The sequence below is a fragment of the Notolabrus celidotus genome, chromosome 9 (assembly GCF_009762535.1).
Source record: "Notolabrus celidotus isolate fNotCel1 chromosome 9, fNotCel1.pri, whole genome shotgun sequence".
Classification (NCBI taxonomy): domain Eukaryota; kingdom Metazoa; phylum Chordata; class Actinopteri; order Labriformes; family Labridae; genus Notolabrus; species Notolabrus celidotus.
The window spans coordinates 10,235,933-10,366,245 of NC_048280.1; the positions used below are offsets into that span (position 1 = coordinate 10,235,933).

The following is a 130,313-nucleotide window of genomic DNA, read 5'->3' on the forward strand; positions in this document are numbered from 1 at the left end:
TGTGCCTATTTTTTGTCCCCCAAAAATTCTGAATTACTGCAAAAACTAGCAGATGATCACTTATGTCACTAATGAGTACCCCTCCTACTATTTTACATTCAAATGTATTGGTAAATATATTGTCTATCATTGTTGCAGTGTCTATTGTTATTCTGCTTGGTTTTGTTATTGTAGGAAACAGGCTGCAGTGGTTAAAGTCAATTGTCATTTTGTTGTTGTTGGGGTTTAACAAATCAATATTGAAATCACCACATAGTACATTAACCTTTTTGTCATTAGAGTTATTAAACTAGTTTATCCTTAACTGTGGCAACGCATGATCCCGGTGTTCTGTATACACAACTTATGATAATGTTTTTGTTTTTTTTTTAATATAAATTTCAATAGTTAAACATTCCATTATGTTATCTATAGTGTTTGACATACTATCAACCCGGCAGCACCTCAACTCCTGTTTCATTACTCCTTACTTTTTATTCAGTTGATATAATAGTGGTGGTTCAGTTGATATAATATTCACCTGAAAAAGGCCATGTAGGGATAGAGCCAAAACAACCAAGAAGTAGACAGTCCAGCTGACTTTCCTAAGACAGCTTTTCTATACTGTAACTTTAACCTAGTGTAGCAAGGCAGGATTATTTATAAAGCACCATTCATAAAAAGAGCAATTCAATTTATAGAGTTAAAAACAACACTGTGTGGAGGAAAGGAGAACCAGCAGATGACTTTGTGGGTGCCAGGATACTGATTAATTTCTTCTCTGTTAGCACAGTATAGATTAGTGACAGCATACAGCAGGTACTCTGCAGGAGCATCTTGGTGGGGTGGATGGATTCAAAGGTTTGAACTCAGGCTACACCAGCAGGGGGTTTTCCCATCCACTCTAACAGCCATCACAGCTCACATCTATATGTACAGTATTTCTGAAAAGTTCAAGAGATGCATTCTGACAGAGTTTCAAAAACAAGGTATCTTCTGATAGAAAGAGAAAAGGAGATCATCTCCTTAATCTAAAATTAAGAAGTATCCCACTGTGCTGCCACTGGCAGTCGGTTTCAGTTAAACCTACTGTTGCTAGGAGCAACCACTACTGGCACAGTTCCAATGCATATTGAGCCGTTTTTTTTATAAATGCTGTTTGTAGATTGTTTTTTTTTGTTTTGTTTTGTTGTTATCTTTGCTTCCATTTCAATGCTAACCAAGCTAATTATTAACAAGGTGTTTTAGGGTTTCAGGGTAACAGAAGTTAAATTTCTGGACTTCTCCTAGATTGGTGTTCTTGCTATATTGGTGCTAATCTCTTGGTGACAGCCTACTGTTTTTTGCAAGAGGAACCATTGTTTTACACCTCATATACAGTGGGTACGGAAAGTATTCATACCCCTTCACTTTTTCTATATTTTGTTATGTGTAAGTCTTATTCCAAAATTGATTAAATTCCTTTTTCCCTCAACATTCGACAGACAATACTCCATAATGACAAAGTGAAAAATGTTTTGTCTTTGGCCTGAATGTCTGGAGGAAACCAGGCACCACTAATTATCTGGTCAATACCATCCCTACAGTGAAGTGTGGTGGTGGCAGCATCATGCTGTAGGATGTTTTTCAGCATCAGGAACTGGGAGACTACTAAAAATGAACGCAGCAAAATACAGAGAGACTCTTGACGAAAACCTGCTCCAGAGCGCTCTGGACCTCAGACTGCGGCGAAGGTTCACACTCCAACAGGACAACGATCCTATGCACACAGCCAAGATAACAAAGGAGTGGCTTCAGGACAAGTCTCTGAATGTCCTAGAGTGGCCTAGCCAGAGCCCGGACTTGAACGTGATTAAACATCTCTGGAAAGACCTGAAAATAGCTTTGCACTGACCCTCCCCATCTAACCTCATTGAGCTTGAGAGGATGTGCAAAGAATGGGAGAAACTCCCCCAATTCAGGTGTGCTAAGCTTGTAGCATCACACCCAAGAAGACTGGAGGCTGTAATTACTGCCAAATGTGCTTTAACAAAGTATTTAGTAAAGGGTGTGAATACTTATGTACATGCGATATTTGAGTGTTTTATTTTTAATTCATTTGCAAACATTTCTACTAAACATTTTCCAGTTTGTCATTATAGGGTATTGTGTGTAGATTGTTGAGGGAAAAAATGAATTGAATCAATTTTGAAAAAAAGGTGTAACATAACAAAATGTAGAAAAAGTAAAGGGGTATGAATACTTTCCATACCCAATGTATGTGAATGAGAGTCCAGTTATCTTTAAACCTCACAAATTTAGTTTTAAAGTCCCTTTAGTCAAACTCTTGGTTGTGGTATCCTACTGTTTCTTATTTGTCATATATTCATTGGTTCACATATGAAAACCTCAAAAGACAACTGCATTAGCCCTTAAAGGAAGTGAGCTAACTGCATATCAACCATCTTTTCTGACTTTTTAAAAAACTTGCTTGACAAAGCCTGATGGCGTGCAGGGTATAGAGATTATGCTGTTAACATGTAAAAGCAATGATTTATTGGATAAGAAAAGTCAGCACAGATTGGGGCAACTGTTGGGACTTTGTGGTGATTAACAGTCCAAGGGTAATTTGACGAGCCTCTATTTTGCTTTTCCTCTTGTTTAAATAGTCTATCTGTATATCGTTTTGATTATCAAGGAGTCTAAAAGATGGGTTTGAGGAAGCTTTTAAAAAGGTACAATAAGGGAAGCCTTTATGACCCACAATAATTAGATCATTTTGCATTTTCATTTGAGTCAAGTGGAATTTGGCCTACATCAACTTACCTTTGAGTTTTTACAATGTCCCTATTTATTTATCAAGTTTCCCAAACATTTCAGGTACTTGTGAGCATTTTAATGCTTTTAATTGATTTTGAAGACTCAAAACATAATTATAAAACCCTTCCACCTGTTATTTTGGTGCTTAAATGCTATTCATATTGATCATAGAATATAGGTATGTGTTTTAGCTTTAATCAGATGAACCACTTAATCTAAAAACATAATTTACACACTAAGTGCATGCATAATCAAAATAACAAGGCACAGATTAGACTGGCTGCTGATTAGAATCACTACACTGATTGCTCTGCTTAACAAGAGAGAAGCTATCAGAGGTTGTGTTTGTCCTATTTTGTCTTTCTGCCGTGCTCGAAGGGGCCAGACTTCAGACAACGTGTGCATTTCAATTATAGTCAAACAGCGTTTTTAAACTTGTGATACTCTCTGAGGGAATAAAGCAGAAGCTGCAGCGCGCCCAGCTCTCCTTCTGTTCTTGGGCTGTAGCAAGGACTGGGAATCCTTAAATAATTAACCTTCACTTGAAAAGACAGGCACCATGCTCTAATTCTTAGCACCATATAGGGCCTTATACACATTTCCTGATCTAACTCAGAATCATAAGTTGGATAATGTATATAGTGCCTGCAGTGAAATAGATCAATACCAAGCCGTAACCTCTGTTGGTCAAAAAAATAAGCCAATATGTGCAGTTCCTCAAGCATCCACTTGGGGCTGGCTCCAAAAACAAAAGAAACCTTGTTAGTCCCCATATTACAAAGTCTAATTATAAAGCTGAATTAAATCTGTACAGACCATAAACTGTGTATTAAATAAAACCCATAAGTGTTCATTGACTGTGAAGCCAAAATATTTAGAGCTCACCCTACTGACCGGCTGCAGCACAGGTCTTAAACTGCACCTCTTTCATGTTATCAGATGGAACATTGGTCAAACTATAAAGTTGAAACACAACAAATGTTGTAACTGTTTGCCAGGTGGCAAAACAATGGCCTGAACTCCACCTATTTGCCAGTCTCTAAATCAGCTAAAAGTTAGTTGGAGCCAGTATTTCCAGTTCGTCAACTGCTAACTTCAGGCTTCATAACACCTCCAATGAGTAACATCCCTGTGATCACGTCTATGTTTTATAAAATCTATGACAAAATTTTTGATTCCTGATGGGACATCCATTTAAATATTCTAAGATGTAGAGCCAATATTTTACTATCCAACTTAATTTAGACCTTAGGTTGGTCTATTAAATTAAAACAGTGGAATAACAAACATTTATTAAAACTATGAAAGTGGGGCACAAAAAAAAAGTATAAAGTAAGAGTATGAAGAGTATAAAATTAATTTGGGCACCGGTTTGGCTTTGCGGTTAAATTTGCAGTACATGTACAAAAGCAAGATGTCTCCTACAGCAGGAGGTACATGTTCTCTCATTTCTCTCTTCTCAGTTTCCTACTCTATCCACTGTCCTATCTCTCTCAATATGACATAAAACGTAAAAAAAAAATGACTTAAAAAATTAATTGTACAATAAAATAAAAAGAGAAATGAATTGAAGAAAGACCAGTGACTCAATTTTTCAAGTGTAACAATAAAAAAATCTGATAGTTGTACTTTTACAAAGCATAGTGTTACACCAGGATTACACACACTTTCTTGCAGCTTATCTTAAGAAGCCATGGGAATAAAATTAGAATGGGTAAGAAATACAAGATGGGTAAGAAATTATAACAAAGTCTTACTTAATTTCTCCTATCATCCATTCATGAATTACTTGTTTTCTCCAAATTTAGAAGAAAAACCAACTCCAGGAGATACTGAATACTGGTAGGAGGTAAACCTGTACATTTTGATGGGTTAGTGATTAAATAATTAATTATGGCAACAACTAAATGGTTAAATACCACTTTTCTGTTTTCCATAAAAAGAGGTGTCTAAAAGGATAAAGAAAGGTGTGAGACAAAAAGTGAAAAAATGATGCTTATTATTTATGGAAAGACTGTGAAAAAGATTCTGGTGGAGGCAAAGACCATATAAAAGAGGATTTATTCCAGGAGCCTCTGGTGTTGTGAGGAGAAGATTTATGTGTCATGTCCATTCTCTGATTATTTGGGGATTTTTTATGAATATTTTATATCAGTACAGCCATTAGGTGTCAGTAGAGAAACCTTGCAGAAGACAAACCTTTGCCCGAATCCTATAGAGGCCAGCCGGTCTTCTACACTCTGTTTTCCGCTTGCAGTTTGCACTCCCCCACAGTTCAGCAGCTGACACTGTCACCTCCCTTGCTGAAGTTTTTTTGATATCCCCAGCATTTGTCTACAGGCATCTCCAGAGAGAGAGAGAGCAGCACAGAGCTCCTGCCTCTTTCACTTTGCTCCACATTCAAAGGAAAATGCACAGGAGACTACATGATGGGATTGGTTCCAAATTCAGCATAAATATTTCATCCCTCTAGGTAAATTTTTTGTGTGTGTGTGTGCGAGCCTGTGAGATCATCAGTCTGCCTCCCATGAAACATTTCTCTTAAACAACATTGGGGATTATCATTTATTAGGGTATTTTAAACATTATGTGCCAGGGTTGCCCAATTAAAGCATCGTCCCTAAAGACTCCCAAAGCCAATATCCTCAAAACAAAGACATGAATATATGACGCAACACAGATATAAAATCTGGAACTGTGGAGAAAGAATGGAAATAGACTTTGGAGAATGAATGGAGATATACTTTAAGACTAACTCTTAGGCAGACAGATAGTGTCCGCTTTCAAAGATGGTGTCTAAATGGGGTCATTAACAACCTCACAGCCAACCTTAGTTAGAAAATACAGGTCAATAGAAGTGAAAGCCTTCTTACTGGCTGGTTTCAGGAAAAGACTGCTTGTGTGCTGCTACAAGGACGAGTTCCAGGATGAAAAATCACTGGCCTTCAGCTGCCCTCCACACTGTAAAGGATGACACCAGGTCAGAGACAAGGGCAGGGGGAATCACCAGCACGTCCACCAGGAAGACAACCATCTGCTGCAAAACCACTGTGAGATGGTCAGATCATCCCCGGGCTCCTCCTGAGACCTGTCACACTATAAAATACACACACACACACACACACACACACACACACACACACACACACACACACACACACACACACACACACACACACACACACACACACACACACTTACACTTACCAATACACACATATTTTCCACCCAATACACATAAGAGTGGATCCTGTCCCATTGTTATTTATCAAATTGTTTTCTTCATAATTCATGCATTATCATAATGTAATACTGACCTTTAAATGATGGCTGTTGCCTGCACATTAGGTCAATTACTTTAATCCATTTGGCTCTGTACTTTTTTTTAACATTCATATTTGCACTGCTTTAATTTCACATGCGTCCATTTATTCTAATGGAGACTTAGACGTCAAAACATATCCATTCAAAAACAGCATCAAGGTGAATTCTATTATGGAGTGCTGAAAATCTTATATAGTCTTATATGATGGTTAATAAAACTGTATTTTGCATGATATATAAGATGAGTTTTGTACTATTCTGATCACCCTTATTCATCATTTCTATAGAGAAAATTGATCTTGTAATTTTTGTCAGATAAATCACACTTTAGCAACTATTCCCTAATGCTGCAGAATGCTGCCCAGTCTGTTATTAATGTCCTCAGTTACAATCATCTTTTCTAATTGATGACATGTTTCCCATCTTAAATGAGAGCCTGTCAAATCTAAAACAGTTACTTGCTAGTGTTCATATATTTTTTTATTATGTATAGTGTAATGCAGTTCAATATTGCTTCAATATCAGTCATTTTCTGAAAAGTATAGCATAATCCGCTGTATTTTTTTATTCCATGAATTAAATAAAAATCTATTTAAAACATGTTGCTAGCTGATATGAACATGTATACTAGACTGCAATGTGCATGGAATAATTAATCTTATTATCGTTCCACCTCACCACAGACACGTATAAAACACGTGTCATCCATTAGTTTCTGAAGAGGGGTTTTGAAGCCAATAGATAGTGGTCACAATGCCGGAAATGCTGACTCAACCTAACTTTCGGTCGACCAAGAAACAGATAAAGAATTGGAACTAAGGCAGATTGTATGCCACCAAGAAATTAGTTACAGCACACCTGCCTGTTGGTCAACTCAGACACGACCCCAATTATGCAGACATATGGAAAACTGTCAGTCATAATATTTAAAAATAGGATGAGTTATTAAAAAAATTCACCCCTTACATTGTGTAAGACTAAAGAAATTAGCTATTCAGATCAAGACAGATTTTGAACCAGGCCCATACATGGTGAATTTTGCTGTAAAAATTGACATTTTAACATGAGTGTTAATGGGGATTCTGGGCAGCTAGCCTCAAGTGGACACTCAAGGAACTGCAGTTTTTTGCACACGGTTTCATAATTTGACAACAAAAGTTGCTGCTTGGTTCTTATCTAAAAGATACAATTCATGAGGTTAAAAAACTTGAATTTAGCAACGGTGTAGTCTACACACATGAAAAAATAACAAACAAGGACATCCTGGAGTGCATAATGTGAATTTGATTACCCTATGTATCAAAAGTAATGGTGATCAGCAAGCACCTGTAAACTGTTTGATGTTCAATGTAATCTTTATTCATAATTTAAATGAGTCCAATTTTACTGATGCATCAAAATCTAAACTATTTTTTCTACAAATAATAAAATAACATATTGCGATATCTGTGACTCTACCTCTTTTCTTACGAATAATCTTCACACTTCAACGCTGTATGAATACAAATGACAGCGATGGAAGTGGCTCTTCACATCTATATCAACTCTTATACCAGCCCCTCCCAACAAAACACAGACACAGGCATGCACACAGACAGAAACATGCAGGTCTGTTTCTGGGTCGCTTGCCATCCTCTGCGGAGCTTCCTGCAGAGTTTCTGGTTTAGACAGTGTTGCTCCCTTTGAGTCAAAATTCAAATGCAGATGCGGATGAAACAGCTCTGACAGCACAGAGATGAAGAACAATAAACAGCAGTAAAAAAGTTTCTCAAAGAAGAGAGGAAAAATATGCTCTCAAAAGTATTTTAGCACCGCGCTCGACTTGTTTTTATTCAAGGTGAATCACTCACATAAAATGTTCCCCTACTAAACCGTGAAGTGAGTGAGGAAGTATACTGCAACCATATTAAAGTAAAGCTTACCCATTCCATCTCACACATTTATATGTAGATACAACAAAAAATATGAGAACTCAGTTGGCTGCAAAATCTTATAATTAAATCGCATGCTTTACCGTCAAAATTGTATTCATATTTCTTCAAAGTATGAGCAGAGGTCAAATCCCGGGTGGATGGCAGGGGTCCAGATTATGCTGCAGAGACTTCCATCTTTGCATCGCCACATATTGTCAATCACACCTTGGGAAGGCTTAAAAAAGGCTGCCATTTCAAACCCCTTCTGCTGCCAAGGGAGGAGGTAAAAAGCAGCAGCAGAATGGAAAAGAAATTAAGGTACTATTCCCCTTGCTTGCATCGTAATAAGAAAGAGAGAGTCAGATGATGTGGAAGACAATAAAATGTACATCACATCGCACCCAGAGGAACATTTATTGGCTTCTTCCCATCGCCAGGAGTGACGGCAGATCAACTGGTCGTGGTTAGTTTGATGGAGAGAGACAAAGAAGGAGGGAGATTGAAGGATTAGGCTCCATTCTGGTCCCTTATCATTCAGTTCAGTCTGCTGGCTCAGCAGCAGTAAGCAAATTGAACCTAACAGGATCTGCTGTAGCTATACTACCTCCTCACAGTAATATGTGAGCCAAGCTGGGCCCGACCGTCATTAGAGGATTACACTTTATGTCCTCTGCTACTGCCAAAAGAATTCTGATGTACCTAAAGGGAACCAAACCACCGCCCGCACAAAGAAACAAAAATCACATTAAGCATTTGTTAATACGAGGATGTCTCTGAAAGAAGCCAAGAATTTCAATTGTGATATTTTTTTAGGAGCTACAACAGTGTAAATGGTTTTGTTTGGCAAATATTTTTTGTAGTAGTGACGTTATGTATATTAAAGCCCATTCATTATGCAGGAAATGTTTGCTTGGTATTATCACAGTGTTCTTAAAATGCAGCTAGCAGTGGCATAAGTCCCCGCTGAATAAGACTCAGTCCTCCTCTGCCAGTTATTTTGTGATGTAAACAATAATCAAATGGAATTTATAACATGCACACATGAAAGCATCTTTCTGGCTTACATGAAGACAAGAAAAACAAATGTAATCATGTTTCTTATTTAAGTTCAATGTTGACGTGATATTAGTGAACATAATATTCGACCTTTCCCTTGCATCTGTGTGCAGTTTGATTGGTGGATTCATATTGCCAAAAGTCTGAGTGTGGGACAAAAAAAAAACAGAAATTGCTTTATCAGTTAAATATTATATGTAGCTTACCAGTTGTTTCCATTTGAGACAGTTTATGATTCTCTTGGCGAGAGTAACAGACATTTAATCCAGCATTGGGAAGCTAACATGTTGGACACTGTAATGCCAAACATAGAGAAAAATGACAACAATTAAGTCAAATGTAAGAGGGGGACTGTCTGCGCAAACATCATTAATAGTGAAGTTAGTGCTGTTAATGAAAAGTGTGTTACAACTGTTATTAACTGTGTGCCTCAGGGCTAACATTAGGTACTGCTGGCAGGCAGCTGCTAGCAAGCAGAAGTTGCGTAGGCCAACATTCAATGAAACAAGTTTACCAGATTCAACTCTGTGAGCAAATTCTACTGTACCACTGGCTTAAGTATTTTGTGAATCCACAGGTGCTTTTTGTAATAACTTTTGTGATAGTCTGTGGTTGATGTATAGTTTGTATGCATTCGTTTTGTTCTGTACTAATGTGCGCAATCAATTGTCCTTCTTTCGTACACCCACTTGCAATTTATTTTTATACCTGGGGAAAAGGAATCTTGTTCATGTATCTTGTTTGTTATCATTGTGCAGATATCAAAACTCATTTCTACCTGCTGCAATACTCCAGTCCCCTCCATGGCTCCCCCAATACAGATTAATTGGTGCCCTCAACACTGCATACTTATGAACATCCTACACCACACCCCAATTCACAGGCTGCTAAGGATTTAGAGACGAACTCAATAACTCATTTTGAATCCCAAACATACATTGCACTTTTTGTTCACTTCAATAGAGGAATAAGATGAAGCAGCTCATTAGGAGTACAAAAGCAAGAAAAAAAGTGAATCAACCTACACTCCAGAGTGGCATTCTCTGAGTCATCCCCTCGTCTTTCCTGAGTACTAAATAAGAAAGCCTCTGTGATCCGCACAGGTACACTGTATCAATCTTTCAAGTTTTTCATTCACTTAACAGATTGACAAGCATTCGACAAAATTCAGAGAGCTTACAAGCCTTACAAAGTCTGAATATGTGATTCAACTGAAAAGCACAAGGAATGTTAAACAAGCATCCACCATACATAACAAAGATGACTTTGAAGGGTCTCGACTCTATGGACTGTATTGTAGAATGAGATGCAAAGTGAGTTTGTAGAGACCAAAAGCAAGATCTCAAAGACAGAGGATTTGGGAATTCATCACCCTCTTCTAAACACAACAGCAAATGAACTATGATGTATTTTGTAATTGCTCGATGTGCGAACAAGCAAGTAATTGCTAACGCATTTCCCATATCAACTTAATAGGTTATGTAAATGATGCATTCAAAACTTGTTACAGCTGCTACAAAGTATACATCCCAAAAATGTAGTATTATTTTAATTATGTTTGAATACTGTTGAAAACTTGTAATATGATAATCTATTATTCAAGCACTGGATTAGTGATGTCTAATGATTTTGATGATATTAGCAAAGAGGCTTTTACTAATCAGCATGCTCCCAATGCCCACATTAAACCAGTGATCTTATCTAAGGCAAAGCATTTACATTTTTCTGCTTGTTGTAGAAATGAATCTTTATTTAGCAGATTAAGTGTCAATCACTTGTTCACCTGAGCTCACCTTTTCCTAATGTGCTTTATTAATACGTTTTGTTTATTTTCCATAAATCACAATATAATACCCCCTTCAAAACACATCCAGCTGCAGACAGTCCCCTGCCTCATATTGCAGGCTTTTTCACATGCTGCATTTTATTTTAAGTATTGGTTTAATGAAACAAAGATCCCATATACATTTTAAGGCAACACGGAAAAAGCAGTTTTACACAAGTTACAAGCAGTGATGTTATTTTTGCAGCAGACTGGGGTCAGAAGTTCTGCTTAATCCCGTTAGATCTTAATGCACCATTTGACAACTTAGAACTTTAATTGGCTGTCTTAAATTGGTGGGTTGACATCAAAGGCAAAACACTAAACTGCCTCAGTTCTCGACACAACAGCGGTCTCGCTCTCCCTCTCACTAAAGGAAACTTTTTTTCAGCCCACATTTCCTTGTGGAGTTCCACAAAGTTCAATCTTGGGTCCTGTCTGTTTTTTCTTCGTCTTAATCCCACATTGGCTTCAAGCACGAAAGGCGTAGTTCAGTAAAGCTTATAAGTCTAGTTTTGTTGTTCAGACTGCATCAGAGAGGTATTAACTAAAATTCATGTTTTTTTTATTTAGCAGTTTCCCAAACACCTTAAGCTGTGGTTCCTTAAACAAGGACTAAGCAAACTTAGCATAGACATTTAGTGAAATACAATCTGAAAGAAATGGTTGAATTTTAATTGGGCATGGACAAACAATGAAGAGGACACTTGTTTTGAGATAATGTCACTCTTATATTGAAGCCTCCTATTGACCTACATAGTCAAATGAAACTATAAGCAACAAGACCTGTTATTTGTTTAACTAAACTACAGTTTGTGTCTGTGTTCAGATTCTTTGCTTTAACACATATTAATCAGATACAGTAGATATATTAAATGTTTTTTCTCAGAGATGTTCTTCAGAGATACACTTTTGGGTTCAACAAGATATGTATGATAAATAAGAACAAGACCAGCATGGTTTTAAAGACATGTTTGAACAGTGTAAAATCAAACAGACAGTTTATGCAAAGCAAAGAGCTGTTTTTTCTGTTTACATTTTTTTTCGAAAGTAACTGAGTTCAATCAGTGAGGAATAAAGGAAAATGTTTCTTAATTCCACATAAACCTGAGCTGCTCCTCAGTAACTCGGTATTTTGGCATCAAGTCACACATTTGTCAAATTTCCACCTTGCTCTGAATGCAGAGCCTCAGATCCAAAAAGCAGACAAAATCACACCATTCCAATTCAGGCTTCTCCTCACGGATTAACCACTAGGGATTGATTTGAAATTTTAGTGATGACTTTTAAAGCAAGGTTAAATCTTTTCCCGAGGCACAAAATTCACACTTTTACTTGGCAAACCTAGATTTGAACCCTCCTTTTGTCCTTAGAAACTGCTCCACTTACCTGAGTCACAGCTTGTGACTCAAGATGAATGTCCTTTCTTGTGTGAGATTCTTTCTGTATAACCATTAACATAAAATTATTAAATAAATATAACTTTAAGTAATTATAATTAACACATATTATTGATAAATGGAGGATCATACTTATAATTGATCACAGGAGATTCTTGTCCTTGAAGGCAACTGTCACAACACTGACAGGAGGGGTGAGCAAGGGAGCATTTCAATCTAGAATCTGACGGTAAGATATCGCTGAGTATTCCCATTTCTACACATTGTGCCTTCAAAACTACCCATATAGAAATGATCAGTCTTCAAGCTGGTGGACTTGTTTGCTTTTGTAGCTCAAAATGAGATCCCTCCATTCATTATATACACTGCTTTTCCCATTTGGGTCACGTGGGGGTTGGAGCCTATCCCTGCTGCCCTTGAATGAAATGCAGAGACCACTGAGGACAGGTCACAAGCCTTACATGAACTATAGGTTTGAGATACTTGTCCTTTACTTACATTTGCCATTACTTTTACATCTGTGTCACTCAGAGGCCAATACTTTTACTCGTCTACATTTGTGTAATACATTTTGTTTGCAAATTCAAATCTTAATACAATACACAAATAACACCTTGTTATTATATGCCAAGATTTATATAAAATTTAACAGATCCTGAACAGTACCAACCACAATATTGAAGATGTTCGTAGATTTTTCAATAATATTAAAACCTAACATTATGTATTTTAATCTGAAAAGGCAGTTTTTCTGCATGATGAGTTTTTCTACTGATAAGATAAAATAAATTGAACTACGGGGGGGGGGGGGGGGGGGAACAAAAAATACAAGGAAGACTAAAACCCAGAAATATAAAGAGAAAACACCTTGAATAAATCTCTTAAAAAGACTCCGAAATACAGCTCCTCTGAAGATAATATTTCACTTGCTTTAAGTTTGATATTTAATACCCTTTAGCATTTTATGCTGTCCTCTGGCATACATTATATTTTCATCACTAGTAGTGTTGTTTGTTAAAAGAATATTGGATAAAAACACAGTCACTTAATCACAAATGATTAATATTAATGTTACAATCTGAAAGAGTTCAAATCCTGTGAATAGATGGTCAGTAAAAAAAATCTTCCCTGACTTTATTACACATGCAGAAAGGAGTAATGAGAGAAAATAACTGCGTAACATTATGTGGGACAGGTACAATTCACTCGCACCTGCTGTAAAAGTCAAGTAATGGAGAGGAAACACAAAGCAAGACCCACTGAACCAGATAGCACATGAATAAGGAAGCAGGGAGACGGATGGGGCATGCAGGGGGCTGGAGTTCTCTCCCCTGCCCCCCTCTCGTTTCCTTTGGTGCAAGTCGGGAAGCATACTTGGCTTTAATCAGGCTCACCTAAGCATATACCTCAGTGCTGCTGTGCCACAATGATGGATGACCTGGAGAAATACCTGTAATGGGAGCCTCCCATAGAAGCTTTGTTTTTGGCAAAGATGGTACTCACTCTCAAAAAGGAAAAAGCATGCTGGTTGATACAAGCAACTGTGATAAAAACCACCGAGTCATGTTCTTTTTTGTACTTTAACCCTGTTAATTAATGCTTCCACCCACTGTGCTTTATTTGTATCCTGTGGAGATAATCGGCTTTAATGTTCAAACCTGCTGCCTTGAAGAAAGGACACAGCTGAGAAGTGCAGCCTCTCAGGGCATTTCTGACATTTTGTGTGATTTAACACACAGGAGTAACGTGTAAGTCATTCCTTTTTGCCTCTGGACTGACATCATGTTGGGCTGATAGAAAGATGTCTCCTTGCTCCGTCCTGAACGATACATTTTGTTCTTTGAGAAGCGCCAAGGGCTCAGTTTAATCTATTCACACACTCTTTTTCATGCTGGTGCCTTGGAGGGGCTGGGGCTTCTGCTGCACACAGAGAGCAGCCCTTGTAACTGTAATAAATAATGTATGATTAATATGGCTGATTAAACAGTCTGGGAATCCTCTCCCTGTGGGCATCACTACTTCTAGCAGAATAACAAAGATTACCTCAGAGCTTTCCGCTCGTGTCACCCCATTGTCTGATAAGCAGTGAGACAGCCGCTCCAGATCAAAGAACACCTTTATGCAATGTAGCTGCTCAGGTTCAGTCAGTCTTGGCAGGAGTACAAGGTCTGCAGTTTGGTGTTTCTTAACATTAATTTTTCAGTTCACTGTGTGTGAGTTGCAAAACGGAAGTTATGTACTTTGCATTTATTTGGTAAACTCCTTTGCTAAACAGCTAAAGGCAATGTTAACTGCAACGGTCATGCAGCACCCAGCAAGGATGCCCGTATTCATCAAAGATTAGTCATCTGCAAGATCAAGATTAGCCATCTGCAGGATAAAGAAGTGCAAGGCTTTCATAAATATCTCTTCAAAAATTAACCCAAATATGGAGCCATGTTATTAATCTAACAAGGTTATGTTGATGGAGTATTAGATAACTAAATCATGCTAGCTTCCATCACTAATCTACATATCAAGTATGCTAACTGTTGTGTTAACAGTTGTATTGCTGCTAGGTAAAGATAAATGTTATATGTGATGGCAGATGTAAAACTAACTTTTGTTATTTCTAATTTGTTATCAATACAAAACATCACATGCAAAGCCAAATTCCTTAAAATAAATGCTGATAATTGTTACCACGCTGTGCTAAATACTTGCTTCTGATTGGTCAAAACTCCATAACAGTAGTAATTAATTTTCAATGGCAAACACAACAGCAGGGACAACCCGATCACACACGTCATATCAAATCAATCCCCGGAAAGGAGTCTGGCACATTCCACCATTGCCTGTTGACGCTGTGGCAAAATGTTACTTTTCGGTAAGACAAGACCCCACCTGCTCACACTGTCGTGATTCTAATATGCATTACCACCCGTTCACTATACTATAACATTATCCCGTATTTACATCACAGATATCGTTGGCTGTTTGTAAGGTGAATGTGCGAGAGTTCATGAGCCATAGTTTTCTATATTAGAGCTTCTCCAAGTGGAAAAAATCTTTGCCCCAGAAAAAAATGCTGTTAACAAAGAAGCCTGTATTCACAAAAAGGGATCTTTCTCTGTATTTGGGGAGTCAATTAAATGGACAGCCGAAGTGATTGTTTTTTTTTCTTTGTTCAGCATGTGTAATGTAGGATTTTACACCAGAAGAGAGAGTAGAATGAAAATGAGAATATTTCTGATTCAACTGCATAGTGTGTGAAAACCAATCCCAGTATGGCAGCATTATAGGCCAACGGCTCTAAATCAACAGTTTTCCTCCCACTCTTTTAATTTGCACAATGCTTTCCATCTGAATGAAAATTTTGATTGGATTTAGGCTGCCAATTCTTCCACATGATCAAATAATGTAGGGTGCTCCATATCTGCAGCCTTTTATCCACTTTGCAGGCACTCACCACCATTCGTTATCCACAAAACGGCACTAGAAATCCCTTTTACTCTCAATGTTAAAAACACCTGTTGGAAAATTGCATTTAGCCACTGCAGTCCACAACCGCCTTCCTCCAATCCACCCTTGAGTCTCACCTTCTCCTCTGCGCTCCACATCAGCCTCCTCCTGGAGCAGGTAACACATCACAATTACCTGCGCAGATAGAAAATTTCAGCCTCCATTTCTCATTTTCAGTGTTTTTTTCTTTTGCTTTTCAGGACTTTTGGAGTGCGCTGCTCCAAGAACCATGACATCCTGGCTTCAATATCAGAGGATGACAAATTACACATCCTGCCTGCTCTACCTGATGGAGACCGCACTAAAACTTTCTTACTATAAATTCTCTTTAAATGTCAAGTTTGCAGAGACTTGAGACAAGGTCAGGGTCGTTGTCCACGAATAATCCCCTGATATATGAAAAGAAAATGCTATTACAAACTCAACTGCTTTTTAGGAACAAGCTCTGTCCTTTCACTGTGGCTAATACACCTGATGGGACCGCTACCACAAGCGGTCAAGTGAGAGTAAGACTGGCGTATCTCTAATTTAACTGCCAGTGTCTTTGACAGACGCTGACCTTTTGCTGGACAGAAGTCCTTAGGCACCATTACAGCGTTTCGGTGGAAATAGAAGTCATTTAGCCTAATGTCTGGCACAGGCACTCACAGAATCCAATAATGCAGAAGGTTACAGGCTGTCCATTCAAGTCTACAACAGAGCACTCCAAGAACATTTGCTAAGTGCTGTTATCTTGTTGGTCTCCTGAAAACTCAAACTGATCTGACAGCCCAAAATGGGAGAAAAGCTGTTTGATTTACTGCAAGAGATCCTTGAAGCTCTTATAGGCTCAGAAAGAAGCTCTGCAGTTGTTGTTTAAGAGTTATCAGATCGTAAAGTGAAACTAAGTGCTAAGAAAAGCATGCTCTAAAGATTTATAGTGAAAACCTAATGTGAGTGACTCTATCAGAGGATTACGTTGAATCTGTGCACGGTATATAAGCAATGTGGCCTCACATACATCACCACAAATTAGAGCATGCATGGCTGAAACAAGAGAAGTTACAGGAAAATAACGGTTTTAAATCTTGGTGTTATAATCATATCATTTTAATAAGTTATCAAAAAGAGGTCAGCAAAATCACGTTTTAGTCAAACATATCAGCATCAATTTCACATGACTCGTTTAGATACTTGTCTCCTACTCTAGAGGACAGTTCAAACAGAAGCTGTTTTCAGACATGTCCTACAGAAAAGTTGAAGATGATTTCGGCAGCTGTCTGATGGACAGAGGGTCACATGAGGCTGAATATGATGTCAAAACACTGTGGTAACATGAGTGTAATGTTTTAAAACCTTATCTGAGATTTAAACTGCTGATCTTATTATTTTAATCTCCCATATGCTTTAATTTACTTTATTTCCTACTCTCTTTATTTTTATCTCTCCATCAACCCCCTGGCATATGTTTTTGTTCTCTCATTCGCTGCTGTTTAAGGGTTTTTGTCAATGATTGCAATAAAGTTGATCTTAAACAGCTGGCAGGCGTAGTGAAAGAGTTGTACGCTTTGGCAACTGTTTTTGTGTTTATATCAATGCTACGAGTCATTGAATGTATTGACAATATCAACAAATGAGAGAAAGAGATAGTGCTGGAAAAGCAAAAGTATTTTCCAGTTGATAGAGGACATTAGACAATCAAGATGCGCTTCTCCTACAATCTCAATTGTAATAGAGTATCAAAACATGCCCCCCTACTCTGACAATGCAAATGAAGAGAGCAGTGGTTTGATATAAAGTGATTCTGTGCTGAGAGCATTATTTGATAGAGGAGGTTGGTGTATTAAAACACACTTCTCCTAAAATCTTGAAAAAAGGCGTCAGAGCCCCAAAATATGCTTGCTCGAATAGAAAATGAATAAATAGCACAAGCTGACAGCTTCTGCTATGGATTCGACCTACAATAGTCATTTTTGACAAAGCAGCCAAACTCAACAGAACACCAGCAGCATGATATAAATGTCATCCATCCCACCCGTTCACTCACTGTGAATTTACCCAAATATTACCTGCTGCTTTCTAACATCAGCTGACTTCAAGCGGAAATGTTCCTGGCGGGCTAGCAGGAAAAAGTCAGGGTGAAGATTTCAGCAGTTAGCTTTCAAACAAGCAACCCACCTAGAAAGGAAGTGAATGTGAATAGGGTTAAAGTACCAAGTACCACCTAGCGCTGCCATACTGTGCTGTGATTGGCTAGTATCACCATGCCTGTGACTTCTCCCCAATAGACCACTGTATACACTGCCAGTCAAAAGTTTGGAAACACCTTCTCATTCAAGGGTTTCTATTTATTTCAATTATTTGAAACACTGTAGATTAATATTAAAGACATCAAAACTATGAAAGAACATATATGGAATTATTTAATTCACAAAAAGTGTTAAACAAGCCAGAATATGTTTTATATTTTAGATTCTGTAAAGTAGCCCCCTTTTTCCTTCATGACAGCTTTGCACACTCTTGGTATTCTCTCAGTCTGCTTCATGAAGTGGTCTCCTGGAACGGTTTCTAATTAACATGAGCCTTGTCAAGAGTTCATTTGTAGAATGACTTGCCTTCTTAATGTGTTTGAGACCATCAGTTGTGTTGTTAAGAGGTAGGGTTAGTACACAATGGATAGCCCTATTTGACTACTGTTGTAATCCATATTATGGAAAAAACAGATTACTTCATAGTTTTGATGTCTTCAGTATTAAACTACAATGTGGAAAATAATTAATATAAATAAAAAACACTGAACGAGAAGGTGTGTCCAAACTTTTGACTGGTAGTGCAGATTATGAAACAAACCATCACCGTTAACTTAATATGTAAAACCTAACAATCCATGACCAAAACCATACCAAGTTTATTCCTATGATAGAATAATTATCAGTCAATCAAAAGCTACAAATAATAAACAAAGAAGAAGAAGAAGAAACTCAAAACTGCAAACTGAAAGCTTTTCTTGTACACATGCCTTAACCAATCTCATAGGTTTTGCAAAATGATCACAGTCCGGTTCGATTTAGGTGTCAACAATGCTTGGTTAAGTTAATCAAATACTCAACTCATTTTCATTTATATAGTATATAGAAAATACGACTGACATAACCAGAATTTTATCACCTGCAAAAATGTACAGGTCACAGTTTTTTTTTCAAACTGAACGTACATTTTAGAAAAGAGCAAAGAACTACAAAACATAGTTTAATTTAAAAGCATCATTGCTGCTGGTTAGCAGGCAAAACATCAGGGGCTGTCTGAGTGCATAATTAAGGCTGTTAGTGTCACTGATCTTTTGTAAGGGCAAGAGTGGATCAGACTATTATAATGGTGCAATTAAATCCATTAAATCAGTGTTTCTTTATCCAATGCTGTGTGTATGATACAGTAGTTATAGCATCATTTTGTGAGCTGAAAACCTGGCTCTGTCGAACAAGTTGTAGATAAATAATTGAGCACATAGTTCAAAGCAGTACCCTTATTTTTTATGTTACAAGTACAAGGAGCAAAAGCATTTTGTCTCTCTTGTAGACTGATATCAGTTAAAGCAGGAGGAACATTACTCCAACCAAAAATCATCTGGGAAAGCCGAAGTAGAGCAGGTCTTGAATGACTTTTGCCCACCTCCCCTCTTATGATCAAAAGGACAGATTCGTCCGTCTGCTGTGCTTTTATCCGAGCCCATCTCTTATCTCCAACATGACCCACTGCTGCAGGTTAGGCATGCAGCATAAGCTACCATGACGATTTACCCCGATTTAACCCTGCAGTTACCTCACTGACCGTACATCCCGCTCGGTAGCACAGGCCTGAGGAGGTGGATGATTTCTAAATAAAACATGCTGAAGTGAAACATGTGCATGCTGTCTGCAGATAATACAGAGAGCGTAGGAGGTGTTATGAGAGTCATCACAATTTTAAGACAGAGGGAGTGCATGAATGATTAAACGCCAAAAAATCCTGCAGACGTTTTGGCATTTCATAACAATACAGAATGACAAGTGAATCAGACAGAGAAAATGAGCAACGGCTGAAAAGGTATTTACCAAATACTGGTGGCGTGACTGTGGTAAACCTTTCCATACACTAAATTATTCATTGTCTTTTCTGTTTGCTAGGGGTTGGAGTAATTAGGAACATGCACTGAGCAGTGATAACAGGGTTAACACTGCCTGACAGTCACTCGCACTCTCATTTTTGGACCAAATGAATCCAAAAGACCTGCATGTGTTTGGACGAAATCCAAAAGATATCCAATGGAATGTAATGGTAGGAAAATTATGCAAATACACTGACAACTGAGCCACCATATTAGCTTTTTCCCTAAGCAGCAGCTCCAAATTTTTTAGGTCCAAGTGGCTTTTTAACAACAAATCCAGCAGTCAAGGTACACTTAAATAATTAAACAATACAGTAAGCCATCTCGGAAGAAGGACGAGCAACAAGGTTAATGGCCTAGTTATTTTATGGCTTTGCAGGATGATTACTCCTTTGTGGTAATTTGCTGTATATATGAATAGAAAAGCCTATAAATAGTGCAGCCCTGCAGAGTGACAATGTGATTATGGCTTTGGCGTTTCAAGATAAGCAAATCGTGTTGCTCTAAGTAAAAGCTTTCCTGGGATTCACTTTGCTTGACCTAGAAAGTCCCGTCACTCCCCCTCATCCGCACGCTCACTTCCCTCTTGGGTTAGTTTGAAACATCAGTTAGTTACTATGAAGCAGGTCTTCTACTGTCCAAATAATAACCTGATTCCATCTGTTTTTAAAACATTTTTAAACCCATGTACCTATTTTGTCCGCTCACAGCTGGATACTTTCACGAGGGTAACTGAGGAGGGGAGTGTTGTGTGTTTCTGGAGCTGTTCAGTTCAGGTTGTGAGGTGATTTGTGTGTTTCAAGCCTTATTCCCACAGGACAAGTATTACCAGACAGGAACACATGTCTGTGTTTCTCGCAGCACATTTTTTGCAGGATTTTTTGCAGAGTGTCTATATTTTCCTTGAATTTCCCCCGATATGAGCTCAAGCCTCCGCTTAACATTAGCTTCCTACCGTTAACAGTAATAAGAAACTACATTACAATGTTAAAACTGTTGAGCCCTGTGAGAGATGGAAAAAAAAATCTTTACCACAAGCTGTCATCTTCCATCTCATTATCGTTCAAGGATTTAACTTTTCTGATGGATTTAAGTTTGCTCCTTCTGTGCAAATCGGTCTCCATGCTGAGCAGCAAGATGAGCCTCCCGAATTTGCATCCAAAATCTTGTCAAAACTTTCATTTATAATTGCAAATGCAGCCTCCAAAATTCTTGAGTGGCAAAAAGGCAGAAAAGTGTGCAGGGGGAAAACCTGCACCCAATTCACACAGATGTCAATTTGCATGAGACGAATATCATCAAACCAGCGCTGTTTGGGAAATTCTGGTGGGTAATGTGTTTTGGAATTTATTCATTGAGATTCATGAATGTGGCAGATTTACACAAGATTATGATCACAGATGACCACTGCAATTTAAACAACTACTAAACAAAAACTGTTTGGAGAGAACACGGCTCTTGGCAGAAATGTTTGCTGATGTCAGACAGTCTTGATCAAACCCCTGATTGGGATTCCTTTTGTGATGTCTTTGTGAGACATTACCAACAAATATGCAACCATGTGATTGTTAGTCATGGTAGCAGAATGGCATTATGAATGGCAATGATGGTTGGTTGGGCAAAACTGAAATATCTCAGTGACTACTAAGGGGATCCAGATCATGTTCCGTAGTAGATGATTTTGGTGATTTTCTAGACGTGTCTGGATTCAGGAGTTGCATCTACAAAAAGGGCATTTAAAGACCGGTGGAGGCGCAGATTCAAAATACAAGATTCGGCATGTTGAACGCTGTCCAATGACTTTTCTCTGCCGCAGAGGATATATCAGGTGCATCCTTTGAGGCCCAAAATATCCCATGATTCTTTCCCTGCCAACTCAATTTTTTTACATTGAGTAACTGTTAACTGTTAAATTTTAGTATTTTGTTTCAACTTAATGACATAGAAAGCAATACAATTGTTAAAAATAGAGAGACGGCTTAGAACTTGAAATGATCTTTAAATTATGGTGATGATGGTCAAGTAATGTGATGCGTGCTATGTTAGCAAATTAGCCAGCTAGCTACCTGATGCCAGGCAACAGGGGCAGCTTTTTGTGATACAAATGTGAGGGCTGTCTCTTGTCAGTACAGCCTGAGCGATGCATGCAGGCTATGAAGGCAGGATCCTTGGAAGGCTAGGCCTTTCGAGGATCTCAGTCCTTAACTGGGATGCAACTTCTTACATCCCCTGTAGCACTCAAACTGAGTAATATCCTCTATCTGACTAATGATCATATCTGAATGCTGTTTTGCGGTAAGCAGTATCAAATACCTGCAGGGCTAATCATACTCCCATCAGCCTCAGTTCTAGTTTGACTTGATGCAAAAGGAAAAACTCCAAGATGATAAACAGAATTTTGTTTACAATATCAACTGGCATTCTCACAGACCTGTAAACATGGCTGTAGAATCACAGTCCTGTTTAACAACGGGTCTCCATCACAGACACTGACTCACCTGCTAAATGTTATAAAAGCCGATTGATTTTAATGCTTCAGACAAACAGTGGGCTCTTCAGGATTAGTAAACCTGCTACTGGATGAAAAGGTTTTTCCATAGTGCTTTTTCACTTTATAAGTTTAAAACTGTTGCGTTGAGAAAAACACTCTTTCAGTTTGTGAGTTCTAGAGCAGCGTTGTTGAAGACTTGTTCTTTGAATAAGATGTTGGGCTTTTACTGATTTGTTTACAACAGGCTGCAGGGCCACAATAGCTTGATTTGATTCAATCACCCTTATGTAATGCAGTCCCCAGTGAAGCATGCAATGTTTCTCTTTTCATAACAGCGATATATGCCTGCCTCTAAAGTGAAAATCCTGTGTGACTCAGACAGAAATTTGGGTTCGATGTGGTTATCCAACAAAGAAGAGATAAAGTGCTGCATAAATTACACAGCAGAGCGGCTATTTTCTGAGTGGTCACATCAATGATATGCTTCTGGCCACACACTTAGAATCTCAAATTATTGATCATGTTTCATAATCGTGGATATCTTGTGCTGTCAACTGGCTTTCATTTCTGGATTTGTCCATTATGTGTAGCTGCTTATTCTGAGCAGGTTTGCGGGGGCAGTGGAGTCGTTGTGAGCTTGGTACAACAGAATGAAGTATTACATGAGAGAGGCTGACTGTGGCTCAAGTTTTACAATCAAGCCGACACCTAAGGCGAGAAACACATTAAAAATGTGCTCAAACAGCAAAGTGGATCCATTCACTCAGCAGAAGTGATCTCTAATGAGCGGAAAGAAGATTTTAACCCTTTAATTCTATTGCGTTGTCATTTTTACAGCACACATTTAGAATATACCTGTATATTGACCTAATGAATCACTCTATATTTATATTGCAGCATATAATAACTTAAACAGTCCATATTTTGTAGGTTTATATGTCTCCTGCACTATGCACTTTAAATTCATTAGTGTACTGTATCTATTGTTGTGACAAGTGATATTCACAAGCAGCTAATTTCCTTGTTTACAGAAAAACGTTAACTCTGACTGATCAATTTCTCTGTAGGTAGAAAAAAACTCAGAAGACTTCAATTTGGATAATCATGAGGTGAATGTTGTGACAGCCCTAGCTAAAGCATTATGGCGGTAGCCATAGCTGTAACCCAGACAGGGCAACCGCTTAGATGTATCATATGATCGTCATTTCAGCTATATGTTAAATTAATACTAATAATTAACCACCCAGTTTTTCTGGTGTAGTCTAGCAATGGTAGCAACATTTGATCATTTTAGTCGACTGAAGCCACATATAGTTGTGACAGACCATGAAGTACAAATACAGCTGATCAATAAAGTGCTTATTTTGATGTATATATACACATCATATATGCTTGATTTTCTATTTAATTATACAAAATAAGTAAAAGAGGGCAAAAATGTCATCATGGGTTTATCTTTGAAGTACTTTTCGAATGTCTGATTAATATTTTGACTTTCTAAATATCAAAGTGAAGAATGCCCGACTTAAGCTTTGACAGCCCAAAATTATATCTGACAGTCCTAACTTAAGAAATAAATTTAGGACAGAACAGAAAAGCTGAAAATCTTGTCATTTTATAATATCAATCCCAATATATCCACTTTTGATTTTTTTCAAAACTGCATTGGATAACTGATTTTCACATTTCAAGATGTGACAAGACTGTAAGAGGAAATGAGACAGGGCACAAAAAAGACGACATATCTAATAGGAGGAAACACCAAACACATTTTTTTTGTTAAGTAAATAAAATGAATACTTAAAGAAGTTCAAGTACTTTTTATAGTTAAGTAAATTGCTGCAACAAATTCAAAAGCATAATAAGCAAGCACAGTAGTTTCAACTGTTAACTGGTGGCAAAAAACGTACTTATAATTTCAGTCTGAGTAGCACTTGCAGTGATTGCATCTACCTGATGAGAGCTCAGTGATCAGTCTGTCACCCTGTTGGTTTTACATCTGTGACTATCTCTCCATCAGGGCACCTTAATGACACCCACAGATGGCACCAGAGCTGTTTAATGTGCTGTTGCTGCGACTTTGTCTGTGATCCTCTCCTCTCATCAGCACAGCGTTCTCACTAGACTATAACATGAAGATCTTTAATGTTATAGCAGACGCTTTATGAAGGCACCAGTTGTCACTGAGCCCGTTTGAGAATGTCTATACATTAAAAACATGTGAGGACAGAGGACATTTGAACATCCAGTGAAGTGGAAAAAATTACTGTTTTCACAGCAGTGCTGTTGGAATAAAAGGGCATGCTTCCTGCTGTTTGCCTTGAACTAAGAAATAAGTTCTGTAACCTTTTGGTATTTGAATTAAACTTTATTTTCACTTTACCACTCCATGAGTCACTCAAACTCCCCTCTTTAAAACAAGACTCATCATTATTCTGAATTCCCTCTATCAGTTTTTCCGCTCACAAATTTAATGATGTGGTCCCTATCATATTGTGCAAGGCAGTCATGAGTGAAATGCGAATATAGAAGGGAAAAAAGGAAACACCTCTGGGGTGCACCTGTTTTCATTACCACTGCAGATGAAGTGGAATTATCTGTTCCCACTGCTTGTTCATTCCCAATATAAAAAAGGCTCAAATCAAGGCCGACAAAATGTCTGCATGCTGTGATTACTGGTTGGAATCATAGACTGTGCGGTGGAAATACACAATAGCTTATGATTGTGTCTATTTCGAGAGGTTTGAGTTGTCTTTGTATGACCATGTCTCACTTTCTGATTTGGAGGAAGACTGTAAAAAAAAATGCCGATGTCTGCATCTTCTGAAAGTAAATCAGAGTGAAACATCTGAATATAATACCGACCTGACTCTATTTCAATCCATTAAGGCTGTGCAGGTTCGGCAGAAGCACTCTGTGATGGAAAACCATTTTCTTGGATCTCATCCACATTATTTTTAGATGCTGGTGACGCATTTTTTTTTTACCCCCTTGTAAAACCCATCTATCATTGTTAACATCTCTTGTCGTTGCTGTGATGTTGGTTGAACATGATGCAGAACTGTCTCAGAAATTGGATAAGAGATGATTTTTATCAGCTTGGCAACAAAGTTAAGATCAGACTTCATGCTTTATATCACAGATAGAATAAGTTAACTTACTTTTAAACACTCTTTCTGTCTGAAAGGACAGACGCAGTGCTGAGTCCTGCTGTCCACTTATTAAAATGTTAATGGCGAGATTAAATAAAGTAATGTTTCTTAATCTCAAAGACTCTTCATTATTACTCAAGTTTACTAATCCTTGTTTACAAAGATGTTGAATCTTTGGTCATATATTGGCAATATGAAAGTTGATTGGGATTATTACATTACAGCGTGTAACCTTTGGTTGGAGGTTACCAACTTATTATTATGCTCATCATCAAGCTTTGTATTGCCCCCCTGATACCTCAGTAGTAACATGATTTACAACTAAAAGGACTCATTAAGTCTTCAAAGCCTGATTTCAGCTTATGTCTGAAACACTTCATTTTAGATGATGTATCTTTAAGATGTATGCCTTTATTTTAACTGTCCAGCTCTCCAGAGACCTCCTCCCCTATTGCCATGCCACAAAATTGTCAACATTAAGTTGTTTACTGTTTCTGAAAAGAATAACAGGCGCTTGTTTTAAACTCTTAATCTGATCTGTTTGGAAAGGAAAACAACAAGAAAATCCCGAGCACAAAAGAACAGAGCAGGGTGTTTCTGTTTTGGAAGTGTTGATATTTACTGTGTCCTATAAATCCAATCACTGGTGGATAAACAAACAGAAAATGTCTGATAAAGTCCTTCAATGAGACAGCCAAGAGGATTTAAACAACGCAAAGAAGAATTCTGATGGTCAATTCTATGCAAGGATGGCTGAACGTGCCAAGATGTCTGAAGTTTGGCTACATTTTATCAAAGCAAAAGACAAGGTTGGAGCGCAATGCAATTTCTGTCAAAAATTAATATCGTGAAGGTGAGGGGGGATACAACCACTGTGGTCTGGCACATCAGCATTGTTACTGTCGTTGTCACATTGATCCAAAATGCAGTACCTTTGACTGTCTTTGGATTGAATAAAATCAGTCCACCCCAGCTGATGATGTTATACTGCAGGACACTCATCTTCCTCTTCCACTTAAAGCAGCCAGGGTAAGGACATAATGCAGTGTTCAAGGTCAGGTCTGTAAAATGACAATTAGGCAAAGATAGATAAAACATCGTCAATTAAAGCAAAACAAGTTCTGTTAGAAATATGTTGTCGCATCATCTTTGATGAACAAAATGATAAAAAGAATATGGAAGTATGGATATCGAGGAGGCTCGATTATGGTAGCGTTATCAATATCAATCAATGATCCCCAACCCGTCTTAAGTGTATGTCGCATAAAACTAAGAAAAACCTTTCCTGTTACACTAAATTGTGCTTTTTTGTCCTACTTTTCATATTTATTTTGGTTTCCTCTGCAAATGCTTGCACCTTTGGCATTGTGGACTGCCTTTCAGCTTATTTCATTATCAAACTTCCCTCCTCACCAAAGTTTTATATCAAGTAGTTACTATCGTTAACATGATGATGAATTTCCTTAAAACTTAATTGAATTATATTTTCAAATACAGCCTCATTGCTTTAATGAGTTGTTCTAAAGATTTGTCAATGCACAGAAGAGAAAAGATATCAATTTTGAGGACATAGAACATGTATGTCTGCCTCTTAATGAGGGCATCAGTGCATATTTTTGCCATTCAGGAGGACAGTTACAGAGGGGATATTTAGTTATTAAATTGTAAGAACATTTTGTAATTCCCGGATAGTTGAAGATCTTTTTCAACTTAAAATGAATTCAAAGTGTCAAGAGTTTCACCCTCTTGAAGTGCTTATAACTGACTGACATGCATATCCTTGTGAGGATGGGACTCTATCAGACACTTTGACTATAGGGTTTAAGAGTGGAGGAGGTTCGAAAACCCTGGCAGGGGTAAAGTGTGCTTTTGAAGAGAGGTGTTCATAAAATTAATCGTCAAAGTGCTATATTTTTGACAAAAACTATGAATTTGCAGGAAGATGAACCAAACCAGTAAAAAACAAAAATAGCAGCTTATCAGCAGTTTCATGTGAGCTGTCACATAGAGTCGATAATGAACATGTTCCGTCCTCATTCTACCTCTGCCACCCGTCTGACTTTTTTTATTTCTCGTTTCTGGCTGCCTTCCAACATCATTTCCACCTGCTCATCCAAACAGATGTTTAATTCTCAGCAAACATCTCTGCCACAAAACATTCTGAAATCACCAAAAGACCCCTCCAGGTGAAAAAGAGATCAGGACCTGCACGGGATGATAATGTGCAATGGACCCAGTTTACTTTTTATTGCTGTTTCAATGCCAAAGAGCTCCATATTGCAGCTTAAGCAAATGTTGCTACTAGCTCAGCATTGGCACATTTCCACTTTTCTCAAACTGCAAATGTGTCAGAACGAGAGCCATGATTTCCAGGACAGCAGCACATTCCTTACTGTCAAAAACTAAGTAGAGATTTGCTTTACAAAACACAGAACATTTCCAGAGTAACAACTACACACCATCTACTCCATGGTAGAGCTCACTGATTCAGCAACAAGCCGACCAGACTCGACCCAGTGATTGACCCAAACTTGCTTGGCTTCCTGTTTCCAACTCCCAGAGCAATATTCTGAACCCCTAATTGGGAGGACTGTGAGCTTCTAGCAGAAAATGACCCAATCAGGATGTCTGCCTCTCCACAGGAGTGAAACTGCACACTGGCTGTGCAGCTTGTTAAGGCATAGTTACTTGTAACATCATGGGAGCAAGCGATACACACAAGGAGACACACACTGACCAGTTACTCAAACTGGCCTACCTCTACACGATTAGAGAGCACCAAGAAGAAATCTTTTATGTTTTACGCTTGAGGAAAGAACATAACATATCATCTTAAAATGTTCGGAATTTTACAGTCTTTTATATATTTTAAATCAATGCTATTTGTGTCGAGTTTTATTTATTTAATGAATAAATTGTAAAAAGTCTGAAGGTTGCAAGAAGGCTAGAAAAACCAACAAGGTCCAGAAAATGGGTGAAAACATGGGTAGAGTCAAGAGGAGCATAAATGAACAAGGATTATACCATGAGGACAGGAAGTATGAGAGAAAGTGAAGAGGAGACAGCCAGCACCACACAGTGTCCTTTTGATGTGATGCAGTGATTGATACAATAAAATCAGTTGCAGTAATATCACAAATGTCTTCTGTTAATATATAGTGCTGACAGTACAACAAAGAAGAAGCTAATATTTAGCATTCAGCATGTCACACTCTTTAATAGAAGTTCTTTCAGCTAAATACTGATGTTAGCATGCTAACTTGAATGTAATGACAGCTTGAGCTGTGGTTTGTGACAATAAATGATTACATTTTTATACATCTATCTATTTTGTTGTCACTTTTTAAGGATAAATCTGAACTGGTTCGATTGCAAATGTTTGATTACAGTAAATATGATAACAAAGCCATACAATATTGTAAAAATAGAATATTTATGGCCTTATTTGGGTAAAACAGCTGATTACATAACTATCACGCCACCAATTCAGTGTGAAAGCTATGATATTGTGAACCTGAACCATCATGTACAGACACCATTGTACAGCCAACATCACCCTGTCTGAAATAGATTAATTTAGTATGTCAGTGTGCTAGCATTTGCTATTTAGCAATTAATACAAAGTATAGCTGAGAAATATTAGAATGAGTGTTTTGAAGTTATTGGTCATTAAAAACACATTATTGAAGCATCATGATACTGTAAATGTACATTTGTGTGGTGTCATAAACTTGTAACCTAGTCTCAATAAATCTGGTATTTCTTTAAATCTTTCACTGGCTAAGATAATACTTTGACCTTTTGGTGGTAATGTGATTTGTTGACGAGATATTTCAATCTCTGCGAAATGACAAACCTAACATGCTATAAAAAAAAAACTCATCCCAAGTCAAAATACTTCAAAACACAGGGATTAACAGAGTTGTGAAGCCTCAGTGGTCACAAGCTTGAGAGATGAGCCTGCTGCATGAATGACAGACACCCTGTGAGAAGATCACAGCACAGGTCACATCAGACTTTGCTGTCCAAAAGAAGGCAGCGAATGATGAGCAGGAGAAAAAGCCTGTCTGTCACATCAACTTTAATCCTCAGAAGTGCTTGTTTTTATGACACCAGTAACAGGAACTGCCTCAACCAGGGCAAACCAAAGCAACAGTGACTGTACCATAATGTCTCAGGATTTTAATTAAGTGTAATAGAAGTAAAAACAGACGGATGGGTAAACTCAATGCATCAAAGTATGAATAAATAATCAAAGAATATGATGACACACTTATATGAAGGGGTTAATTATATCTGCAATTTCCACATACTGTACAAGATGCACATCCATCACTATCATCTGACAAACTCAGCAGGTACTAAGTTTGTTAAAGTTTGTATAATTCAGTTTGTTTTAATCATGTAATTTAAAGTGATTTTCATAATTTCATGACACTCAGCAGCTGGCATGGGCCTGCATGTGCGGGTGAGCAGATAGGTTTGACTATTTAGCATAATGCAAAAGCTCCTGGAGTTGACAGGGAGGCCAGATGTGTCTCATGATATGAAATAACTCCCACAGCCCATGGGGAAACGCTTTTGACTCGCCTGCAATTACAAAGTGGGGGGACTTCTGGGGAAGCAATTCTATGAGAGCGACAAACTTTCAACAGAAAGTGCAGAATAGGGGTAAAATATATCCCACTGTACAGCAGCCTGCGATAAAAGCTAGTTTGTGCATTCATGTGATGAATTTAGATTTAGAAACGTGTGACAAAGTCCATTCAGTATTTTTTGAGCTTTCAACAAGCCTCTCTTTATGTGTGTCCATGTAAAGGAATCAAGAGAAGTAGCACCCTTGGCAGGTGTTTCAAAGATAGTGTCCTAGATTATATGTCTTTTTCTGAAACTGAGAAAAAATTATAGTTATCAAGATATGTCAAAAATATCTCCAACCGTTTTGCTTTTATTATTCCTAGCTGCTCTTACTCTTAAACTGTTCAGTAAGCTTTGCACAGGCAGACCTGCAACTGTCCACAAAGAGAGAAGGTTTTAGGAAGATTGGGAGGAAAAAAAATAAAATTGTAACCACAAAAAGGAACTTGTCTTGAAAAGTCTCTCGGTTTTTTGTGCATAATACTTGGCCCGAGTATTTCCAGCACACACTTTCATACATTTCTACGTAGGGGTGGAACAAAACAACGTCAGACACTTGAAGGTTTATTCAAATTGTGAGAAGAAAAATTAAATGGGATTTCCTTTTAATACAGCAAGGGGAGCTGTTTGCCTTTGACTTCTTTTGTTCACTGCATTACACGACTAATGTTCGTAGCATAATAGAGGCACAGACAAGGTGGCAGCAGGTAAAGATTTTACAGATGATAGAACTTTGAATTTCATTTTAACCATATAAATTCATCCACAATCCATAAACTAGTGGATGATCCCCATCTCTCACTATAGTGTAGATATTGCAAGTACCTGTAGTGTTTCCACACTTTGTCTGCGGGTAAAAAGAGACAGAGGAATGACAACATTTCTTGGGGGTGGTAAAACATCAAGTACTTTTTACTCTTTATCAATCTTGTACCCGTTTTCATTTATTCCCTTGACTTTATGATCTAGTGGAAGTACCTTTTGCTTCCTTTCAAAATAAAAGAATCTTGTTATCACAAAATTAAATTATGTAACCTAGGAGTATGGCAGTGGAAAAAGGCTAAATGAAATCATCATTAACAAGTGTTTAATGAGGCAATATCTCCTTTAAGGTTTTAAATCTTTAACATAAACTGGGCTACTTAAATTCATTAAAAATAAGTGCATTGTGAACCCAATTCTGATGTGAGTGTATCATTATGTGAGTGTATCATTAACTTTCCTACTTCAGCGCCTTGAATGTCTGTATTAGCTACAGCAATAGGTAACATTTTTAAAAGCATCCAAAATAAAGTGGGTCCAGAGTGTTGAAATCATGATGAAATGTTAAAAATTGGCCAAGCCAACACTGTTTAAAGTACTAATAAGTTGCTAAAACACGACTGGCGGTCTATACTGATTCATATATCTTATTGAAACCCAGTAATGTGTCCAATTTCTTACAAGAAGTGAAATACTTGTGAAATACTGTCATCATTTTTCAGTCCCATGTGATTTATTTGAAAGGGTCCTTTTATATAATGATGTATACCGATTTTATGAAGAGCCTAAGTGCATTTTTATTTGTTAACTGAGATTGATTTGTGGGAAACTTTAAAACACAGAAAGATTTGGCTAAAACAACTAAAAACAGAGTGTAGACTGTGAAGAGAGATAATTAGAGCACTCGTCCCTCTGATCAGCTGCAGTCATATCTGAGACTAAACTACAAGGACAAGAACCCCTAAAAATTGAACTCCTAACATCATCACATCTTAAGAAGCGAGCGTTATTAGCACTCTAAAACCCTGGGGCTTTCGCTATCTCAAAAACTAGTCATCCTGTTTGTGACAGTTGTCTGTGTGGGGGCTAACAAACCCACGACAGACCTTATTAAATCTCCCAGCTCCAACATTCAGACGATCCCTCTTTACACAGCATCTGAAATGTAGCATGACCTTTTGGGTCCCATCAGACTGCCAGCCTGTCTGCGTGATGTGTTTGGGTCCAGTGTATGCTGACAGGAATCTGGAGGAGGAGCAGAACGCAGCCAAATCAGTGATGTGAAGCTACTTATTCACATCTGCCCTGCTCTGACAGTTTTCGTCCCCATCTATACATCTCTATTTAGGATTCAATTTAAAGCCTTCCTCACCTTAAATTACATCTGACAGTGAATGATCAGCATGTCAAAGATTAAGTCAGAACATACAGAACTCTGGGTACCTCTTCATATTTAATGATCTCGGAGTTGCCAGCAATAATCTTGAAATGGTAATTTTATTTTTATCTCAGGATGCCAGGAACAAAGTGCTCATGGGACAAGACGCTGGATAATAAACACTCAGCACGCACATGTCAGATAAGACTACATAATTAGACCCTGCTTTTTTTTATGTGTAAATGTAGTATACACACTATGATGTGTTTAACTTCTCTCAATGCAGTTTCTAGAACTTGCTACTGAAAGCTCAAAGGCTATTTCCAAATCATCTGGACCACCCTAATTATGTATTATGTAGGAAAATAGGATACACAAGTATTGCGTGTGTCTTTACTTCTATACAAAGACTTCCCCTTCACATAGGGCCCTGTGTAACCCTGATGTGATGGTAAAAAATAACGGTAAAGTGGTCGTACATTTGGAGCTGGTCTGCTTCCTGTACCAATAAACAAAATCCAGAGGCCATCTGAATTATTAATACCACAGTACAAGATGTAATTTGGAGAACAGTTGCAGCTGAATAAGAATGCAAGAGAAGAAAACCTTGTTCACTCTACTTTCAAAATAAGTGTTTTTTATGTTCTGGCAGCCCAGTATCCTTTTTATGAACATGAACATTCAGTTTATTTTTCTTTATTTCTTTACAATGTTTTAATTAAGTTTATTCTGTTCAAAATCAAAAAACAAGAATACAGCAATACTAAGAGTGCACTGAAGCTTGATTAATTATCAAACATTATTCACAAGCTTCACAATGATCATTCTCCTGGTTTGGCCCACCAGCAGCCAACACTAATGGTACTAGTCCAACATTTTAGAGTATTCAGTCAACAGAAGCATCATTTTATAATTGAAATGTTGACCTTATTATTAAACTAAATGAAAGTCAGGCTTATCAAAGCGAATGCAGTTCATCCTGCAGGGAACATGAATGTTGATGCTGCAGGTTGTGGTAACATTCACAGAAGTTGTTACAATGCAAAAACCAAAATGTCAATGGAATGAAGAGCTTGATAAAAAAAAAGTCAGTGAGTTGCCAAAGTCTGCAGGATTACCTTTCTGGAGAATATGAATGTCTGTACAAATTTCATGGCAGCCATCTCGAGGTCTGAACTAAAACTGTAGACTAGTCAAAGAAGGGGCGCTGCCCTCCTAGATTCACAAGGCAAATAAGGCTTTTCTGTAGCTATCATGAAGAAGGACTTGCAAATAGAAAAAAATCCTTGTTGTAATACAACAAACATACTGAAATTAAATGAAGTTGAAAGAGCACCAAGAGTCCTGAGAAAAATAATCAACAGCTTTAGTCTTGGGGATTTCTAGAATTCATATTGATTGGTTGATTACTGGTAGGAGATGTCTGTGTGTGATGATGAGACCTGTAGCTAGGGGCTCTACCATAGACTGTATATTACAATAGACACCACAAGTAATTATGGACTATAAAAGCATCATTCAAATTTTTTCCCACCAGCTAGATTGCTTCAGCGCAACAAGTGGTCAGTATGTGTCTGCAGACCCAGAGGCTCCATTTCTTGGACCGCAAGTCTAAGATCCTTGCTGTTTGTGGTGGCACCACCTTGTGCTCACCAGGGACCGCATCTTTGGTGTCTAACCTCTACCCTAACCATAACCGTTGCAAAAGCACAAAGGTCCTTGAGATAAAGTCCCAGAATTGTGGCCTCTGGCTCTGCAGACACACAATTGCCACCAGCAGGGAATCTAAGAGCCCACGGAGGCATTCTTTCGGCTGAACATCTCACAATGGGAGGTGCATGGATGCATAGCGTCTATCTAATAAACAGCAACCACTAGAGAACAAGAGTTTAAAATGAATGAAACCTTTCAGTGACTTTGATTCATGGTCTGTGGGTTCCATTGAACATTCTTGTAAACACAAACATTTCTACCATCAACTAAACAAACATCACTTTTCTTGAAAATAATTACTGATACACTATCAGTATCAATTCTATTAACAAATAAAGATACTTACAGCACTACTTAAATGTTGACTCACTGTGGATGGCAGCAGATTACCTCCAGGACATGCACAGCCTGTCTGTGCTGTTTTGGCATAACGCAAACTCTGGGAAAGGCAGGAAATTACATAATAAGATAGCTGGAATTAGCAAAAATAAAATTGTAAAACAAAAAGAAGTTTCTCTAAAATTAAAAGAAATTCCCTAAGGGCAACACATCATAATTATACATTGTTGCTTTGCTTGTACTTTGACAGTAACACCCTGAAAATCTGTAGCAAGTAAGCCCATTGACACACTTATTGTCAATGTTTCTAACACACTAGACTTCCTCCTCCGCCCTGTATTTGCCCTGCTCACTGCTGGGCTTGTTCCCCTACACAGTATTTAACCTGCAGCCCTGACTTCAGTGGTTGAGATAAACTCAAGAGTCTCTTCTTCCCCCTCAATTTCTGTGCTGTTTGCTGCTGCAAAACATCTTCTCTACCTCCTTTAACCGACAGAGCTACAGTAGTTGCAAGAGCATCATTTCTGCTTTTATGCTCTTTCTCCTAACTTCTAATCTCCCTCATGGACACTCACTAATCTCTCATTTATATTTAAATTACAACTTTATGCAGCATACTTGGCTCATGAGGCAAATGAAGCTTGTTGCCGTTGCGTGCTCAATTTAAGTGAGTGAAAGCACGATGAAGATGAGGGGAGCCACATTTTCACCCCCTGATGTCTATTTTGGGACACAGTTTGAGAATCTTTGACCTCCCACTTAAAAAACAGAATGACGCTAGAATACTAAGAGAGAAAAATTTGAAATAAACAAGTATTTGTGTTTGTTTCCTCTGATTACACTGATCTGTCCAAGATAAAATAGATTATCCATTAACCAATAGCATCATTATGGACAATGTTTGCACCCTAGAGTCCATCTGGTCATATAAATAGACCAGTATTTCCTGGTTGGGATGCATTCATGTAGAACAAACATCAGAACTGTGACTCTCACCAGCTGGATGCCCAAATCATTACAGACTGACCAACATGTTCAATAACGTGCAACGGACATTGTAGGTTAAATGAATCCTTTGGCTCCTTAGATTCAAACTGTCCTAGGTGAAAAGAGGCTGAAAAATGACTCATCGTTAGTTTTCCATTAGTCCCTCAGCTCTCGTGCTCTTTAGACCACTTCAAGCATGTTTGTTGGTTGACCTCTGATGCAAGTTGTGCACAAAATGCTTTTCTGTCAGAGGACCTGAATTTGGGATACTTAGGAATTGAGTCCTTATTGAAACCTAGATGAAGATTAAATTCTTATTACAATGAGTAGACAGTTTGTCAATACTTTTTAATCACTTTCAAGAGTATTTCCTTTAAAGAGCTCAATTCTTTCAAGTTTTTCTACATACATCTGTTGTGTGCCTTTGTCTGCTACGATATGTCACCTAGGGTTGCCAACTTCCTCAGTACTAAATAAGGAACAGGTGCATGGTGCCATGGTGGTGTGAGCATGATGTGTGAATTCAGCGTATATTCATATTCTGATTCAACTGGATCCTTACTGTATCTTTATGTAACCTCATATGAATGAACCTCAAAGAAACCACAATTTGTCTCTTTACATCAAAAAACAGGCAAAAGAAAAATTAAATGCAAAAGAGGAGTATGACTCACCAAATGTCCTTTTTCCATGGATACTTTTTGCTGCTCTTGACTGACTCAATCTGTCTTAGTTTACAGATATTGGAAGTTCATTTTTGATCAGCTCTGTGCTGCATCTATTTCTTGAATCTGACCATTTAATGACCATCAGAGAGAAAATCCTCTCCACAGTTTTTTGCAGGACTTGGCACATTTGTGCTGTATAGAACTGATGCATGTGAGGGGGCCTGTTATTGGATAACAGGCAATGTGATTGGCACATGATCTGCCATTTGTGTTTTATCTGATCTAGGATCTGTAGAGTGCAGTCCGCTCTATTTACAAGAGTAATAGTCAATATACGGGACAAATGAGGTCCTGTATGAAACAACCCGATTTAGCCCAATATACGGTGTGTCCCAGGTAATACGGGACAGATGGCAACCCTATTGTCACCACTGACTGGAGATAGATTAGACAAGCATATTCAGGTGCTTCAATTTGGATAACTGTTGATTATCATTAGCACTTTTCACATAACTTGCTTGGAAAGATTTTGTAGATAATATATTTTCTTCAAGATTATATATTAAATATGGGTCGTGTTGGTTTTTTTGGAGCTTATAGGTATCGCTCTAAAAGTTATAATAATTGGTGGTTAGCTGTGCTTTTATCATGGCTGAGGTGAATATGTATCCATCCGCTGCTTATGTCGTCGCCAAGCCCCCAATCTAAATTTTTAGAGCTGTTAAATGGACAAAATAAAGAATATCTCAGACTTTTGGCTCTTGGTCAAATACCTTCAACATTTTACATTCTTGTAAGTCTCAGCAGTACTGTGCTCTGCATTCTCATGCTAATATGCTAACATTGATCCACCTCGTTTTGGGCATGACTGCATGGTGAAACAAGCATTTAGTTCAAACTCTGCCGTGCCAAGACAGCCTCACAGAGATGTTTGCATGGCCAAAGACTTATTTAAGCAAGAATGGGATATAACAGCAAGTTGTGAAAGCCAAAATGTGAGGTTGAAGGAGTCTCATTTTGGCTTTGTGCTGCTCATCATATTTCATCTCAGTACACTGGGTCTGCACTCAGACTGAAGGATTTACACAAGGAAAACAGCCATGCAAATAAGCAGAGCTGAAATTGCTCGAGTGCTGTAGGTTATGGTGTGTCAGAGTAATAATCCTGTTAGATATGTTCGCCAAGAATCCATGAATACAAAGAGGGTACTTGCTTTGATTTCATGTGTGGTGGGCGAACAGGAATAGTCACCGTTTGAAATTTCAGTATCTAAGACCTTGTCATTTGGTCTAATTTGTCTCATTAAGTACAGTCACAGGCCTTTTATTTCCGCCAAGGGGTGCGCTCTGCACTTGGAATATTGAGTCTCTTATTACACGAATTTCCATTATTTGGCTTTTATTGAAGTGGCCGGGGAGTGACTGAAAAATGTCCTGAAATATATAGAGCCTCAAAAAGCCTTGTGTTGATTTCACCAGTGTTTCATTTTGCATTTCAATGGCACTTCAATTTTCTTTTCAGTATCTACCGAATCCTTTTAAAAGTTCCTTGAATTATCTGCCTGCACTGAGAAAGGAGAGTTGAACCAATTTCTTTTGGATGAGATGGAAAAGGCAACAAAAGGCTCTTTTTAATGTACAATTTTTAGTGGTTGTACTTTTTTCAGTTTAGTATATGTTCTATAGTGTCACAAAAAGATATAAAGGGCATAAGTACAATGAAATTTAAATTATAGTAAAAAGCATTCCACTCTGTATCAGTCATTTAGCCTCTAGACTATAAGACCTCTTGTCTTGCACATTTTTCTTTATGCATGGAGAGAATAGAAATGTTAAGAAAAGTTAATATGAGGTCTTTAAATGCCCTCAAGCGACCTCATTCCACCACACTTTCAAAGCTCAACAGAAACACTGCAGGTAAAGAGTTGATGCACAAAGAAATGCTTTGGTGGTGTAAGTGCTTGCCTGCTAATTGTGTATCACTATAATGAGCCATTCTATACAATTCTCAGCTTTATAATTATGCCTGTGTGCTGAAAAAACATGTTTTTAGTTCATGTTTAATTGGATATCTCTATTGGTATACTTTACACATTAGAAACTACCCTATTATATTGTTTTGAGGTCAGGTAAGAAGGGATGGCCGTGTCATATTTGTCGGTTACAGCAGATAGATGGCTAAGGATGAAATAATGAAGCCTGACACTGTCCAAAGATATACAAAATTACACATCACCTCTCAAGTATCACATTATTAGATAACTATTTGTGCATTGACACTGTACAATGAACAAAATGCACAAGATGGCAACTTATGGTTTTGCAGCAATTTTTGTGCTGGACAAACAAGCTAGCTTTTTCAGTCTTTGTTTCTTGGGTCTACATTTACGTATAACAGGCAAATATTAGGAAATGTATGACAATCCTCCAATCTACAGCTATATAAGAGAGCAAAGGGATATACATCCCAAAACTAATTTTTAAAGCCATAGAGTGTAAAGAACATGGATGTAGTCTCAGGGTCTTCAGTTGCCAAATTGGATTTGCTAACTAGACCTTGTTGTCAGTCGACTTAACAAGATGCAGACAGGCGGGTTGGGGCGGGTCTTTAGCCTCTTGGCTAACGATGTACCGGCCTGTCAGTCAAGTCAGTCATGCCCCTAATTATGCAAAACTTGTGCAAAGCTTTAAAGTCTTCAAAATAAATGGCTTATAAAATGTTTTACCCCAATACAGATGTTACTAACGACTAAATGAGCCATCCAAACCAAAGGTTTCTTAAATCAGGTTGTAAACATGTTTAACTCTTAATGCTGTATAAACAGACATTTGAACACAGGTGTTAATGGGCTCTCCTGAGCTTTTGGAGCCAGCCTCAGGTGGACACTTGAGGAACTGCAGATTTTGGCACTTTCAAATAGGCTTCATATTTCAACACTGAAGGTTGCTGCTTGTTTTAAGCTGGTGTTAATTTCAAACCAAACCAGAAGCATTGCCTCAAGGATGGAAAAGTTGACCATCCACTTGGTCTTTTCATCACTGAAATATTTGGTAAGGGATTACGTTTTTAAGTCTGAATCTTCACTTTTGTTGTAAATATCTTATGATCTACGAAAAAAATTGACTGAATTAATGTTGTTCCCATCGGGCTTAGTTGTAGTGTTAGTCAAACATTGAAATATGATCCTTCTGTAACATCAACATGTTGGCATCATTGTTTTTCCTTGCTTCAGTAACAGCCTCACGGAGCTGCATGCTCTTCTTAGTGTTGGTTGTGTTCTTTAAGTACAATTTAAGACCAAGTATAACCTTTCACCTTATATCATCTTTCTTTTTTATACCAAAATGGTAAGACCATGCATGCACAGGATGATAAATATCGAAGACCTGTTGATGGATCACGTCTATAAGGCATAAAGCAAAGAGTCATAAAAGTGTCTCTTTCCTCATAGAAGAGAGATGACAGTATGTTCTAAAGTTGCCCTCATACTGCTGCTCCTAAGGAGAATTATTTATCCCTCGCTCTATTCCTGGGAGGATGCTGTTGACAGCATTTCATCTCACTGCCTGAGTACCACACGCTTCCATTAGGGCAGGAATTGCAATATGATGTCTTTGTGGGAAGTTCATCCATTCCACCACATTTACAAGGCAGGAAAGCAGAAGTAATACTGAGGCAAAGAAAGAAAACATTTATTGTTTATGAATGTGGTGTCACACATGGTCCTGTCAGAAAAGAACAGGGAGGTGAGGTCTTGGTTTGAGGTCTCAGAAATGATCGTGCCTCCCACTTTTCTCTTTCGACAGGCAGCTGGACTTTGGATTTGTTCCCTTCAAGAACAATCAGCACATTCGTGTAAAAGCGATACATTGCATTTGCAAAAAGACAGTCTAACATTCCACATGACAACTAGGTTTTACATTTGTGATGCCCACTGTAGTTTATATTGTTATAAAAATGTACAGAATAACATTTTTGTGTCTCAGTGCAAAAGATATATATTTCAAAAGAATTTCAGAAAAGCCGTGCCCTTGATAAATGCCCCGCCACGTCTCCCCCTGGTCTGTGTCCCATCCGTAAAATAATTGGCCTGTTTACAAGACCAACAATAAATAACCAACAGAAGCAGTTTTACAGTCACCGTCAGATAGCAGCAGTGTTTCAGCTTTGACTTTAAATACATATTCACAAACACCAGTGTGTCACTGTACACCCACAATTCATCAGAACCACTTTAACTATAGATTATAATAATTACAGTTGTACTGATAGTAGTTACATTACAATAACGACCCAAATAAAGAGAAAAAATCCAATGTGTTACATCTGCAGTAAAGTATTTACATTGCTTTTTCAAGTTCTGTGGCTTAGTTTCCCGTGTGTGAATTTCCCAAGTAAAAGAAGGCAATGAAGTGTCTGTAAGGTAAAAGGTGGGGGTGAGGAGTTTATCAGCTGGTGCAGATGCTGTTGATGGAGATGATGGCAGGGTCCACCAGGCCCAGCTCTTCATGCTCATTCACGCACAGCTGATAGCCACAGCCCCGCCTACGCTTCAGCGGGGTCACCTTGGCGTCTGGTTTGGCGCGAGGTGGCAGAAGGAAGCCTACGCTCCCTGCGATCAGCATATGCCAAATGCTGTGGATGTAGAAGTAGTTCTCCTCTGTCTCCACAAAGGCGTAGAGGGCCACGGCCGATGTGGCGATCATGGTGCCCGGGAAGAGGAAGAACACCCAGCGCTTCCAGGTGGGCGGGTAGCAACGCCGCCTACGGATGGTACGCACCGTCTGACAGGCCAACAGACACAAGACACAATGTTTTACACTTTAACATTAAGACCTCTTTTGTTTAAAGGAATTTCAATGTGCAAACTTTGCCGTAAATGGGTCTGAACATTCAATTTTACAAGACTCTTACGTTTTAAAACATAGACCTTATAGAATTGGATTGAACTGTTTCCTTTAGAGGATTTGTGAAAATCTTAGAAATATAGGTAAGAAAAACATGTCAGACGGGAACACTTGATGAATCCTTCATTCGTTATTTAAGCTACAGTTAAAATTATGGTTACATAAACAAAAAATGATAAAGTTGTGGGCAACTGTTTACTTCATGGAAAGAAGGGAACAGTGTAAATAACTTAAAATTCTAAGACATATCTGTTGTATTCCCATCGTATTTTTTATGTGAAATTACAACTGCATAGAACACATTTTTCTGTGCTATATAAAGCTAAAATGAAAGGCTCCACATTGCCAAAAGTATGCAGGTTACAGGCAGTCGCCATATTGGAAATGCCACCTCTTCTTGCTAATCTATGCAGCAGCAAAGAGGTGGAGTTGAGACTAGAGCCTCACTGCCTGGTAAGCAGCTATGTTACACCCATAAGCCACACCCTTCATTATGCCTGACTTTTTAAAAATAATATATTTTGGGCTTTCTGCCTTTATTTGAAGAACATCTTGAGAGAGATGTAGGAATGTGGGGAAACAGAAACAAGGGGATGACACACACCAAATCATGCTGGGACTGGAGATCGATCCTGCGACCAGTGCGAGAAGGTTTATAGATATGTTTCTGTCTGTTTTACGTTTTCCATGTATATATGTTTTATATATATGTACATGTATATATGTACAGACAGTGGGAGAAAATGTCCATGTAAATGGTAAAGAAATATATCTATCTATAGCCTCTGTACATGGGATGCCTACTCCTCCAGCTGAGCTAAGCAGGCAGCCCAATTATGCACAACACAGCTTGAATACATTCAAAACGGATGAGTTGTAAAATTTTGCACCCGTACTTATTGCACAGATATAAAGTGAGATATAGAGACCTAACTATTTATTTGTAACAGGTTGTGTGAACATGTTAAATTCTTCTCCAAAAATGTACATTTGAACATGAGACCTAATGGGTATTTTTTTGGCTTTTGCAGCCAGCCTCTAGTGGATTGTTGTAGTTTTTAGCACTCCCTGCATTGGCTTTAATTTTCAGCATTGAAGCCTGCATTTTAAATGGTTATTATTCTATAGTAGTCTATTTTGGCACTACAATACTGAAACAACAAAATGACTGAAGATAAAGTAGAGTAAAAACTTCCTGACATTGTTGGATAAACCAGAAATTCTTGTTGAGATTTGCAAAGGGGTGAAATGACTTCTCTACTTTTTTATTATTTTGAGCCTCGAAAGCTGTCTTGGCTTCAGTGAGAAATGAAAAAACACAATTTTCCATTCAATTTGAATTTGAATTTATTCTGTAATTAGTCTCATATCAAACGGCCATTTTCAAGAAATTTGATAAGAAAAACATTTTAGTGGCAATTTCTTTTTATGAAATGGAAAGAGCAAAGAGACCCATTGAATAAAGCATTCTAATTCGTATTGCTTTTGCAATTAATCTCAAAGGCCTTCAATTTAATGTTCTCATTTCCGTAATTTGATCAATGCATGTCAAGTCGAAACAGGATATTAAAGTGGGAGATCATACAGGCAGCAGCCATTCACACATAGAGACTGATGGGGTTTCAGTGTGAGAGCAGGCGGATTGCTGTGATCACAGGAACAGAGGGACGTGATTTTTCATAAATCCACTTTTATTGTCTGGTATTTGTATTCATGCCGACTGCTGCAGCATAAAGTCCATCGCACTGATCATAATCAGCTGATAGATGTTTTAAATTGGCCATCAGTGATTGGACCGTCACTGCTCTGGCTGTTTTGTTGTTTATGCTCATGTTGTGTTTGGCAGTTACTGGATATGATGTCTCTATTTGTTTAATAGAGAAGGAACTCGTTTTTTTCTGTAAGTGGCCCACAGTTGCTGAATGTGTGGCACAGTGAGACTTGAAAATTTCATTTCTTCCTAAACAGCGTTCAGAGAGTGCTTCATTATTTCATTCAGTCTCTGTTTTCATGGCTTCATAAACAGTGATTGCTCGGATTATATTTTTCCTCCAAAAAAGATTACCATAAAGCATCCCAACATTGTCAGGGGAAATGTAAGCTGTTCATGAATGACAAAAATAATTACATGTATTCTAGAAGGAAAATAGCTCTGATTGAGTTATTATGCTGAATACATTTTCAGTTAAAGATTAATAATCTATGTGAAGCCAAGTGAGGAAAAACATGAAATGTGTTCCACTCTTCCAGTCCCTCTGGAGCTGCACATTTTTTTGCTTAATACAAACAATTTCCAACCAGGATTGTCTTTTCATGCAGGGACCTAATTTAGTTTGAAGACTCAGGAATATTTGGCACTGACAGATTTGAACTTCTGCCCCTCTTCTCACTGCTCATGACACCACTGCAAAGCAGCAGGCGCTCCGTGCCCTCCCGCTTGACTGATCTAATTCGGTTGTGTCTGGGAACATCCAGAATGCCAGGCTTTGCAGAAACATGACACGCTGAAATGAAAAGGGCTCTTGTAGAAAACGATCAAAAGGAGAGTGAGGAGAGAATGCTGAAATGCAGACTTACGCTTCTGAATGGCTGATAAATTATGAAGTATGAAGTAATCAAAGAATGAACTGGGGTTATGTTTAAAACTGTGACTCTATATGGAAAAGTTGCTGTGCAGAGTTTACTGCTGTGGCAAGTTATTGTTTGCTTTATCACCTACAACACCACAATACTTGCATTCTATATGAGTGTCACATACGCCTGTCTGAAGGTTCAGATTCTATCTCAAGCTACTGCAATGCAAAAAAAGCATTTAAAGACATTTCTTAAACAGCTGTGTTAAGACCTTGATTCTGATTGGTCAGTACACAGCAACATTACATAGCAACAATCTGTTATTTCTTGATTGCCGACTGTTGCTGCGAGGAACAGACTGTTGCAGGGCTATGGCTGTGATCGGATACTGTGGAGGACTAACTGTCATAATCAAAGCACAGAAAGAAGTCTGGCTAATTTGACGTTGATTTGTTTACAGTGGGGATAAGCAAGACAAGGGAAGTAAACAGAACAAACTGAGAAAAGTTAGGCACAAAAACTGTTGGCTATGACAGAGACATCTACAAAATGGAAGATGGCGCATGAAGTAAACACAGAACATAACAGGCTGTTTTTGAAATGGCCTGCTACATACTACCCACTAATGTAGTAGGTAGTAGTATGTAGAATGACTGTTCTATTTTATCTGTGTTGCAGTACGCTGGGCCAGACGTCACTGAATTTGCGGAAGTAAACAACGCCAAGCTGATAGAGAAACTGCTTCTTTAGCATCCACTTATGATTTAAAAAGTTAAGAAGTGGTTTATATGTAATTTAATAATTTACACAGCATCTAAAAACTGAGTTCCCCCGTCAAAAAAAGAAGATAAAAGAAAAAGCGTAATGAGCGCTGTGTATTATGGGAAGGCAGACTGGTCCGATGCATACTGTGAAATTTTCCCAAATCAGTAGACATCCAGGTAGTTTTGGCATACTGCAGATTTTGCTCTTGTTCACATACTACTTACTGCATACTGAATTTTGGCAAAATCAGTACGAACTGCTAGTATAGTAGGCGGTTTCGAAAACAGCCATAGTGTGGGATATGGTGTGTTTAAGGACTGATTAATGGAATAGAAATTGTAGAAACGACGCAGAATAAATAAATCAGGTGCAGCGCCGATTCATGCAGAGCTGTTCACCTTGCATTTAGTCCTGCTCACCCTGTTGTGGTTCCAAAATTTTCCCATAAACTGCTCACTATTAACTATCCTTAACATAGAAATACATCAGAGCTACATCACTTCTTCACTTAAAGTGCCAAACTCATGCTTCAAATGTGCTGCCGCCAAAGGAACAGTTATTCTCTGCCAATGGGAATGTGGTGTGTTCAGTTTCCAGGAGGTGGTTCCTGATATAATTGGCTAAATAACTAAACTGAGGATCTTTTATTTGCTAAAGTTGTTGATCCTGGAAATAAATGAAAGCAAAATGAATTGCCAAGATGAGTGAGTGTGCACTTAGCCGCGTGGGTCTCCAACAAGCTTACAGAGCTATTTCTATAGGATATAATATGTGAATAAACAAGAATGAATCAGTATGTTAAACCTTTATCAGCATGTATTTCTACTGTGACAACACTGCCTGCTCTGCCGGCCTCTGATGCTCTTTTGTGTGAGACTCTCAGTTCTGTCCTTTTTATGCTGTTTGCAAATACCTGGTAATCGCATATGGGTGAAGCAGAGAGGCTTTGCCGGTGTTTGCGCATATAATCTGCTTCACTCGCGCAATTCATGCAGCGCAATTTGGATCTCTGACAAGAACTTGCATCTACTCATACCTTTAAATTTACTTCGCAAATTCACTCCCGCAAATGATTTCATTCACATTTAGTATGAGCACAACATTATGCCTAGTCAACACTTGGCCTTTCTTCCACAAACAAACCGAGTTTCACCAAAAATGTATTTTTTCAAACACATCTCTCACCCCTTGTTTCCAGCCATAAGCATGGGGGAAATTTACATTTTTTTTAATCTAAATGTTGGAAATTATGATTAATAAAAACAAGGACACTGGGAACTTATTAAGGTTTTAAAGAACAGCACATATTTGTTGATATTTCTGTGTAATGTCATGACTGTCACTGTTCTGAATCACCTTTGTTTCAGTTATAGTTCTATTCTCTTGCCTCCATTTGAAAGGACTCTATAGTTACTGTTAGGCTGACTGCTATGGTAACATGTTAGGTGTGTTATAATTAGAAAACCATTAAAATATTAGGACAAAATGTTTTTTATATTTATTTATCATATAACATGTAAACAAGCATCAGTAATTTATTTACATATGCGTCAAAGCCTAAGAGAAACCAGATTTATGTAAAGCTCCACGTACACTCACATCTGAACGAACAGTTCACGTGTGTTTGAGTCTTAAAGCTCTGCTGTTAAGCTTAGAATAAACACATCCCTTCCATAGTACCATATACCGTCTCCTCCCTTTGTTGCTTATACTGGATGCTTTACATGGTGGATTTAAACAGTTCTCATCTTCTTCACTTTCTGTAGGATCCTCCAGCTCACACAAAGATAATTCTCAGAGCTACTACTCCCACACTTTATTCAAAGCGGAGCCTTCTCCGAGGAAGCCACAAACCTTGTTTTCAAACTCATGTCAGTGGTTTGGTGTAAAAGGTTTTTTTTTTCCCTTCCAAGAACCTTGCCTGAAAGACTATTATTTTTTATCTTCTCAGTTCAGGGAGCACATTATGACTGGGAGAAGAGTCAGTGAAAGTACAAGCTGACTTATAATGGAACTACAACCCATGACTAATACCCACAGGCTGCAAAACTTTTAAAGCCTCTGCCATGCTAATGTAAAATAGCTTTATTGGTCAGAAAGCCACAGTTTTTAGCCATGCAGATGTTCCAGCCCCATGTTCCAGCCCTGAGCTTAAACGATGGATTAAGTCCTCTTTACACTCAGAGGCGCGAGGAACAATACAGGGGCAGTGCTGACACGTTTCATCTGCATGTTTGAACACGCTTGTCTATGAATGTTAAACACACATTATGTATTAAATTTAATTATCTCCATCCTGTCCCGACCAGGAGTTCAAACACTGCAAGAATTAGCTCTTTGGGTGAAAAAAAAATGAGTTTTAATCTCTGGAATACAGGATTAAGGAGCTGAAATTGATTTATTACTTTATTAAATTTCCTCATTATGCTTCAGTTTTTACTTGAACTTTAGTTTCTTTGGTTTTAGCTCTAGACAATAGAGGTCTGTTGTGCAGTTAATATGTGTGCTATCCTTACCCAGGCCACGGCCATGATGCCCAGAGCAAACAGGCTGGGTCCCAGCAGGTTCCACAGACCGTGACGGTCAAGCTGCAGAGCCATGGACAGAGACATCGCCCCCAGCAGATACAGCACCTTGACAGGAAACACTAAGATCAATAACAGCCCCCCATAAACACTGTCGACAGAGTTACTTCCACAGTAAACAACAAGATATCTGTGCGGTCAAGACAAAAATACATTCCTGCTTTCAGAAAAAAGGCTGTTGAAATTGTCATTTTCTCCCCACAAGAAATAAGAACACCAACAAAAGCTTTGCAGATACATAAAAAAATCTTTTTGTAATACAAGTGCCAGTTACTGCAGGTGGAACTATTTTACTTTCATTTTTCTTTTTGCACCTGTGTCCTGTTTCAGGGGATTTAGGAGTCCTACTTTTCTTAACACAGCTGCTGCATTCATGGAAGAAATAGAAGAAGACCAGGCAGGAAACAAAGAACAATACTCCTGACACAGAAACACAGAAGTGTTTGAGGAGACGAGTACCAAGTCAGATCAGTAATTTAAAAAAATGAATGGTACAGAGGGGAAGAGTTGACATATCCTCAGTTGTAATGCACTGTGAACTGTAGCCTGAAAACTGTGAATAGTTCGATATTGGTTCGTTATGTAGACTGGCCAGAAAGCTAGTTCGGAAAACTGTGTGTTTTAAAAGGTCAAGGCTGGAAAATATATTTTTTCTCTGTTTACCAAACTAGTGTTTCCCACACACAGGCAATACCTAAACAGGCCACCCTGGTATATTCACTAACTTTTGTACATTTGTATATTTTTTAACTATACTACATTTTTAACCAGGATCAATTATTTAGAAGATCTCTTGTCGCTCTCTGCCCCGTGTCTGATATCCTGCAGTGCCTGTCACATGCTCGGCAGGTGATCATAGAGCAAGAGGGTTCCAATAGGTCCCAACTGTTAATGCAGTTTGCAGTTTGACGACTTATGTTGAATATAAACCATTTATTCAAACCCTTTTTGTGTAGGTGATTGCTGCTGCTGTCCGCACAATCTTTGTTTCGAATCACTGCAAACACTACGTCTAAGGAAGTGTCATCCACATGTGGATCGGCTGTTGTGATAAAAGAATTTAGGGTGAAATTTTCCAAATGCGAGTTGTTCTCGTGCTTCTTTATAAAATTGGCTGCTGATGAATGTTGTCAAAAGGTCAGACACCTACAGAAAAGCGAAACAGTAGGAGGCGGGGAAGGTCACACTGCTGAGTGTATAAAGAGAGAAAAGTTATAGGTGTGTGTGTTTGTATGAGTAACAGAACTCAATGAAAGCCAATTAAAGTGGTTTGTGAACACATACTAAAATAAATTGGAGAACAAGGCACAACAATTATATAAATTAGTGTAGTAATAGAATCGATACATGATATCCGTAAAATGAAGGGGATAACCTATTAAAATACTGTCAATAGAACATACATATCTCTGTCCACTGTCCAGTTACATTTGGTGTTTCAAATTGCTTAGAGAGAGCTGAAGTGTGTAAGCTTCACTATAATAATGATAAAAAAAACACTGAGACCAGAGGCCCAGGCTATAAATAAAAAAACTGGTTAAGCTTTTTTTTGTCAAGCTCACAATTTGACATAAAGCCACAGGATATAAAATAGATACAGTGAGAGGGAAAAAATCAATAAGCTGTGCTCCACATGCTCTGGAAGAACTTTTGCCTGTCTGGGATGCCTGAGGTCTGCATTCTTGAGTTTGGTAGGGAGCGTGAGGAGGAATCTGGGATTTTTCAAGTGGGAAGGGATGACCTGTCTGCAGGAGAACACGACTAATTGGCACAGAGCAAGGAGGGGAGGAGCAGTGTGGTGCAGCCTGAGGACTCTGTGCAGCACCAGTCATCAGTCATATTGCACGGCTGGATCACACAGCAGCACCAAACATGCATGTATACATGTATTATAACATGTATTATGTGAAATGCATGGACACTCACAGGCAGAAGCTCTGCTGTAATGAATCATTATCTGTCTTTGTAACCGACGAGCTGGTTGGAAGAACTCGGAGGAAGTCTATTTTTATCTAACATACATTTCCAAGCCTAACAATACACAGTCATATAGATTCAAAGTGTGTTTGTGTAGGGAGGGTGGAGTACCACGTTCCTAATGCAAGGGCCATAATAAGATGCCTTACAAAGGTTGTGCTGTGCTCAAATTAACTGAATACTTTAAATCAGCATCAAGCATGAAAGTTTATTCTTGACTTTAGGAAGAGTAATCTAGAAAACTTTGTGCACAACTAGCTTTTAGGGTTTGAAACTAATCTTTTACTTTGAAACATCCTTTTACTTACCATGTTCTCTACCATCTTCACCTCATTAAAAAATATTTTATAAGTTTTTGTGTCTCAGTTTTGATATTTTTATGATGGGTTGTACTGAAGTTTTTCCCAAAATATAATTGTCGTTTGGCTTCAAATAAAGCCGCTGTTCAAATTTCCTACATGCACTGTTGATACTTTGAGCCTGTGATCATTTGTTGAACCCACGTCCGACTAATTAGCACGACTCTGTAACAAGATGCCTAATTAGTACAACAGTGTTGCTGCAGTGACAATTTATTTGAACTATTGTGATGAATTAAAAATATGTAGGAACCCTGGAGTCAATTTCAAAGTTAGAGAATTAATTCAACCTCTTATAAGTAACATTAATGATGGAAAAAAAAACATGCTTCTCCCTCTGCTACCTCTTCTCACCTCTCTTAGCCCCTCCCAACAAATGATGCTCGAAAAATCTGTGTGCATTTTGCTTGGCTTGAACCAGAATATCAAGCTTGACAACCGTCATCACTGCAAACTGTCAGCTAGTTATGTTGGACTTAAAAGTAAGCAACAACACTTAGTTACTAATGTGAGTATGAAATTACTGCATTAATAAAAACAAGATGTTTGGGATCACATTTAGCGTGATTTGAAGAACAGCAGAACCACAGACAGCAGATCAACATACATCCAAAAGAGATCAGAAGTAGCAACTCTTGTGTGTCACACAGGCATGTGCTGTATCTTAGCCCAACCATAGGAGAGATCAAGTGAGACTTAGAGTGAGAGAGAGATTCTGTTTATTCTAATGAGTGCACTTTATTGCTGACAAAATATGTTCAAAGACTACCATAGTTATCACCAGAGCTATGTTTCCTGCTGTGGATGGCCTTTTTCAACAACCTCTGCTTGCACACTGCTGACACAAGTGACATAGAAGCTGAATGATGCTAGTTTGCACAGAGTCACTGTGATTGGCTAGTTCGGTGAGAGCAAACCCTGATTGGTCGTTGATGCAGGCTAGATTTGTTTGTTTTTTTTACAAACGAAAAGGAGCAGTAACTCACAGACATAGATCAGACTTCATTTTAATTTAATAAAGTTAGTGATGTGATTATCAGAATTAATCTTATTAACCAAATTAAATGAAGTAAAGTTGCCTCCAGTAGCTTTATTGTAAGAAATACAAATACTGAACATCACATTTTATGGACCTGAAACCCAAACATTCTGTCCTTTCTTTATATCAACTGACAGTTGCGATACATGTAGTTGAGGTAATAATTACCTTCAGTCATTGTAGCACTGAACTAATCAATATATCTAAAATTTGGTAAAGTGGGAGCATGACCAGGCAAAATTTTGAGGAGGCAAGAAACTAGCAGCGTCACATTAAGACAGATTTTCTCCCAAAGCAAAGCCAACGTTTTTTATTGGCTAATGATAGAATTAACATCCAAAAACTCCTGGTTCAACTTTGACCTGCTGTAGTTGCTGTAATTGTGCACACAGTTTTCTGTGCAGGAATCAGGTCAGGTTTGCTCACTTTTGGTTTAACCTTCAAAAACTGTTTCTAAGATCTTCCGGCGAAAATGTTCTAATTATCAAAAGGCTCATGTTTCATGTCCGCCAGCAGGTAATTTAGTGTCCATAACTGCTCATTAAAAAGAGTTATAACCATGAAGTTGAGATCTAAATTAAAATACACATAGTTATCATTTAAACTGATTTATGTGATTGTTATGCAAAAACCTTCAGCAAGTTCAAGGGAACAAATCTCCTGAAACTCTTTTATTCGGTAAACTAACTAACTAACATCCCAGCAGGATGTGTTTTTAAAGACTTCTAGACCCCTACAAACTCACCCACCCACAAACAGGTGCTGCCAGGTCCTTCAACCTTACTGCTGCTGTGGTCATGGACACACACAAACAAACACACACAGACAAGCAAACACACACACAAAGACAAACAAATTCACACTCACACTGTCTCTGTATAGTACACAAACACACATCTCCACTTGCCAGTCCTGCCATGTGCGATTTGATTAGTGACTGCGTACTGCAGCGCTCAGCAAAAATGAAAAACTCTAGAGGACAGCAGATGTTCATAGACTCTCCCTCCCTCCCACTGCTCCACCCTCTCTCCCACTCTCCCCCTAGCTCTGTCTCATTTATGGACATGAACACACACGTACACACTTACACAAACTCAATCACACACTGAGACTGCTCCATCTTGGTGCTCAGCCAGGGAGTGACCCAGGGAGAAGGTGCACCTGTTAATGTTTACTGCAATATGTCAACAACCAGAGAATCCAGCGCTTTGTACCGCTTACACTAACACATTGATTTTTTAATTTATAACAAAAATTGAGGCTTACGCGGTACTCATTTTTAGCTCTTCCCCACAGCTCCACAGCTCTGCTTCTCATTCCCTAAATCCTTCTCTGCTTCAGGGCTTATCTCAAGTTGTCCACCACCAGCATGTTGGAGCTCCCAGCTTAGGTTCAGCCGGACTGCAACACATGGCAGTGGACACGCGTCATGAATATGGCAGCTTCCAGCCGTCTGAGTCGCAGCTCAAAAGTAACAGCTTAAAGAGCCACTTTAAACAGGCCTGGAGTTGCTCACAGACACAACTTAGCCAAACCTTAGCTGGACGGAGATAAAGGTAGCGCTCTTTCTCTGTGACAATTTACTGATAGCTGTGTAGCAATGGAGGCAGGGGAAACTACTTAAAAGAAGTGCAAGTGATGTATGAGGTTGCAGCCTAGACTGTGATGGACAACATGACCAAGAGCACAGCCAAGGCATTTGGAGCTCTCCCGAACTTGCTGCAGTGCAGGTCTTAAAGCCTGCTCCCTCCATGTTAACAGAAGAGAAATGGGTCTAAACCATATCCCAGGATGTCAAACAATCCCTTTTTAAAATTGTGATTAACGGCATGATTGTCTGTGGCTTACTTACGATTAATAGCACATGTTATCTCTTCTTAATGTGCCTTAAAAGGATGTTTATTCAATTTTTGTCAACATGGGAGATGACAAATAGGCTTGTTCTTTATTTAAATTTGAATATTTGCTTTGAAAATTCTTGGCATCAGTCGTTTTAATGATGTATTTTAAGCTCATCAGAGTTCATGTTAGGAAGTTGAACAGATTTTAATTCCATGTGTGATATCTATACCTTATTGCTGGTAAAAAAAACAGTATCATTCAAGTTTCTTGCTAAAATATGAATTTGAATTTCCTTGGTGTGACATTTAAACACATTGTGATGGCTTATTTTCTCATATTCGCCTAATAGCCATATTTCTGACCCAACCTTTTTTAATGTTACCCTACATCACCTCCTTTAGTTAGCTTAGTCAATTCCAACACAGATTTCAACATTGGATTACAATTTTTTATTTTTGGGATTTGCTACAGAGTTTGGTTGAGACACCATGGCTGCTTTGAGTGGAGTAGGACGATGACTTTCCCACAGCTTTGACAGCCCTAAAAATAAAATACTGCTATTTGTTGACTAAACCTCACTCAGTCAAGTCATCTTTTTCCTTTGACTGAGTTAAATAACGTTAACATTCAGTGTCAAGTTTATCAATAAATAAGTTGATCTAACATATATTTCGTTGACTCAACTTACTGTCTCTAATACTTTTGAGCTGAAAAAGAAACATTGGCTCCACTTGTTCTGTTACGTTTTTACAAATGTGAAATATTTCATTTTACTTATATTCCAAATAATTTGAGTTTGAAAAGCCGGACTTCCAAACATTTCCAAAAACGTATTTCCCAAAACATAGAGAGCCGCTTCAATCTGCAATTGAACTTGCTGTTAACCCTCCTATTATGTTTTTTACTCAGGCACAGCAATAATGTTCTTGGGTCAATTTGACCCGGGGCATATTTAAATTATCCAAAAGTGTCAGAACCCCAAAAAATCTCAAATAAACATTTTTAAAATCTCAATATTAACTCCATTACTAACCACTTGAATCAATATTTAGTGCAATTGTGTTCTTTAATTCTAACAGATCATGGTTTAATGAGGATATCTCACATATTTTTAATGAAAATTCATGTTAAAAGGGCGTGTGTGTGCGTGTGTGTATGAGTGGGGTGAAATATGTCACACGGTTGCAAAGAAACAACTAGTATTTGACACTATTAAGCCAAGTAGAAGAAGTTTCATACCGAAAAAATACTTTAAACAACTTTTTGGGGATTTTTGAATTTTAAAAAGGGTCAATTTGACCCGCAACATAACAGGAGGGTTAATATGAATTAGTTATTTGATAAAATAGGGTATAACACCATTATTGATAGGTCCGTTGACCAATGCGGCCCCACTTTACTAGGTCTGTAGTGTAGAGGATAAACTTGTTACTAAAAATGTTACTAACACTAAAACAAGAGTTGTTGAACTTTCAATTGTTGATTCCAAGGGCACAGACTCTGACTCCAAATGACATCACCAGCACAAAATGTCAGTGACTATTTTTGAGGGTATTTTGGCTTCACTGGAGATTGGTTATCCATCTTTCTATACATTCAGTTGGTTGCAGATTCACACTGAATCAATAACAGCTAATAAAAAGAGGAAGCGGAGATACTTTCAAAACAAGTGTAACCCTAGCCCCAACAGGCTGTTCAAAATATTTGCTTATGATTTTGTAACATAAATTGATGCTGCTGCTTCACAGTTTGTGACATTAGGCCTGTAAGATATGAAAAAAAATCAGTGATGTGCAAAACATTGTTCAATAATGTGAACATAATGTGACTCGCACAGTGTGCATATTAGCAATAACTTAAAATTCCGTGCCTGTGTGCTGCCAAGCATATTTATTATTTTTTAAGTTGTGTTTTCAGGGCACTTTTGCATTTATTTGATAAGACAGCTGAAGAGAGACAGGAAATGTGGGGAGAAGAGAGTGGGGGAAGACATGCAGCAAAGGGTCATGACCGGGAGTTAATTGCAACAAGGACAAACCTCTGAATTTCGGGTGCATGCTTAAAGTAAACCAACCAGCGCCCCTGTCCAGCATGTTTAACATAGACTCTGTAACCATAAACACATCATCTCTCTTTTCTCCAAAATAATTCAAAAAGCACAAGTGCCGTCTTTTCTCACACAAGCTCTGTGTCGACCATATTGTCTCGCTCTTTTCTCCTCCTTCAGCCACCGTGCTAGCTATTGTCACTTTCCCCACTTCAGAGTCACCAATTAATCTGAGGGGAGCTGACAGCTAGTCGGGGCAGCATGACTGCACGGCCCATAAATCCCGTGCTCCATGTGATAGGTTAAATACGCATGCATGCTGACTGTGGATGCATGGCGCCAATATATAATTTTACAAGTGCAATCAAGGCCATGTTTTTCTTGCACTCTTTTATATCCTTATGAGATGAATATGTACGTCCTTGTGCAGCTCTTTCCTTCAGTGTAATCCATACAGGAGGACACAAGTGGTATTTGCTTTTCTGTGTATAGAATGGATATGGAGCACAGACAGCACTGTGACAGACAGATTTCAAGCACACTAATTATTTAGCCGTGTCAGATGGTGCATACAGGTTGTTTCATGTATAAAGAGAAGTTTATTTTTACACATGCTGACAAGATCACAGCTTTGCAAGAGTAGCCCCAGGCTCCTCCACTCTGTCATGAGTTAATCCTCTTGAATGCTGCTGTAATTTAGTGTTCTCGACTTATAATTTCAAAAGAATACAAACTACAAAGTTTTATTGAAGTGAAAACAGTCACCAACATTTATTTAAACAAACTACATTTCCTTTGAATATTATAATATATTCCCGTTTGAGATATGATACTGACACTCCTTTTAGGAGGAGGATTCAGCCTACCTGTTTGATGATGGATTTCAGTCTGGCCATAGCAATGACAGTGACCCACACTGACATGAGTGAGCCAAGGAAGTCACAGAACTGCAGGACATCGTACTCCATGATGCAGAAAACCACAATACCAGGCTGGTCACATGCATGGTAGAACTGAAAGAGGGGAGGAAAAACAATCAACAAAGATCAACAATCAGATGTATCTGAAAAAATATTTATTAAAGCTGCCATAAAATAGATTCAAGATGGTTGCATGAAGAGTTTTCTTTATGTTTCTTATTATGTTGTTTGTATTTCAGCCTAGTCCAAACATTAGTGGATAAGTGATGTGTATTTCTGGTTTAATTAAGCAGAGGAGCTGATTTGGCTCAGTGGTTACACAGAGGTCGTGGTCCTCGCTGCGACCGCTGTGTGACCTCAGTCTTTTGCTACAAGCTACTCCCCTCTCTCTCCTCCCAACGTTTCTGTCTTATTATCTTCCATTATGAACATCATTAGTTTAACAGTAGAAACATTCCTCAACCAAGAACACAGATGTACTGTACAACCAGCAGTCTACAAAGCATGTGTATTAGCATGTACTCTGCTGATAAACACAGCATCTTGGCAGCACACGTTCCCTTGCAGCTAAAGGTGAGCCAGATCTCCTTTTTTCTGCTGGATGACCCTGTGCAGCTCTGCTGAGTTTCCCTACACTGGCAACACTGCTTTACCGACAGCCTGCCCCACTTTCACATGAATAAGAGGGCTGCTTTCCTTCTGAAGTCAGACTGACTGCAGCCTTACAGACATGTTACAGCAGAGTGCATTTCCTCTCTCCTCCTCCACATCCCACATTTACAAAACCAATTATCTATTAATACTCAATTGTGTAATGGTTGCATCCACGCTTGCCTGCTTGCTGTATGTTCCTTAACTTTGTTAGCATGTTGCTATGTGTCTTTATGCACTACCACTGCCAGCTTTGCATCAAACAAAGAGCAAGGAACCACTGGCAGGAACGCGTATCCTGTCAACACCCTGTTTGCTCACATTGATGAGCGTCCACCAACTATTTCTAAAAACTCGACAGGGTTTTTGTTTAACTTGGTAATTTTGCATTATAATACATTCGTCAGCTGTGATTATGATGATACACATATTGTTTCCTGTCAGTGAATGAAATATCGGATAAGTTGAGCTTCAGATGAAGGAGTGCTGCAGCTTTCTGATTGTTTGTCCTAGTATCAGACCCAAAAATACTTTATAGGTCAACTCTGTTTTTCCCTTTCATGGAGGATAAAACATGCACCACTCTGTTTGCATGACTGTCACTCACGGTGGAGAAGAACATGGTGAAGATGTAGACGGACGCTTCCAGCAGGTAGTGACTACGGATGGCGATGGCGACGGGAGGAACGAACATGAGGTTACTGAGACAGAGCAGCAGGGTGGAGAGGAGCTGGAAGCTGTAGGAGTAGGCCTCTGAGTTGTCCGTGCATCCCCAGCCGTCCCAGCCTAACACAAACACACACACACACACACACACACAAAGTCAGTACTGTACTCTGTTTCCAAAGCTCAGCCCCTTTGTATTAACAATACCTCTTAAAACTGACCAAATATCTATCTTTTGACAAGATAAATGCTTTGTAAGCCCTCTCTTACAAACACATATTTCACAGGAAAAATAACCAATGTGAAGTTGTTTATCCTGCTCAATAAAGCCTCCTGGTGTGAGCTCTATCCTCTGTTAACCCTACCTGTTTCTCCATTTGAATTGGATCCTTATCAAGTGCTTCACTGGATGAGACAGTGTGCATTAAGTATTCTTGAGCGCTGTTATATGCAGGGTTTGCAGTGTGAGACGGGCCAAGGGCAAACGTTGAATGCAAAGCGCCTGCCAGGAAGCAGTCACACATATGAAGTATGACAATGAATTTCACTGAAGAGAAAGCGGCTCCGATAAAAGAAGATCAAAGGCAGGATTTTAAAAAAGCCTCAGAGGACAAGCTTTGTTTAGTTTCATAAGCTCATCTTTTATTGAAAAGCTGTTGGTAATTAAGAGCCTGTTTTATTGTCTTATCCAAAAAGCTTCTATTAGGGGATTAATACAAGGAGACTGCAAGATTCATTTAGCCACTATACATACACTTTAAATGCTACAGTGTCAATCCAGTTCTGGGGGAGAACCTGTGCCATTCCACCTTGCTCTCGTGCATTTTTCATGTCACTCTGGGTGATGTATTTTTGGACAAATTAGAATTTCTTAGCAGCAGTAATGACCCAATTTCCTCCCAGAAAATGTTATCTTATCTTGCACGCAAAGATGCCTTTGACTGCTGAAAGTCACTTCCAATTATTAATTCATTGTCACACTTTTGGTAATTATTAATCGCTGATTAATAATTAAGGCTTTGTTGTGTATAAACCATATTTATCCAATTATGTCTACAGCTTCAACAAACAGCTTGCCTTGTTTGTGAATGACTGGCTTCCGTAGGTAGTTTTCTTTTAAGTGAATGCAGAGGACATGAGTAGATCACCTTATCTGGATTAAGTCCACATTTAATTTGTGTGGGATTCTGGCACACCTTCACGAGAACAATTTTATTCTTAGACCAGCACGTCTTAGCTTTGTGTGTGAAAACAAATCAACCAACGAAGAAGAAAATGTGACAGATATGACATTTATAGTTACCTGCTTTGCATTCGCATGCAGCGTAAAGGTAGTTGTTGGTGCGCAGAAGCTTGCACTGTCCATATGTCCCACAGTCATTAATGCAAGGAGTCAGGTATGCTCGCATATACACCTCTGCAGTGATATTGGTACAGGCTTCAAACCTGCAAACTCACACACAGACACGTTAAATTGGAGGGGGTATGAGGAAAATCACTGCAGAAACACAAAGGTTGAAAAGTGTTTATTTACAAGCCTGTTTTATCTGTATGAAGCTGTCTAAGCTACAATAGAAGCATTGGTTTTAAAGATTAAAGGCTGCAGTTCAGTTGCACAACTTTGGTTAAAGCATACAATGTGTAAAACACGGGCTTAGTCTCAGTGATGTCGCCCATTGGTTTCTGAAAAAGGGGTTATGACACTGTATTGGAAATGTTTACTGAACCCAACTTTTAGTCAACCTGGGAACAGACAAAGACGTGGAGCTGCGTTGCGTCTTTGGCCTCTTGGCAAAACGGCTTCATCGTGCCTACCTGTCAGTCAACTCGCTACATCCCTAATTATGCAAATCTATGCACAAGTCTTAGCTGTAATATTTTACATACAGATGTTATGGATTTTGTTTGAGTAAAGAAATTAGCTTTTCAGACTAAAGTCATTCTTTAAACCAGGGCTTGAACATTATTTTAATTTCTGTAAAAATGGTAACCTCATGAGTGTTAATGGGGATCCTTGGACCCTTGGAGCCAGCCTCAATCAGACATCTAGGAACTGCAGTTTGTCCAGCTTGTATGTTATAACAAAAGCGACAAGGCAGATAACCAATACTGGTTAGTCGTGATCTTTTGGCCCTAAAACGACAATACATTAAAATCAGGCATGATTCTGTAGTGGAAATCACTGCATGGGCTGGAAATCACTTCCAAAAACCACTGTCTGTGAGCACAGTTGGTGTCCCCTTTAGGATGAAAAAACACAGATGATCCCCTAATTGTTCGATTTGCACTACTGTGTAGTTAATATCTCAAATTTGTCCAATTCTATGGTTGATTAACAAGAATGGCGAGCTACACACGTGCCTCAACTCCATTCAGCAATTAATGCCAATTAGAAAATTAGGATGGTTGACTGGGTAGACATTACAGTTGTTAGATGTAAGCATGTTAACAATGTCATGTCAGCAGATTAAAATGCTGACAATTCTCTCAAAGAGAGATTACAGCCTCATGGAGGGTGCCTTTTTAGCCCCTCACCGATCTCTAGAGATCAAAGAGTCGTTTTCAGGTTTCCAGATGTCAGAAAATTGTACTCAGTTGGGCTGGTGCAATCTCCAAGTTCATAAAGCAATTATAAGAGTGATTTGTCTACAAGTTAGGTCTGTGCTTTAGAGTCTTCTTAACCAGGAATTCTTCAGAATACTCTACATCTACATCTCTTTGTTTTCTATATTTTTGTTAATGTAGACAAAGAAATAACACCTGCAAATTTTGTTGAACATAATGTGTTTATCTTTAACACTACACAACATAAGAGGGAAAAAAAAAGGTTCACAATTGTGCTTAAATGATAACTTTTTTGATTGCTTTACACTGTCAGTTACAAAGAATGAAACTTCAGACAAATGTCTTTCTTCGCCTGTTTCCCAGAGCTTTTCTTTTTAATTGTCACAGCTGTTTGCTTCATTTCAAAAATATATCAGTCAAATTAATTGTTGCCTTGAAGAGTACCTATCATGCACACTACCTCTTTTTCTTACCGAACAAGCCCTGATTGATTTAACATGTGTGAAATGTGAGCAAATCTGACACGTAGCTATGTCTATGTTTTCCATATTTTCCTACCTCAGCAGTGTTCTCATGTGAGGATGAGACTGTGTCCCACACCATCTGTTATTATTTGTTATTCAAATTCATTTGAGATTCCCATGAGGTCTGAGGAAAAAAAATCAGCTTAATTTCATTCTGTTCACATTTTGGCGTAATTAGGGATTCTGAAAACAGCTCAATCTGCTGAAATAGCTTGTGAAAATTATGAAGAGAATGTTGCGTCAGACAACTTAATGGACGTGTCTTCTCCCTCTAATACATTTCTTATAATGACTCTAAACAGACCTCTGAGACAGAGGGTGTAGTTGTTAGTTGAAGATAAAGATCCAGTGAAGAATAAAATACTATCTCAACCTGTTTCACAAGATCACTTTACTTGTATGAAAACTGGCACGGCATGATGACAAAAGAAGCTCTTGCACAATGTTTTCGATGATCCACGATGATAAAACAAACAAACTCTGGACACCATATGAAATATATATAAGGATGCAAGATGCCCTGCAAAAAGATCAAACTGTGTTTTTAGGCGACACTTTTCATTTTTCAAGCCTTTGTCGTATTTCAGAACTGACTTGTTTGAGTGTGTATTAAGTGTGTATTATTACCATAATATGCAAATATGAAATGTGCAAAATCTGCTTCCTAAACCCAAAAATCTATCCTCCTTCCATGTCATATGCTAGGTGTGAACCAGTAACACATTTATGAAGCCAATTCTAAATTAATCTGGTGGCTGACAGATGGGAGGGGATGTGTCTGAATCTGTTTAAACAGAGAGCCTTCACTGCAGCACTAAATTATTAATTTTGGTAAACAAGCCAGTGATTGTTATACGTAGAGGATTTTTTGAGAAATATTGAATGTCCTATTTTGCAATTGTCTTGCTACAATTGACAGCAAATATTGACTCTGAGAGGTTGCTTTGGGGCGCTGGGAACAAGCCAAAGACTTGATTATGAGGCTGTCAAACATTTATGAGCAACATTCATTCAGCTAGTTTTAGTGAATTTCTGCTTGTAAATGATGTTTTGGGGACTATCTGGGTCGACTTCTTCAGAAAATTTGCACCATGATTTCCTTACTAATAAAATAGTTCAACACTTTAGAAATAGACTAATTCCTTTACTTGAAAAGAGTGATGAGAAGGCCCTAATAAATATGAAGTTAACTCCAGCAGCTGCGGTGTTGAAGGGGCCCCATTCTTCAGCATTATTTTAAAGCCCTGCATTGATGACCATTCATTATTAAACCTTGTGGGGCCCCTCTAACAAGAGGGCACCGTACACGCTGTAACTTTTTCCCCGCCAGCCCAACGCTACTGCTACAGTTCCTGAAGTGTCCACTTGAGGCTGGCTTCAAAGGCCAAGGACGCCCCATAAACACCCATGTTAAAAATGCCCATATATTCAGCAAAATTAAGCATGTTCCAAGCCTGGACCAAAATAGATTTTTTTTTGCATAACAAGAGGCACAGCTGATTTGACTGAAAGGTCCACTTTGTAGCTCCATGCTAAGAGACCTAGCAGATTGCTTTAACGCCACCACTTTTCAGTTTCTTATTTAAGTCAGTATTTCCAAAGAAGTGACCATCATCGTTGGACTTCAAAACCCCTCTTCAGAAAACAAACAGATGAAGTCACTATGACTGTGTGCATGTTGTATGCAGTCAATGGTCTAGCTGAGTCCAAAGGTAACAAAACCCAACATCAAAGCTCAATAGAAGTAACCACTTTTATATATTTTCATTTTTAATTATTTAAGCTCTATAAGGTTGATTTGGCTCTTGTTTTTGTATTGATTTACAAAACAGAAGTTGCAACCCAAAGATTTTACTCACTCAAACCCTTAATCAGACAAACCAGATGTAACATGCAGTTCTCTGAGCCGAGGGTCTTTTAGCCTGATTCTTGCAGAGCCAGGCGAGTTCTTTCCTCCGGGCCATATGCTACTCTAAGTTCTGCAAACATCCGTAAAAGAGATGTCAAGCTCTAATTTTGAGCTTGAATAAGTCTGTTTCCCAAAGTGTTGAAATATTCTTTTAAGCTCTTGTCTTTTGACTACTTTTTGTGAAAAATTGATAATGATTAAAACATCTCACTAAACACAGTTGAGTGGTTGAGTGAAGTTCAGCAGTGGAGCAGAGTGTGAGCATACAGGATAAAGGATTGCCTGAAAAAATATAGAAAGCATCTCTTACCCGTGTTCAGTGGCACACAGAGAGCGCAGACTGAGGTACCAGGTGCCTGTTTGTGGGTAGGGAATCCTCAGTTTGGTGATGTTAGCAGAGGCATTTACAGTGAGGAAAAAGCCAGCCATGGACTCTGCAACAGACAGAAACAATGATGAGGCAGTGGTACCGCTGTCTGTATAATAATATGGACGACACGCCTCCATCTCCCCCATTGTAAAAGAGTGAGGCAAAAAGAGCGCCTTGATGGGCGCTGACATAGTGAGCTGGAGAAATTTTTTGTAATCAAGGTACGCGGTGAATCCATCTGGCTGGTGGAGCCGCTATTTTAATGTCGCACCTCTTTCACTGACCAAAACACAAGGTTAGCTCACCGTAAAAATGTCAGAGATCCCTCAGGTCATTAAAGTCTGCGGCAGAACAGATTCTTGTGTTGATTTAAAGCAGACACTTGGTTTATGGTGTTAGTTTTTGTTATGTTTCCCTTCACTGTTCCTTCTTTAGTTTGTTACTCAGACAGTTACAATTAGAGGAGGCAAGTTTTGGCTTCACTTTGGGACAGCTGTTGTGTCGTCCATGTTTTATACAAGCTGATGGTGGACCAAGACCTAAAAAACTAGAAGAGCTTTTGATATAATGGAAAAAGCATTAACACAAAGAGCTACAATTATCAGACTAAGATTGACATTTGTTTGTGTCTGCAGACTGCAGTTAAAATTATTTTTGTATGATTTTGGGAAAGGTGAAGAAATACTGCAAATATTGAAACAGCAGTTTAAACAGCAGTGCTGAAAAAGTGTCAATTATGGTGCAAGAGCAAAGGTGAAGTTGAAGTGTTAAAAAGTTGTTTTGGATTCTGTGAGAGTTAGACAGCTGAGAGAAGTTTGAAAAATTGACCTTAAACTGTCAGTAGAAGTAGAAGTCCTTAAAGAAATCTGTGCTTGTTCAAGTTATTATACTGAAACATTTTGTCAGTTGCAGTGTGAGCTGAAGTTTAAGCAAACATTTGGAGTCAATTGTGTATGATAGTCAAGGTTTTGGGAGTTTCGAGAGCTGAAAAGGGAATGAGTCTGTCAAAAGGTGAAGATCACTTCTACAGAAAAGGCATTTATGGTACTCAGGTTATTCTTTAAGAACAGCCTAAGGGGACAAACATTTTTATATTGGGGTATTTCTTTAAAGTTGAGTTACCTGATTCACATTTTAGAGATGAGTTCTCCCGTAAGAAGAGAGGCGTCCCGTGGTTCAGGCAGCCGAACACCGTGACATTAGCTCCTCTCAGCGTAGACTGCAGGAGGAAACAAAAGCAAACGTCATTCATCCATCCAGCCATCAGCCATCTGCTGCCATCATACCGCAGCGCTAACACCGGCCATGATTACCTCGACTTATTTCCCCTCAGCTGTGAGATAGTAAACTTTAAAACTAACAAATCAAGTGAAACTGCTCTCCCCCTGTCTGCCTCAGGCACCTAATGAAGATGTTGGCAGTTTATCTCCTTAAAGCATCAATTATACATTAACACACTCATACATTAAAAAAAAATAATAATAATCCTGGGGAATTATTCAAGCGTTGGGACCTGCATATGCTTATACAAATTAGCTCATTCTGCAGAGGGGTAGAAAGAGTACTACAGACCAATTTGGTGTATCAGTAAAGAAAGAGCTGAGGTAAAAACAGGAGCCAGAAATGACTGCAAGTGTTCAGAAAGCATCAGTGTGCAGTCAGGCATCAAATTCAACACTTTCTAAACTTCTTCTAATTTATTCACACTGTTTTTAGGGATTGAAGAGGAGGTGCAGCAGAGTCTTTTTCTACAACTAGTGGCAAAGAGCACCCAATTAAGTTACCTGAAACTGCCAGTCAAACACAGTAAAAGTTGTTGTGTTTCTGATAAAAACTTTACAGAACACTGTGTAGCACACTATGGTCATTTGCATCGCATCCAGAGGGAGCTGTGCTTGGTGGTATAGGGATAACTTTAGGCAATTATTTCTTGAATAAATAAGACTTCTTCAGCCCTTCCAGCACAGAGTGAACATAATGTATAGGCAGGGAGTTGGCAAAGTCGTTGATTAATGCGGCGACTCAACAAACACTTTGCCAGGTGCTGAAATTTCAAGCTTCCTAAACTCACCATCTGGTCTACTCTCCTGGTTGTAAGACTCAATCACGCCCACTGGCATTTCAAGATATAGTCCCCTCCCTCAAACCTCCTCCACACTTTTGTCCTGGCTCTCCCTTGAAGATGGAGCTTGAGTGAGAAACACTTATTGCTGGATTACGAGAAGGGCAAACCAGTCACAGAGCCAAGAGACTGCATCAAGGTCAGAGGGTCCCGAAAGAGAAACTCTCTCTGTGCTTCTCTTTCTAGAGTTCTGGTTGGTGAGTTAAATAACTCAGTAAGAAGTAGACTCACTGGCTACATAGTGAAGCCAGTTTATCCATCACTTTGGCTTCTCTTTTCAAGATCCCAGCAGGTAACATTTTGAACTTTATGGATTATGTGGAAGCTGGTCAAAATGAATGTGCCGTTTTATTCCAAAGTTTAACTAAATGCTACATTTAATTCAGATTAGTTGTGTGGCTCAGGAGACACAAATTGCTGTTACTTTGTCTGTGGAGGGATTTTGTAAAGGTATTCACACAGAGGGTCATCGTCCCATAATCTGTCAATGCAAATAATCAAGCCCAGATAGTCACAACAACTGTATTGGTATTGATATTCTTAAAGACAACAACATGAAGCCTGTATGCCTGAGTGAGTACAGCGTGATGAGATGGGAGGAAATAAATTCCCTCACAGGAACTGTCCCTCCTCCTGGCCCAGATAAAGTTCCACAGAGTGACTCAAGACCTCTTTTAGGACTTCATTGTGTTTTTCACAGTAATTGTCTGCCAACTATTTGAAAATGGAGCCAAAAAACAAACAAACAAACAAACAAATAGAGAAAAAAACTGGAAATATATTTTCTTTTGCTGCGCTTCAAAAACTCATTACTTTTTCCTCCTGGCACACAGAGAATCTTATGTGATAAGATCACTGTGCATGAGGAGGCTCAGAAAGAGAAATACAGCCAAAAATATCAATACACCAATGAGAATAAATAAAACTGTCTTTAACTGATATGCTAGGGGGTATAAATAAAGGTGCGAATAATAGGATTTTATGTAATTTCGTTCATAAAAATCAACACAGTTGATGGAGCCTGGGATCAGTTTTACACCAATCCACCTAAAAATCCACCAAAATGAGATTAAGTGCCGCAGGAACATTGGGATCTGGAATTGTTTACAAAGATCACAACTTGAGGCTTTGTGTGTTTAATGCTTAATATGTTTGGATGACGTGACTTTTAGTGAGGACTATACTGGATGCTTCTTGAAATATTACCTACCTCCCCTTCAGACTATGAATTAATAGATGAACATTTATTTGATGCAACAAAGGAAAAATATATACGTAGAAGAAACCTGTTAAAGCTCCTGAAAGGAACTTTTACATCGATGTTGGTGACCCCTGTGGACAAAGACATGTGTCTTAGCTGATCTTGGTCTGTATGTTTGAAAACAGAATGAGAAGAAACAAGGAATGAAAAATAAAGAGGAGGAACATTTCAGTTCAGTTTTGAGAACTACTCCTCTGGTCCAGCAAATCCAGTTAGAGGAGTGTCTTGTCGTTACGTGTCATATCACCCATCATGTGTTATCCATTTCCAGGTCAAAATATAACTTCACTTGCTAGGAAACACGTGCTCTCCTCCATGCTCTATTTGTTGCTTTACTAGTAAATAAAAAGCCTTTAGATTATCAAAACTTATGGTTGACGGGGAGCTGGCGGCCTAGCCATCTAAGCGCCCCACATACAGAGGCTACAGCCCTCATCGCAGGGGTCGCCGGTTCGATCCCCAGCTGGTCGACCATTTCCTGCATGTCTTCCCCCACTCTCTATTCCCGACATTTCCTGTCTCTCTTCAGCTGTACTATAAAATAAAGGCAAAAAGCCCAAAAATATAACTTTAAAAACACCCAAAACTTATGGTTAACGTGTAGAAACGCAATATGCCATCTGCTCATTTGTGTAGTCCATCATTCAACATGGCTAACGTTAAAACTAGCACAAGACGCTTGCTTGGCTAACAACATCTACAGGATAACACCAATCACTTACAAATACATTAACCAAAAATGTATTAGTTTAGTTTATTTAGGCTCCCTTTGTGACTTTGTTTTCTACTTGTCTTAAAATGTAGCACATTTTTGTAAACTTAGCAGCTTGGGAAGAAACACCTGCTCATTCATCACAGTTTGCTAACGCTACCTGCATGCAGTGAATCACATCAGCAGAGGGAGAAGAACCGGACTGTGTGATCAGTGGTCACTTAAACCCTCAACAGTGTATCTTACTCTGGCTATTTGTAATGTTTAAATGAAAAGCTTAATATTATTTGTGGCTTAAAATGTTACTCCTATCAATGCATCAGTAACTAGCATATGTTTACACATTAGCCCATTGCTTCATGCTAAGTCAAGGAACGTCATAGAAGTTTCATTTTTCAGTCATTTTAGAGTGGAACTGGAACTGGAACCTTCCCTTCTTCTCTTTTTCATCACATGGATATTATCAGTAGAAAAATATATGTGATTGAGAACTTTTTAAAACAGCTAGGAACACGTTACTACAACATATAATTGAAAATACAATACGTGGATACAGCTTGGACCTGGAAACAGTTTTATTTAGAGGTGTAATGTCACCACCAAAGAACTGTCAACTTTATTCCTACATATTGACTTGAATTTTCAACGTTCCAGCTTTTTTCTTGAAGTGCACAATGAAAAAAAAACGTTTTTTTTCCATAACTAAATGCCTTCTAAAGACAAAGCTCCAATAATAATGTTGTATTGGCAAAAACCCGGAAGCCTCAGCTAGAGATAGACCGATATGTTTTTTTCAGGGCCGATACCGATTATTAGTAGCCAAGGAGGCCGATAACTGATATTTGCAGCCGATATTCATTTGCAGTAAAAGGGGAACCATTGGTGTAAAAATTTTGAATAATAACAAAACTCCAACACTTAACTTTGTTTAAATGCCTTTAAGCATATGTTTATTAAACAGCTTTTCAGATTTGCAACATGTTAAAGGTTTTTTTTTTATCTTAGGCTATAGACATCTTTGTTTTAACATTCTAACACAAAGTGCAGGGAGCTCCCAGGCTCAGCAGCATGTCTTACAAAGTTAAAGGAAAACTTAAACAAATAAATAGTTCTCTTAAGGTATCTACAGTAAATAAAGTTTTCCAAAATGTCAATACAACTGAAATGTTAATATTTCACTTATCTTTGTTTTATGGGGGTATTTCAGTTTTTTTGAAGTGGGGTTGTATGAGTTTTAAATCACTAGTAATTGTAGGGGACACAACGGATGCTGCTCAGCTGGTCTCCTGTAATGAGAAACTGCAGGAGAAATGGAACACAAGCTACGGTTTCTGCTGACAGTGAAATTCCTGCCTTGTGATTTAGTGAATTTTGAGCCAAAATAACCCAGTTTTAAATTGATCTCTTATCAGCTGTCGGATATTTTAAAAATGCTGATGCCAATATGCGTCAAAATGCCGAATATCGGTCTATCTCTAGCCTCAGCCCAAACAATTTGAATATCTCCCTTTATCTAACAGCCACATGTTAGATGTCCACTACTCAGTGCGTCCTTGTTTGAGTTCTCTTGTAAGAAAAGAGCCATCCAGTGAGGCAAGGATGCTTGAGCAGGAAACATCAAATTAAGGTCTAAAGATGCTCTTGAGATGAAGATGATTATTTTGTGATAAGTCTAAACCCTCTCAATTTTATCACTGAACCGTTCATGTGCTACAGATAATACAAAATCTCTTTATCCTCTGTGTGTGGAGCTGAAATTAAGATTTCATTGATAACTCTTTCATTTGAATCTGTCTTCCAGCTCTCATATAATTCCCCCTGACCGTTCCTCTGCACTCTGTATCATTGCTGTCCATTAACCTGCTTTTAGTGCCTCTCTGTTGTCAGGGCATTGTTGTTAATTTCACTCTTCTGCTGCTCTCCTGTCGTATTGTGGCCCTGTTTTAAATTAATGTCTAAAATTTAATGTTAATTTTGTTTGGATTCTAATTTATTGCTTTTACTCAGAGAGCACTTTGTAACAATGTTGTGAATACTGCTGCATTAATCATGTTTAATATTGTGATTTATGTGCCTGATCCATTATGCAGCTGTTAGTCATGATTGTGGAACGTGAGTGACAGAGGCATTAATCAATCAGGAGTGTGATCTCCCAGCAAACGATGCTCAAGGTTAGCGACTGTAACAAACAACTGCAGAAAAATATCAGAATAAACATCTCTTTGAAAGCTGAACTCGGTTCCTCTCATTTTTTTGTTGTTATGTTTGTATGTTTGGAATTTTGCCATTTTTGTGATGAAAATAAAAAAGAATTTAAAGGTGACATATCATGCAAAATGGACTTTTTAATGGTTCTCTACCTGAAATATGTGTCCCTGGCTTGTCTACAAACCCCCCCGAGAATGAAAAAAATCCATTCTGCCCCTGTTTTGATTTCTACACCTTTCTGTAAATGTGTGTGAAACGAGCCGTTTCAGACTTCCGTGTTTTTGTTACGTAACAACAATATCCGGTCTGTCACGAGTCAGAGCTCGGAGCTTGTTCAGCCCATAGACTGTATAAAATAATACTGAATCCCCCCTCCGTTTTTCATTACCTGCACAAATGTGTGCTAACAAGGAGCTTAGGAGGGAGGCATGCTAGTTGTAGGCTGTCTTAATAAACACAAAGGTCGGTTTTACTCCCCACGTCTGCAGATTTGAAGATCTAGTGGATGATTTTTATTTACCATGGATAAGTGCTAGCGCTAGTTAGCATAGCTACATAGCTACATGTTGTAGCTGTAGCTGTGTACCAAGACACACGTCGACATACTGACAAATAAAACAACAAGAAACACAGAATCTGTGACCAATCCTTCATAAAAGGTCCCGCTGCCTTTCTGGCAGAGGTCGGTTTTACTCCCCACGTCTGCAGATTTGAAGATCTAGTGGATGATTTTTATTTGTCATGGATAAGTGCTAGCGCTAATTAGCATAGCCACATAGCTACATCTTCATAGCTGTAGCTGTAGCTGTGTACCAAGACACACGTCGACATACTGACAAATAAAACAACATGAAACACAAAATCTGTGACCAATCCTTCAGAAAGGCCCTGCTGCCTTTCTGGTAGAGGTCGGTTTTACTCCCCACGTCTGCAGATTTGAAGATCTAGTGGATGATTTTTATTTATCATGGATAAGTGCTAGCGCTAGTTAGCATAGCCACATAGCTACATGTTCGTAGCTGTGTACCAAGACACACGTCGACATACTGATAAATAAAACAACAAGAAACACTAAATCTGTGACCAATCCTTCAGAAAGGTCCTGCTACAGGCGCCTCTCCGTCAGGATCAGATTCTGGATCAGATTCAGAGGGTTGAAGTAACGTGATCTCTGAGCAGCCGTGTATATTCAGCCAACATGTAAACATTAGATCAACGTGCTGGACAGCCGAGGCACATCCACTTCCTGAGGGGGCGTGGTCAGAGGGAAAACAGAGTGTTCTGAGGAGGACTGAAGAAGAGGGCTTTTCAGGCATGCCAAAATCCGATTTCAAAGTGGTTTTTTGAGCATAAACTTTAAAGACATGTTTTGGGGACCTCTTAGACCAATATATATATTGATGAAAAAAGCGTGATATGTCACCTTTAAAATGAGTCTCATAAGGGAAAATACTTCAACTTTAACTGAAATGCTGCAGATAGGAAACTTTTGAAGAATACTGTGGTATCCATGTGTACTCATGTGGCTTTGTTGTATTTCCAGGGAGTTATACTGACGGCATGTGCCAGCAGGACAAAATGCCAACTAATGCAAAAACACTGGGTAAGCTGGCATAAGTACCACACACAACACATCCCAGTGTACAAACTGATGAAAATAAACCAGTCCATGATGACTTTCAGTTTTATATGTATCGCCTCTTATTGCTATTGTGGTTTTAAATACAGGGTTTTAGAAGCACCCTCTGAACAAACACAAAACGTCTTACCATCAGAAAACACAAATTATCTAAGCACCTTGTTTGGGCTTCCGTGTGATATTTTCTGATCAAAACATACTTGAGTTTTCTCATATTAGGGTGTCAAAGTGAGATGAAACGTGAATGAATACATTCATTCCAAGAAACAGGCATACTGGATCAACAGACAAATTGATCTAGCATCAGCAGTGATGTTAGCATTACACAGATTTTTCCTGTTGAAGAGGGAGCTGGACTTATCGATCAACTGAACCACCAACCAACCCTCACCTTAGGCCATGTGATTCCGGTAGTGATAGTAAGAATAACATAGCGAATACAAGCTGCCTAAATGAGCTTCCTCCTCAGGGTTGCTAGGAATCAGACTAAGACACACAATTAGTAGATCAGACACCAGGAAGGAACCAGTAAAGGTGGTTCAGGTGCCTGATTAGGATGCCTCCTTGGTGCCTTCTTTTTGAGGTTTTCTGGGCACGTCCAACTGGTGGACCCAATGAAACCCTGAACACACCACAGAAATTATTCAATGTATAATTTCTTTTTTTTTTGAATATTTTTACATTTATTTATTCATACTTTTTTATTCATTGACTGCCAAATTTTCAGGTTGTATGATAATGAGGGATGGTGTCACTCAGCTATGACATAGCTCACACTGACATATATTAAATGGAACTAAAATACTAACATAAATAATAAATCCCTTAGGGGGAAGAGAAGCTGGCAGCCAGCTAACCTAGGTGATCACCTCTCTTCTCTGATGAAACAATACCATCCTGATGTGGAGCTCTCTAGACACATTGACAGGTCCTCCAATCATATGGCTCTCCCATACTGCCATTTCAAAGCTGGATATTTACCCCGATGATATGTCTCATATACAATTTGCAATGCACTTGTATCTGTATGGTCTCATTTCCTTCTCTTAGTCATAAAGAGCAACATTGTGCATTTCACTCTGTTTTATAACCAGTCAAAAGATCCTCACAGGGGCTTTCATAAAAGATTATGAGCTACACTGAAATACACAAAAACTACTACCAGCTGCCTCTGACAAGGCAAATAGCCAATCACAGCTTAATTCTTTGGAGCGCTACCATGGATGGTGGATCAGATTTAAAAGGGCCATCAGCTCATGGGGGTCACCAGAAGTCAAGGAAAATTATGTGAGCTTGTTGAATCAATACCGAGGTGCTCTAAAGCTGATCTTGAGGAACATGGTTACCTGTTCCACCACACCCAGAGGACAGTGTACTACTAACATGATTCTGTAATATCCTGTATGTTAACTTGAACAGAAAAATGCATGTCATATTTATGTATTTCAAGCTTGTTCAAACTTGGTTTATGTTGTGCGGCCAGGGATTAGGTCAGGTTAATAAAACTATTGGGTGGGATCATGCACAGGTGACATTTGGGGTTCAAATATGTAAAGACCAAGTTTGGTTTACAAGTTTAGCAACAGCTAAATTACATGAAATATGAGTAGCTGCATCACCTGCCATTCTTTTGGTATTATACAGACTAAAAATGACCCACTGGCCCAATTAACCTTTTTGAGAAGAGACTAAACACTGCAGAATGATTCACAAAAAATAAAAAAAATGCACTGACATAACACACAAAAATACCTCAGACATTAGCTTGTTATGCAAATGCCATTTTGTGAGACCAGTGTGGGATCCCTGTAAGTAAAACAAGTGTAAATATTAAAGCTAACAAGGCATACAGTGATACTGTGTCAGACTAATGCTCATCACAGAGCTTACATTTCCTCTCTCTGCATGAGCCTTACCTAAAGAAAACTTATAAGACTGGATCTAAAGCGATTAAAGTGATCCACTGCCAGCTGAGGTATCAGTACGAGTAAAATCCATGCAAGTTCTTTTCACAATCTTTCACACAGAGTGATGCGAAGCAGACAAGCAGCTCCAGCTATTGTCTCCTAAAGCCCTGCAAATCTGCCACAGTCCCCCACCGGCAGCGGCTCACTGGATTCTGCTCCTGTGACAAGCAAGTGACAGATCACCGCAGAGGGGGGAGAAATCTGTCCGTAGAATAATATAATATGACAGAATCTCAGTAGAATACATTTTTCTGCTCATATGACAATCACAGACACCAAGTTTCATCAAAAAATATGCTGTCTCTGTGACATCTGCAGGATATTTCAAGTTTAAATTACCAACTTTATATGCTGATTATACTAAACATGAGGAGAATGTGAGACTCAACAGAGAAAGGGTTGCACAGAGGATCTTCCTTTGAGTTAGGAGTTGCCAATAAACCATTGTTTCGCCACAGCGACCAAGGAATCAATCAATAATCCATCAAATTACCTACAGTCAATTATTTCCATTTCCTTAAGAGTCAAATATTTGCTCTCTCCTCTGACATTTGGGGAAATTAGGCTGTTTGCTATCTTAGCGGCGGTTAGATGAGCAGATTGATTATCAATTTCATCAGTGTGTGTTCAGTGGAGATGAAAGCTGTGTTTAGCCCGGCTTATCATCAAGTCTCAATGCAGGGACCTTTCTCTCTCTACTGGATGTCGCAGTCTTATCCTGATGTTGATCTGGATCATCTTCCCCCGAGGAGATGCAACCTCCAGTTTTTTCCCCTCCATCTACCTATTTTACATGTTAATCCTCTCTCTCTCTCTCTCTCTCTCTCTCTCTCTCTCTCTCTCTCTCTCTCTCTCTCTCTCTCTCTCTCTCTCTCTCTCTCTCTCTCTCTCTCTCTCTCTCTAGCCTTCCCTCTCTCTGTCTCTCTCCTTCTCTCCCTCCCTCCGTGTGTTTCTCTCTCAAACATAGACTGAATAAAGAACGAACCTCGTCTCAGTGATGTCATCCATTGGTGTCTGGAGACACGCAATAAAGCCCAAAGATGGCGGCTAAATTTCTGCTAATCTACAAACAGTTAAAAAGGTAGAAATATAGCCTCACGCTAACAACTGCATTGAGTCGACCCTTTAGCCACACCCTTTAATATCCTTAAAATGATCAAAAATGTATGAGTTATTAAAAAAAATCCCTTCTAGTTGTTAGGAATAAAGAAAGGAGGCAAAGAGACATGTTGAATTCTGCTGTAAAAATCTGCTTTTATTATGGGCTCTATTTGGGATTCCTTGACTTTTGGGGCCAGCCCAAGTGGCCACATAAGGAACTGCAGATTGTGGACTTATACATTGCAGTGCTGTAGTCTTTGATTCAAGCATTGAGTACATTCTAAATGGAGAGGAGGACTCAGACGTAGTCATTGGACAAGACTATTTCTTTTTGTATAGACTCTAATAATTTATCCAATTTCAAGCAATTTATATTATTTAAATTAAGTTGAGTAATAGCGTTTTCATGCATGTGTGCGCAGTGCTTACATGTGCATTTGTTTGTCTATATTGTCACATAGGAAACAAACTCCTGTTGAAATGGTGACAAATACCTAATTTTGTGTTTCATGTATGCCTTTTTAATTTATATGTCATGTCTTGAGTTGAGCTTCAGTGGAGGACTGAAACCCATCCTAAATCTCGGGTCAGATTTGACCTTGAGGACTCAGACTTGGACGAGGACTCAGATAATGGGATACTTGAACTCGGCTTGGTTCGGTTCAGACTCAAGGTTTGGTGACTTGACCACAACACTGCTGTATTGGCTTCATGTTTTCTCACCCAGGTGTTGCTATAAAATCTGTGTTGTTGCTGTACTAGTCTCTCCTGTGATTGTTTGGCATGTCGTCTTTCCACATTCTCCAAATCCATGAATTCTATTATGTTTCAATAACTTCGTATTTCAGCTCTTTCTGTACTCACAGCGTCTAATGCATCTTTGTCTACTCAGTGAGAGACATCCCTCCTCTGTTACTCCTCCAGAGTTTCTTCCTTTTTTTTTCACTGGTTAAATGCTTTCTTGGGTTTTTGTTATTTGACTCAATGGTCTCAGATTTGTTGTCTACAGGCTGCGAACCCCATTGAGGCAAATTGGAATTTCGACCCTGTCTGACTTGAAAGGTAGAAACTGCACGGAGGCCTCTTGAAAACAGCATTTAAACTCTCTTTTTTACAACTAACAGGGATTTTTTATCAGTACTGAACCTGACTTTACCATATTAAATATCGATCCTCTATAACATCTCAAACAGTCAAGTAAAACTCCCATTGAAGGTTATTAGAGCCCAACTTAACATAATATTCAATTGTTTGTTTTGTTCACCAGCAATCCAAGGTAGGAAATTGTAAAAAAGAAAAAAAAAAAAAAAGAAAAAATCTAATCAATAAATTGATGAATCCCCTCAGCTCTATTTACTCTCTGTGTATAGTTAGCCATGAAAAGCATTAAGACTTGCTGAAGCTTTTTTAATAACTCATTAAAACCATCAGCTCACTGCATCTGAAGTGCTGTATACAGCTTCCCCACCACCAGCCCCACACACTGATCTTAATCCAAAAAGCCCTCAGTGGGTTCTTGGATATATAAAGGCTAGCTTGCTGGAAACAATTCATAATATGTAAATAGGTCATTTTAAAAGTTGTGAGACAGTAGTCAACAAAACAATCCCACCTCAAAGTCTGCTCAGTAGTTGTTTTGAAGCTCGTTGGAGCAGAGTATTCTTCCTCCTGTTTTTTGTAGGCTAAAAATATCCCTGACCAATATGTTTTCTGGATGCACAGAGATGAAACAGATATCAGTCAAACTCCCACAGAGAGAGCCAAAAAAGCATATTTCCCAAAAATGTCAGGATATTCCTTTGAACTGAACAATCAAAGACGATTGTTGGAGTTTTTATTCTTCATTCTGAAGTTGTTTCAACACTGGCTGGCTCGCTTTCTGTTATGAGTGAAACATTTAAAAAGTCCATGCCAGCCTTTAGCTCTTCAGTGTCTGGCTCCCTGTAGACCTACTGAGTGGCTGCAGGTGCATATTAATGCAATCACAATATGAAGGACAGCTTAACAAAGACGTTTCAAATCCTGCCTGGCTGGTTTCTGCATTTTGCCCACTCTCATTTAGAGACATATGTCACCAGCCCAAACTTGGGCGCCTGTTTCATTGTGAACTTTTTCAGCTCCCACAGGAGAGCCTCTGACCATTGCCAGCGTCCAGCATCCAGGCTGGCTCAGACAGACACTCTGTGAACCACATTATTTACCCTTTGTGGCGACGGAAGGGTTTCGCTTTGATAACTACAGCATATTTACTTAAAGCTCCGTCCTACATGTTAAATCAAAAGTTAGAACCCTTGAAGATTTTAGTGACTAACACACCAGCACTACAGATGTCCTACAATAACATTTTCTTATTTCACAAGCCTATAGCGAAGATCTCTTAACACAGCATGATCCTAAAAATTTAAGCAAAATGTATACCAAATAAGTGTCTGTATGGAATAAATAATCATGTCATGTTTGTTGACACATTATAAATTAAACATTTTGCAGGATTCTCCTTAAATTCCCCAGAATTGGGAAAACTGATGGCTTAGTCCTAAAATATTGATTATATTGTACTTTAATGCCAGACATGTAAAGTGCAGTGAAAAAAAAACGCAGTAAAAATGTGACAAAGTAAATATAATGTTCAAAGATTTTAGGACAATGTCACAAAGAATGAGTTACAAAGCCTAAAGGCCATCATTTCGAAGTCTGAAGCCCCTCCAATTATGTTTAACATTTTCATAATATACATGTTTTATTGTCATTTAAAGCATTATGAGTTTTTGAAACAATCAAGATTATAAACACATGGATGTCCCTTTCATTTTAAACACAGAATCTTACCTCTATCTTTGATTGATTTTTCAGAAAGGGGTTATAATTGAAGTTAAACAGTATATATAAAGCTTGGAGAGGAGTTTTTATCTGGTTATGAAAAAGACTGAATCTAATACTGATGCCTCAATTTGACCTATATAGTAATTCTATATAGTGGTTTTTAAGGCTTGTAATCACAGCCACTTGGTAAGTGTGAGACAAAGTGACTTACAGCTGAAACAGTTTGTGTTGACATTCTTCACAGCAGAGATTCAAAGTGAGTGATGAGTTGGATTCATTTTTTCATCAGACAACACCACTACGCATGAACATGACAAGGTTGGCAAAGCTACAAGAAAGACTACTTCATCCACGGGGGGCGCCAAAATTAACACAAACAGAAAGTTCCTCATGGGAGCTTTAAAGCTGGGGTTGGTAGTCTCGGAAAACTAGCATGAATTTGAATGTAGCATTTCCTCATAACTCCGTCTAACCTCCCCCGGGAAGGGGGGAGGGTCCCTATTGTAGAATCCCCATGCACGAGCGCCGCTGACTTGTGACCATATGATGGTGACTGATTCAAAACCGGTCCTCACCATAACATTATCATAGTGAAAGTTAAAAACACAAACAAACATGGCTGCTGTTAGTACTCAAAACTGTCATGGTAGCGTTATCCAGTTGTATTGGTGACACGATATCAGGAGAAAAGTTCTAACACATATAATACTGTAACAACTCTACTGTTTGTTAAATGTGTTCAGTGTAGAGGTTCTTAATTCCTACAGTGTTGACAGTTAGTGAAGGCATCAGGAGAAGCAGAGGTGTAGCGTGTGCGAGCGGGAGAGAGGAGAGGCAAGAGAAGAAGTTTTTCATTCATTCAAACATTGGTTGTTGCTTTGTTGGTTGTCGTGATCACAGCCGACAGTGACAGGTTAGTAAAGCTCAACGTGTTCACGAATCAGCTCTTCATCCCTACAGCGTCCGGACAGACGCTACAGCACATATGCATTTTCTGTAGGACTTACTGAATGTCATTTATTCTTCTGCTTGTCAGAGCCCCCGTGGTGAGAGCTTTTTAGATTCTGATCCGGACTACAGTCCTGAGCAAAGCATCTCATCAGGTCAGAGGGGACAGGCCCGAGGTCGAGCGAGAGGGGCAGTAAATAGACTTAGGGGAAGCGGAGGCAGGGGACAGGGAGTGAACACCGGGGAAATGTATGCGCAGGAGGCGGGCAGAATGACAGGACGGGATTTGATTGGTTTAAAATTTGGGGACCCAAAAACCGGTGATTGGTTGGTGTTTTCCCAGGTTTACTCCAGCTGTAGATAGCAGCTTTTTTTCCACTCTTTTTTAAGAACACATTATCTATTGATTGCCATCGGGACATAAAGATCATTTTAACCAGTATGACAAAAAGTGTATCTAAATCTGATTACCAACCCCAGCTTTAAAGTGTGGAAATGTCACACACCTGTTTCTTTAACCAAACCCAAACAGAGGATGCTGTTGCAAATATGCAGCACACCTTCAGCAGATATGGAGAACTAAGTTTGATTGGAGGTACATTAAGAGGAAAGATAACTTTTAACTCTGCACGCCTGAATTCAGAAATAAAGAAAGAGAGGAGGATGATGGTGAGGTTTAGTGGGTGCTTTGAGACACTGGAGGAGAGTTACTGTCAGTAACAAATTCAAACTAACTTAAAGTAAATGACCAATTAAAATGATTGGAAAAACTGGAAGTTAAAAACTGTGATGCAATCTGATGGAGGTGTGATTTTCCCAATGTTTCTTTTCTGCATCACACAGGATCCCCTTTTGAGAATATGTGATCTGCTGTTTTTTGTGTGCCTATTTGTACATCAGAAAAGTTTAATAAAGATGTGAAAAAAAATGAAAAACTGGAAAAAGTGAGTTTTCTGAGCGTTGTGTAAACTCTTTCTATCCTTTCCAGTGATGGCAAATAGTCGTTGAAATTGCTTCACAACAGGATTTGTACAATCTTTCAAACAAGCAGGAACACAACAACCAGAGTGACTCACCATGTTGAGTTTGAGCTCCATGTTGAGGACTCCTCCACTGTCTAAAACAGGCATCAGATTGATGGCGAACACGGCGGCTCTGTCAGGTGGAATCGATATATTGGGCCCAAAGAAGACGTAGAAGTGCACGGAGAAGGTGTCCAGCTCATTACGCAGAGTCGGGCGGATAGGCCAGCACTTGTTGGTGTCAGCTGTGGGAGGGAGGTATACGATACTGTCCTCAGAGGTGTGAAGGTGACTGTCGTTCTGGGACAGACCAGGCAGGGCGGCCATCAACATCGTGTCTGAGAGGGAGAAACCCATCGCTGTGCCAAAAGACTGAGGCATGTTCATGGAGGAGCCGGGCTGGGCTTGGTCCTTTGACAGATTGGACTTGGAGCAATCTAGTCAGAGGAGGAAGAAATGAAATTAAAAAAGGAAATCAATCAAACTGATTCCTGCATGAGCTAAATTCTGCTGGATTGTAGCAGAATAGTTCAAAAACACGATCCCTATTGTAGAATCAAACAAACCTGAGATAATCATGTCAGCTGTTTTACGTGCGTTATTAGAAGCAAAGACTTTTGCAAATGTTTGAAACGATCCCCCTCAGCTGGCACCCGTAGTGTAAACAGCAAGGTTTCAACACTGCTTTTTAATGAGACAAAGATTCACAGTAGTAGCAAACAGCTTGCTTTCACTCAACACAAAGCAACTCACTGCAAAATGGTCATTGATGGCAACTGGCAAAGTACCATCAAATACCGCCAATCCCCGACGGGAAAGGATTTCAAAGGCTTTTCTCGCTCAGCCTGGTTTGCATAGTGTTGTCTCTGAAAGGGTTTGAAGTATTCTAATGTCCGCTCAGGCAGCTGAAGCACTCCTAAAAATACTGAAACACCAAACACTGCTGGCTCGCGGCAGATGTAACTTTAGTGGAGACAAAAAAAGTCTACAATTGGTGAAAAGTAAAATTATATAGCTTATGAAATGTTTCATAACGTACATAAGAGAGTTAGCCTTCATTTGCTTTCATACACGGCTCGATACATAGAGTCTCTTTGATGCCCACTGATCTATTTAGAGCAAGACACCTGCTGTGAAAATACTGTATAAACAACAATAATAAATAATAAAGTGCAACCTAGTTTCTCCACTTCCTGTCTGGTTGCTACAGTGATAACTTTAAATGAGAGTAAGTTCAAATAAAGGCATGTCTGTGAGACAGCTCATTTTAACAAGAGGAGAAGGTGACACCAGATGGTCCCTGAACCTAGGGTGTTCTTCAGTTTAAATCCACAAAAGGTCAAGTAAGATCGGCCTGGCAGGCAGGGGGGGAGAGTGTGAATAATTAGTGTCTGCGTTTCCATGGTGACAAAGTGCACCGTATAGTGTCCGACAGAGGGAGGGGCTCGCTTCATGGGAGTAGACTTCCCGCAGATTTGTGAGCCCTCCCTGTGGAGTGGGCATAAAAAACATTTCAGCTTTCCACAACCTTCAAACAGCATGCAGCACTTAAGCGTGGCATCACTGGCCTCTGAGGAGGAGCCCTGCACGCATCGCCTCAGTTTGGGCACCGCTCTCTTTTTATGTACATACATGCTTCTAAATGGACTGACAGTGTGTGGCCTCCCTTCTCTTATCAAAAACACATGTCCAAAAATTCAATTTGTGCCTCACATATCTGTGAGAAGCACAATGATCTTGGAAATGCTTTCAGGAGACAGTTGGAGGTTTTAGCGTTGAAGAATCAATCATTCTTGGAGAGCACCTGTGCAGTTTGAAAGCCAAAAAACCCTCTACACTTTGCCTGCATAATTTTAGATGCTGGATATGCTATGCTGCAGCGATTTGCTTGAGCTTCTTTTTGGCCTAATTTATGATTCCTTAGGTTTACAAAAGCCATATTGTGTCACACTGAACATTAAAAAGCAGCAAGAAGAAAATGAAGGACAAATATGGAAGTAAACAGACTGCAGTGAAAAACATTATAACATTAATCAAAAGAACAACCCATTACTTCCAATAATCCTTTGATTATTATGTTTAATTCTATACATTGGTTAAAAAAAAACATTAAAGAAACCAGCTTCACATCACCGATTGAAAAACTCTCTTGTCCATACAATAATTTATTCCTATTTTATTCCAAGACTCCCAGGGATTAAATCTTACAGAGGAGGACGGGTATTCTCTTCTTCTCATAACGGATCACATGTAAAAATTTAATCAACTTGTTTGTTTTACAGCTACGAAGCACTTCATTTTTAAGCTTTACTGCCCTCTTTTATTTATAATGAACACAAATATGATGAGATTTACAAACAATCTGTCATTTTCTCTCATAGTTTCTTGAAAGTCAGTATTCATACTTCAATATTGGGATTCTGTGATTTTGAAAACCTTACAACGGCTCAAACCTGATTATGTTCAACACTTTGTCACAAGGAATAAACTAGGGATGCACAATATAATCAGCATTATATCAGTATCAGCCAATAAAAGCTCAAGAAGTTAATTACTCGTATCTGCAGATATGAAAATTTTCCCTGATATTTATGGCTGATAAGGTGACACATTAATTATGCACACGCAATGACAGCTTGAGCGCACCAACAACAAGCTTCATCATGTCGGCTGTATGGAAAGATTTTGAAGTGTGGACACAGACAGCATGACAGCTATTTGTAATGCTTGTAAAGCACAGGTGAAGGCAGGAGGAGCAAAACAACAGTCCTTTGCCTCTACTTATTTAATTGTGCATCTCAAAAAATATCATTCTGAACAGCACCAGGAGTTTCTGAAAAGGAGGAATGTCAGCAGCGTATACTTCGGTAATTTGACAAAGCTAAAACGCGAAAAAAACTCAAAGGTAAAGGAGCTTAACAAGAAAATAATTGAATTCAGCACGGTGGAGTCAGATTTGGTCTCCTGCCGGCTAATGATGTACTTGGATAGGTATCTGTATCAGTATTGGTCAATGTGAGTTTGAAAATATTGACATATCAGATATCAGCAAAAATACAACATTGTGCATCCCTCAGATCAATTGCATCATTTCTAACTTTGATACACAGAGGAGGAAGGCTTGCACAGTTTCCAACACCAAACCTGCACAAATGACTTGAGCAGAAACAACATAATTACCTGCACACCTTCAGCAAAAAATCATACTGATGGTGAATGGGTTACTAAAGCATCATTGCAAAAAAAAATTATATACTAGTGATTAATATGGATAAATGCAACAAAAAGGGCAAATTTCACAAAACTGCAAAGCTTTTGTCACCCGTTTGTCACGTGTTATCTCAAGAACAGTATCTTATATGAGTTATATTTCCAGTGGGTGCATTATTCATTGTGCAATCAGCACTTGTTATTTATTCTTTGTGTATTCCTCCCTCAGTGGCTTTGATGTCATTGCCTTTCTTGCTCTATAACCTGAAGCTAATGGTGGCTAATGTAAGATAAAGCTATCATGCTTTAGTTACATATTGTGTGCTGCGTGATTACTTTGCCGTTCCTCTTAGATTCTGCTGCTGTTACACTTTGTTTTATCTTGTTCTTGAGCTGCTTTGAAAGGCTGTTGTTTGAACAAAGTTATGCAGGCTCAATTTAATCCATTAGATTTTCAAATGTACGTCTTCAAAGTGACTGAATTGAACAACAAATGATGGACCACTATCTGCATGGCCAGACTGATGCTGTCTACTTAATGTTAATATTTTCCTTCTTCATTTCTGTTAGTTTACCTGATGTAAAATGATGCTTTTTGCCACATTAGCATGGGAAGGCTTATTTCACTTGTTAGCAGAACAAGTGTTCAAGTAGGGACACATCACACTCTGTTAAACAAACTCACCTGTGACCTGCACCCCGATGCGGAAGTAGACGTTGGAGTTACTGAGATATCTCTCCACCAGAATGTAGTACCATTGTTCCCAGGCAGGTACAAGGGTGTCTAATTCACAAGGGTTCCACTCCCTGCAGTCGAGGGCACTTGAGTTATGCACCGGAGGCGCCCGGGCTCTTATCTTCAGCACCACGGGACAGCTCTCACTACTCTTGTTCCTGGTGCTGCAGTTTACCAGCTGAACCTTCACCTTTGATATATAATTGGGGATGAACACTCTGCACACGCACACACAGACAAAAACACACACAAAGAAGCACGTTTAAAGCAGCACTAATACCTAGTGCTCAGGCTGTATACGATATAAAACAGTAAAAAGGCATTGTAGTGCAGGATCATTTACGGTTATTGGACAAAAACAGTTAGGAAAGCACCAATAATTGTCTCCAGAGAAGATTATTATACCTTTGCTTTGATAGTTCTGATTGTATAAACTACTATTATTGTAATGTAACCTGTGCTTTGCTGTTCTGAATCAGGTAAGCCTCTGATTTTGCTGAGAATTCATAAATAATATTGTAGAAGTATCATAAAAATGAATGGTCTTCAAATCTTTTTGCCTGTCTTTTGATATTAACACCCGTGGTCTGCGTTGTCTTGTGCTTAAATTAAACGTATATATCATATGCACACAGTAGAGACTTAAAAACTATCAACAAACTTACTTTAAATGTAAAGGAACTTATATCTAAATAATAAAAACATTTCAACACCCTTTGTGTCGTTTATCTTAATAAGATAGTTTCAAAATATCATGGAAACATTAATAGAAATCCTAAAAATATCAGATTGCTTTTGCTCACAGTATTGAGGTGACTTTTAGAGAGGAGAAAGTTAATAAAGGTGCACAGACCAGAAGCACACACCTGAAAATTGCATCATTTTTAAAATGAAAAACTGAGGTAAGCTTATGAAGAAGACTGTAAGAAAATCATAACGTTAGAGGTAGATGAGTGGGTGGACCGAGGAGGTAGATTGAGCAAAATGTAAAGTTTATTCTTCTCATAAAAAAGGTGTGTAATTTCAAATCCAACACACCCTGACTTTTTGGTTTTTGGGAGCACAGACACTTACTTATAAAGTGCAGATCTGTTATGGGCTGGAATCATCTGGTCGATGAAGTATCCTGGATAAAGCACCGAAATCCCGATCAGCCTCTGGACGATTAGTTGAGGCTGGAACAGATACTGGCATTCTTCAGACAGACCCTGCGCACATAACACACAGCAGGGGTTCAGATGGTAATATAGTGGTTAACTCAGCAATATTTCTTAAAAGCCGGTAAGCAGGAGATTAGATATCATGCAGACCGGCTGAAAATCCCTAATGGGCTGTGTGCACAAAGTCTGTCGCCCTGCTGGATTAATATCACTCTGTCCTCACTCTGACGGCCACACAGCGTAACATGCACCCGCTATTTCGCTCGTGTTGTTCTGAACCATTAATGCTTGATGTGCATTACTCTGTGAGATGAGCCGAGCAGCCAGAACGACTGAGAGGCAGGAGGCTGTGAATTGTTCCTGCGCATGATCTGCTGTGAAATTTGTTTTAGAAAGGAGCCGGGGCCTTCTGCACCTGATTCAAAGGGACAGGTGTGAATGCCAAATGAGCCCCTTCATTTCTGTCAAACAGCCCTCAACCCATCCTGCTAGAGGCACAATTACTGTGACATGTGGCATTAGTCTGGGAGCTGCTGAGGTGACCCTTTGATTTATTACAGCCTGTCAGTCGGACCTGGGCATGCGTCATGTAGAGCAAATTAGGTTTTAATTAACGTGGAGCCAGTATGGGATTTTGAAGGCCAATGTTTTTACATTATAACTGCAGACAGCTTTTGATGACATTCAAAAGCTTTAAATTTAACTATCTTCATGCCAAAAAAGATATAAGCATTAATTTACTTCCCCCAGACTGAAATTCAGTCTTGGCAGGATGCTTAAGCCTCTGAAAATCTATTTAGGCAATAGAGCACTAAAACTCCCAATTGAAACCCTGACTAATTGCTTTATTTAGCTCCGTCAGACAGAATGACGCCCCGAGAAAATACAATTTTCAGGAAAACTCTGGGGTATACAAAAAGTTTCTTTTTTATTAGTTACACCTGAGCAATCTAATGCAATCTATTGCAATGTTACTGCAGTAAGTGCAACCTATGAGAGCTTCTGTTCAGCTTTATTGAACTTTATAGTCATCTCTGAGTCTGTAATTAGTAGAGATGAGTTGCACTGAGTGTGTGTTGTACTTTGAATACTCCTGTTTACACACACTAATCAGAGAGAAGTGAATACCTCCCATTTGACTTTTAAGGCTCACATTAGGATTGTTTGCGGAACTACAGAAAATAGCATCCGATAGGTAAAAAGTTTTTTTCAAGATTTAGTTAATTATGTGTAAAAAGAAATTTGAAATTGCAATGTTTAAAGCTTGTCTTGTTGAAGTTCTGCACTGAAGACTGAAGTAGGGTCTTGGCTGGGAACTGTAGGATCAGTGATTTTAGTCCCATTGAAGACCAGGTCTGGAAATTGGGCTGTTAGCTGGAGAGATGCCAGTTTACTTCTTGGGAACTGCCAAGAAGCCTTGGAGCAAGGCACAACCCCCAACAGCTTGGGGTGCTTGTTTGTGTGCAGCCCACTCACTCTGACCTCTCTCCATTAATGCATGTCCACAGGATCCTGATTGTGTACGTGTGTGTATTTGAGCCTATGATCCAACACCAGAGTGAAAAAAATGAATTTCCCCACAGGGATTAATGAAGTGCAATGAAGTTGGAGTAACTTACTCCAGAAGCACCAAGACATTGGGTCTTCCAACCAATCGATTTCAGGAATCATTTGGAACCAAGCGGAAACATCCGGTCTAAAAATATGAGTCCAACATGGAAATGCTAAAAACTGCAGTTCATCGAAGATCTGCTTGAGGCTGGCTCCGGAAGTACCGGAAACCACATACACACAAATTTAAAAAAGCCGATCTTTACAGCAGAAATAAACATGTTTACATCCTGGTACAAAAGACGAGTCTAGTCTGGATAGCTCATTTCTCAATCAGCACACACTGTAGGGGTGTGAATTTTTTTCTAACACAGCAATTTCGAAGATATTGAGATTCCGAGTCTTCCAATGAGAGGCACACCTGACTTGATTGACATGTGGGAACACTTCAGCTGTTGGCTAGGAGGCTCAAAGCCCGCCTATTTACGTCACAATCGCTCAACAGCAGCAATATGGCTGCTGCCGCCGATTGGCCTCAAAACAGCGCTTCAGAAACAGATGGGGGACGTCACGGATACTACGTCCATATTTTATACAGTCTAGGTGTGGAACGCAACTAAGGAACTCTGAAAAACTTCAGTAACCCTGAATGCAAAATCCACTGCTCCCTGTATCAACAGTTATAAAGCTGTCCATTTAATAGTGTTTATTTGCAACTTAGTCTTGGATAAAACATCAATTACACTGATAGTACTGTGTAAGTTCTATCTGTAGACATGTTGTTATGTTGCTTTTGCAAGCAAACTATCATGTAGTGTGTTGTTATCGCCTGGTATTAGCTAACAATTCTCACAACAACAGACACTAATGGCTAAACAACTTTCCAACTCGTAACTGGAGCACGGTCAACTCATATACGACCATAAGCCCCAGCTTCAACATAGACCGCCGGGGTAAATGGAAAAAAACAGCCTAAAATCTACACAATTTTCTCTAAGCAAACAAGACCTCCAGTCTTGGGGTATGTGTCATACGAAGAGATCGCCAAAACAGCCTTTGATTACATTTTTCACAGCGAAGATTCTAAATAAGTGATCAGGACATAATCAGAAGAGAATAAGAGGTACTGCTTTGTCCACACAGGGGGCACCAAATTCAACACAAATAGAAAGTTCCTCACATGAGCTTATATAAGTACATAATGAAAAAAAAACTATATATCAAAAGGTAACTTCAAGGAAGTATAAAATAATTTCCACAGTTATGCCTGATAGACATTTGTTCTAGAAAATGTAGAAATAAAGGGACTCATCTACATAAATACATTTTTGAAATGTCAGGAACCATTTGTAATGATGGAAATTTCAGCAAGTCACAGAAATATGAGGCTCGATGCTTCTTTGCTTTTGGTTTCCTAAGTATCATGTGCGCTTAGTTCAGCATTTGACTTGGGATTTCTTCAAATGCAGTCTGCATTCTCCCTGTTTTGCTTGCATTCCTTCCTCTCTGTGTCTCCTCTCTGAAATGAAACATCACATCTTGGTTGCCGGAGAATCGCTTCACAAAGCATAATTTGAAATGGGTATGTTATTTTCATCTCTACAGTGCCTCATTGGAGGAGGGTCACATTTTAGCCACAGCAGCTTCTATTCCCACTGCTGCCAAAGTAAAGTCTTTTTTTTAACATGCAATTTTGACAGCAACTTCTGATGATAGTTTTGATTGTTGTGTATTCCAGTTACACCTTTTTCCTGCCAGAGGAAATCACAAAGGAAGCAAAACCGAACACCACGCCAGCAACATACAAATTACCTGAAATGGAAATCAGCAGGTGTTTATGTGGCCAAATAGGAAAACGTGACGGGATCAAGGAGAAACTCTCTGACTCTGTTCTGCCTCTTTGAGCTCTGCAGCACAAGCTGGAATACTAATCCCAGCAGATACTTACATCATTTCTCAGTTAAGTAACCATGAAGAAAGTGTGTTGGATGTAGATCTCATTTAGGATAGATTACATAACACTTTCCCATTAATAAGATTCCGTTTTACCACTCTCTATTACAGAATGATGTATAACAAAGCAGAGATCAAAGCTCCCATTTGCTGCTTTAAACAGCTCAGGCTGGGTCAGATTTTCCCACATGCAGCTCCTGCTCTAGTCAGAGTTGTATTTGTAAGACTGTTCTCCATTTTTGGTCTAGACTTACACATTTTTCAAACTATTGACTAAATGCTCATTAAAAAAAGAATCCTACAGACTTTAGCAATCCTCTCACTTTTTAATTTGTACTACCAGAAGGTCATCATCTGCACCGTGCATCTATATGCATTTTTGTGCGTGACAAAACAGATGGCTGTGCACCTTGAGTCTTGTTCTGCTTGAGGTTTCTTTTTCCCACTGCTGCCAAGTGCTTGCAAATGTGTGTTGTCTCTATCAGGGATGAACAGATGTATCAGTTTAACATCAGCATCAGCCAATATCGGCACTTTATTGAGGAACATCAGTCATGGGCAAATAACGTGCAATGCCCCCGATGTCAGTGGCTGATGTTTATCTGTTGTGTCCAATCAATTTAATTCTGGCAAGCTAGCATACCATCCTGAGAGGAGGGTTTTTTTTTTTATTGGGCTGAAAAGTCACCTGTTGAATAAACTCTGGAGTTGCATAAGAGGGCAGTGGGTGCTGTGTGCACACACGTGAATTATTGTCATGGTCCAACTTCAGAGAAAATGTCAGCAGTGTGGAAGTATTACACTGTCTCTGAGATAGATCAGCAGCATGCAGTTTGTAGGACATGTTCTAGTGACATTTCAAGAGGAGAGAGCTGGAAACAATATAAATACATCAATCATAGCTCTTTTGAAAACAGACATAAAGGACTACTACAGGGTAATAAAAAAAACAAGTGATGCCCTGTTTTCTCTTTTTCTTCTTTTTCTTCACATATTTTGTTTTGTCATTGTAATGTACACACTGTATAATTCAAATATTCTATATATTTCTTAACTCTCTTTTTTATTCCCTATATTTCTTCTTACTTTTATTCTGTGTACGAGCAATTGAAGTTGGAATTTTGATTACAACGGTGATTCTTAAAAGGTCGGGAGGGAGCTTCTGTTTTGATTTGGTGCTACATAAATAAAAAACTTTCTGATTAAAACGTGAAAAATGAAAAGTCTTAACATCTATTTAGATTAGCAAACACCCTGAAAGTTCTGTACATATGGTTACTGTAGAGTGTATCCAAAAAGCTTTGGAAATCTACCAACTTCTCTTCTTGTAACACCTGAGGTACATATTTGCGGTTTTGAAGTGCGCCTCAGTTTCACCAACAAAAAATTATTGCTAGCATGAAAAAAAATACATATACAAATTCTTAATTGAAATAATGACATTCATTTGTGGCTCACCTTGACTGAGATCTTGCCTTCATCCTTGGGTAAATGTGCGGCAAGGAACCAGTCTCCAGGGAGCGGGCTGGTTACATTGAACGCTCCTGTTGTACGGTTCGGAAGAGTCCAGGTGAGAGTTACAGCAAAGGATCCTGGGACGACTGTATCCCGAGGGAAGCGGGTGTACAGAGGATTTATTACTGGAGGAGCCCCGGACCTGAAGTACCTGTTTACCAGAGAACAGAAATACAATCCTAAGACCTAATATTTTCATAAACAACAGAAGCATCTGCTGAAATATGAAATGCACCCAGAAGAACAGCTGACAGTCTGAGCACAGATGGCTTGTGTTGTTTCAAATATGAAAGATTCAAATTCAAACATTAATAATCTAGCTAACACATTTTAAAGTGATAACCATGTTCCCATCAATCACAATATTACAGAGACACTAGGAGTCACCTGAGAAACCAGCTCTTTGCTCATTGCCGTGATAAAAATAGACAGGCTAAATTAAAAGCTAAATGCAGCTAATGCTTTCACAGCAGTCTCTCCATATGTCAAGGATGCCAGCTAGCTGACACATCTCACCATTAACCAGCTGCTATATTTACACAAAAGGTAAACTGAATATGCTTATTGGTATTTTGACACCACAAAATGAGCAGACTTCAGCCTTCAAGTATGCCAAAAGAAGAGCAGGTAAAGAAAGGCTTTGACTTTAACACAATTTCATGAGAAGATAACTCAGTGTCTTACACAGTCACATTGCGGTTGGGGCAGCTGTCTCCGAACGTGCCTCCTTGCTCCTTGAAGGTGATGAGGTTCCATACGGCCATCATGGTGTCATCAGGCACATTGAAGTGGAACAGTTCCACACTTGCAAAGGAGTTGAAAGCATTCAGCTTACGAGGCGTGCGGGTGAAGTATTCAGTCACAAAAAGGCAATCTGTGGGAAGCAGAGAAGCAGGTTTAAAATATGTAAGGATATATAAATAAGTTACACATAATATATTCTTATTTGGGACATTAAAGTTGCACCAAGGGCTACATTTGGTCAATCTGCTCCATGGGATATACTGATGTTCAAATGTTTGGGAGGTGTAGTGTTTACAATTATCTACTGCATTAGCATGCTAAAACCAAAAATTGCTAGCAACAGCACAATGCCTCCTACGTTTACCATCTTAGTTTGGCTTGTTAGCAGGCTTGAGTCTTGAAAATCCTTTGGTTACCAACAGCTAAGCCTTTCATTTTAGCTAGCTGCAATCTTGTCAAAGACAATCCTTTTTCACACCGTCTTTATATCATGCTGTTTTTTTAACATTGTTTAGCATCTTAGTTTGGTAGATTAGCATGCTACTTCACATTGGGGTCTTGTCTCAACCTTTTGGGATTCTATTTCTATTTCTCCCCTGGCTAACTATCATTCCTTGCCCAGTGTGTTAGCCCCCTTGAAATATAAAATGATAATGACTAAGCAGGTACAGGCTTAGGCTTACAAAGGTTACCATCTGACATCTGAGTTAAGTATGTTAAGCTAGTTAAATTTGCACAATTACAAACATAACATGTCATGGTTAGCAAGTCATATCCCATCTTTGCCATTTATTGTGTTTAGAGCAAGCGGCAACCTCCGGTCTCAAACTATGAAGCCCATGTGGAAGTGTTACAAACTGCAATTCATTGAGAATCCGCTTGAGGCTGGCTGCAGTAACACCAGAAACCACACAGACCCCAATTCAAAAAAGACGATCTTTGCAGCATTAATAAACATGTTTACAGCCTGGTTCAAAAAACGGCTTGGCTCTACGTAGCTAATCTCTCTATTGGCACACACTGTACGGAGGGTGAATTTTTTTCTAATGCAACGGTTCAGAAGATATTAAGATTACAAGTTTTTGCCCAAATAAGGACATGACTGACTTTACTCCCAGTCGGGAACACATAGCTGTTGGCTAAGAGGCTCAAACTCCGCCCCTTTACGTCACACTCTGCCTAGTTGAGTTCTGCATTTCCAACATGGCTACCGCCGTCGATTGGCTTCAAAACAGCACTCAGGAACAGATGGGTGACGTCACGGATACTACGTCCATCATTTATACAGTCTATGGTTTAGAGTGCTAAAATTTTCACAATAATGCTAACCATGCCTGCCATCAAAGTCAAGCATCGATCTTCACTGTATGAACTTTAACATGTAGTAGTAAGCCTTTGGCAGGTTGTTCCATACTATGTTTACCTTCTGAGCATGCTATCATCTGCTTATTTTACAACATAAAAAGTAAATGCTGAACAAGGTTTATGGCTGCCTTATTTTTACATTAATTTCTTATTTACAAAAGCACTGACAGTATCTCATTTGGGTCTTTGGAAAGCCCCTAATTCCTTAAAGTAATAAGGGTTCATCCTCTGAAGATCATGAGTGTCTGTAGCAGATTCTGGGAAGATATTCAGTAAATATTGAGATAGTTATGCAAACATAGATGTATAGATTTTAAAAAGTAATTTTATCTCAAATGTCCTTAGAACTCTACTTCTGGGGATTTTTTATATCAAGAGTATATTTAATACAGTTAAGGAGACATATAAAACGTAATCAGTGTGCTTCACCATCAGAGAGACTGATGTTAACATCCCTACCTATGCTATTGTTTTGTCAAACATTAAGTTCATATCAAGACTTTTGCTTTAAAAGACTGAATCTGGTGTTCAAATGTTTCCAATACCCCAGCAGAATGGAGACGTAAACAGGTTCTCCTTCTTATCCCATGAAGACAAGCTTCTCCTTGAACCCGGCCAACTGTTTGTGAAGAGCTAGATCATCTAAATATGTGATCACAGGCTTCAACTCCTTTTAAAGCAGCCAAGGGAGATGCATGTATGTATGCAGGCTCACTCTCGTCCTGCATGATGTTAAATCCTTGGATTACATCCACCAAAGGCTCTGCATATAAAAGCAGCAGAACAAGTGACAGGTGTAATCTCTCATATTACCAACACGAGCTTTGCTAGCATTGAGCACACACAGCGGGTGGGCAAAATCTGGGGGAAATTGTGTGTCACATAATTGCTGCACTGGAACATATTGAATCTGTTAGATTAGAAGTGTTATCAAGACTGCAAACAAGTAGATAAGCAAGATGGCAGCAGTATTTCATGGGAACAATGTGGAGGCATTTTGATGTTTCACTCGAGGAGAATGTTTTCCATTTGTCACACACTCCTTTTTCTGTTTATAACCATTTCTACCATCTGTACCTAGGATACCTGGGGGGATGTCTTTCACAGTTTTGTTTTCTTTTGTAGGGGATAATTAATCTCAACTATAATTTGTACAAAAATAGTACATTTCACTTTTGAGGATGCAATGAACAGCTTGTGCCACTATAACAGCTAGAGTCCAATCCATCCAGGAGTTATAGCGAGGCAGTAAGTGAGCTCACTGTGTTAATGCTGTCATTTACATCATCTTTTTAACTGACCCTCTACAGTGACAGGGGTGCTGTGACGTGGATGCATAAAGCCAAAAAGGTTTCCATGAATGTGCATTGTGTTCCAGTGTGCGTCAGGGAAGAAGAGAAAAATGGCTCTGTTCTGCTCTTCTCCCCCCACGCTATTACCAGCCTTCAAAGCTCGCACTGCCTCTCACCTATGGAAGCAACCTTGAATACTAAAGGCGCAGAATAAGGAGGCAGAGAGACAGAAGAATGAAGCAATCTTTCTGTCAGGAGGTAAAGCCTGAACACACAGAAAGCTCCCAGCCTTGGTTTTATTCTCATTCTTGCCTTCCTCTAGTCCTCTATCTGTGGTATCTGTGACCTGCTTGCATTAAGGGTCTTCTTTGTCCTTATGACATGGATGCCTATGACTGAGGAGAAACTGGTCACATGTCATTGACAGAAGTGCTGCGACTCAATACATGGAGTGTAGCACAAATACTGCTGATATCTGCAGTAATTTTATTGTAGGCTGTGTGACTGGTTAGAGAAAAACAAACAAGCAACAGATCACATTTAAGATCAAGATACAAGACTAGTTGAGGACAGTGATACCAGCAATGACGTATACCTCCAGGCTCAACTGACAACCTCGCTGACCTTATTAAAACCTCAAACTTATAACCATAAAATCACTGACAAGAAAGTCAACATTTATAATATCAGAGCTTCCACTTGCTGCACAAATCAGTGTTTTCCACTCACAGGGGTTTCAAATGTTAAGTGGGGGCAGGAACCAAGAAATAAAATTCCAGCAACATAAAAATCAGGGATGCGTGTGTTTGAACATTGTCACCTTGGCTGGTCAGCATCATAATTCCAGTGAGTTCAACAAATGATTCATATTTCTTATTACTTTAAGCCCGATAGCCGGTTATATGTTGAATCGAAGCTGTCCTGCCACTAGCCAGAGCTGTAGCTACTACCATAATGCTAAAATGCTCTACTACCCAGATGTAAACAATCACAGATGACAGATGGCATCTTGTAGCACGGCGTAGTTTGGCAGTATTTCGATCTAGAAAATGGAGATGAAGTTGTATGTAGGTTGGACTGGTAAAACTGGCGTATAACCACTCAACCTGAGCAATGAGTAACCTGCACAGGCATGTGGACGTCAACCTGCAAGAAGGACTGAAAGCTGGTGGTGCTCGCTCTGCAAACATTAGACACATTCGGCAAACCAATTTCACATTGTTTAACCACAGACTCTGTGATCCTGTGTTTAGCTGGGTAAATAAATTGTGTGTAATTTTGACTGTTTTCTGATTGTTGTCTTACTTTTAGATTAATTGGCAGGTCAGAATTTAAATTTGGGTTTAAACAACAAGGGTTTTAATCACATTCAATCACATCCATTTGTAACATTGTATATATCTAAATTGTATTCTAGCTTTATTTATCTATTTTTATTTTTACTTATTTTATTTTATTTTATTTTTACTTGTCGAAACTTCTTTCTTGATTGTACTTATGTCTGGGTTGCTGTAACAACTGAATTTCCCCCCTGGGGGATCAATAAAGTAATATCTTATCTTATCTTATCTTACAACAATACATGCCTAATATAAAATGATGTTGTACTTATGCTTCAGCCCCTATATTTGCTCTTTGGTCTGAGGATGTACCTTCCCTAGATTCAAAAATCCCTCGGGTATTTAAGAAAGGGAAAATCAATCTTGCAACAGCTAAAAAAGAACCAACCATGTGATGCGGTTTGCAAGTCAACAGAGCTTTGCATAAAAAGGTCCAATACAAAAACAAGTTAAGATCAAATGGTCTAATTAGCTGTTTTGTTATGGCAAAATGTGAGACAAAGGTCACATGACAAAACTGTAGCTAAGTTAAGTACTGTTTTTTAGTATCATTTGAAAGAACAAGAAGAAGACATACTATCTTAATTCCTGGTTGGAAGCAAAATTATTACACTTGTACTGTACTTAGACACCATGAACTAAGACGTTTGATGTCTTGCGCACCTCTTCAGCTACCAGCCCAACTTAAATACCACCACCACAATACAGATATTTATCCTCAAACACACTTGTCTGCAAAAACTCCTTTAACATTAATGCGCTGTAAATGGTTAACATGCTGAAATAAACAGTCACAGCCTGGATTTTGATGGTCTATTATTAATCTTTTGTTATGAACATTGGGTGGAAACAGTCACACTCAGTTTTACAGACAAGCTACATTTCAAGCTTATCAGCCTCTTAGGTCGTTATCACAAACGGAAAACAAGACTGAAACCCACATGCCAAGTAATTAATTTGAATAATACATTTGCATATCTATTTTCATATCTCTTCAGTGCAAAGAAAAAAAAATCTGCAAACGAAACAACAACAAAAAAACAGTACGAATCTCAGTGTGAATCCAGCCTTCACACTCTAAGTACACTTATTGTGAAGGTGTAAAGCTGCCAATTGATCTAAATATGTTTGTTTGTTTGCCAGCTAAATAAAGACATTTTCATTTGAAGATAAAAGCAGCGGAATGCTTACAGGCTTTCTTACAGCACAGCTCTAAATTCAGTAATCTCTTCAATGAGCACCTCCCAACCACTGTTTTACTCTGTGATAGGCTTAATACAGACATAATCCTGCTTTTTGTCATCTCAAGTACAGATTCAGCCTTGAACGCTTAGCTGGAGCGTCTTCACACTTTATATTTTTTGGAGGGACAGCGCCAAAATCCCTCCTCTAGTAACATGAAACAGATGCAGATGAAGAATGTGTGTAATAACAAAGGGGGAAATTTACGTGTACACTGGTCATCAAATCTCCCTCTCAGAGCATCATCTGCTTTATGCTGCTCACTGCCTCAAACAGAGCAAAAAAATCGAACACAGGCATGAAAACTATGGACCTTCTTCTTCCAACCACAAAGACGTCAACAGTAGAGCTGTCACGTGAAACACTAACAGATCAATACAAAACTGAGCATCATTCCCATCTCAAGTGAATAAACCGACTTCTAGCTGAACAAAGAAAATTACCCTTCAAATCAACAATTCTCCCTTTCAAAAACATTCAGTCCTGCATTTTCCTTCTTCATAACACCTATTTGTTCCTCTTCTTTGTGTTGGCGGCAACAACAACAAAAATAACCCCAGTTTATCTGTAACAAGAGCTTAGAGTGAGAAAACTGATCATACTGACTTCATTCTTGTGTAAAGATTTGTCAGAACTGTTGGAGCAAAACAGCAACAAGTCTGTCTAGGGACTGCAACATCCTGAGACGGACCTTTGAGATATTTCATGACCACAGCTGGTACAGGGTGTGCTGAAGGTATGGATTCATTGTTGTCCCACTATTGAAGGCTGTGGTTTTTCTGTTTCACACCTCTCTGTTGAAGCAGCAAAGGCATCTTCAAGGATGGGACTCTAGAAAAACACTCTTTGTGTCTGCCTCTATGAGCTTTGTGATTAACCGTAAAGAAAGAAGGGGATGTTCTACTTTTTACGTGTATTTCACAACAAAAGGAGATCAAATTAAATAGATTTTTAGGGTTTTACTTCTGTATTGACATATTTTGAGATAATACATTTTAATTTTTACTCAGTATTCAATTAGGTTGGATATAAGACAAGAAACAATGAGGGCAAACTCAACTCTCTGGTCCTATTTGAATCATGCCAACTTGTCTTCACCTCAAGTAACAAAGCAAAACAACGATAAACAAACCTACAAACAAGCAAAGGCAACAACATCCAGATCATCCAGCCTAATGGGTTTCCACATCCAGCTCCTCAGCATCCTATCGTACAACCTATAGGAGCATCTGTCAGTGTGTTCGCGTTCCATTATTAGCAGCAACCTTCCCCATGCGTCAAGTGAAGCCAGACTCATGAAAACGGTTCTGTTGGAGCAGCAGCAGCTGAGGATGTTACAGAGACACTGGACTCGATGCTGCTTCTCGCTGGTGGAGGATTTCAGCACCTCGACAAAAGGAACAGCTCCCCGTGAATCACAGCCACACACACACTGAATGGAAACACTCACCTCCGAGCGCGCACACAGAGGTGCAAACAAGCAAGAGGAGCCTCGGAGGGCTACATCCTGAGCCCCGGCGCTCCAGCTGCCACATCGTTAAAAGACTAAATCCTCAGTGAAGGGGCTCCAGCCCGGGTGCAGTTCTCCGTCGCTGTGCTGGTCTACATTTTTTCAGGATTTTTTTTGCCAACGACCAGCTGTTTGTGCATGACGTAATTGAGACGACGACCGCGCAGCTCCTCCCCTTTGGCTTCGATTTGACAACCTCAATATGTCGGCTGCTTTTCATTGGACCTCCGGCCCTGTCAGTCCGCAGACGCTGCGGACGTAGATTGCACCACAAGGCTCCGTCACTTCGGGTGTCCGGGCCACCACACGACACACGCGCACAGAGGCTGCAGCTGCGAACCCCCCAGGGTCTACAACCAGGACCCGGGACAGAGGAGCTAGAGGGGAAATAAGAGCAACTGACCTGGTCTGATCTCCGACACACATGTGTGTATAGAAAGATAGGACTGCTTATCTGGTATCTGCATTGCAGTGAGATTCATGTGCAACTAAACTGATAACCTACTTTATACCAAGATTTTTATCACTGAGCTTTTTCTTTGTAGTTTCATGAGCACAAATAAAACTTGATGTGCTCTCTGTAACGATTAAACCACTATATTGTTTTATTATGACACTTATTCTATCAGATTAATGGAAAAAATGTAATTCTTATTTTTTTTCAAGTTTAACTTAAGCCTAGTGGATTGTTAAAAGTAGGGAGGCCTACATTTTATTTACAAACAGTCCCCAATCGCTCACTAGTTTTGACACTGCAAATAAAAACAGAATTAAACAGAAATAAAAATAGTGCAAAGTCAAACATTAAATGTTGTTACTGAAAAATAACATTGTTTTAAGAAAAATATTCACTCATTTTTAATTGGATGCCAGCAGCATATTCCAACAAAACACTGAAAAAGTTCTGTAATGCTTTGAAAAAACATGTGGAGGTACATCTCCCAACCAATTAGATTAGTTTGCAACAGGTTCGTAACCTGAGTGGGTATAAAAAGGGTATTCAAGAGAGGCAGATGTAAAGATAGGAAGAGGTTCACCACTCTGTGAGAGACTGTGAGCAAATAGTTCAGCTTTTTCAAAATAATGTCCCTTAGAGGAGAAATGCTACAGTATATGGTTTGAATGATTTACAAACCTGTATTTGACAATACTTTTTTATAGTGCTTTTCAGAATATTCAAAGAAACTTTACTAAGTCAAATCTTAAACGCACACATTAAAGTAAGCAACTCTCTTTTTATCAACATTTTCTAGAATCCCATCTTTTTTAGGAGTTGGGTTTGTAATGGAGTGGTTAAAATAAGCTCCAATCTTCAGCCCTCACCTCTTCAGCCTCTACTCTTGGCTGCCTTTTCTATTCAATCACTTAATGTAAATAAACTACATCTACTACTGCTGATAAAACATGGTGGTAGAATAGATTGTTTGGCTTCTTCTCCCCATGCCAACAAAACAAACCAATTCCCCCCACATGTGATGTTAAAAGCAACTTTTGATGATGTTTTGTACTGTTGGGTTTTTAGTGTTGGCAGCCAGAAGAAACCACAAAGGAGGCACAGCTGAACAACAAGGTGCTCAGTGATGATAGTACAAGTAAACATTTTTAGATTTTTGTGATTGTGTTCCAACAGTTGGGTGAAAACAAGAGTATTCACTTCATTTCATGTCTCACAGTGCAATTGAAACTGTAAAACAAGCATTTGTTTCTTCTCAAATGAACACACAAACTGATATCAACAGGATTTAACATGTTCAGCAGGTGACAGCCGACTCATTTGGTGACGAAAAAAAGAAATTTGCAAAAATCTCTGTATCACACTATAATCCTCTTCCCTTCAGGAGCTGGACATTAAGACTGACCCAAATTCTCAGACGTGATTATTTTTAGGCTGCGGGGTGACTTCAACATGAGTCATAACTGTCCGAGCTGATCAGTCAGACAGTGAATGAGCTCCTGAGTCAGGTGTGGTATAATTTATTTGACATTAATGAATCATTACATGAAACATCGGCTTGAAAAATACTAATGTCTGGGGGGGGGGTACTTAAGAACCATCAGGCAATCAGGAGGCTAGAGTTCACACTGGGATAATTTCATTTGATTTGAACACACAGAACTCTGTGTGTCAGGTGAGTTGACCATTCAACTACAGACTATAGAATAGTTTTAGCATGGATTAATGTAATCTATGAATTTCAATTAACTCATATGGATTAAGACCACAATGTGAGCCACAAAGAAGACCTGCACAAGCACAGTTTGGTACAGACCATGCTGAGTGACAACATATTATCACTAAGTTATTGATCTGAAAAATGTAATGAAAAATCATCTTCTACATGCCCTCCTCTACAGGTATGTGATATTCTATAGCAAAACACAACATCTCAAAATTGACTCTACATGTTTTTTGACTGAATCAAATTTTTGTTTCGTCCTATCGATCTCAATCATTCAGCCAATCTTTATTTATAAAACGCCAATTCATAGCAAATGTTATCTCAAGACATTTTACAAAAACAGCAGGTCAAAACCCTACTCTGTTTTGTATTATTTACAAAGATAAGATTCAATCTTACCCTATCTGGATCCACCATGAGCAGAGAACTTTGCAGCAATTAGTTAGTTACAGTTGCAGATCAGGCAGAAACCAGACTTATGTTGAGTTTGTGTGGGGCCAACTAGGATGCAGGGTTGACATGTCAGTCATTTTTTATAGTAGTTTTGAAAAGTGTATCTTTTAGTATTCAATCGCTCCTTTCGTTTTGAATCCTAATCTAAGCTGAAAAATAAAAGAAGATTGTGGATTCTTTTTAGCCAAGTTGGAGGAGCAGGCACCCCATGTACTGTGCAGAGGCTATCGTTGCACTGGTTGTAGGATCAATTCTCAGCCCTGAGAGTATATGGTGCATGATATCCACCACTTTTCTTCTCATAAGCTGTCCTGTCAAAAGGAAAAAAGCCCAACGAATAATAAAAAAAGAAGAAATCAATTGGGTTTCCTTTTATTTGCAGTGAACTACAGAAAAATGCTGAATTCTAAGATGCCAAAAAAAGACAAACCTCAGTGAAAACAGTGTTGCGCTGAAGTTTTTTTTTTTTTTTTTTTTTTTTAAAGATATTTGTAATGCCTCTACTCAGAGGATAAGACAGTGGACAGAGAAGGAAACATGGAAGAGAGAGAGAGTGGGGGATGTCTTGCTGCAAAGGGCCACTGATCACATTGGGACCCTGGCCATCTGCTTCAAGGCCTGTAACTGTACATGGGGCACAAACCGCTGAGCCTAACCGGTGCTCCATATCTGACTTTTTTGATCATATTTCCACAAGTTTGTAGCAGGACATTTAAATGCAGATTTTTCAATTGAAGAGTAAACCTGCAGGTTTAAGAGAAGTAGAACACAATTGGTTGGTGCCCGGGGTCAAATCCAGCATGATACTATATGGATGGTAAAGGGATTTAAATATACATAGAAATTTCTTTATTACGTCTCTGTGCCAGAGAAAACAAACCAACTTTGTTCAAATGAATACAATGATGAGATCCATAGGGATCAGTGGCAATAAATCTGAGTGCAGAGGCAATCAGTGCAGTGATAAACTGGGTCTGTAGATCATTAGGTAATCATAATTTTGGAGCTGATAGAAAGATCTGTTGTCTCTCTAAAATCAAGATGCAATATTACATAAAGGACATTTCTTGGTGACACAGTAAGAATCCTGGCTTGTAGGAAACGAGGAGTATTACATTCCTTTGTTTTTTTAAGAGGATGTGGAACAATACAGCAAGAATACCACAGAACATATCTTTTGTTGTGTCTATGTAACTCAGGGAATAGCTGGCATACTCTTGGCAGCAGTTGAAGTTTTATTAAAAGTTGTAAAGATTGCCTGATCCCCTGATCCCACGACCCACGCATAGCAACCCACTGTGTTTGCCTGGCTGCAATAATCAGCTCTGCTAGAATGCAGCTGCACTGTGTCTAATTGAAACGGCCTGGTGAGTCCCTTTTAGCTGCGGGCACAATTTATCCCTTTAATGACGCTTTAAAGATGCACAGCAGTTGGACCACATGGACAAAAAAAATATTTTAGGGTTGCCTTTGAGCCAGGATTGACAGATTTGATTGTGGATTAATGATTTGAGGGTTTCTCTTAAGCTTCATCAAGTGGTTTCTGCTTCCTTCAAAGGGTCAGACGTTCAGGTTTGGCTGCCCATAGCCGTTAATAAGAGTGTCTGTCTGTGTGTCTGGCAACAAAATTCAAATACCTTTTAGTCCAGTGTATGCAGGGGAAGGCCGTCATCCTCCAGATCACAAAGTGTTGTACAACCTTAAAGCCAAAATACTCGACATCAGATGGAAAGGTAGCCAAATACTCTGTCCAGACAAAAGGACAAGTTCACCCTTCTGTTAAAGGAGACCTGGAAGCTGCCCAGAGAGTGATCATTACAGCAATTAAGAGCAATCACGGTCTGAGAGAAAGGCTGGAACAGGTTTGACATGAACTTGAGCATAAATCACCACAAGTACCTGACAAATCAACACAAAGTAGTCCCTTGTGTGTCTTTTCTGACCTTGAAAGCAAGCAGAATTTTTTTTCTGAATCACTCCATCTCAGCATCTCTGGCAGGTTTTGCTTACTTCATTAAAATCTGGACTTCTGTAACTACTTCATACTGTTTGGTAATGCCTCCCACAGTTGCATTTGGAGGAAGATGAAGGCAAAACCAGCAACCAGTTTGAAGAATTGGTGGTGGGAGGATGTGTACATGTGGGTGGTGCAAACAAACACTCACATACACACACACATGCACACTACGGCCGGAGTTATTTCTGCTCTCCCTAAGGTGAGGCTCTCCACCAGCTGCACGGTCATACACAGAGAGGAGCATGAAGAGCTCCAGTTAAGCATTTTAACCAGCTGGCTTCATAGGAGGACATTCAAACATTTAAATCCACTGCTGCTCCTAATCTCCGGCCTCCTTAGAGTCCTACGAAGGAAAAAAGAGTAACTTGTCGCCGGAGAGAACTCAGATGGTCCATACCACGATGCGAGCATACCAACTGTGTGCAACATGTTTGGTTAAAAAGATAAAGTGACAAATAGAGGAGAGGGAGAGTGAAGAGTGGCCAGCTGGTGAAGTTAAGCACTCTTTCTATGCTGCTCAGCTTTGGTACACAGCACACTCTGTCTGCAGCATGCCATGAATTAGACTACATCCTATTCCCACCTGCTTTAACACAATACAATGTATATCATCTATACACTCCAAGCATCTGAAGCAAACAGCCAGCTGGCTCAGAGGACTCAATAAACACACTATTTTCACTAGATTTTGCTTAAATGTGCATAAAGACATAACTGCACTCAGCTTTTATAACTTCTTAAAACTTATTTTCTTAAGATTTTATTCAAAAACGCTCCTCTGTTATTTCTTTGTGTCATCTAAAGCATGAAACTTAGAAAAGAAGAGCGTCTACAATCCATTCAGACTGTGGTGGATATTTAAAGCTAAACAGCGCCCCCTTATGAAGATGTCTCTGTGATATTTCTCTATCTGTGATGTTTTTTTTTAAGCAGTAGAAATATTCTTAAACAAAAACACAGCAACCACTTATTTTTATATTTTTATAATTCATCATTTACAGTGTGTGATTTTTGAAAAAATCCATTTAACAATTCGGTACAGTTTGCATTTACACTGGACGAGTTAAGGCACAGCTTAAAAGGAGAAATGTCCAAAACCATCCAATCATGTGGATCCATGGTGGTGTGATTCTGCTATAGTGTTTGTCTTCTCTATTTTTTTATTCTCTCAATCTGTTTAGTAAAACTACAAAAACCACTTAAAGTACAGTACATGTCAAACTCTGACAGACAGGTCAGCCTACACCCGTGTTGGTTAGATCAGAGTTACATCCTGAACACTCCAAACCGTGTCTTCTTCGTTGGTGCGTTCAGTGCTGCACTCAGGCTCAGTCCCAAAACCAGTCGCGTGTCAGCAGGATCGATAATCCCGTCATCCCACAGTCTGTGGAAAACAAATAAAAGCAAATTTCACTTCAACATCTGATGCTTCTGTGGCACCTGTGAAAGTTTGTGATCTGGATTATGTGTTCCCATCTCTGAAGGAACTCCTCGCTCGAGATTCTCCTCTTTCTTTTCTCTTTTCTTCACAGGATTTATTCTGAGTAACTAAGCCAAAGTCTGTTGGCTCCGAGGTATCATCGACAGTTTTGATTCTTCCCCTCATCAGTATCTCAATGTGCATCACCTTTTTATAAACCATGAATTCATGAGAACTTTAAAAATCCTTTAAAAGTCTTACAGAGGAAAGTAGTTTCTTCACCTCTAAAGTCTGGCAACAAGCCCCCCAAAAAATGTAAGAAAGTTTACAGAGTTGATGTGAAATTAGGCAGGAAATAAAATGCTGGGTTGATGGAAAAGAACTTGACATGACTTCAATTTTCTACTGTAATGTAATTTGAAGTATGGTATAATGTCTCTGTTATTAACACTCATTAAAGTAAGCTCAGTGCTGAGAAATAGAATCATTGTATTCAAAGCTTCCATGTTATTTCCCCATTGTGACGTTAAAGCTTGTTAGCACACCAAAGGTGGAACAACCTCTTCTGAGGTGTACACAAATGCAGAGATATGTTTGTTTAATCATCCAACTGTAGCGTCCTTCATAGAATCATGAGGAGGTCTGGCATTGCTTTTCTTGTTTAACATGTTTTAGAGTTTTTTGTTTGATATTTTTTTACTTACCTGATTTGACAATCCTGATTCATCCTCAACAGTTTATCTCACTCCTTGAACTCCTCGTTTTAGAATTAAATCATCGTCCAGCCCTCTCAAGTTAACCTACAATTAATCACTATATGATGCATTTTCTCTTTGAATTAAACTATTATGTGTCTTTTGCTCATTATACACTCCATAAAAAACAGCCCATAGGACCAAACAGGAAGCAAAGATGGCCTTGAACAACAACAAGACAACTAATGGAGGACAAAAACACTTAAACCACATCACAGCATCACTCCTCCAACATGAAGAGTGTTTGTGGTCTCTCTGTTCTTGGAAGAGCTGAATCACATGATGTTTTCACATGAATAACAAACAAAGGCTGCAGAAATCAAACTGTCACTGCATAAAGAACTTTGTCTCACAGTGACGATGTGTCAGACAGCAGTAAGACACTCTATCCCACACCTGCCTGAGACACACAGTGTGAGGTATATCACCTCAAAACTCACCTGGCACTGGAGAAGTAAGGACTGCCTTCCGCTTCAAACCGGCGCACGATTGGCTCCTTCATGGCAGCCTCTTGCTCAACTGTGAACTGTGAACATTAATTAATGAAAAACAGGAATGTTATTGTGGGTCTGCCAGAAAATTATACTCAACAAGGAGCTGTGCATAAAGCGTTTTAAAAAGCTGTGCAAGAAAAATGAAAATTATAGTCTTTGTAAAGTTTTGAGTCATTGCAGGGCCGTTTTATCAAACTGCATTAGCTTTATCTGAGAACAATTGATCCAATCATGAAAGAGATTTGATTCAAATCCTTCTTGTAACCCCCTCCCTCTATTTTTACTCAGAAACACATCACATTATAGAAGATAAATGTAGCCTTGTTGCTGTTTTACTGTCACTTTTATTTCACTTGATGTATTGGCAGCAGAATTGAGAAACAATAGAATCTGTCAGGAATAATTCAATTTTGCAGTGTGTATGTTTTGTTTTTGTTTTGGGCTTGGTAATGCTGCCCATAACTGCTTGTTTATCAGACTTCAAGCAGCGGAAACAACATTTTAAGAATATGTTTAAAATGTGTGACACGTATCTGCTGCCTTTCCAGTCTTTTTATAGTCACATATTGATTCTCTTACTGCTTAAAACACCCCTGATGAATTGCCTGTCCTCAGGGCATTAATGGGAGGGCTCATTTTTAAGTTATTAATGCATTCTGAATACACTCATGACACCTTACACAGTTAATTAGTCGTTTTTTTATTTTTTTTAACTTCTATAAAGCATCTTCGGAAACCTATAAAGTGCTCTAAATTTCTTATAAATGACTATTAATTCTTATTATTTGATGTCTACTATGTAAAGGCGAAAAGCACACTGTAACACTTTATTCCATGTATATAAAAACACCTGATAGTGGACATTCATGATATTTATGCTTTCAGTAGAAAACCCTCTAAAGCTGATTTTAGCAGTGTTTGGAGCAAAGTAGAGATGATAAATGTCCATCATTACCTCCTTCCCCTCGCGTGCCTTCTGATCCTTGGTGATAGTGGCCAGAACAGTGGCTGCCTGCTCACCGCCCATTACAGAGATACGGGAATTTGGCCACATGTACAGGAACCGAGGGCTGAGAGAGGAAAACAAAGCGGTGTAAATGGACTTCTGTTGACATCAGAATACAAATTCAATGATTACTAAAACACATAAATGAAGATCTAACACTGAGGTCATAGTTTAACAATCTGAGGACAACTACAGCACAACAGAACATCATTTTAGAGATACTGAACAGCTGGAAAAGTCCAGCCAAAGGCAAGTAACAGCATACATTTCCTAAAATGCATCATCCACTGTGTCTACTTGAGTTTTTACAAGTGAATGCTTTCCACTATTTTTCTAAATGTATGCAAATTGATGGAAAACAAAAACGAGAAAGAGCTGAATGTGAGAAAGATGAGAAAAGTTTAATTCATTCAATCCTTCATTCTGACAACAGCCTGTGTTGAGCTAGCTTGTGTGCCTAATTAAAATGGATGTTGTTGTTGTTATAAAAATGTGTTTTTAGAGTTGGAAAGGTTCAAATCTGAATATCTGCTGCGTAGCAAAGGTCACTTCCACCTAAATGGGCGCCTGAAGTAGATTATTCTGCATGCGTAACATTGTGCAAAACAACTCAGACAAAGCTAATGATCCTCACATTTGTGTAACGGGTGTCTACTCGAGATGTTGTCTTTGTAGTTTACACAGGACACTCTTCAACTTCTTCCTACCTGTAAGCTCTACCGCACATGCCGTAGTTTCCTGCACCGTAGGAGCCGCCGATGATAACCGTCATCTTGGGCACGTTGGCACAGGCTACCGCAGTCACCATCTTGGCTCCGTCCTTGGCGATCCCTCCTGCTTCGTACTCTCTGCCCACCATGAAGCCTGAAGCGGAGGTGGAGAGGGGAGATGGCAAACAGAAGCTGGGTTTACTGGGTTTTTAACCCGGGAGCACGAAGTCAGCTGAAGTTGGTTGAAATTAAGTATTTGTTATATGCACAGCTGATGATCAAGACAATTTGTATATCATTTCATAAATGCTGAATATGAAGCTGCTTACAAGCTGATTATGATGTAGACTGTCACATCACTTTAATTACAAGCTAGTGTTAAATACAGAGTGGAGTGCCATTTAAAGCAACAATATAAAGTTGTAGTTTAAGTTACAAAAGGGACAAATTATAAGACAAAACAGAGCTTGACTAATATTGTTTTTTTGAGTCTGATATGGACAGAGTTGGAGGAATTGATGAGATTGCTGATACTGCAGTCAACAGATTGCATTTTTGGGGTGGAATGAAAGAAGATAAAAGGATGATGCACCCATTTTCTGCAGTTACGGTAATGCCACGACACCAGGGGGCTCTCGTCTTAGATATTAACTTTATTTAAGAGTATATCCACTTATTTAATATTGTCATACTATTTCAGATCAGGCCCCTGTGACCCTGAGCTCCATGTGCTGCAGAAAATTCTTAAAGTAATGCACCCTCACCCTCTGATCTGGAGGAAGTGATTCATGACGTCGCCCACAGACTTATCTGTGCATCACACATTCTTAAAATAAGGTTTTGCTAACTGCATATTGTAGATTAAATACACACATCTGCGAGTGGCTCATATTTATTTTGAAACTACTACTTCCTGACTGTTTTCCTTCTGAGGTCTTAAAGGTTCCTGACTTTCTGATGTCAAAAGTTCCCACTGACCTGTTATATTCTGCAGAAAAATAAGTGGTATGTTTCTCTGGCAGCATAATTCGATGAAATGTGTCCCCTGAAAAGAAATGTAAATATTCAGTGAATATGGTTTACTCCAACTGCAGCAGAATAACTGCCCAGAGGATAAAAACACAGACATGTACGATCACGTCTATTAAAAAAAACAATGACAGGGTGGGAATTATTTATATTTGTGGGCACGGTAATATACTATTCCTGTCAAGATATAAATATGTAACAGAGAAAAGGATGAAAGCACACAGGCAGAGCTGCTGGAGGTACTACACAAGTGTCTGCACCGCTGCACACAAACAAATCCGTCTGGATCACATCTGCAGTTTGTGCTGCTGGATGAAGTTTGAAACCTATGGAGAGGCTGATTCTTAAAACCAATAAGTGTTTTTATGAGAAGTCAGCTCTTCATCATCATCATCATCATCTTCTGATTCAAGTTTAGAAAATGATCAACTTGGAAGATTATCAGGCTTCACTCCGGCTTTTGTGTTTGATATGTCTGACTTTGAATAAGAAGGAGCTGAATGGCCTCCAGCCTTCCAGGAAAGAAAAAAAAAATCTGAGAGCTGCCAGAAAACTGTTGCACAGAAAAACAAGTACAAAAGCTTTGCCCTGCGTGGAGACGTCTCATTTCCATATACTTTGTATTGAAGAATTACTCAGGTGTTTTCTTTATTGTGGCAGTTACATCTGCTGGTTTTCGCTCTCAGTCAAGCTTCCTGCCTTGCATTGCAAAGCGTAAACAGAATTTGGAGACATTGTGTTAGACGGATGTCTATTGCAAGACGTCGCAAGGTGAGAAATAATCTATCAGTTTGTTTCTGTGCGGGAGAACAACAACAGAAATCCAATCTTCTTTCTGTTAGCTGTCCCTTTGGCTACCACAAATACCTGAGGAAAGCTTTTTACAGTTTAACAGTTAGCATAATAGAAGCCCAGGCACAGTCCTCAAGTGGTGATGGCGTGTCTGAATAACACATCTGAAAATGCAGGAGCTGTATTGATTCCTATTTGATATGTTCTCCAAGCATGTCTGTTCCACATCTTAGTCTGTCTGTAACACAGCCGCAATCCCTATCAGAGTCATTTCACTGGTTAGACATCAAATGCTCATGCTGCAACATCGAGATCTTACAGAAAATAAAGAATTAAAGGAACCTTATCGGGTCAAGCTTGTAATCTAATTCAAAATGTGTTTGAAAAATGTATTAGTCTATAATCAAAAATTCATCTTTCCTAAGCCTGCGTAAAGTTCAGCCCTGTTCACGGCAGATTGCTTTGAAAATTAAGTGAATTACATTGAATGAAAATCAAGATTGTCTCTGGCCCATGGTTTCTAAATGCTACCTTATTACAATGTCATTCATCAGAGTGCTCATGAGATGGCCCTGACAAGTGCAATTTGAGAGCTGATTTTATGAGAGCACCTTGAATGTAGAAGGTCAGTAATAACCATCTACCAAGACTAAAGCTCCCTCAAGAGAGAAATATTGGTTGCCGCTGTTGTAGGCAGCAAATCTCAAGAGGAGAATAATTTGTGAACTGCTTCAGTATAGCACTTTAGTCCTTGACATTTAAAGAGACAAATTGCCAGCACAATGCTTACTGCTTTGAAATGTAACATGACTGTGATGCTTAGCTTTTTACACTTCACACAGCTGTTGCCTGCCTGCTCATTATATGACAGGACTGAAGCTGTTCAGCGAGTCTGAATGTTTTATAAAGCCAGAGGGCATTTTTAGGTTCGCTTATAAAGCTGTGGATAAACTGTGAAGAGACTTTAGAGATCCATATCCAGTCTTTAAAGAGTCTGGGGATACACAATGCTGAGTTTTTGCCAACATCCATCATGCCAATAACATTTTAATACACTTACTTTCTTCCACTGTATTGCAGATACCATCAAAGGTATGTTGTAGAATTAAATGTGTATAGTTATACGTTTTGCTTTGTTCTTTTTGTAAAGGTGTAGGCTGGTACAGACATAAGATACAAGGCTTTCAAATGAAAAAAGAACCAGATTCATCATCTGAAACTTTGAAAAGTGCATACTGCCACCTACTGGAACAGAGTGTGAGAGAAACATCATTAGATCATCTGCTCAGTTAATACCTTAACGTATTAAAAAATGTTCACACCAATATTTATACCTGAAGCCTATTTGGGCTGAGACCAATGTGCTAGTATCATCACACATTTCATCATCTTTGTGCACACGTGTTGTTTACCTTTTTAGCAGACTCTGAAAACAGGACTCCGTTGTTGCCGATGATTCCAACAGGGTAACCAAATATTCTGGAAAATCCTGCACAGGTAAACATTGAAACTATAAGGTAAGAGTTTGAAAAGAGTTTTGGGTGTAAATGTCTGTATGGACTTGCTCCTCGGTCTTCCTGCAGATACATAAAGAGACTACAGAGCTGCCGTCAATCCAACAGAGCAGCTTCAAGTGGCTATTGTAAAGTTTCAATCTGCAAAACATCTTTTACTCAGACAGCTATTTCTGTGAGAGGAGCAAAGTCTGAGAGCTCACTTGAAACTTGATGCAAATTTTACCACTTTCAATTGAGCTTCAAAGTCGTGGTTCATCCAGCAACACACTTCTACTCATGTCTCATATTCTGAAGCGGTCACTTCTGAATGTGTGTTTTACTGTATTTTGCTATGCCCAGTTTACCTTTTCATTTCTGACTTACTGTATTTATCTTTGATTCTCACAAATGCCCTTCCAGGGACGATTGTGCAAATTAGATTCCACTCTGAACACTATGAAACATGCATCAGATGGCTGCTTTCAGTTTGTCTTGTATTTTGTTTCTGTCCCAAATAACACAAAAACAGATACATGAAAATGAAGGAAAATTTTATACAACATACCTGTTACGAGTGTGTCTCCATAGAAAGCCTTAAACTCGTCGAATTTACTGCCGTCTACAATTCTGGCGATGACCTGCAGTGATAAAAATATGACTTTTTAATTACATTTCTCATGTTACAGGAAAACACTAGTGATATTCTCTTGCTGTAATTGTCAACAAATCCAAAGAGTCATGTTTCTTTTCGTGTTTGAGGAAGTGAGAAAGTGATTTCCTCAAATAACCGGGCACTGCAGTTTTTAAAGTAGTTATAAGAGACAAACTGTTTTTGTTGAGAGGACTGTTTTCAGATGTGGACTTGGTATTGGTGAGCATGTTTAGCAACAGGACATTAAAAACTCAATCACTGTGTCTGTGGTAATGAAAAAAACACACCACCCAGTTTAAAATGCAGTTCAATGATGTGTTTCTAAAGGGTTAAGACAGCGGAAGAGGAAAACAGGTACAAGACTTTGACCACACTCGAAAGGTAATTTTAAGGGATCGATTCACGATGGCTTTTGGTCTTTTAGTTGATAGAAAATGATTTGCCTGAAGTTTCAATAATTCATTATTCCTATTGGTAATATTTCAAGTCATCTTCCAGCTTCTTATACAGAAGGATTTGCTGATTTTCTTTTATTTGTGACAACAAATGGAGTTTTTTGTGTTCCAGCCTGTTGGTTGGACGAAAGAAAGAGATGTGACGTAGTTCTTGGAAATTCTGAGGAGAATTTTCTCTTTTTCAAAAACTTTAGTTTTTAGTTTAGTTTAGTTTTAGTTTAGATTATTCACAAATATACATCTATATTAGGGATGACCACAATTAATCGATTATCGATTAATTGATTGTTAAGAAATTACTCGAAACACATTTTTGTTATCAATTTTCCGTCACGTGGAACAAACATCACGTGGTCTCATATTACACTCATCTATCAGGGAGGTGTTTTAAGTTTAAAGCATGTTTCGATGTGAATCAGCTGTTAAAGGTGTTGCGCACAGCGGAGACGCTCAGCTGGCGGCTGCGGCTGTGCGTCAGGTCTCCACGTGCGCTTTTTAAAAGAGGATCAATACAAAACTGCTGCCAACAACAACACGGACACAAAGGTTGACAGCTTTAAACAGGATATTTCCCACCTTTGGATACGAAGGCAACAGACAGGTGGGAAATTCTGGTACGCTACGTTTACAGACCAGCAACATCAGAGCCATCTGGGCTTTTCTCCAGCGGGAGTGATTATGACCCGGTTGCGCTCCCGGCTGACACCTGACCGAATACACATGTTTAATTTTCTCAATAAGAACGAGTAGACAGAAAACTGGACACTGTGAGTCTGAAGTACTTTTCTGTTAGTAGTCTCAGCCTTCACTTTATAAGATTATGTCCGTGGAGAATATTTTAATGAGCCTGATCGTTGATAATCAGCGTGTCAAACGTGTGCCCGTATTCAATCCCGTCAGTTAGATGCATTTTGTTGCTGCAGAAAATACAATTTAGGGGGAAAACAACGTATTTGGCTTTTTTTTTTTTGACGTAAGAATAATAATGTTTTTTTAATCAATTAATCGATAATTGATCGTTAACATTTCCAAAAATCGATCACGGGAAATACTTAAAATGTACATCCCTAATCTATATATATTCAGTGAACATTTTCACAATGGTTGGATGTGTGGAAAGGGGTGACCCCAAGGAAGCTATTCAAAGCTTTCAATAGGGGGCCAATTTCCCACAAATAAAGTGGCAACAGACAAGATACAACAACAACATACAAACAGACAAACACACAACAGACAATCCCAATATTGTGGTTACATACATAGATTAGTGCAGGGCTTTTCAATTAAATATTTGGTTGGGCCAGATTTTCAGACTAAGGACATGAGCTGGGCCGGACATTTTTAGCAGACAGTGAGTGAAGTTAACCATTTAAATGAAAAACAAATAGATAAGATAACAAACACACTGGATGTTTATTAACATATTGCCATATTCAAAACGGCACAAACACAATAAAAGAGGGTTGCTTTCGGGCTGCATGTGGCCCGTGGGCCGCTAATTGAATAGGGCTGCATTAGTGGGTGCATTGAAATGATCAGTAAATTTATCATTGCCAGAAGTTGCAATTTTAGCTTTTTCTTGAAGATGGAGATGGAATGTGACATTTTTAACCCATTGTCGAGCTCATTCTGTCTCTGTGGCTCTCTGCATATAACGCTAAAGCTGGTACATTTTAACCTTCGTTTTTTCCCATTAATTAGGTTTTTATTCCTGGTGGCATGTGTGTACATAGGTAGGGAGATTGGAATGAGCTCACACAATACTTAACTTCATACTAATTTGGTGAAATAAATAAAAATATGTGATCATTAATGGCAGCCTTACTCTCCTTACTACTTAACTTAGGTAACTTAGCCTCTGTGATTAAAGGTCACCCTTCATAGTAAAATAAAAAAAGCTGTACAGTAAAGAGGGAGCAGGTAGTTGACCTTGCATCCTACACGGACAGTAAATACTGTTCAACACTGTTCTGACGCTTTGACAGCAAACAGTAATTCTTACTCCAGGGTCTACATCAGGAATCAAAGGCATCGACTTCTAACCGAGTGAAAACACCTGCTGAAGATGCAGGAAAAAAAAAAAAACAGAGTCACTGATACCAGCTGTCTATTGACTCAGCTCCAGAGGCAGACCGGACAGTTTAACATTATCTACAGCAGAATCTGAACCTGTGAAAGGTTCATTTGTATCATTCGTTTAAAATACAAAACGGAGGAGAGTTGGTTTGTGTTTTGGGGTGATAGTATCACAGTAAAATAACTTGATTTATGGCAATCCTCTGCTAAACAAACATAACAAACACACAGTTTGTTATGAAACAGTGATATCCAAGAAGAACTTTCAACTGGCTGTTATATAGCGTATCAAGTAAATCAACTCCAACCACACACATGATTTAATGGATGGTTTTGTTATTCAAACAATTTTTGGAACTCTAGAAGCATCTCATTTTCAAATACATACTATTATAGCTTTTTCTTGCTACTTTGGGACATTAAATGAGAAACTGGACTGATACCTCTCTGACATCAAAGTTGCGTTTCAAATTGTCTCCGACGATGCCGTAGAGTTCATCTGCAGGGTACAGCGGGGGTTCAGTCGGTTCTGTGGTGACCTGAAACATCAAACAAACATGTCAGCAGAAAGAAAGCGAGGACAGATTCCCTCCACTTAGAGGATTAAAGGTGACTCTTAATGATTGTCGTCTTCAAACTGACCTCAATATTTTTCCTGTAGTTCAAGCTTCTCACTGCCTTCCTTGCTAAATGCAGAGCGTGGTTATCATCTAAAGCGTAGTGATCTGTCACTCCGGATTTTCTGTTAAGAAGGCAATAAAATACTGGTGAGTTAGAAAAACTCTGAAAATCATGAGGTAGAAGTAATAACACTGACACAGGCCCAAGTTGTATCCATTAAATTAAATTAAACTAGGATGTTTTTTCTCAATCATATTATTAAAACATGTTTTTAAATAACTACTACTATTCAGAACTGTACTTTAACCTTGTAGCAATTTTTCTTTACAGACAGATATATGCAGAGTAAAAGATGGATGATGAAAAAGCCTATACACTGATTCCTTTCATCATCTGAATTTCAATTAATGTTTTGATACTAGTGAGGTTTTTGCAGGTCGAAACCTTTACATTTTCTTTAGATTGAAAGTGATTTCAAAAATCATTTCATTAAAGTTTATATATGTATAATTATCCTCCTTATAAAGTTTAATACAAACTGTCGCCTGTTTGTGAGGCCACACAATCTAAAGCCTCAACCTATTCTCCAAAACTGCTTGTAAATGCTGCAGATGGAAAATAATTGCACAACATTATACAGTATATTACAAGATATCAATCCTCCACATATGGGCTTTGGGGAAGGTTTTGATTATATGTTTAATAGTTTTTCCATGAGTTCTGCCAAAGCCTCATCAGAAACTTAAACATGCAATGAAGAATAAAAACCCTGTTGTTTCATACTTGCAGTGAAGATCTGCACCACCAAGGTCCTCAGCAGAAACTGTTTCTCCTGTGGCGGCTTTGACCTGTGAATACAACACGGACCCTCATGTCATCACTCCTCTAAATTTAAAACATACCGTTAAAAGTCTTAACTAAACATCAAACTACTGTTAATCTGAGATGGATGACCTGGGTTTTGTGTAGCCTGGTTATTACTGAAATATAGTGAGTGTTCAATCCACCGTTTAGGGACAGAAGAGGAGGAAGAAGAGGAGATGAGAAGAAGAGAAAAAGAGGTGTTCTAAGTAGGGATGAGTACCGAATTCGGTACTTTTATAGGTACCGACCGAATTCCGTCGGTACTACCGAGTACCGACTCACGTAAAATCAAACGGTACCATGTTTCGGTACCTAAACGCATCCCTGTGACTGAGAGGGAGTGGAAGAGTAGGCGAGTTTCCATACTTTCACCCTGTAATAAAGTCAGAGACTGATCGGGTGGACGTCTCTGCTCTCTGCTCACTGCTCACTGCTCACTGCTCACTGCTCTCTGCTCTCTGCTCTCTGCTCTCTGCTCTCTGCTCTCTGCTCTCTGCTCTCTGCATCTGCGCGGGAGCACGCCAAACAGAGCCTGCAGCTGACGGGTGAGCGCACTCAACGCGACTCAGAACTGCATGAGGATTCATTTTATTTATACAGTCTATGGTTGAGACTGACGCTCTCGCTCCGACTACCTGCCCTGTTTATCACCATTCCTGTGTGCCTGAACGCCCAACAAGTAAGTTGTGTGTCCTGTTATTATAAAGAGACGGAGAACTGACTTTTCCCGTTCATAGGCATTCACGTGTGTTCATTGATAAACTCCCGAAAGAGCAACTAGACGCCACGAGCACGTGTCAGCTAATATATCTAATCACCTATATAATCCTGTTTCTGTTCATTTCATGTTAAATTAAATAAATATGTTAAATTAAACAAATTTGAGATTATTTTTTTAAATTAACATTTATTACCACATAAACACACAAAAGAACCGAAAATTGGTACCATTGAGTACCGGTACCGATTCCCAGGTACCGGGTATCGGTACCGTATCGGTTCAAATGTGAAAGGTACCCATCCCTAGTTCTAAGGGAAAGGTTTGAAGGTAAGAAGTTGCAAATGTAAATGAGAGAAACATCACACGGCTGTTACTTGGCAGTGTTGTGTTCAATGTCACAGTAGGTGTTTACAAGAAAGACATCCAACGTGCTTTCTCTTCAAATTCTTGCATTACTGATATGCTCCCATGATAAGGTCTGCTTTACAAATATGGCAGCCAACCTTTTCCTTTGCAGCATTGTGAGTTATGTGCTTTCAGACTTTGGAAGTTTAAGGATGCAGCGGTGATGTGTCAACATGTTGCTATGTTTTGTTTCCACTGTTTTGCAAGTAGAGACAGTAAGGATACAAAATAAACTCAGCATTTAGAAACTTAGCTCAAGAAAATTATGTTACAGCATGAAAGATACATGCAATCACATACCAGACTAATTAACTGCAATTCAATTTGTTGGCAACTCATTTTGTGACTCATTTTTGTCGACAATGCCGACTAATTGTTGCACCCTTAAGAGAAAGTATAAGGGTAGAGAGTTATTTCATATTGTTCTCCGTGATTTTGCAGAAAGCTTTCGACGTTTATTTGAAGCATTATTACCCGAACAGAGAAAATTGATACTTCATACATTCACCGTGACACTCTTACAGCTCTGGAACAAAAATTTAACCAACCAGCGGAGGCCCTCCAAGGAAAATGGTCCCTTGTTTCCGCACAATGATGCTCTCATCCGCCATGGCAGGAACATAAGCTCCTCCAGCTGTGCAGGAGCCCATCACCACAGCAATCTAAAAGAATTTTAAAAAAAGTCTGCTATTAAGTTTGAATGGACATTGAAAACTGGAGAGATGTGGGTTTAAAATAAAAGGCTGATTTCTATGACGGAACCAGGAAAAAAATCTTCTGCAGCCTTTTTACCTCAGCTCAACTTTGTCCAGGGAAGTTTTTCGTTTTGAACCCATTAAAAAATTCAGTGTTTTTTAAACTTAAACTTGACTTTGTCCTTAAAAAACCTTATGAATAAAGATTTGAATTGTCAATGCAATTAGCAACAACATAATGGCCACACTCAACCTGGACTTTAATTTGAAATACAGCCACCCAGAGGTAAGTCCAGGGGCAAAATTAAATACGGTTAGAGGTGGAAGAAAATGTGCCACAGAATGAAAAGCTGTGAATAATGAATCATCCAAATAATCAGGAGAGACAATATTAGCATAAATTAAAGAGCTCTCAGTTTGATGAAGCTGGAAGAATATATTCTGCTGTGTTTATCACTCCTGGGTCTACTGGAGGGATGAGAGAGCAGCACCTGACTTCTCCTTACCACCCATCATATTTATCAGCCCTCACGCACACTGACTTGTTTTCGAATCACAAGACATCTCTCCTTCAGTAGTCAATAGTGAGATTGAGTTTATTTTGCTGGCAGACAATGAAAAGATGAATAACCCACAGATGTGCAGTTCATTTAAATTTACTGCTTCTTCTCTCTCTGGTATCATTTCTCAGACAACCCTCTCAGCTTTTAAGAACTGATCCATAAATCAACTCAGAGTGATGGAAATACTACAAACAAACCATCCAGAAAAGCAACAACAGGCTACTTTAAAACATCCACAAACAGTACAAAAGATGATCACCATGTGAAATACAACAAACATAAGCATCACCTGTGCTATTCCCTCAGACGAGAGCCTGGCCTGGTTGAAGAAAATGCGTCCAAAGTGATCTCTGTCTGGAAAGACGTCGGCCTGTCTGGGGAGATTGGCTCCTCCAGAATCCACTGCAGGGAACAAATAGAGATTATTATTAACATCTGGCCTCTGGCTTTGATACGGAAACCTTTTTTTTTTTCTAACACCATTAACTGAAGTGCAAAAGCCTCAAGTCTGCACTGACACTAAAAAATACTCTCCCCTTGGGGCCGCTTGACTTTGGAATAACTGCAGAGGAGACCTTGTAAACAAACCGCCTGGATTTAATAAAACCCTGTAAAAAAAAAAACAACGTATAGTCTGCACATGATATATGGTCACTGATGTACACCTGCTCTCCTTAAGTGCTGCATGACTTTCACTTTTAGGTGTTTATACCTGAGGTTAACATTTTCCTTTTTATTTTCACAAATGCATTACAAATATCAAACTCACCCAAATAAATGCATGGCAGGTGATTTTGTTGGGCTATTTCTTGTGCACGAAGGTGTTTCTTGACTGTGACTGGGTAGTACGTCCCTCCTTTGACGGTAGCATCATTTGCAACAATCACACATTCCACCCTACAAGGAAAAGAATTACAATCTGTAAGGACTTGGAATACTTCAATCAATTGCATTTAAAATTAGACACACACAAAAATGAATTAAAACTCATGAAGATAAGTGTTATTATCACATTTGTATTTAGTTGCAGCTAGGGGCATGCGATATGACGATCTTAAATGGTGAAGGATTAGAATGTGACGACAATCTGCCAAAGCACAGATATCGTAGAACCGTCTGTAGTGCATATTCTACCCCTCGTTGTGCCGTGTCTGTGCCTGAAGTTTGTGTGCCCATGCACAGCCGCATCCAAAGGTTTTTTTTCTCGGCCGAATCACACCATTCATTAGTCCGCTTCATGTAAGCACTACAGACACACGGATGAACCAATCAGAGCGAGCTGTAGGCAGTGTCTTGGTTTGTTTATCCCCCCTCCCCTTTTGCCCCAACTACGTGAGAGAAAGCATGTCTGTTAATGAAAGCGAAAGTGAGGAGTTGGTCCCTAAAAGAAACTCTACATCGTTTTGGATTTTCAAAACAACGGTTATTTGTTGTTTGCAAAGTTTGCAACGAGAAGGTCCACACCTCGGATGGAAACACAACTAACCTTATTTAACCACCTGAAGAGACAGCACCCGGAACAGTATGCAGAAAGTCAAAAGGCGAAGAGACCGGTGTCATGCCTCCATCCACACAGGCAAAACAAACAACTTTGACACAGGCGTTTGATAAGGGCGCTCCGTATGAGAAAACAAGTAAGCACTGAATAGATGTAACTGAAGCAGTAACGTTTTATCTTGTAAAGGATATGATCCCCCAGCAAGTGTGCACCTTATTTTAATGTTGTGTTTAAGTTGTTTTTCCATTTTGAATTAAGAAAAGAAAAAGACTATGACTAAAAGAAGTAGAAGTTATGCATGTCATTATTTTTGTTTGATGTTAATTGTACTTGGCACAAGTTTTCTAAATTGCTTAACTAAATGAAAACAGTGTTTGAACAGTATCCTGTCTTAATGATCTTTTATCCTTTTATCCATTTATGGCTATGATTTTAAATTGGTAAATTGTTTTGTTTTACTGATAAATGACTTGCAAAGTAGTCTGAATAATCTAAATGAAAGAATCGTGATAAAGTCGTGGTCGTGATTTTGCCAAAAAAAAAATCTTGATATGATTTATTTTTCATATCGTACACCCCTAGTTGCAGCCACTTTAGGATCTCATTTGGCATTTCAAACAGCATTCATTAAGGATTAATATTAAATTGTGTTTGATAGGGCTGCAAATCATAATTACTTTCATCATCTAGTTACTTTAGATTAATTGGTTAGTTATTCAGTTATTAAATGTCAGAAAATATTAATCAAGCCTATGGTACTGTCTTGTTTTATCCAAGGTAAAGAGATGAGATGATGATCGCAGGGCTTACCCTGAAACTCGACCAATCCCAGTAAGTATACCGCCTGCAGGAACTTCCTCTTTGCCATACAACTCATAAGCGGCAAACTGGGAGAACTCCAGAAAAGGGGTTCTGCAAGAAAAGGAAACAAAAAAATCATTGTCATAACTTTCAAATGTAGAGGGGTACATGTCATGGCATTCAAAAAACACTTTTACAACAACTTTAGTTTGAAAAGTGTGGAGTAAAAGTGAAGGGTAATGAGTTAGGTTTCTGTTTTGCTGATCAGAAGATGACAGCAGTGATGTCCTCCTTGCACTGTTCATAGTCTACAGCTTTCAGTAACATAACCACCCATGCTAGGCTGTGTGTAATGACGGCAAGTCAAGGCACTTTAAATGTCTTCAGTTAAAACAGCAAAGATGGAAGTAGCTGGAACTACCCTGGATCCAGCAGTCTGTCTATTCGCTCTCTGGGCAGGAGTTTCCCACGTGAAGTATGAAGTCTTCTTGCTTTCTCTCCTCCACCTGGATTAATTGAAACATAAAGTATGTGCAACAAATAATCAGACAAGACTGTTGTTGGATTTCAACTAAGTAGTCAGTATCAAAAGCATCCTTTCCCAAACTAAAAGTATCTGCTCTATTGTATCAACTCTCATGAAACTCACTGTCATTTAAACAGCTATCTATTTAATGGAACTCGAGTCTCAGCACTTAAAATCAAAGTGTGTCTGTTACTGTTTGTACTCTGGAAAGAACGCCGAATTTTTACCCTCCATCTCTAACAATACACAACAGACAGGTGAATGTTTTGTCAGCATCTATTTCACTGAAAGCAACAGAGTATGTGGCATTTATTTTCAACATTTGATTTAACATCACAAAACAACACATTAGTGGTGTGAAATCTGTTCTGTGCTCACACTTACCAAATCTAATCTTCTCTGTCCGACTTTTTAGCTCATCCACCAGAGCCGTCATCCGGTCATAATTCTCCTGAAAAACAAGAAGAGGAAATGGTTTTGTTTTTCATTGTGTATGATGTTCTGCTGGTCACAACTTGTTGCAGCTTTATCACCCCATCAAGGACCTGACAACACAGTTAAGAATGGCTGCTGTAACGTCAACTATTAAGCTGGGAGGAAAGTGATAAAGTTATATATTTAAAATCACATATATACAAAAATCTGGTTTCTTCATGTACAACATAACAAGGCCACCTACTCACTAAGAAGATGTATTATGAAAATAACCACACAGTGCATTTGTCTGAAAAAAACAAAACATGAGTGAGTGAGCATTAATTTCTAATCAATGTCTAAGCAGGTTGTTTTTTTTCACTTCATTACAAAGTAGGGCAAGTTATGATTACAGAGCTGATCAAAATGTAAAACTCAGCTCTTAGACGAGGAGTGGTTTATCCTCTCTACTCTCACAGACCTGCGTTTGTCAAGAGGAAATGAACAAGGTGAAGAACACGGCAGTAATAACAATAACTTAATGTGAAACAGGATAACATTTCAGTCAGACAACTCACGTTTAATTTGTTTATTGTAGCAGCAAATACATATTCATGTTTGGCGCCCAGGCTCCGGCCTCATCACTCCCAGCAGATAAGTTTACATGCAGACTTTGAGGAGTGATGAGCAAAACATACTAAACACCCCCGGAGCCTGCAGGTGGAAGCTGGGGAGGCGGCGGGGAAGAAGAAAATATCAGCAATGGCATGCAGCAGCAGAGTCGTTGACAGGCAGAGGGAGAGATGGGAGATTTTTTGCCAGTTTAAATAGACCGCCAATTTGAGAGGCAGAGGGCAGGATTGGATGATGGATAAGAGAGTGGGACATGTGACGTGTATGGCATTGCAGCTCGAGTTGTCTGCCTGAACTAGCTCGCAGGCGTCGCTCCATAATAGGCAGGTTTATGTTAGTGTAGTTCAAACACGTGTCTCCACAAAATGGTTGTATTAAAAAAACAAAGAGAACGGGTCTTTGGTGCCATCCAGTGACATCTTTAGTTGTTGCATCTTCTTGTATTCTGACTGTCAACACAATGTTCTTTACTTAAAGGTATTAAAGCGATGCCTTATCTGATTAAGCCGGTCAAGTGGCTTATCACTCAAAACTTTACTGTACTTTGTAAAGTATTATTTGTATTTTCTTACAATACAATGTAAATGTAATTTTAAAATACATAAATGATACATTATGTGAATAAAGTGGTCATTGTCAGAGGCAACAGCTGAGAAAGCTGTAGTTCTGTTAAGGATTTTGCCCTTAATGTGTGCACTGATTTATCTATTATTCACGCTGTTTAAGGAGCACAGCTTTTACTTAAGACACCTCTTACTGTAAGTGTAACTATGATTGTTGCTACCCTAGTTACTAGAGATGTAACGTTGCATCGCAAATCGGTAAAAAAAATCGATACAAATAAGGGTGGATTAAAATCGACTCAACATAATTTGTATCAGGATATTATTTTTAAACAGTAGAAGGCGCTATCTGCATTATACTCCGCTTGTTCAACATAATCAATTCTCTTGCACTGCTCTCTCATCACTCGCTCAGTGAAGGTGTTTTAAGTTCAAAGCATGTTTCGATGTGAATCAGCTGACTGCACACAGCGGATACATCAATATGATGTGTAGCTGTTTAATACCGTCAGTAATATACACTGTCATGAAGGAAAATTTGATTTAGGGGGAAAATTGTATTTGGAATTATTTTTGACATGGAAAGCGTTTACGATTTTGAAATGATTAAACGATATTTGATAGTTAACATTTCCAAAGATCAATCAAGCAAAACACTTGAAATTTACATCCCTAATTTAAAGAGATTGACCATATTTGTTTTAATATTAAATACTTTCATTTGGGAATCGTTCACTTTCCATTTCTCTATAAATGTTCTGAAATTTTCCAGCAAGGTATTTTTGTACAGTTATTTTTAGGGTTTTTTTGCAAGGTACTGAAAAAAAGTGTGCAGGTTTTATTTGAGTTACAACAAACCTTAAAAATGAAAAAGGATTACTTTGTTTAAAAAGAAATATAAGAGAAAAAATATATTGCAACTGTCCATATCTGAGAATTGAAATGAAATAAGAGTTAGTTAAATTTTGAGTTCAATCCAGTTTTCTTGAAAATCATTAGAGAATCGTGAGTGAATTGTATCATGAACCAAAAATTGGGTTTGAAATCGAAACGTGGGTTGAGTGTATCCTTACATCCCTACTAGTTACACGTTCTTTCCTAAATCAGATATGTTCCCTTTACAGAGTGCTCTGCAACGTTTCAATAGTAAACATTATGTATTTGATAGTTAACATCTGATCATGAGTGAATACAAATGATAAAGAAGCAGCATATACTCCAGTAATATGGCTTCATTTAAAAATTATTACCTCTACTAGTGCTGTTTAAAGTCTGTGTAGCTGCTGGAAGGAGCTCTAGAAAGCATGAAGGCAGGTGAGAGATCTATCTGTCAGACTCACATGATGATGCTTAGACCTTAGCTCATGCTAACTACAGTGAGAGCTCAAGGTTGACCTCCTATGTCCATTGAACTCATCAGAATAAGGTTGTAACAGAAAAATCTATTGTATTCATGCTGATCCGACACAATCGTGCTATTAGTCTTGCATGTCAGGTGAGCCAGCTCATCCAGCTCGTTGAACAGTGAAGGTTAACATTAGCAGCGACAGGAATATTACTGTTGCTGTTTGGCTAGCTAGGATTAGCAAGATGCCAGCATACCTGATATTCAGAAGACTGTTTATCCGTCTGAGAGCCGATTCGAGCCACTGTATCAGCATGATAAGACCTTGTAGCAGCCAAAGGTAGAGTCCTGCACCGGAACAACCACGGTCTTGCTGTCTGTAGAAGCATTTTGATGCTCAGGTCGAGCTAAACGAGCAGTCTGCTAGCTTGGTAGCTACCCTAGCAGTAATCTTCTTCTGTGGTTTTTGGCAGTAAGTTCTACGTCATACTTGCCACCTGCTGGTTCGTCAGGAGAGATACAAGCTTCTTTTTGAACACGTTCAGAGCTTGTTGACAAATTTTGGATTACTCTCATTTTAAAGATTGGTTTAAAAATGAGAGAAAATGCTGATTTGTGTTAGTGGTTAATAACTGTATATGGACATCTGAAAATAATCTTATCTAAACTAAGGTCCATGAAAAAGCCAGTTTTGAATTTTGATTTGTAATTGTTTACATTTATGCACAATATACTGTATAAATATGATGTACATATAGAATGTACAATATAATATAGAATAAAAAAAATAACCTCTGGGTATATCTTATGCAATTAGACATGAAAAATAAATATCACAGGGCATGGAAAGAGAGGGACAAAGTAAGAGATTAAAAGAGGAAGAAAGTTTGAATTAATCCAATTTTAAAGATTGGCAAACATGAGAGAACCATTGATGATTACATAGAAAAAAACAGGGTTTGTATGTATTAGTGGTTTATAACTTTACATGGGCATTTAAAAGTCATTGTAACTAAGGTCAATGAGCATGCCAGCATTAGATCTTGATTTGTGATTGTTTACATGTATGCATAATATTCATCATTTAAGCAAGTGTCTCCACAAAATGCTGTAATAAATCAAATGTAAGATTTAATATAGGAGTTACAAAATAACCCCTGAGTTTTCCTTACGCAATTAGAGATGAAGGAAAAAAATAATATGAAGCGTGGAAAGAGAAGGACAAAGTAAGAGATTAAAGGAAGACATTTTCAGCCTCCTACTGAATCACTTGAATGAAGATAGAAATGTGTGGTATGAAGTTCCATAAAAGCTGATTATAGAGCTTCAGTTGGGATTATTCTATGAGATTACTATTCTTTAAATCAAGGGTGAATTGTATGTTATTAATTAGGTCAAATGTGTGTGCTTTGCACAACAAATAGATAGTTAAATACAGAGGATTAAACGCAGTTGTATGTTCTCAAAAAACCCAAATAAGTGGGGGGTTTTTCTGACCAAATGATGGTCCCTATTATATGGAAAGAAACGAGTTAGACCTTTAAAAAGGTAATCAAAGCATGATCTTTTGGATACATTATATTCTAAGCTTTGAACCATGATGCCAAACAAGACAGTAAACCAATATTCAGATCCATGCTGCCATCCTGTGGACTCACCAAGCAATAACCCCTTGAAATCATTGCAGTGTATTTGTGTGTATGTAGTGAGCAATCCTTGTTGAAGATAAAGTGTATACTTTTACTTATGCTTTGGAAAAAGAGGTCCAGAAAAAAGCAGATAAAAATATAAAAATATCTGACTCCATACTAATCTGAGTCTAAGGCAGAAAGATAGCTTTTTCATCCATCATAATACATGGAGGTTTGGAGCACCAGTATGTAGCCTGTGTAAAATTTGAGTTTTGAATGTATCATACTGAACTTACATGTCCTTTCAATCACAAGTGTCTTAAAACAAGTAGAAGAAAATGTCTCTTTTTACACTGAAACTGTTAGACATGAAGAGTCTTTGTCTCGTGTAGAAATGGGAACTAAAGTAGGTTTTAAGTGGGAATTTGAGTTAGCCTAAAAGCTTTAGTAAACCTCCCTTCTGACCCGAGTGCTTTATTGGAGCTGGAGTACATTTAGCAGAGTATGTGCTGAAGAGCATTCACACCAAGAGCTTTTAGTTCATTTAGTTTTAAGAGGCCTTTCTCCTCCAACGCTTCCACCTATTCTATCAGCATGCACAGAAACGTCCATGACCTGCACTCAAATGGCTGCTCCTGTTTTCTTAGGAAATATACCATCCTCCACTCTCTGCGCGAACTTCCACCCCTCTCACTCATCCAGCTCTCTCTACTCTGCCGTGACCCCTGACCCCTTCTCACCGCCGCTGGTGTGAAGTGATAGAATAGACAGAGGTAGAGGTATCAAAAGCCTCTTAAAAGTAAATAAATAAATAAAGTATTTGATGACCGGGAGGAGAGTGCAGGAAAGTGGTTGAAAAGCACACATGGGGAGATGACAAAGACAGAGAGAGCAACGATCATCCTGAAATTTGTGGAAAATCACGGGGTCAGAAAAAGAATTTATTAAAACCTCCCAAAATAAAGGAGTATCAAGCAGCCACTATTCAGCAGCGCCTGCTTTATTTAACTATTTATTAAAAATTTTACATATAACTCGGATATGTGATTGTTATTTAGCAAGCAGTGAGTGATTTTTTTTTACAGCTGTCATGTTTCAAAGATCCCTTATATTTGTTGTCTTCTTAACTTTTTATTTTTCATTTCTTAAAGACTGTTCCTGATCTAACTGATGACTGTTGGTGAGACAGCATCTAACAAGTGGGAGTTCATTTTTTTGTTAAATAGAAAACAAGTACATAAAACAACATGGCATCAAAAAGAACATTATTAGAAACTGTCAAATTCTCATGTATAAAAACTGAACTCATTTTAGTTTTAAGACAAATTCAAGTCAAAGAAGCAATCCATTCATTTTACACATTAAGTGAACTCGACTCTTTCTAACTTTTAAGTGTAAAAAAGTATATTCCTTATGCATAAAAGGGCATTTACCAGGTAGGAACTATCTAGTGCTGCCTCTCTTGGCCAGGTCACCCTTGCGAAAGAGGTCTCGATCTCAATGGGTCTTTTATCTGGTTAAATAAAGGTTAAATAAATCTAGTTAAACCTGGTTCTTAACTGGTCGGTCTGGGACCCAAACGTGTGTCATGGAGCCATCTTAATACATCTTATTGGTGGTTATGTTAAACAACAAAATGACAAATACTGTATAAAACATAGACTGAACAAGTTATCTGTAGTAAAGCCAGAATGTTAGAGCTCCCCCTGGTGACTGTTGCAGTAAAAGCAATACACAGAGAGACATCACAAAGCCCACCTTCTTCATTCTAACAGATGTAACATGAGACAAACAAGCAAATAAAAATACATGTCCGATCAATTTTTCCCAAACATACTTTCTGTCTTCTTAGTTAGTTCCCATTGTGCTGATTTAAGTCCAAGTGTTCATTGTTTGGAGAAGTTTAGTTTTAATCAGTTATTTGATGTTAAAAAGATGATGGATTGTCAGCTCTATTGACAAATGCAGGCTTCTGCAGCATTCTTAAGCGGAATTAGTAGCTTAGAGGTAGAGAACGGCGAGACAATCACTAACGCAAGAGTTATTCAACTTTCCGAGTGTCTGCTTCAAATCAACACAGTCTGTTGTGCTGTGGACCGTACTGACCGGAGGGATCTGTATGGGTTTTGGGGTCAGTGGAAGGGGTGTAACATCAGTCCTGCAGCTCCACCAGCCAGGTCTCTTTTCAGTGCCCATGGAGGTGTTATTTTGGCTTCACGTTTCACTATGAGAGGAAATGAAGGTTAGGTTTCCATGTAAATGTACAGTAAATGGTCACAACTGTCATTGCGGAAGTGGAGGCGGATTCTAAGACTTCACCAGTTGAGAACCACTGTAACAAAAGATGCCGACGACCTTCATTGTGGGAAATGTAGGACCCAGCTGTCCTGAGAGTTTTCACCATTACTACAAACTCAACTCAACTCAACTCAACTCAAACTTTATTTATAGAGCACGTTTAAAGACCAAAGTGCTGTTCAGGTCAAAAACAGCACAAATGACAAACATAGAATACAATACAATACTAAAATCCAATACTAAAATACCTAAACAGTGCAAATATATAATAAAATAAGATCAAATAAAATAAATTAAAATGTAATTAAGATTATGCCAGATGTCCACATTGTAACAGAGTAAGACTCGGGGAACCTCTGACAGCTGCTGTGACAATTTTTAACATTTAACCTGACGTTGTGACTTGAAAAAAACTGATGGTGATGTCATTGTTTTTTCTGCAGCTAATTGTTTCACTTGATCAAATTTGATAAACCTGCTTTAAAAGCATTGACTGCCGGACATACCAAAGCTGCCTACATAATGCTTTGCTTCAGATGCAGGTTGCAATACAAGGTAATTCCCAAGTGTCATTCAGTTATACACTACACACATGCACACGTACACACACATGGTGACAATTCCTCCCCTCTCTCGACAAGCTGAGCTGAAATCTCCCCTGCTTCCATTTTTGAAAAGACATAATGATGCTCGTTTCTCAGCTCAAAGAAGTCATTAATGTGTGACATAGCCTTGAATGTAGGATATCAAAGAGCCGCAGAGTCCCCTCCTTGTACCCCCCTCCCACCTTACCTCCAACCCCTACCTCAGCCACTACCGGGCACAACCTTGTTAAGATGCCTGAGACATGAATTAATCATCAGCCCTTCCTGTAATGGGGCAAGAAATGATTAGCGGCATTAGTTGTTGTGAGAAATGTCCCCTTTGAATCACTCCAGAGGATAAAGCTCCTTACAAATCTTTCATCTTATTACAGGATCAGCATCCGATTTACTCCTGCAGATATGCTGATGGACGTGCTCCCTCTCTTTCACAGACATGATAGGACCGGCTGGGTGAAATTAGTAAGTCAGGTATGACAAGGACGGATTTGTGTGAGTTTTAATGCAATACAAGGATGTAAAAGAGAATTCTATTAGCCTTTTAGCTGTGATATTATCCTATTATCAGAGTACATCCTGAATACAAACCCTGTCCTTCGAAATACCAAAGAAACAAATCTCCATTCACATCATTTTTCTCCTGTAGGTCATCTTCTCCCTGTAAAAGAAGACATTTTCTTGCAGCACAGGAAGCATCATTTAATCTTTTCTATATTTTTGGTTGGGGGCATGGACTGATGGAAATTAACTTTAATCCTATAGTGTTCTAATAATGTGGATGGAGGTGGGAGGAAACCCCTGCATGGAGACAAACTTTGCTGCAGGACGCCACGCTGAGTTATTGTCTTGCTTGTTAGTTGTTTATTTGTTTGTTCTCTGTGTGAAAAATCCTTTTGGTGCATATTAGCTGTAGGTATCTATGACTTTTTTTTTTACTGGAGCAGAGTCACTCTGATCCTGGGTTATAAGATAACATCTTGTTCTTGGCAGAGTTATTAAATGGCCTGCAGTGTTCTGCTGCTCACAGGTAATACTTATGAGTAATAAAGGAGTATAAGAGCTGTCCATTATTGGTGGTCAAATGCTCTAGCAATTCATCTACGTTCATTATCAAAGTAAAATAAACACACTAGCATTTCCTGAGGTAATTGTCTCCTTTGTGTAGGCTGTGTCTTCTGAGGCAATAAAGAACACAAGACACACAGCAGCATGTCCACCGCTGGCTCCCCGGCTTTTGTATTTCTCATCAAAGGAGTGACCACTGATTTTAAGTTTAGCTGGGGTTCTATGATCAAAGAATAGTAGCTGTTAAAAAAAATGATGTAGCTCACTAACCTCCCCTCTATCAGGTGTTAAAACCTCCCAGCAGCCATGACTGGTCTTGAAAGAAAGAGCAATTAGAGAGCATCTCAGTCGGTCTATAAAGAGGGAGAAAGCTCTGTTGATAAGTTTTCGGATCCAAAATACTTTTTATTCTGCAGTAATTGATTATTTATTATCTAAAGAAGCAAACAAGACCATCAATGACAGGATTGATGATGTCAGTATTTGAATTTTTTTACATCCGCAATGGCTGTGAGGGGGTAGGTATCAAACAAAACCATTTACAGCATGCTGAGTAAAACTTCTGGGGGGTTTTTTCATCGCAAAAATTCACAGTGAGTGGTACATTTCACCAAAAACTCTACTTACACATGTGCAGGTTAAAGGTACTACTGTGTCCACAGTTCACTAATTTGGCGCATTTTGATGAAATGTTTTGGGGGGAAAAAAAGTTAATGTATCAGAAAGGAAAAAGCCCCAACCTGAACACTCACAGCAGCCTCAGTTTTACAATAGTTTAACCCTCCTGTTATGTTGCGGGTCAAATTGACACATTTTAAAGTAAAAAAAAAAAAAAAGTTAAAAGTATTTTTTTGCTATGAAATTTCTTCTGCTTGGCTTAATAAGCGTGGACAACATATGAAAGGAAAATTGTTCATTTCAAACATTTGCAACCCCCCCTGCATGTTTATATTACAAAGATACTGTTCTTGGGTCAATTTGACCCGGCAGTCGAAGTGGAGGCTAAAAGAGGTCAGAAGTGTCAAATACTAAAAGTTTCTTTGCAACTGTGTGACAGATTTCACCCCAATCACTTTCCAATGTACATAAAAAAAGTTTTAATATGAATTTTCATAAAAAACAAGTGAATTATCTTCACTGAACTATGATCTGTGAGAATTAAAGAACGCCAATGCACTAGATGTTGATTTAAATGGTTATTAATGGAGTTAATAATGAGATTTAAAAAAAAATTATTGGGATTTTTTGGGGTTCTGTCACTTTTGAATCATTAAATATGCCCTGGCTCAAGTTGACCCTAGAACATTAATGCTGTCCCTAAGAAACGTACATAACAGGACAGTTAAATGACCTCTTTGAAATGCTAGCTTTCTACAAGCTAACATGCATATCATCAGCAGTGACATGCTGTTGTTCACAGGCAATTGGGAATTTTTTTACATTTTTAAGATGTTAAAAATGTTGAAATGATGCCATGTTACAGTACCTACATCAGCATGGTAGCATCGTCATACCAACATGTTGACACTAGCATTTAACTCAACAGCATATTACAGTTTAGCCTCACAGAACGGCTGTATACTCTTGTCCAATGCTTCAGCTGTGACCTGAGATCAAAAGAAGAGCTTCTTTACATTCTTAGTTTTGAACTGCAGTAAATATTCACTCTGTTGTATCTGTAATCCTCTTCAGGAGACTCCAAAGCTTGCATGTCAGTGCTTCAAAAGTGAATTAATGAAGAGCGATTGTGACAGTGCTCTGAAGTTAGCGGAGTATTGTAATGGTTCTGTAAAGTGGCACTTTGCAAACATTATGCCAACAGACTGTGAAGTTACTCACATGGCTGTGGTGGACAACAAATGTGGCAGCAGTAGTCACAAACAAACTTTTAACATCCAAGGGTTCGGACTCATAATAAAGTAAATTAATTCTATCTTTTAAGCTTTATGAGCCAGCTCTACCAGTTATGTGATGAAAGCATGCATGTTAAAGCCATCTCTCCATTGTGTGGCCTGTTTGTTTAATCCATCTTCTGTGTCTGTCAGGAAAGTGGGCAATTTGCAAGTCACAAGTGCTCTTAATATAAAACGTTGAAGTAGGGTGGCTCATTCCCACATTGCATCCCCACCTTTCCTCCTTCTCTCCCACTTTGGGCTGTTTGAAGTGCGTGTTGGAGAGCTGTAACAGGAGTATCATTCACTGTAATGGTGGAGCGTCCTCCTCCACAGCCCTCACTTACATCACTTAATCCACTTGAGCAGTGCAGCGCTGAGCTGTGCGTGAACACAGCACGTTCACAATGAGAGGTTAGACGGAGACTAGCACTGACCTGTCAGCTTGCACTAAAATGCCAGGCTAAGACACTCAGAGCCATTGTTTCCCAGCTTACTTAATATGGATGTGGACTACACCTGCAACACACTCAAAATCAAAATGTGAAGCTTTTTTTGGCTGGAATATTTTTCTCCCTATACTTTAATGGGTAAAAAGAAAAGTTGTTGAGATATTTGGAGCCCTGTTTATGTGTATATATATATATAGGTTAATATATATGTTTTGTTCATTGGCTTTAAATGAGAAGCATCATGTGGCTACCATCACATGAACTATTGGTTTGTGGACATTTTCTCTTGGTGATTCATAATAGTAGCTAAAATATATTACCTAGATACTTGCCTCCTTTCGTGGGCGTTATATGACCAGGTGCGGAGCCAGACTTTTGTGACTGGGGTGGTTAAACTGGGGCACTGTCATTTTTGGGGGTGGTATTAAATATGTTTACCCACATGATGAATAGCAATTTTACCCAATTTTTTATACTTCAACTACTAACATAAAAGTATCCCAAAAAATTAAATATAAATATTTTCGTGCATATTTTCTAACTTTCAAAAGTAACACAACAGAGTGATAACACTTAAATCTTCTTAGCTGGACTCTTTCAGGACTAAACAAAAGATGTTTGATCAAAGTCACAGTTTAAAGTACTAACAAAAGTAAATTTAGTACACTGAAATGCAAAAAAAATGCTTTTACCTGTTGTAACAAAGCTCAAATAGTTTATTTAACTTAAGTACTGCCTTTGACAAAGCAAATACCCAATCAATTTTAGGATCTGGGTGTACAATCAGATTTTAATGGGGGCAAAGGGCACCCCTGGCCACCTGTGGAAACGTCTCTGTACATGATATTCACTTATCTGTTTTTGCTGGAGACTGACCCAAATCTAAAGTGAACGTGCAAGTCTGTAGAGTGGCTGGTTTGGAGACACCATTGTTGGCCTTGCTCCAGAAGAGCACAAAGAGGAGATTGAAGCAGAGCTTTATGATGACACAGGTAGGTTTCAGCTTTGCTGATGTGTTTCAGTATTCCAAAGTACAATAGGTTGTGCTGTATCAATTTACCTTATGTGTTTTCCTCTCTGAATTCATCACCACATCCATAGAAAACTCTTTCTGCCTTTACTCTTCTTCACTGTCCTCTCCTGTCTCTGTCTCTGCTGTGTGATGGAAGTGGATTCAACCTGTGTTCATCACTCTCCTGTAGAGTCCTCCGGTAAAGGCCTGATGACTTCTTTGCATCACACATAAAAACTATTATCTATCGTTTATATAGTCTGATGGATAGATAGGAGCATGATGATGCAGTTCTTTGTTTGTCACACTTGATTTGTTCGAGTCGTTCAATAATATATGCTCTGAATATCAGCATCATCTTCTGGTATGTTTTAGAAACTGATACTGGCTGCATGATACACACCAACAAGTGGATATAGGTGGAAGCACTTTTTTCCCCACTTCAAGCACTGTCTGTTAGCAGCATAGAATGATCAAAGTGTATTATTTTAACCAAAATCCAAATAACATTTCGTTGCCTTCTGTAGCTTTAATATACTTTCTCATCATCTTCACCTAATGCAGCCTTTAACTGCTCATTCAATTTTACTATCCCAGAGGTGTGCTAGTTTGGAGTGAAAGTAGACAAAGTGAAGAAGGCAGAAAAACTGCTTTGAAATTGCCAGCCACGTCATTAGGCTGAACCTGGTAACCTGAGCAGGATCTGTAAGGCTTAGAGAGGATTCAGAGGCAGGTTTAAGAGTTCAGAAGTAGGTTAAGACGGCTATGTGAGGGGGTACTTCCTTAGGTTTAGAGGTAAATCCAGAGCTGTTAGGTAAACAAATAAAAGGATAAACTGAAAGCTGTGTTTTTGGTTTTTCGAACACACAGAGAGATAAAGCTGAAATTAACGTCTGCTGTGTCAGACAGCTACCCGGAGTCAGTGGACCTGTGTTAGAGTAGAATTGGATTGTCGGGAAGACAGCAGGAATATTAATGACCAGGTCAGGTACAGAAAGGAGGCAGGTGGAT

At 38.8% G+C, this 130,313-nt stretch overlaps 2 protein-coding genes and 1 long non-coding RNA gene across 4 annotated transcripts; 1 reads left to right on the forward strand and 2 right to left on the reverse strand.

The window, feature by feature from the left end:
* The first annotated feature begins 1,208 nt into the window (after window positions 1-1,208).
* Window positions 1,209-2,043, forward strand: LOC117819465. The gene is made up of 2 exons (XR_004632552.1): window positions 1,209-1,362; window positions 1,464-2,043. It is a non-coding gene; the product is annotated as an uncharacterized LOC117819465 (long non-coding RNA).
* A 37,667-nt stretch (window positions 2,044-39,710) lies between these two features.
* Window positions 39,711-95,486, reverse strand: tmem8b (transmembrane protein 8B). 2 transcript variants are annotated; one of them, XM_034691098.1, is made up of 13 exons: window positions 95,107-95,486; window positions 88,358-88,547; window positions 87,617-87,824; window positions 82,569-82,702; window positions 81,444-81,712; window positions 77,603-77,985; window positions 62,868-62,964; window positions 61,686-61,809; window positions 57,681-57,823; window positions 56,319-56,497; window positions 55,007-55,153; window positions 46,808-46,924; window positions 39,711-40,829 (listed from the first exon to the last, which is right to left on the reverse strand). In XM_034691098.1, the coding sequence occupies exons 1-13, from the start codon at window positions 95,189-95,191 to the stop codon at window positions 40,494-40,496; spliced, it is 2,412 nt and encodes an 803-aa protein (XP_034546989.1). In that variant the 5' UTR covers window positions 95,192-95,486; the 3' UTR covers window positions 39,711-40,493. The 2 variants fall into 2 exon arrangements, with proteins under 2 accessions (XP_034546989.1, XP_034546990.1); XM_034691099.1 differs by lacking the exon at window positions 95,107-95,486 and adding an exon at window positions 88,782-88,952.
* A 5,297-nt stretch (window positions 95,487-100,783) lies between these two features.
* mccc2 (methylcrotonoyl-CoA carboxylase 2 (beta)) lies at window positions 100,784-120,851 on the reverse strand. The gene is made up of 17 exons (XM_034692651.1): window positions 120,608-120,851; window positions 117,780-117,846; window positions 117,291-117,375; window positions 116,879-116,980; window positions 115,340-115,467; window positions 114,860-114,972; window positions 113,861-113,974; window positions 112,106-112,170; window positions 111,344-111,443; window positions 111,145-111,240; window positions 108,084-108,156; window positions 107,435-107,511; window positions 105,180-105,246; window positions 104,199-104,355; window positions 103,441-103,555; window positions 102,432-102,517; window positions 100,784-101,200 (listed from the first exon to the last, which is right to left on the reverse strand). Exons 1-17 carry the CDS (start codon window positions 120,737-120,739, stop codon window positions 101,083-101,085), a joined length of 1,695 nt encoding a protein of 564 aa, XP_034548542.1. The 5' UTR covers window positions 120,740-120,851; the 3' UTR covers window positions 100,784-101,082.
* Between the last annotated feature and the right edge of the window lie 9,462 nt (window positions 120,852-130,313).

Coding starts and splice junctions, on each gene's coding strand:
- mccc2 (XM_034692651.1), bottom strand. CDS start 120,739: ATGCTTCTACAGACAGCAAGACCGTGGTTGTTCCGGTGCAGGACTCTA. Junction 114,973..115,339: donor CCTGCCATGCATTTATTTGG/GTGAGTTTGATA, acceptor TGTTCCCTGCAG/TGGATTCTGGAGGAGCCAAT. Junction 104,356..105,179: donor TTTTCTGCAGAATATAACAG/GTCAGTGGGAAC, acceptor CCTCCGCTTCAG/GCTTCATGGTGGGCAGAGAG.
- tmem8b (XM_034691098.1), bottom strand. CDS start 95,191: ATGTGGCAGCTGGAGCGCCGGGGCTCAGGATGTAGCCCTCCGAGGCTC. Junction 88,548..95,106: donor CTCTGTGTGCGCGCTCGGAG/GTGAGTGTTTCC, acceptor TGCTTCCCACAG/ATTGCCTTTTTGTGACTGAA. Junction 55,154..56,318: donor TCACCATGTTCTTCTCCACC/GTGAGTGACAGT, acceptor CCCCTCTTTCAG/TTCTACCATGCATGTGACCA.